At 42.2% G+C, this 144179-nt stretch overlaps 7 protein-coding genes across 11 annotated transcripts in view; all 7 read left to right on the top strand.

Annotated features, from left to right (window-relative positions):
* Positions 1 to 32787: 32787 nt before the first annotated feature.
* Positions 32788 to 36067, top strand: LOC306941098 (uncharacterized protein; the record flags this gene model as incomplete). The annotated part of the gene is made up of 3 exons (XM_079526404.1): positions 32788 to 32992; positions 34476 to 34673; positions 35817 to 36067. The coding sequence occupies 3 exons, from the start codon at positions 32788 to 32790 to the stop codon at positions 36065 to 36067; spliced, it is 654 nt and encodes a 217-aa protein (XP_079382530.1).
* Positions 36068 to 72619: 36552 nt separating this feature from the next.
* Positions 72620 to 84128, top strand: LOC306940790 (R-spondin-3-like). Its single transcript, XM_079525985.1, has 6 exons — positions 72620 to 72753; positions 74932 to 75123; positions 77060 to 77200; positions 78299 to 78514; positions 82861 to 83049; positions 83643 to 84128. The coding sequence occupies exons 1-6, from the start codon at positions 72663 to 72665 to the stop codon at positions 83660 to 83662; spliced, it is 849 nt and encodes a 282-aa protein (XP_079382111.1). The 5' UTR covers positions 72620 to 72662; the 3' UTR covers positions 83663 to 84128.
* Positions 84129 to 86616: 2488 nt separating this feature from the next.
* On the top strand, positions 86617 to 92658 carry LOC306940940 (nuclear factor 7, ovary-like). Of its 2 annotated transcripts, XM_079526211.1 has the most exons (3): positions 86617 to 86702; positions 89724 to 89863; positions 90149 to 92658. In XM_079526211.1, exon 3 carries the CDS (start codon positions 90360 to 90362, stop codon positions 91788 to 91790), a length of 1431 nt encoding a protein of 476 aa, XP_079382337.1. In that variant the 5' UTR covers positions 86617 to 86702; positions 89724 to 89863; positions 90149 to 90359; the 3' UTR covers positions 91791 to 92658. The 2 variants fall into 2 exon arrangements, with proteins under 2 accessions (XP_079382337.1, XP_079382338.1); XM_079526212.1 differs by lacking the exon at positions 89724 to 89863 and having other exon boundaries at positions 86628 to 86702.
* Positions 92659 to 95929: 3271 nt separating this feature from the next.
* Positions 95930 to 106456, top strand: LOC306941097 (uncharacterized protein). Its single transcript, XM_079526403.1, has 3 exons — positions 95930 to 95978; positions 97219 to 98940; positions 103418 to 106456. Exons 2-3 carry the CDS (start codon positions 97512 to 97514, stop codon positions 105085 to 105087), a joined length of 3099 nt encoding a protein of 1032 aa, XP_079382529.1. The 5' UTR covers positions 95930 to 95978; positions 97219 to 97511; the 3' UTR covers positions 105088 to 106456.
* Positions 106457 to 108139: 1683 nt separating this feature from the next.
* LOC306940941 (alkaline phosphatase, tissue-nonspecific isozyme-like) lies at positions 108140 to 122983 on the top strand. 2 transcript variants are annotated; one of them, XM_079526213.1, is made up of 5 exons: positions 108140 to 108225; positions 110298 to 110349; positions 113438 to 113554; positions 120091 to 120201; positions 122303 to 122983. In XM_079526213.1, the coding sequence occupies exons 3-5, from the start codon at positions 113491 to 113493 to the stop codon at positions 122476 to 122478; spliced, it is 351 nt and encodes a 116-aa protein (XP_079382339.1). In that variant the 5' UTR covers positions 108140 to 108225; positions 110298 to 110349; positions 113438 to 113490; the 3' UTR covers positions 122479 to 122983. The 2 variants fall into 2 exon arrangements, 1 of the variants encoding a protein (XP_079382339.1); XR_013792084.1 differs by lacking the exons at positions 120091 to 120201; positions 122303 to 122983 and adding an exon at positions 115143 to 116831.
* A 5602-nt stretch (positions 122984 to 128585) lies between these two features.
* On the top strand, positions 128586 to 135394 carry LOC306940939 (zinc-binding protein A33-like). Of its 2 annotated transcripts, none has more exons than XM_079526210.1 (3): positions 128586 to 128697; positions 130542 to 130632; positions 131597 to 135394. In XM_079526210.1, exon 3 carries the CDS (start codon positions 131812 to 131814, stop codon positions 133279 to 133281), a length of 1470 nt encoding a protein of 489 aa, XP_079382336.1. In that variant the 5' UTR covers positions 128586 to 128697; positions 130542 to 130632; positions 131597 to 131811; the 3' UTR covers positions 133282 to 135394. The 2 variants fall into 2 exon arrangements, with proteins under 2 accessions (XP_079382336.1, XP_079382335.1); XM_079526209.1 differs by having other exon boundaries at positions 131593 to 135394.
* Positions 135395 to 139038: 3644 nt separating this feature from the next.
* Positions 139039 to 144179, top strand: part of hddc2 (HD domain containing 2) — a 7762-nt gene continuing 2621 nt past the window's right edge. For both annotated transcript variants that reach the window (XM_079526054.1, XM_079526055.1), the window contains exons 1-5: positions 139039 to 139160; positions 140015 to 140136; positions 141155 to 141257; positions 141686 to 141754; positions 143274 to 143412. In XM_079526054.1, the coding sequence (XP_079382180.1) occupies positions 139062 to 139160; positions 140015 to 140136; positions 141155 to 141257; positions 141686 to 141754; positions 143274 to 143412 (532 nt within the window). In that variant the 5' untranslated portion in view covers positions 139039 to 139061. The remainder of the gene's footprint in view (positions 139161 to 140014; positions 140137 to 141154; positions 141258 to 141685; positions 141755 to 143273; positions 143413 to 144179) is intronic.

Genomic DNA, 144179 nt, shown 5'->3' with positions numbered 1-144179 from the left:
GACGGACGGACACACACGGACGGGCGGACAGAGTGCAAAACATACTCTCTCACCATGCCTTCGCGTTGCGTTAAAAATAAGTGAGTGACAGATGTGGTATAGTTTAGTGACATGAAATACTCACAGAGCACAGCCTGGGCTATGTCACACCCAGCAATATTAGACACAGTATCCCCAGACACACAGCAGCAATCATGAGAGGCCTTCTCCCTGTTTGACAAGTCAAAAACAACCCAACCAGAGCAAAAAACAATACTTTTACATTATTCACTCCTCTAACATGTACTTGTGTTGTGTGACAATAAACCTCTTGAATCTAGCTTAATCAGAATTTCACTTTACATGAAGTAGTTAATTAGTACCACAGACAAAAAACACTAAGTCCAAATTTCATTCTGACCCCTCCACGAAAAGGCCTCGTCCTGAACCCTTATCTATCATTTATACATTATGGATCAATAGTGTGGACTTAGACTGTTTTTCGTCTGTGGCATTCATTTAATGCTGAGTTAATTTCACGAATAGTTTGACAACATTTAAAATGTAATTGCACGTTCGAATATTATTTTATTTTGCCGTTCAGTCTCCGACTCTCTGCTATCCCTGCTCAGCACATTGAAAGACGTTCCCAAACTTTTTAGCTTGAGACTCAGAACAGAATCGTGATGTCTGCCTGGGACCCAGACAAGTGAACGTAGACAATTTACAAGCTTGCATCACTGCACTGTGAGCTTGTAGATATTTTTAATGAATGGTTTGTGTTTTTTTTTAATTTCTTTCAATGTATGAAGTAATTTTGAAATATAGGCCTATTATATTTGATTAATTTTCAGATTTGTCATTCCTAAGTGTATCTAACTGAACTAGCTTACTGTAGGTTACGCATTATTTTGCAAAATGGAAGAAGTCAGGCGCTTTAAAATCTTTTTAACCACTTGTTTAAGAGGTTAAAAAGTATTATGTCTCAGTAATCTTACCATGAAAAAGGTACAAAGACATGCACATCCAATCCCAACGATGAGTAGTAGTATGCACAGATAAAGAAAATAAGATACTCGCACACTGTGGGCTCCGATGCTCGTGAATTGCCTTTATTTGCACACAAAATTGACTGTGACGTTTCGAGTGCAATGCTCTTCCTCAGACGCAATTTTTTGTGCAAATAAAGGCACTTCACAAGCATCGGAGCCCACAGTGTGCGAGTATCTTATTTTCTTTATCTCAGTAATCTTACCAGACTGCGGTATCGTCCGTAGATCTTCATAGACTGCATCGTCTATCTTTGGCAGATCAAGACGCTCATAATGTCCTTCTTCAGACATTTCTACATTAGTTCTTCTTGCAGTGTTGGTGGTTTCATTCTCGTAATCGTGGACCTCAATGTTCTCAGAATGCCTCGCTACAGCCATTTGTACCTTTATGACTTCAATTATTCCTGCAGGTATTTGACCTCTTCACAACACACTGTAGATGTACTGTATCCTCACTACCCTAAACGTAGACGGCACTTTTTAAATCACTGACCTCACACTTTCACACGGACCAATGCACCAGTTGCAACGCACGCACGCACGCACGCACGCACGCACGCACGCACGCACGCACGCACTCACGCACTCACGCACACACACACACACACACACACACACAGCACCACTTCTCCTTTGTGGTTCAAAACCTTTTGTTATGCAATGTAATTCTCAATATCTACGGGAATGTGTACATGTAGATTATACATACTGTAGGCCTACTAACAAAAACAGAAGCTAGAAGTGACCACATGCAGTTTCCCAGCGGTTTCATGATCTCTCTAAAGTTACACAACACACAACTGTCCAGTATTAAGAGCAAACACTGCTTAAATAAGTATTTTGCAAATTGTTTTTCTACAACGGAAAGACAGTTAATTGCATATCGTTGCTTTCGGACTTGTATCTCATATTTCTTTGTATGTATCTATGTTTTTGTTGTTGTTTGTTAATGTCCTCATTCACAGCGTCTTCTGACCATGGAACACGGCAGCCTGTTAAGCGTCTGCCCGCCACAAACGAGGAACACGACGGTGTAAATTAGTACCCTAGCCCGCCAAACCCGAGACTCTCGTGAACCAGGGTTTACATTCTTTAATCCAATTCGGATTGTATCGTAGCTAATGAAGCTATTGCGTAAACATTGAGTGAGCCACTGGCCACTGCGCGTGCATCCACTTGCATTGTAAGCCCTGTCTTCAAAGCCCTGTATCTCAGAAAGGACATTGAGGGGGCAGTTTCTGGCCCAGACAAGCATTTTCAACGGCCTGTAGCAGGCGCTGTGATACTCGCGGTCAGCTTTTTCCAACGCCGAGCGAGACAACAACAACCGGTCACACACAGCAGTTTTTCACAGGAACAATGCGATTATGGATATTTGGATCTTCAAAGTAAGTGTTACGCACGATAAAACCTTGGCAATACGCTATCGATGGATTAATTAATGCTGGCGGTTAATGTATTAAGATGTCAGATGGGTGGGCCGCGTGCATTTTCAGAGCATGTTTATTTTAATGGTCGATCAATAATCGATTGTGTCCAGGCTTGGATCAATGGAACGTAGTATACATCATGGCACCCCATCTTTAATTGAAACACTGAGAAAATTGAGATTCAAAAGTGATCCAAATTCCTCTTTGACTTACATTAAAATGGCCTTGTTTTATTTGTTTTCACTTTTTGTTCAAATACTGTACAAATATGTATTCATGTATTTAATAATGTATTATGGAATATGAACAGGAAGGACTGTAATGTCAGTTGTTTTCAATGTACTTTGTTAAATGTGTCAAGGTCAAAGTGCACACGAAAATAAATAATTAATTCTTTCATTCATTCATTCATACATTCAGTGATGGAAGAAGTACCCACATTTTTTTTTTGTAAAAGTATCATTAACACCATGTTGAAATATTCTGTTTTAAGTAAAAGTACAAAAGTATTAGCATCAAATTATGAAGTACCAAAAGTAAAAGTAGCTTATACTCATGTCATGATGAAGAATGTCCCATTTCATAAGTTTTCAAAAATGTATAAAAATCTTTTGAAAATAGCAGATCTACAAGCTCACATCACATTGCAATTTGACACATTGCTAGATTGTTTAGATCAACTATTTCCAAAATAGTGTTAATGTAAGGCACTATTCAATAATCAAAATATACTAAATAACTATAGCAACTAAAGTTTTCCAAATAACTGTAGTGGAGTAAAGTATTGAAAATGTTAAATACTCAGTCCTGTAAAGTAAAAATGACTCAAAATTGTACTTAAGCACTGTACAAGAGTAAATGGACTTAGTTATTTTACACCACGCAGTGACACAGCTATAGGTCTCAAAGTCACTCTTTTAGCTCATGAACACACAGCTTTGTCATGTTAAACATTGCATGATGGATCCCTTTTGAAATCATTCCATAAATATATCCGTCAACAACTCTTCTTTCATTCATTCATTCATGCATGCATGCATGCATGCATGCATTCATTCTTTCTTTCTTTCTTTCTTTCTTTCTTTCTTTCTTTCTTTCTTTCTTTCTTTCTTTCTTTCTTTCTTTCTTTCTTTCTTTCTTTCTTTCTTTCTTTCTTTCTTTCTTTCTTTTTAATGTAACTATAGCCACCCTCCATCCAGAATATGGCCAGTTTGGAGCTGTTGCTGTTCTGTGAGATGTCTGTGAGAATGTCTATAAAGACGTTTTGACTATGGCTTGGTAGCTGGGGGCGCACTTGTAAAGATTTGGCTTTTGGTGACTAGTTTTTGAATTTTGGTGTGTTGTTAGGTATGGGTATAATGATTTCAAAAAGCTGTGCAAACGTATTGGGAGCGCCCCCTAGTGGTCTGTTTACACAGGCTCAAATATTAGACGCTTAGGTAGGTAGATAGGTACCAACCATATACTGACATATCTACTAGTGGTTTCATTGCAAACCGACCACTAGGGGGCGAGCCAAATTAGTTTGCAATGGGTTTTGAAAACCTTATGCCCATACCTAACACCATGCCAAAATTCTAAAAGTAGTTACGAAGTGCATAATTGTTATGATTTTTTACATGTTAATTCCCAGTTTATAGGCATTTTAGCTCATTTTAGCCACGCCATCTTTAAAACGATGCCTTTCTGGTTGTTCGTTTTTCCCAAGATTTTAGTATGTTATTTAGCACACCCAATAGTAACAGAATCCAAAAATCTCTTTTATCAATTATTTTGGTTTACAACCATAGCTATGCGGTCCTTTAAGAGCTCTCCAGTTTAAAGTCAGTTTGGTTGCAGTGTCCAGGCTGTTCCACTGGGGGGTGCCACATTTATACAGGAGATAACCACAACTTTTACTGTACTAGCAATGGTTCAAAGTGCCAAATTGTGGTGATTTCTTACGAGTTTGCCCCCAGCTATGGTGTGTGTTCTACCTAGAGGTGACAATCACGATATGGAGTCTTGCTTCAGTCCAACCATGTTGATGTCAGGAACACAGTTTTGCATTGAAAAGCCATGTTGGTGAATGATGGCGTTTAATTCTGCTTCATGGAGCACCACACCAGTCATTAATTTGAATTTCACACAGAGACCTAATTTTACTGGAGGATGGCCAAGGCGAGGCAAGTTTATTTGTATAACTAACACATTTCAACAACAAGGCCATTCAAAGTGTTTTACATACAACATTAAGTCTGTTAAAATAACATGAGAAATATCCCCTAGGCTATGGTACCAAGTCAGCCATACTACCCATGACCAAAATTTGCATTTAAAACCAAATGTGAGATCAGAGGGGTTTAATAATAAAATCAGCAGAGCGGGCAAGTAATAGTTTTCGTCCATGTCGCCGTTTGATGCATATGCGCCATGCCAGCGTATGACGTAATCACTACTTGTGCTTGATATGGCAGTGGTGTCAGATTACATGCATGTATACATAGGGCCATTACCTAATCCTCCCGACACTAAAACATATCGTCATTACGTCACCATCGAAAACCAATTACACCCTGGCATTGGGTCCTTTAATCCACATCTTTATTACGTCATCATTGAGAGCTAGTTATAGCCTACCAGTTATACCCTGACGTCATATGCTGCTACGATACATACGCATCAAACGTGGCATACGCAAAGTAACCACAGTATACCGCTAATCAACTTACAAATTACATATACATATACATAGAGGCATTTCCTTTAATCCACCCGACACTGATCGACATATACGTCACCATCGAAAGCCGATTAATCCACATCTTTATTACGTCATCATTGAGAGCTAGTTATACCAGTTATACCTGACGGCATATATACTGCTACGATACATACGCATCAAACGGGGCATACGCAAAGTAACCACAGTATACCGCTAATCAACTTACAAATTACATATACATATACATAGAGGCATTTCCTTTAATCCACCCGACACTGATCGACATATACGTCACCATCGAAAGCCGTCTATTAGGACCACTTCACCACTTTTCAACTTCTCTTCCTATAATTGGTCCTCACTATTCAACTTCTCTTCCTATAATTGGTCCTCACTATTCAACTTGTTCCTACTCAGTCTGTGTCTCATAGAAAGGCTGTGGGCAGTTCAGAAACCCGTCCACCAGTGACATCATCGATGGTGAATCCAAGCTAATAGAAACGTCAGGCTTTCTTTTCCTGAAAAGTTGCAATGCAAAAGTTGAAGCCATCGTTCTCACGATAATACAAATCTAAATATATTTTAAAACAAATCTTGTTTTAAAAGAAATCTGCCTAATGATGATGTCACTGGGTCCGAACTGCCCAAAGCCCTCCTATGAGACACAGACTGAGTAGGAAAAAATGGTGGTGTTTTATCATGAACATTAGTGAGGACCAATTATATGAAGAGATGTTGAAAAGTGGTGAAGTGGTCCTTTAACAATACTACTTTTTACCTCCAAAAACTAGGTAGGCCTACGTAGCAAATAGCTAAACCTAATAATTCAATATTTCAAACGTTCTTTCCCAGAGAAGCTGAGATTTGACAGTTTGTATCGGTCGACAGTACTTGCGCGCTCTGCTTGCGCACTAGTAGGCCATTTATGGCCTACTTGTGTGCAACAAGCAAGTAGGCACTCGACAGAGAGCAGTTCTAGTTAGGCCTATGGTCGAATATGACATCAACACATTTGAGTAATAAGTTGCTAACGCCGCCCGGTCCCCCCGGTTCCACACAAATACTTCTGTCCCTCAAATTAACAGTTTAGATTTGATTCTGGTCATCCTAAAAGGGCATCAGCAGCTACAGAACAACAACAGGTAAGTGCTTGTCTATGAAGTCTATGTAGTAGTGGCTCTGCAGTGCAGGGTGACAGGTTTGAACTGCATGGCCAAATTGTGTCTCTTTATAGACGGAGCTTGAAACATAACCTGTATTCTCAGTTGAGATTCTGGTTGGTTTACATTACTGGTCAGTAGTCAGGCTGCATTCAGGTGTTAATGGCAATACCAAAATAAGTCGGAAGTCCATGAGCCAGAGCTCCAAATTTGGGCTCCTAATCTGAGCATTAGGCCTATATGAAAATATGCCAGAATTTGCATAACTTTCCAGAATCAAAATTGGATATAAGAGGCAACCTTCTTATTTAATTTTGTTTACATGTTAGAATCAAAGGTTTTAAGTAATAAGTTGCTACCCCCCCATACAGCCAAACAGAAAAGTCCTATCTGATTTATTAAAGGACGTCAAAGTGTGTTGGAGTTTGGAAGTGCTCACTTTCAGCAAAACAATGTCCTGCTGCCCGTATTTGCACATTTGTGGTACACAGGAGACCGGGCTTTCGCAGTGGTTGCTCCTACACTTTGGAATGCCCTGCCCCTCACGTTAAAAACATTTTTCCCATGTAGTTCTTACCTGACTCATTTTTACATTTTTACATGCCTATGTTGTTTATTGGTTTCGTTAAATTCTTTATTGTATTTTTTACTTTATCGTGCTATGTTTTCCTGTTTGTTTTTAACTTGTTGATTGTTCTACACTGTTCAGCACCTTGTGACTTTGTCTTGAAGGTGCTTTATAAATAAAATGTACTTACTTACTTACTTACTCTTTTCAAAGATACCCTTTACCACCATCTTTTGAGATGTGTATGATGTGTATAACGTTCGTGTTCACACGCACACTAAAAGCCCCTCAAAAAAATAAAACATTAACTATGTCGTACCTGGAATCAATTCAAATAAAATAAATTAAATCATGTTTATTAAAGGCCAGATGAGTAAGGCTGGGACCGAGGCTAACTAAAGGGGCATAGCCTATCTCTCGGCTGGTGGTGGATCAGGATAGGGCGAGGGACACGTCAATCATCCTGAAAACGACCAATGGGAACGTTGGCTGAGAGCAGCAAGCCACTCCTATACTGCTCCTACAAGCTCACTGGGCGTCGCGTGAGTGACGCTTGTAGGTGAGCTTGTAGGTCTGCTATTGACTTGGGACGTTTGGACCTGAGAGAGTGATTCGGTCAGTTTCGGTTTCTTTTTCCTACATATCTTAGCAAGTCGGTACGCGATACGCGTTAAACTTAACAGACACACATTATTTTACAGAGCTGTCTGTCTGTCAGTGACTCATTTTGAGTGGCACCTGTCACAATAATGTCAGTGTTGAGAGAAATAACAAAGGTTTCGCTGGATGCCGCTGCTGTTCTGCAAAGTAAGTATAACGACTGACTGACGGTGGAAGTATTAAATCTGTGGCTTGCATTCACTTTTATGATCTTTTAAAATTGTATACATTTTATGAATTGCTGTCACGGTCACCTGACAGTCGAGCTGACACATGTCATGATGTTGAGGGCACCTGTGTGTGTGTGTGTGTGTGTGTGTGTGTGTGTGTGTGTGTGTGTGTGTGTGTGTGTGTGTGTGTGTGTGTGTGTGTGTGTGTGTGTGTGTGTGTGTGTGTGTGTGTGTGTGTGTGTGTGCGCGCGTGCATTTTGCGTGGCCGTGTGTGTGTGTGTTTAGAGGCAGGTTTCGTCAGTGACACTGACATCAGGTCGCTGACCAGACAGGACCTGAACGAGTTGATTCCTGGACCACAGAATATCCGACAGAGGAAGACCATCGGTAACATCATACAGGTCTGTGTCCCCACTCTATGACCTCATACAGGTCTGTCCCATCTCTATGACATCATATGCTGCCCCCCTCCCAACGAGAGCACTGCTATTCCTCATCCAGATCGGCTATTTTCGCTGTTTGTATGAGGACGCACACACGGCCGCTCTTTATTAGGTGGCAGAGGGGCAGAGGAATTTGTTATTTTGAGGGTCGGCTTGGCACTTTTTGGCACATTTTGTTGCCCTACTCGCAGTGCGTATTGCGCGTATAGGTAGCGACGGCATATATATATATATATATATATATATATATATATATGATAGGTCCAGCAGTACGACTGGACGATGCCAATACGAATAGATAGACCATTGGAATGGTTTCCACCTGGAACGTTCAGATGCCAGCTGCAGAATGCGGTCTAACTGGCACCTGTGACTGTACTGTGACAATTTTCAATTTGGGCATTTAGCAGACGCTCTTAATCCAGAGCGATTTACAGTAAGCAAGAACAACACATGGTAATACATAAAAAAATAGTTATCAAGAATCATACGTAAGCTAAGAACCTAACATCCGTCTAACAGTCGAATATATATATAATGAAACTATGTGTAATTGTATACACTATAGAGTGCTGTCTACATAAAATGCTATCTAAATTACATACGTTTAGCCTTTGCATACGCCTGTAAGTCACGTGTGTGCAAAACTGCATTTCTGTACATTTAAGTGTGTGTTCTGTTTTGTGTTCTATTGTAGAATGTGAAGCCATTAAACGCTGTCTTAAGGGAGCTGTTGGATTTCATCCCAGATGATTGTGTTAAAGGTAACGTCTAATACAGTACATCTTTCATTAAGCAGCTATTACACTCATAGACTATGTGTGTATTTCCTAAGAGCAGAGATCATGAATTGTGCTGTTTTCTTTACTTGTACTTTCTCCTAATCTCAAACTCTCAATAATATCCACCTCTCCTTTTTTTGGGTTGCTTTGTGGTTTAATTCTGTGAATCAGTGGTTATCAAACTTTTCAGGCTACATTTTGTTGTGAAAATAGCGGCAGTGGCTCAGGGGGTTGAGTTAACTCCCCCAGAGTTAGTGAATCCCTAATTGCTCCCAATGAGCAGGTTGGTGCCTTGCATGGTTTCCTCTGCCAATATTATGGGACTTGGCTGTTGTTCTCTGTAAATGGTGCATTTATATAGCGCCTTTGTCCAAGGCATAGATTGTGCATTACATTACATTCACCCACACATTCATACACCGATGGCAGAGGAAACCATGCAACCAACTAGTTCATTGCGAGCAATTAGGGGTTCAGAGTCTTGCTCAAGGACACTTCAACACAAACTCAGGTGGAGCCCGGGATTGAACTGGGAACCTTCCGGTTCCCAACCGGCAACTCTAACTCTGAGCCACTGCCGCCTCTGTAAATCCATATCTCACTGAGCATTGCAATACACCTATAGATCGATATCCATCCATCCATCCATCTTCAACCGCTTATCCGTAGTCGGGTCGCGGGGGGCAACAGCTCCACCAGAGTGCTCCAGACTTCCCTCTCCAGATCGATATAGATCGATAGTCAGTCAAAAACGTTTTTCTTTACTGGCGGCACGCACAGCTCACAGGAGCAAGCCAGCTGACCACACAGATTAAAGTGTGCAGTATGTAGATATGTAGAACATGTAGAACCTGTATGTAGAGTGTGTGTGTGTGTGTGTGTGTGTGTGTGTGTGTGTGTGTGTGTGTGTGTGTGTGTGTGTGTGTGTGTGTGTGTGTGTGTGTGTGTGTGTGTGTGTGTGTGTGTGTGTGTGTGTAGTGCGTGTGTGAGGGGCAGGTTTCCGTCAGTAACACTGACATCAGGTCGCTGACCAGACAGGACCTGAACGAGTTGATTCCTGGACCACAGGATCTCCGACAGAGGAAGACCATCGGTAACATCATACAGGTTCTGTGTCCCCACTCTATGACCTCATACAGGTCCTGTCCCATCTCTATGACATCATATGGGTCCTGTCTTGTGCACAGACATATAAACGTAGACGCCCTTTCTCGGCTCCAGAGCGTATGTGCCCCGCGGAAGCATGAGCGTGGGTCACAGAGCGCATGTTCGGGTCTGTAAGTCCCGGAAAAGATGTGCTGTGATTGGCCAATAATCACTTGACTGGCATCGTGATGTAACGTGCCTTCCACACTTCCGGCGTACTTCCTCTCCCCAGTGTAAATTCTTCCACCCCTCCTTCAACACACATCGCTCCAACAAACTGCAGCGGCCAATGAGGCATCTATCTATGGTCTCGTGTCCCCTCTCTATTGGCGTGCGTTCAGACGGGACAGATTAAACTATGCAAAAATGCGCTGTGAGTTGATTTGGAGCAGCTACATGCATCATTTGGTCTATGCAACGTCATGTCGCTGGCTTCCATTGACAATGAATGGAATGGAGACTGCATTAGCGGGGCAGATAGCGGAAATAATCGTTCACTTGCGGATACAAGCACCAAAATTGGTACAAATACTCCTTAGGGATTGCTCTTTTGATAAAACCATTGTGCCAAATAAAATTTCAATATGGCGGCCATTTTTCAAGATGGCCGCCATTGAAAATACAGTAATATTGCATTTCGCAATAAAATCCCATAGACTTGTGCTATTTGAATGGTCTTGGTGTCAAATCATACATTGTTCACTATGTAGAATCCAAATTTGGACCCATGGACTTACTCACTGGCTTCCTTGTACAATATATCAGTCCCGGAATCCTAATATTCTGCTAAATTAGAGGTTTGTGTTATGTATGACTCAGGTAAAATGGATGGTAGTGTATAACTTAATAGTGTTGGAGGTTTAGTGTGTGTGTGTGTGTGTGTGTGTGTGTGTGTGTGGGGGGGGGGGGGGGGGGGGTGTCAACGTACAGCCAGGGCACACTGGTGGCACCGCTCCTGTGAAACTCAGCATGGGGTTCAGTATCAGCTGAGTAATTTGTTGGGTGTAGCTAAATAATGACTTCAGTGTCCCAAATGTTGTCTAATAAGGCCTGCATCTTTTAGCTAGATTACATGTAGTGTACCATGTATGATGTTCAGTTAGACAACCGTGCCTGAATTGACAGGGTACCAGCACGGGAGAGCCGAGCCAATGGTAAGGGGGCTATACATGACTTATTCATGGTCTTACCAACATGGTGTACAGATCGCACGGGACTTAAATTATACTGGATGGGCTAGGTGTAGATTTTATTGTCGAACCTAGTCGTATCCCATACCTTATTGTGCATGATGGAGGTAAAAGGATAATCCCTCTGCCTTGATTCACTGAATACAGATAATGATCATACTGTGATACCTTGATTACCATTCACCAAGATGTCTAATATGGACCCAGGACCGCCTAAATTCAAGACTGACTGGAGCAAGTGTTGTCTTTGCAAAGAGAATAATAGTATGAGCTCTCATCACCACATGCAAGACAATCACAACAACAACTAATTCCCCTGGTGGTGACATTGAATAAACTCTGAGGAGGAACAAGGCGCAATATCACGAAGGTTGTCGCATTATGTTCAACAACACGAAACTGGAGAGAGTGAGAACCACAAAACGAAAAGCAGAGAGTGATCACCCAGTGGAATGCCAGACCAAGTGGAGTAGAACCAGCATTAAAAGCCAAAGATGTTTCAGATGTGACGCATACTCTGAACTCACAAGAAAGCTATGACGATGAATCTCAATAAGAGAGTTAATGAATGTGCCCAAACTTTAAATGACGGAAAACTTCTTGCAAGACTCAGTGGTGGAGATGTTATTGCTCCAATACCTGCATGCTGCATGCTTGGCAGACCTGTACAATAGAGAGAGGTCGTACCTCACAACCACAAAGAGACTGGAAGAGGAACATTCAACCGAAGAGGATGCCCAGTTGCCCACCTACATTTATCTTTGTTGGAAAAGAGACTGGCAGAGATAAGTCTCATTCATTGTTTTAGGTAATTGAAATATCCATGCTCTCATTGTAGGATGATGAAGTGATGTTGTTGAAAGCCTGCTCGTCTTGCTGGGTCGGAAAGACATGCAACGCACGCACACGCACACGCATGCACACGCGTACACGCACACACACACACACACACACACACACACACACACACACACACACACACACACACACACACACACACACACACACACACAGCAGGTGGGTACACCGATACTGATTTATTTATTTTTATTGGCTTGTACTGCTGCATCGTGACATCCTTGTGCCATCATTATAAGCCACATTGAGTTGTTGGTATACGGAAGAAACGCAAAACTATAATGGAATGTAACAATGGTGGAGGTTTCACAATGGTGAAGTCATGGTTCACTTGGTGTATTTGTGGTATGAGGAAACATATTTTCAGTCTCTTGCCAGGAAGAATGAATGATGTTCGAGGAAGCATCAAAGTTAATTAAAGTGTATGTGTTTGTGTGGCTTAGGACGGAAAGTGGTTCTCAATGTGTCTGGGGCCGTAATTGGCAACACACTAAGATTTTTATGATAATATATATATAAACAATGTTTTTAATACCATTAACCTCTTGAACCCTATAGCATCCCTATTCTGGGGGAGAACATTCGCCAAAAATATAGCCAATCTACAAGCTCTCAACGCTTCGCGCTGCGACATGTTGTGAGCATGTTGCCTATTTTCGGCAAAGAGGTTTGGTGTCAAGGTGTCAAGGGAAAAAAAGAGAAGACCCAAGACTACAGAGCTGAATGTCAAGTTTTGAGGGTTTAAATGGTTAAATGTCTGAAACATTAACATGAATCTAACATATTAATATAGAAAGGATTGTACCAATACCATGCTGCATGCTTGGCAGACCTGTACAATAGAGAGAGGTCGTACCTCACAACCACAAAGAGACTGGAAGAGGAACATTCAACCGAAGAGGATGCCCAGTTGCCCACCTACAGGAATTCTCAGAGCTAGTCACATATCTAGTGGAGACCATCAGATCTGGTGAGGGTCCTTCAGTCCTCCGACTTGCAGACATAGTTCACCTGTACGCCCAGTGCCTGGAACAGCTGGGTGTTGATGCACCTGCTGTCAACTCCACAAGACTGAATGAAAAACTGCTGTAAGAAATACCTGATTTGGAGGGACTTGTGGTCCAGCATATATGTCTTCACAAGATGTTAGCTGCTTTGCTAAGGACAATAGCTTCACTATAAGAGTCAGAGGCTTCTGACAAGCCAAGGAAAGCCAAAAGAACATCCCTGGGCTTACCTGCTTGTGAGCCTCCAACTCAGGTATTTCTGACAGCAGTTTTTCCTTCAGTCTTGTGGAGTTGACAGCAGATGCATCAACACCCAGCTGCATTCCACTGGCTGAGTGCACTCTGCTTTTAGTTTTGTGATTCTCACTCTCCAGTTTCGTAATGCAACAACTTTTGTGATATTGCGCCTTGTTCCTCCTCAGATTTTCTTCAATGCCACCACCATCATCAAGTCTGTCTGGATACATTGTATTAATATGCATCTCATTCATTGTGTGAAAGAGGGGAATATTAGTTGCAATCATAGTGTAGCCATCATGTTGTGATTGTCTTGCATGTGGTGATGAGAGCTCTTTACTATTCTTCTATTTGCAAAGACAACACTTGCTCCAGTCAGTCTTGAATTTAGACGGTCCTGGATCTATATTTGCAATCTTGGTGAATGGTAATCAAGGTATCACAGTATATGACCATTATCTGTATTCAGTGAATCAAGGCAGAGGGATTATCCTTTTACCGCCATCATGCACAATAAGGTATGGGATACGACTAGGTTTGACAATAAAATATCTGATCTACACCTAGCCTGATCGTTCATCCAGTATCATTTAAGTCCTGTGCGATCTGTACACCATGTTGGTAAGACCATAAATAAGTCATGTATAGCCCCCTTACCATTGGCTCGGCTCTCCCGTGCTGGTACCCTGTCAATTCAGGCACGGTTGTCTAACTGAACATCATACATGCAGGCCCGGTTCTTCCTACAGGCCGACGAAGCAACGGCTTCGAGCGCCATGGGGGAGGGGCGCCAAAAAAAAAAAAAAAAACATTTTTTTTTTTTTTTTTTTTTACTCTGTCCCAACTCTGTCTGCCCAGTGTCCCCCCAGTGCCCCCCCAGTGCCTCCCCAGTGCCTCCCCAGTGTCTCCCCAGTGCCAGTGTCCCGCCAGTGCCTCCACAGAGCCTCCCCAGTGTCCCCACAGTGCCTCCCCAATGGACCCCCAGTGCCTCCACAGTGTCCCCACTGTCCCCCCAGTGCCTCCACAGTGTCTCCTCAATTTTTGGGACAGAGTAAAAAAAAAAGGAAAAAAAAGTTTTTTTATTTTTTTATTTTTTGAGGGGGGGGGGGGGGGGGGGGGGGGGGCGCCGCGAAAAATCCTGCTTGGGGCGCCAGATTGCTCAGGACCGGCCCTGCATACATGGTACACTACTACACAGCTAAAAGATGCAGGGCTTATTAGACAACATTTGGGACACTGAAGTCATTATTTAGCTACACCAAACAAATTACTCAGCTGATACTGAACCCCATGCTGAGTTTCACAGGAGCGGTGCCACCAGTGTGCCCTGGCTGTATGTTGACATCCGCTCTGTTGAGCTACTACATTGACCCCCCCCCCCCCCACACACCACCACACACACACATACACACACTAAACCTCTAACAATATTAAGTTATACACTACCATCCATTTTACCCGAGTCAGGCATAACACAAACCTCTAATTTAGCAGAATATTAGGATTCCGGGACTGATATATTGTACAAGGAAGCCAGTGAGTAAGTCCATGAGTCCAAATGTGGATTCTACATAGTGAACAATGTATGATTTGACACCAAGATCATTCAAATAGGACAAGTCTATGGGAATTTATTGCGAAATGCAATATTACTGTATATTCAATGGCGGCCATCTTGAAAAATGGCCGCCATATTGAAATTTTATTTGGCACAATGGTTTTATCAAAAGAGCAATCCCTAAGGAGTATGTGTACCAATTTTGGTGCTTGTATCCGCAAGTGAACGATTCACCTGTAATTTGCATGTTATCTGCCCAGCTACATCGTTTCATCTGCCCGTGTGAACCAAGCCCCCAGTGAAGCTCTCCAACGTTGAGGCGCTCGGCCCTAGTGGTAAGAACGGGGAGTTATGACGAGGAAACCCTGTGCAGCTGGGCTTTAACATTGAGCGCCCGTTTGCACTTCCGCATTTTGGACACCAAATTTGGTGTCCAAATCGAGAAAAAAAACACGGAAGTAGACTCATACAGGTCTGCGTCCCCTCTCTATGACCTCATACAGGTCTGCGTCCCCTCTCTATGACCTCATACAGGTCTGTGTCCCCTCTCTATGACCTCATACAGGTCTGTGTCCCCTCTCTATGACCTCATACAGGTCTGCGTCCCCTCTCTATGACCTCATACAGGTCTGTGTCCCCTCTCTATGACCTCATACAGGTCTGTGTCCCCTCTCTATGACCTCATACAGGTCTGTGTCCCCTCTCTATGACCTCATACAGGTCTGTGACCACTCTCTTATGACATACAGCTCTGTCCCCTGTCTGTGTATGGGGTCAGCGAGCGTCATTATTCCGACGCGGTCTGACGGCACCTGTGACTGTACTGTGAGCGATTTGCAGTAAGCAAGAACAACACATGGTAATACATAAAAAATAGTTATCAAGAATCATACGTAAGCTAAGAACCTAACATCCGTTTAACAGTCGAATATCTATAATTAAACTATGTGTATACACTATAGAGTGCTGTCTACATAAAATGCTATCTAAATTACATAAGTTTATCCTTTGCATACGCCTGTAAGGTGGTCGAGGGCAAGTGCTACGGTAAGTGCTACTACGGGTAGCACCGATGATGGAGTCACGTGTGTGCAAAACTGCATTTCTGTACATTTATGTGCGTGTTCTGTTTTGTGTTCTATTGTAGAATGTGAAGCCAATAAACGCTGTCTTAAGGGAGCTGTTGGATTTCATCCCAGATGATTGTGCTAAAGCCAAAGGTAACGTCTAATACAGTACATATTTCGTTAAGCAGCTATTACACTCATAGACTATGTGTGTATTTCCTAAGAGCAGAGATCATGAATTGTGCTGTTTTCTTTACTTGTACTTTCTCCTAATCTCAAACTCTCAATAATATCCACATCTCCTTTTTTTGGGTTGCTTTGTGGTTTAATTCTGTGAATCAGTGGTTATCAAACTTTTCAGGCCGAGGAGTTACATTTTGTTGTGAATAGCCGATCTACACGCTCACGTGTGGCGGCAGTGGCTCAGGGGTTGAGTTAACTCCCCCAGAGTTAGTGAATCCCTAATTGCTCCCGATGAGCAGGTTGGTTCCTTGCATCTGCCAATATTATGGGACTTGGCTGTTGTTCTCTGTAAATGGTGCATTTATATAGCACCTTTGTCCAAGGCGCTTTACATAGATTGTGCATTACATTCACCCACACATTCATACACCGATGGCAGAGGAAACCATGCAACCAACTTGTTCATTGCGAGCAATTAGGGGTTCAGAGTCTTGTTCAAGGACAAACTCAGGGGGAGCCCGGTTTTGAACTGGGAACCTTCTGGTTCCCAACCGGCAACTCTAACCCTGAGCCACTGCCGCCTCTGTAAATCCATATCTCACTGAGCATTGCAATACACCTATAGATCGATATCCAGCCATCCATCCATCCATCTTCAACCGCTTATCCGTAGTCGGGTCGCAGGGGCAACAGCTCCACCAGAGTGCTCCAGACTTCCCTCTCAGTCCAGATCGATATAGATCGATAGTCAGCCAAAAACGTTTTTCTTTACTGTCTTTGCATGTTTTCTATGGAAGCATGTTGCTCAATGAGATCTCAATTGAGAGCTCGTAGATAGGCTATTTTCAGGTATAATTTTAAGATTTTGAGCATTTGAAGTGGTTAGACTTGCATCCATCTGCATTTTCACCCGATCTGGCAGTATGTAGAACATGTAGATGTACAGGCTCTACATTGTAGAACCTGTATGTAGAATGTGTGTGTGTGCAGTATGTAGAACCTGTATGTAGAATGTGTGAGTGTGCGACGTGCGTGTGTGTGTGCGTGCGTGCGTGCGAGCATGATGGGCCTTTCAGTCTGTTTCAAAATGATTCAAAACGTCTCAGTTGTGAGATTTTATTTTGCTTTAATCAATTATGTGACAAATTTGGTGTCCTATTCACAGTACACTCACTTTCGTTCAGTGTCACTGAAGGCTGTATGTATGCATCATTCTGTTTGCTAGTCCCAGCACCAGCAATGAAGAGTGGGGGGTGGTTATTTCTCTCCATGCCTCTTGAACGATTGCTTTCACTTTTGGAGTAATGTATACGGTAGACAAGCCATGAATGCCGAGATCAAATATTGTATTCACACATGTATTTATTTACAATGTATTTGTTTTCAATCTATCTCGAGTTATCTCAGTGCTGTAACCTAGGTTTCTTTAGACGGAATTCCATAATTAATCATACCCTGTGCGGCATGTGCACGCATATAGGCTATATACGCTCACGCGTGGTCAATGGTTGAAATGATTTGCAGGCGGTATACGCTATTTTCCCCAAAAAACTTCCGCACGGCATGCTACATATGCTGTAGCGTATAACGGTAGACTAAGAAAAAAGTACTGCCGTATAGCAGACAACCCGCAGCACTCTCGTCAGCGCTGTCACTGTGCTGTGAGGTAAATACAATCATGCTAAAGGACATACAATGAGTGCTGGCATTTTCTTCACCTCAACTTATAACGGTAGACTACACTACACTACACTACTGAGTTATCTGGCTGAACTGAAATGTGTTCAGTTTCCTGTCATTTTCTGTGTTTCTATTTTTCTGTCTCTCTCTCTCTCTCTGCTCCTCTCCAGCGGCCCTCGCTAAGAATGGTCTTCTGAGTGACTACCTGGATATCTTGAGGGACATGAAAACTAAAGTGGAAAGTGTCCACTCCTTCCTCAAAGCGCACATTGGCCTGTTTGAGGAGTACACCGAGAAAGGTTAGGATCTTTTAATTTTTTACGATTTATTTGGGGGATTTGATGTCTTTATTGATAGAACAGTAGGCTTCTTGCTGACAGGAAATGGGGAGAGAGAAGTGTGGGGGGGCTACGCGCAGAAAAGGTCATCAGCGACGACACGCTGTCAGGCAGCAGCCTAGGTGCCCGGACAGCTACCCTAGCCATCCGGGCCAGGTTAGCATAATTAAGTATGGTTGATATTTTAGTAGGATTGAATGTAATTCTGCCTTTAGATTTGAGACGGGAGGACAATTTCACCCATTTATGCAAACAAATTATTATGTTATTTTGAAGCAACATTATATCTACTTTGAAAGCTTAGCATCATTAAGTGAGATTGATATTTTAGTAGGATTGAATGTAATTTTGCCTTTAGAATTGTACCCATTTATGCAAACAAAATAATGTTGCATTACTTTTGTCAGCTCGACCAGCAAGTTTGATTGTGGCCCGGTTGAGGGCCACGCCTACGGCCGAACGGATGACCACGTTCAATGTTCATTTCCAATTAAAAAATAATGAAATAAAAACATTCTGCATGTGGGGTTTTTACCCAGGGTAAACTTTGTTCTATTTCCTCCCTGCTGACCGCCAGAGGCGGTGCTTTAAGCACTGAATACATCCCTTCGAGCATGCGTCGTCGATTATTTTATACCAACAATGTAAATTTTGCCAGCGTAGCTCGCAGCTGCTACCAGTAGCTTAAAGCTATAGGCATTTGTGAACAGCTATTCGTGTAGGCTATAGCTTGTCTTGTTGTTAGTAGCCCAGCTGTTCTCCAGCATTGGGTCTCTAACTGGTGCTGCTACCTGTAGTTGTAGCTCAAGCGTTTATTATACTATTCATGATAACAGCTATCTGTGTATAGCTTGCCTTACTGTTTATTGGCCCAGCTGGTACAGGGCAGGCAGCGTATGCGCTCCTTTCCTCCAGCATACGGCCTCTAGTTTGATGTTACTTACTACTAATCGTTGGTTAGTTCAAGCATTTATTAACAGCTATCTATCTCAAGTTATCTCAGTGCTGTAACCTAGGTTTTTTCAGACGGAATTCCATAATTAAGTATACCCTGTGCGGCATGTGCACGCATACAGTAGGCTATATACGCTCGCGCGTGGTCAATGGTTGAAATGATTTGCAGGCGGTATACGCTATTTTTCCCAAAAAACGTTGGCAGGGCATGCTACATATACTGTAGCGTATAACGGTAGACTACACTACACTACTGAGTTATTTGGCTGAACTGAAATGTGTTCCTTTTCCTGTCATGTTCTGTGTTGCTATTTTTCTGTCTCTCTCTCTCTCTGCTCCTCTCCAGCGGCCCTCGCTAAGAATGGCCTTCTGAGTGACTACCTGGTTATCTTGAGGGACATGAAAACCAAAGTGGAAAGTGTCCACTCCTTCCTTGAAGCGCACATTGGCCTGTATGCTGAAAAGCAAGAGAAAGGTTAGGATCTTTTTATTTTTTACGATTTATTTGGGGGATTTTATGTCTTTATTGGTAGGACACTAGGTTTCTTGCTGACAGGAAATGGGGAGAGAGAGATGTGGGGGGGTTACACGCAGCAAAGGTCGTCAGGATTCGAACCCGCGACACACTGTCAGGCAGCAGCCTAGGTGCCCGGACTGCTACCCTAGCCATCCGGGCCAGGTTAGCATAATTTAGTAATAGTATGGTTGATATTTTAGTAGGATTGAATGTAATCCTGCCTTTAGATTTGAGACAGGAGGACAATTTCACCCATTTATGAAAACAAATAATTATGTTATTTTGAAGACTTAGTCGTGAAGCAACATTACTTTGAAAGGTTAGCATCATTAAGTGAGATTGATATTTTAGTAGGATTGAATGCAATTTTGCCTTTAGAATTGTACCCATTTATGCAATTATTACTTTTTTCAGCTCAACCAGCAAGTTCGAGTTTGTCAACATACTCTACCACGAGTTCGAATTTTGAGACAAGGTGGGCCCCTTTGGTCAAGCGTCACGGTCAAGGTAAGGTCATTTGCAATTAACACGATGGACGCCAAAACGCTTCGGAACCCGTCAGATGACGGGTTCAGATTTAACCCCGGAGGTCGCTGAACCCGTCAGATGGCGGGTTGTAAGGTTTATATCAATACCAAGCAGCCAAAGCTCAGAACTAACCTTTCGTGCTGCCCAGGCTGCTAGACAGCGCCTACGTTCTTCCCATCAGAGGATCAATGTGCACGCCTCCCATAAGGATCCACTCATTGTTGTTTCTTTGCTGCTTGTTTTCTCCGAAAAATACTCCAAAGTTGTTGTTTTAGTCCAAACTGCCCGACGTTCAGATGTAAATAGTGATTTCTTACTGCTTGTGGTGAAAACTAAAACATGTCGGGTGCTGCTTGAAAAAAAAAATTGCCCCTCCTCTTGTTGTATTGGGATGTGTGGGCGGAAATGCCTTGCGCCAAAATACACATTATGCCCTGGCTGCCTGCAGTAATTTCAAATGAATACCAGGCAGCGCTGAAAGTGTTAAAAAAAAACATTCTGCAATGTGGGGTTTTTACCCAGGGTAACTTTCTCAACACGCGTCGCTTTGCGCCACGTTTTCGAGCTTGCCGATCTCCTACTTTTGATGCTTTTGTGTGACGTGTAGTGTGATCAAGAAGGGCCTAAATTTGCAAAAAAACTAAAAGTTTGAATACAGAGTTAAGAAATGTCTGCTTGATCAATACCAAGCAGCCAAAGCTCAGAACTAACCTTTCGTGCTGCCCAGGCTGCTAGACAGCGCCTACGTTCTTCCCATCAGAGGATCAATGTGCACGCCTCCCATAAGGATCCACTCATTGTTGTTTCTTTGCTGCTTGTTTTCTCCGAAAAATACTCCAAAGTTGTTGTTTTAGTCCAAACTGCCCGACGTTCAGATGTAAATAGTGATTTCTTACTGCTTGTGGTGAAAACTAAAACATGTCGGGTGCTGCTTGAAAAAAAAAATTGCCCCTCCTCTTGTTGTATTGGGATGTGTGGGCGGAAATGCCTTGCGCCAAAATACACATTATGCCCTGGCTGCCTGCAGTAATTTCAAATGAATACCAGGCAGCGCTGAAAGTGTTAAAAAAAAACATTCTGCAATGTGGGGTTTTTACCCAGGGTAACTTTCTCAACACGCGTCGCTTTGCGCCACGTTTTCGAGCTTGCCGATCTCCTACTTTTGATGCTTTTGTGTGACGTGTAGTGTGATCAAGAAGGGCCTAAATTTGCAAAAAAACTAAAAGTTTGAATACAGAGTTAAGAAATGTCTGCTTGACAGCGATGAAATGTACGGTAGGTTTGGTACTACCTCCAAATGTGTCTCCCTGAAACAGTGTTCCATTTTCAGGAAGCGTCGCAGCTCAGCGCACAGTGAGGGTCAAAGTGATTGTTAAAGGTGAAACCTTCGACTCTCACAGCACTCTGTTGCAACGCGTGAGGCAGCTGGGTGGACTTCATGTAGACGAGACCGACAGTGGCCCGAAGGTCGTCATCGTCTTCTGCCCGGTGAAGACGCGCCAGATGACAGACATTGAGGCAGCAATGAAAGACGTTGTCACAGGTAATAGCATATACGCTTTGTTTTCAGTTTTGTTTTATTTTTTAAGTGGTGCCACTTTCTTAAGTGACTTGTGTGTGGGTGGCTGGGTGGCTGGCTGGCTGGCTGGGTGCGTCTGAGCACGAAAACAGCATGGTTGTTTTTCACCACCTGTGCGCAACCTAACACACACACAAACGCACACACGCACAAATGAACTGTATATATGGTGATTTCGGGGGTGCCAGTACAGTACAGTACAGTACAGTACAGTACAGTACAGTACAGTACAGTACAGTACAGGGACCCCCACACGGTAACTCTGTCATTTCTCAACCGTTTCGGACGCGGGGTGGCTCGCCGGAATCGGGCCGGCACCCTGGGTGTGTTCCTGTGGGTCTGGAACTCCCCCCGGGTGTGAAGTAAGTGGTGGATTTTTTAAAATCCGTCCAATTAGTTTTACGGAATTATTGAATTTCACTCGCCATCTGTCTGTTGCATTCTCCTCCTGCACAGTGAGATTCAGAGTTAATTCAACATATCTCGTTATCACATAAGCATGTGTGTATGAATTCATGCGAGTCAAGAAACTCAACCCATTGGCTTCATGGATGCAAAATGATGGATTCCACCAAGGTTATAAGAAGACCCACCCTACCTGATTGGCTTCCTGGCAGGCAAAGTTTTACTCAGGTTAAGGTTAAGGTTAGGCATAGTTTTACTGAGGTTATGGTCAGGGTTAGGTGGAGGCATACAGTAGTTACTGAGGTTAGGGTTGTAAAATAATAAGTACTTGCATTGACTCTGTATCTGTAATTCTTTGTGCATATTCCACTTAACTTGATGGCAAAAAAATAAAAAAAAGATACAGAAAGGTTAGTGTTTTGTTCCATCCATACAATAAATGCATTCCTAGAGAGCGAGTGGAATGAAATTACGGACATCACAGACAAACCCGGCATAACCTAAAGCCCAAACCACACCAGTGGGTCGTTTTTCTTTGTGTGCTCTGTGCTGCTTCAATTCATTATCTGTTCACCTCTGCCCTAGTACACTACTGCAGCTAATCTAGTGTTGCCAGATTTTGCTGTGACTAGGCTATGTTTTACCATTACCATTTTGTCTTAAGCCCTAACCACACCAAAGGGTCGAGACGGTTTTAGCGTTGTCCCTGGGTGTGATATGTCCTGTTGCACGTTGACGCACGTCGTCCCACGTTGTCCCAAGTGATTTAACACATGGAATTCAATGGCCCAAACCGCACCAAAGTGTCACCATGCAACCCCTTGCAACCGTTTGGACCCAAGGAGTTGCATGGTGACCCTTTGGTGTGGTTAGGGCTTTAGTGTTCAAAAACACAATTCAATTGTTAATCGCAATTATTTGTTTGACAATATCATCATGTAAAATGTCATAATTGTGACAGCCCTATGTACTCAAATTCTACTATAGTTACTTAGTTTATCTCGGTCATGGTTTCTCTCTCTCTCTCTCTCTCTCTCTCTCTCTCTCTCTCTTTCGTCTTCTCAGGAGGGGCGGCCGTCATCCTGGTAGTGATGCATCACACGCACAACGTCGATTACATCGCGGCGTCTCTGGGCACCGACCTCCGCTGGGACTTTGTCAACGTGCTCTACCACGTGACCGTGCCCGGCCTGCTGACGTGTGCGTCTAACGAGCAGGCGGTGGCACAGCTGCACGGCGCGTTGCTGAAGCACAGCAGTGTTGTGAGCCCTGTTGTGAGCCCCGTTGCTGTCTCGAGTGAGTTTGAAATATAGTGGCCCTCTCCATCATAAAAGTTTCCCACCCCTGCCCTATCCAATGTTTTGTTTTGTAGCCTACTGCTGATGTTGGCAAATGGCAATAATAGCACAGTAATGATGATAATAATCTAATATGATGTGTGTAGTTCTTTATAGATCTAGCCTCTTCATTTTTTTATCTGAAAGTGCACCAGATTGAAGCATTTTCATCCAGCTCATTATAATCTTGCATAGGACTACCTGAGTCCTAGAACTTCCACTGCCTGCTTGATTTAACAATGCAATATGATATTTTTTTGCCCCCTCAAAAATCTAAATTGACCCCTCAGTCATCCTGCAGCCGGCCATGTCTACAGACTACAGTACAAAACACCATAGACCCGCCCTACCCGTGTTTGATTAGCTTCGTGGCAGGCATATCATTTTACTGAGGTTAAGGCTAGGGTTAAGGTTAGGTTGAGGCATAGTTAGTTTTACTGAGGTTATCTGACTGTTTTTTGAATTGTACTGTAACATATATATTTTTCAATATAGGAAAAGGAAAATAAACCCCTGATATTTACTTCCATAACAATTGGTCTGCGACCCAAAGATGGGTCTCTCTCTGCCCAGTGTTTGTACAGTACACTCATAGAGTTACTGTAAACTTCTGGGAGTGCAGGAGGCCTAAGGTCTGGTCAGTGTGTTTGATCTGTGACTCCCACGGGCAAACCCTCCTCACCAAAACTAGGATTTTGGAGGCAAATGATTAGGCAATTCTTTTTTTTTGCATTTCATGTTTTTTCTTGATCGGTGTAATGATAGTGGTGATAGCTAGGAGCAGTTGAAATGTATTTCTTATACATTTTGGGCCCGGCCCATAAACGTTTGGTCGATCGGGGTCAGAATTTGATGTGACTATGTCATGTTATTTTGAAGACTTTTATTCATGAAGCAAAAGTCTTATTTTCTATTTGAAAGGTTAGCATCATTAATTGATATCGATATTTTTATATGATGGAATGTAATTTTGCCTTTAGAATTTCACCCATTTATGCAAAGAAATGTTACATTACTTTTGTCAGCCCGACCCGCAAGTTCGAGTGCTGATTTTGAGACAAGGTGTGCCCTGGTCGAGCGTCAGTTCCACGGTCAAGGTAAGGTCATTTGCAATTAACACGATGGACGCCAAAACGCTTCGGAACCCGTCAGATGACGGGTTCAGATTTAACCCCGGAGGTCGCTGAACCCGTCAGATGGCGGGTTGTAAGGCGCATACAGCGCATACGTTCTTCCCATCAGAGGATCAATGTGCGCGCCTCCCATAAGGATCCACTCATTGTTGTTTCTTTGCTGCTTGTTTTCTCTGAAAAATACTCCAAATTTGTTGTTTTAGTCCAAACTGCCCGATGTTCAGATGTAAATAGTGATTTCTTACTGCTTGTAGTGAAAACTATGTCGGGTGCTGCTCAAAAAAAATTTGCCCCTCCTCTTGTTGTATTGGGCTGTGTGGGCGGAAATGCTTGGCACCAAAATACACATTATGCCCTGGCTGCCTGCAGTAATTTCAAATGAACACCAGGCAGCGCTGAAAGTGTTAAAAAAAACATTCTGCATGTGGGGTTTTTACCCAGGGTAACTTTCTTCACATGGGGTTTTTACCCAGGGTAACTTTCTTCACATGGGGTTTTTACCCAGGGTAAATTCGGTGATAAACTTGAAATGGATGTAAATCGTCTCTGTCGGATTGAAACCTCAAAACCTCCAAAGCCGTAACTTTTCAGGATTCAAATTCGAAAATAGAAAAAGTAGATCTACACGCTCAACACGCGTCGCTTCGCGCCACGTTTGCGATCTCCTACTTTTGATGCTTTTGTGTGACGTGTAGTGTGATCAAGAAGGGCCTAAATTTGCGAAAAAACTAAAAGTTTGAATACAGAGTTAAGAAATGTCTGCTTGACATCGATGAAATGTACGGTAGGTTTGGTAGGCTACTACCTCCAAATGTGTTCCATTTTCAGGAAGCGTCGCAGCTCAGAGCACGGTGAGGGTCCAAGTGATTGTAAAAGGTGAAACCTTCCACTGTCACAGCACTCTGTTGCAACTCGTGCTGGAGCTGGGTGGACTTCACGTAGACGAGACCGACAGCGGCCCGAAGGTCGTCATCGTCTTCTGCCCGGTGAAGACGCGCCACATGAGAGACATTGAGGCAGCAATGAAAGACGTCGTCCCAGGTAATAGCATATACGCTTTGTTTTTTTTATTTTGTTGTTCTACGGAATTATTGAATTTCACTCGCCATCTGTCTGTTGCATTCTCCTGCACAGCGAGATTCAGAGTTAATTCAACATATCTCGTTATCACATAAGCATGTTTGTATGAATTCATGCGAGTCAAGAAACTCAACCCATTGGCTTCATGGATGCAAAATTATGGATTCCACCAAGGTTATAAGAAGACCCACCCTACCTGATTGGCTTCCTGGCAGGCAAAGTTTTACTCAGGTTAAGGTTAAGGTTAGGCATAGTTTTACTGAGGTTATGGTTAAGGTTAGGTGGAGGCATACAGTAGTTACTGAGGTTAGGGTTGTAAAAGAATAAGTACTTGCATTGACACTGTATCTGTAATTCTTTGTGCATATTCCACATAACTTGATGACAAAAAATTAAAATAAAAAAAAATACAGAAAGGTTAGTGTTTTGTTCCAACCATACAATAAATGCATTCCTAGAGAGCGAGTGGAATGGAATTACGGACATCACAGAAAAACCCGGCATAACCTAAAGCCCAAACCACACCAGTGGGTCGTTTTTCTTTGTGTGCTCTGTGCTGCTTCAATTCATTATCTGTTCACCTCTGCCCTAGTACACTACTGCAGCTAATCTAGTGTTGCCAGATTTTGCTGTGACTAGGCTATGTTTTACCATTACCATTTTGTCTTAAGCCCTAACCACACCAAAGGGTCGAGACGGTTTTAGCGTTGTCCCTGTGGTGTGATATGTCCTGTTGCACGTTGACGCACGTCGTCCCACGTTGTCCCACGTTGTCCCAAGTGATTCAACACATGGAATTCAATGGCCCAAAGTGTCACCATGCAACCCCTTGCAACCGTTTGGACCCAAGGAGTTGCATGGTGACCCTTTGGTGTGGTTAGGGCTTTAGTGTTCAAAAACACAATTCAATTGTTAATCGCAATTATTTGTTTGACAATTTATCATCATGTAAAATGTCATAATTGTGACAGCCCTATGTACTCAAATTCTACTATAGTTACTTAGTTTATCTCGGTCATGGTTTCTCTCTCTCTCTCTCTCTCTCTCTCTCTCTTTCGTCTTCTCAGGAGGGGCGGCCGTCATCCTGGTAGTGATGCATCACACGCACAACGTCGATTACATCGCGGCGTCGCTGGGCGCCGACCGCCGCTGGGACTTTGTCAACGTACTCTACCACGAGACCGTGCCCGGCCTGCTGATGTGCGCATCTAATGTGCAGGCGGTGGCAAAGCTGCACTGCATGTTGCTGAAGCACAGCAGTGTTGTGAGCCCTGTTGTGAGCCCCGTTGCTGTCACGAGTGAGTTTGAAATACAGTGGCCCTCTCCATCATCAAAGTTGCCCACCCCTGCCCTATCCAATGTTTTGTTTTGTAGCCTACTGCTGATGTTGGCAAAAATGGCAATAATAGCACAGTAATGATGATAATAATCTAATATGATGTGTGTAGTTCTTTATAGACCTAGCCTCTTCATTTCTTATCTGAAAGTGCACCAGATTGAAGCATTTTCATCGAAAATTTAAAAAAAATCTGGAGCCCAGGGGGGCACGCCCACCGGACCCCCCCTGGCGGTGCAGCGCTATCATTATAATCTTGCGTAGGACTACCTGAGTCCTAGAACTGCCACTGCCTGCTTGATTTAACAATGCAATATGATGTTTTTTTGCCCCCTCAAAAATCTCAATTGACCCCTCAGTCATTTCATCCTGCAGCCGGCCCTGTCTACAGACTACAGTAAAAGTACAAAACACCATAGACCCGCCCTACCCGTGTTAGCTTCGTGGCAGGCATATCATTTTACTGAGGTTAAGGCTGGGGTTAAGGTTAGGTTGAGGCATAGTTAGTTTTACTGAGGTTATCTGACTGTTTTTTGAATTGTACTGTAACATATATATTTTTCAATGTAGGAAAAGGAAAATAAACCCCTGATATTTACTTCCATAACAATTGGTCTGCGACCCAAAGATGGGTCTCTCTCTGCCCAGTGTTTGTACAGTACACTCATAGAGTTACTGTAAACTTCTGGGAGTGCAGGAGGCCTAAGGTCTGGTCAGTGTGTTTGATCTGTGACTCCCACAGGCAAATTACCCTCCTCACCAAAACTAGGATTTTGGAGGCAAATGATTAGGCAATTCTTTTTTTTTGCATTTAATTTTTTTCTTGATCGGTGTAATGATAGTGTTGATAGCTAGGAGCAGTTGAAATGTATTTCTTATACATTTTGGGCCCGGCCCATAAACGTTTGGTCGATTGGGGTCAGAATTTGATGTGACTATGTCATGTTATTTTGAAGACTTTTATTCATGAAGCAAAAGTCTTATTTTCTATTTGAAAGGTTAGCATCATTAATTGATATCGATATTTTAGTATGATTGAATGTAATTTTGCCTTTAGAATTTCACCCATTTATGCAACGAAATGTTACATTACTTTTGTCATCCCGACCCGCAAGTTTGAGTGTTGATTTGTGTGCCCCGGTCGAGCGTCAGTTCCACGGTCAAGGTAAGGTCATTTGCAATGAATGGCCCCTACACACTATAGGAGTTTTAAAGTAGATTTACACGCTCAACACGCGTCGCTCCGCGCCACGTTTTCAAGCTTGCCGATCTCCTACTTTTGATGCTTTTGTGTGACGTGTAGAGTGATCAAGAAGGGCCTAAATTTGCGAAAAAACTAAAAGTTTGAATACAGAGTTAAGAAATGTCTGCTTGACAGCGATGAAATGTACGGTAGGTTTGGTACTACCTCCAAATGTGTCTTTCTGAAACAGTGTTCCATTTTCAGAAAGCGTCGCGGTGAGGATCAAAGTGATGGATATAGGCGAAACCTTAGACTGTCACAACACTCTGTTGGAACACTTGTGGCAGCTGGGTGGACTTCACGAAGCCAAGACCGACGGCCCGAAGGTCGTCATCTTCTTCTGCCCGTTGAAGACGCGCCACATGACAGACATTGAGGCAGTAATAAAAGACGTCGTCCCAGGTAATAGCATATACACTTTGTTTTCAGTTTTGTTTTATTTTGTTTTAATCCGTCCAATTAGTTTTACAGAATTATTTAATTTCACTCGCCATCTGTCTGTTGCATTCTCCTTCTGCACAGCGAGATTCAGAGTTAATTCAACATATCTCGTTATCACATAAGCATGAATCACATAAGCATGAATGAATGTGTATGAATTCATGCGAGTCAAGAAACTCAACCCATTGGCTTCATGGATGCAAAATGATGGATTCCAGAAGATACAGAAAGGTTAGTGTTTTGTTCCATCCATACAATAAATCCATTCCTAGAGAGTGAGTGGAATGGAATTACGGACATCACAGAAAAACCCGGCATAACCTAAAGCCCAAACCACACCAGTGGGTAGTTTTTCTTTGTGTGCTCTGTGCTGCTTCAATGCATTATCTGTTCACCTCTGCCCTAGTACACTACTGCAGCTAATCTAGTGTTGCCAGATTTTGCTGTGACTAGGCTATGTTTTACCATTACCATTTTGTCTTAAGCCCTAACCACACCAAAGGGTCGAGACGGTTTTAGCGTTGTCCCTGCAGTGTGATATGTCCTGTTGCACGTTGACGCACGTTGTCCCAAGTGATTCAACACATGGAATTCAATGGCCCAAACCGCACCAAAGTGTCACCATGCAACCCCTTGCAACCGTTTGGACCCAAGGAGTTGCATGGTGACCCTTTGGTGTGGTTAGGGCTTTAGTGTTCAAAAACACAATTAAATCGTTAATCGCAATTATTTGTTTGACAATTTATCATCATGTAAAATGTAAATTGTGACAGCCCTATGTACTCAAATTCTAGTTACTTAGTTTATCTCGGTCATGGTTTCTCTCTCTCTCTCTCTCTCTCTCTCTCTCTCTCTTTCGTCTTCTCAGGAGGGGCGGCCGTCATCCTGGTAGTGATGCATCACACGCAGGACGTCAATTACCCGAACATCGTGCAGTCCCTGGGCACAGTGGGCAGCGACCGTGGCTGGGACTTTGTCAACGTGCTCTACCACGAGACCGTGCCCGGCCTGCTGACGTGCGCGTTTAACGAGCAGGCGGTGGCACAGCTGCGCGACGCGTTGCTGAAGCACAGCAGTGTTGGGAGCCCCGTTGCTGCTGCCCAGTGTGTATTATTGTATGGTGGAGGTAGCTCTGGTAAAACCAAAGGTGGTGGCGGTGGTGGCGGCGGTGGTGTTTTCAGATGGTTTGCTGGTGGTAAATGATAAACTCAGGAACTTCTTCTTTTTTTTCTTTTTTTTTTACTTTTTCTGTTTTGTATGTGTCTATGGAGTTAACATTACTCTAATAGACGCCCGGGTGTGGCTAGAATATTCAAATATGTCTTCTCTGTGTATTTTTGGATTCTTCTTGAAAGCTGAAAGCCTTTGAATCAAAAGGCCCAATCAAAAATACACAGCTTTAGTAACACACTAAAATCCTCGCCTCCCCTAACCCCTCCCCCATTATCATACAACAGCTGTGGGCGAGTTCAGGTGGGAGGTGCTAAGGTAAAAAACAGGTATACGTAATGAACTGGTAGGTGTGGCCACATAAAAACATCACTTTAACACTTTCTGTAATCTGTACACTTTTTTTTTAATTTTTTTTATTGAATCTTCCTTTTTTTATTTTTTTTGCTGTAACCCTACAGGGACTTCAATCCCCAACAAGCCGACTGGAGACGACCTAGAGCCGCCCCCCGCCCCCGCCGGCTCGCTTTTGAGACAAGGTGTGCCCCGGTCGAGCGTCAGTTCCACGGTCAAGGTAAGGTAATTTGCAATTAACACGATGGACGCCAAAACGCTTCGGAACCCGTCAGATGGCGGGTTGTAAGGTTTATATCAATACCAAGCAGCCAAAGCTCAGAACTAACCTTTCGTGCTGCCCAGGCTGCTAGACAGCGCCTACGTTCTTCCCATCAGAGGATCAATGTGCGCGCCTCCCATAAGGATCCACTCCTTGTTGTTTCTTTGCTGCTTGTTTTCTCAGAAAAATACTCCAAAGTTGTTGTTTTAATCCAAACTGCCCGACGTTCAGATGTAAATAGTGATTTCTTACTGCTTGTGGTGAAAACTAACACATGTCGGGTGCTGCTTCTCTTGTTGTATTGGGCTGTGTGGGCGGAAATTATTGGCGCCAAAATACACAATATGCCCTGGCTGCCTGCAGTAATTTCAAATGAACACCAGGCAGCGCTGAAAGTGTTAAAGAAAACATTCTGCAATGTGGGGTTTTTACCCAGGGTAACTTTCTTCGCATGGGGTTTTTACCCAGGGTAACTTTCTTCACATGGGGTTTTTACCCAGGGTAACTTTCTTCACATGGGGTTTTTATCCAGGGTAAATTCGGTGATAAACTTGAAATGGATGTAAATCGTCTCTGTCGGATTGAAACCTCGAAACCTCCAAAGCCGTCACTTTTCAGGATTCAAATTCGAAAATAGCAAAAGTAGATCTACACGCTCAACACGCGTCGCTTCGCGCCATGTTTTCGAGCTTGCCGATCTCCTACTTTTGATGCTTTTGTGTGACGTGTAGTGTGATCAAGAAGGGCCTAAATTTGCGAAAAAAATTTAAGTTTGAATACAGAGTTAAGAAATGTCTGCTTGACAGCGATGAAATGTACGGTAGGTTTGGTACTACCTCCAAATGTGTCTCCCTGAAACAGTGTTCCATTTTCAGGAAGCGTCGCAGCTCAGCGCACGGTGAGGGTCAAAGTGATTGTTAAAGGTGAAACCTTCGACTGTCACAGCACTCTGTTGCAACGCGTGAGGCAGCTGGGTGGACTTCACGTAGACGAGACCGACAGAGGCCCGAATGTCGTCATCGTCTTCTGCCCGGTGAAGACACGCCCCATGAGAGACATTGAGGAAGCAATGAAAGACGTCATCCCAGGTAATAGCATACGCTTTGTTTTCAGTTTTGTTTTATTTATTTTTAAATCCGTCCAATTAGTTTTACGGAATTATTGAATTTCACTCGCCATCTATCTGTTGCATTCTCCTCCTGCACAGCGAGATTCAGAGTTAATTCAACATATCTCGTTATCACATAAGCATGTGTGTATGAATTCATGCGAGTCAAGAAACTCAACCCATTGGCTTCATGGATGAAAAATTATGGATTCCACCAAGGTTATAAGAAGACCCACCCTACCTGATTGGCTTCCTGGCAGGCAAAGTTTTACTCAGGTTAAGGTTAAGGTTAGGCATAGTTTTACTGAGGTTATGGTTAAGGTTAGGTGGAGGCATACAGTAGTTACTGAGGTTAGGGTTGTAAAAGAATAAGTACTTGCATTGACACTGTATCTGTAATTCTTTGTGCATATTCCACATAACTTGATGGCAAAAAATTAAAATAAAAAAAAATACAGAAAGGTTAGTGTTTTGTTCCAACCATACAATAAATGCATTCCTAGAGAGCGAGTGGAATGGAATTACGGACATCACAGAAAAACCCGGCATAACCTAAAGCCCAAACCACACCAGTGGGTCGTTTTTCTTTGTGTGCTCTGTGCTGCTTCAATTCATTATCTGTTCACCTCTGCCCTAGTACACTACTGCAGCTAATCTAGTGTTGCCAGATTTTGCTGTGACTAGGCTATGTTTTACCATTACCATTTTGTCTTAAGCCCTAACCACACCAAAGGGTCGAGACGGTTTTAGCGTTGTCCCTGTGGTGTGATATGTCCTGTTGCACGTTGACGCACGTCGTCCCACGTTGTCCCAAGTGATTCAACACATGGAATTCAATGGCCCAAAGTGTCACCATGCAACCCCTTGCAACCGTTTGGACCCAAGGAGTTGCATGGTGACCCTTTGGTGTGGTTAGGGCTTTAGTGTTCAAAAACACAATTCAATTGTTAATCGCAATTATTTGTTTGACAATTTATCATCATGTAAAATGTCATAATTGTGACAGCCCTATGTACTCAAATTCTACTATAGTTACTTAGTTTATCTCGGTCATGGTTTCTCTCTCTCTCTCTCTCTCTCTCTCTCTCTTTCGTCTTCTCAGGAGGGGCGGCCGTCATCCTGGTAGTGATGCATCACACGCACAACGTCGATTACATCGCGGCGTCGCTGGGCGCCGACCGCCGCTGGGACTTTGTCAACGTACTCTACCACGAGACCGTGCCCGGCCTGCTGACGTGCGCATCTAATGTGCAGGCGGTGGCAAAGCTGCACTGCATGTTGCTGAAGCACAGCAGTGTTGTGAGCCCTGTTGTGAGCCCCGTTGCTGTCACGAGTGAGTTTGAAATACAGTGGCCCTCTCCATCATCAAAGTTGCCCACCCCTGCCCTATCCAATGTTTTGTTTTGTAGCCTACTGCTGATGTTGGCAAAAATGGCAATAATAGCACAGTAATGATGATAATAATCTAATATGATGTGTGTAGTTCTTTATAGACCTAGCCTCTTCATTTCTTATCTGAAAGTGCACCAGATTGAAGCATTTATCGAAAATTAAAAAAAAATCTGGAGCCCAGGGGGGCACGCCCACCGGACCCCCCCTGGCGGTGCAGCGCTATCATTATAATCTTGCGTAGGACTACCTGAGTCCTAGAACTGCCACTGCCTGCTTGATTTAACAATGCAATATGATGTTTTTTTGCCCCCTCAAAAATCTCAATTGACCCCTCAGTCATTTCATCCTGCAGCCGGCCCTGTCTACAGACTACAGTAAAAGTACAAAACACCATAGACCCGCCCTACCCGTGTTAGCTTCGTGGCAGGCATATCATTTTACTGAGGTTAAGGCTGGGGTTAAGGTTAGGTTGAGGCATAGTTAGTTTTACTGAGGTTATCTGACTGTTTTTTGAATTGTACTGTAACATATATATTTTTCAATGTAGGAAAAGGAAAATAAACCCCTGATATTTACTTCCATAACAATTGGTCTGCGACCCAAAGATGGGTCTCTCTCTGCCCAGTGTTTGTACAGTACACTCATAGAGTTACTGTAAACTTCTGGGAGTGCAGGAGGCCTAAGGTCTGGTCAGTGTGTTTGATCTGTGACTCCCACAGGCAAATTACCCTCCTCACCAAAACTAGGATTTTGGAGGCAAATGATTAGGCAATTCTTTTTTTTTGCATTTAATTTTTTTCTTGATCGGTGTAATGATAGTGTTGATAGCTAGGAGCAGTTGAAATGTATTTCTTATACATTTTGGGCCCGGCCCATAAACGTTTGGTCGATTGGGGTCAGAATTTGATGTGACTATGTCATGTTATTTTGAAGACTTTTATTCATGAAGCAAAAGTCTTATTTTCTATTTGAAAGGTTAGCATCATTAATTGATATCGATATTTTAGTATGATTGAATGTAATTTTGCCTTTAGAATTTCACCCATTTATGCAACGAAATGTTACATTACTTTTGTCATCCCGACCCGCAAGTTTGAGTGTTGATTTGTGTGCCCCGGTCGAGCGTCAGTTCCACGGTCAAGGTAAGGTAATTTGCAATGAATGGCCCCTACACACTGTAGGAGTTTTAAAGTAGATTTACACGCTCAACACGCGTCGCTTCGCGCCACGTTTTCGAGCTTTCCGATCTCCTACTTTTTATGCTTTTGTGTGACGTGTAGTGTGATCAAGAAGGGCCTAAATTTGCGAAAAAACTAAAAGTTTGAATACAGAGTTAAGAAATGTCTGCTTGACAGCGATGAAATGTACGGTAGGTTTGGTACTACCTCCAAATGTGTCTCCCTGAAACAGTGTTCCATTTTCAGGAAGCGTCGCAGTGAGGATCAAAGTGATGGATATAGGCGAAACCTTAGACTGTCACAACACTCTGTTGGAACGCTTGTGGCAGCTGGGTGGACTTCACGTAGCCAAGACCGACGGCCCGAAGGTCGTCCTCTTCTTCTGCCCGTTGAAGACGCGCCACATGACAGACATTGAGGCAGTAATAAAAGACGTCGTCCCAGGTAATAGCATATACACTTTGTTTTCAGTTTTGTTTTATTTTGTTTTAATCCGTCCAATTAGTTTTACGGAATTATTTAATTTCACTCGCCATCTGTCTGTTGCATTCTCCTTCTGCACAGCGAGATTCAGAGTTAATTCAACATATCTCGTTATCACATAAGCATGTGTGTATGAATTCATGCGAGTCAAGAAACTCAACCCATTGGCTTCATGGATGCAAAATTATGGATTCCACCAAGGTTATAAGAAGACCCACCCTACCTGATTGGCTTCCTGGCAGGCAAAGTTTTACTCATTTAAGGTTAAGGTTAGGCATAGTTTTACTGAGGTTATGGTTAAGGTTAGGTGGAGGCATACAGTAGTTACTGAGGTTAGGGTTGTAAAAGTATAAGTACTTGCATTGACTCTGTATCTGTAATTCTTTGTGCATATTCCACATAACTTGATGGCAAAAAAATAAAAAAAAGATACAGAAAGGTTAGTGTTTTGTTCCATCCATACAATAAATCCATTTCTAGAGAGCGAGTGGAATGGAATTACGGACATCACATAAAAACCCGGCATAACCTAAAGCCCAAACCACACCAGTGGGTCGTTTTTCTTTGTGTGCTCTGTGCTGCTTCAATTCATTATCTGTTCACCTCTGCCCTAGTACACTACTGCAGCTAATCTAGTGTTGCCAGATTTTGCTGTGACTAGGCTATGTTTTACCATTAACATTTTGTCTTAAGCCCTAACCACACCAAAGGGTCGAGACGGTTTTAGCGTTGTCCCTGTGGTGTGATATGTCCTGTTGCACGTTGACGCACGTCGTCCCATGTTGTCCCACGTTGTCCCAAGTGATTCAACACATGGAATTCAATGGCCCAAACCGCACCAAAGTGTCACCATGCAACCCCTTGCAACCGTTTGGACCCAAGGAGTTGCATGGTGACCCTTTGGTGTGGTTAGGGCTTTAGTGTTCAAAAACACAATTAAATCGTTAATCGCAATTATTTGTTTGACAATTTATCATCATGTAAAATGTCAATTGTGACAGCCCTATGTACTCAAATTCTAGTTACTTAGTTTATCTCGGTCATGGTTTATCTCTCTCTCTCTCTCTCTCTTTCTCTCTCTCTCTCTCTCTTTTGTCTTCTCAGGAGGGGCGGCCGTCATCCTGGTAGTGATGCATCACACGCAGGACGTCAATTACCCGAACATCGTGCAGTCCCTGGGCACAGTGGGCAGCGACCGCGGCTGGGACTTTGTCAACGTGCTCTACCACGAGACCGTGCCCGGTCTGCTGACGTGCGCGTTTAACGAGCAGGCGGTGGCACAGCTGCACGGCATGTTGCTGAAGCACAGCAGTGTTGTGAGCCCCGTTGCTGCTGCCCAGTGTGTATTATGTTAGCTATGGTGGAGGTAGCTCTGGTAAAACCAAAGGCGGCAGTTGGTGGCGTTTATAAAACTTGTTCTGTTTTGTGTGTGTCTTTGGAGTTAACATTACTCTAATAGACGCCCATGTGTGGTTAAAATATTATATTTCTTCCCTGCATATTTTTGGTTTCTTCTTGAAAGCTGAAAGCCTTTGAGTCAAAAGGCCCAATCGAAAATACACCAATTTAGTGACACACTAAAATCCTCGCCTCCCCTAACCCCTCCTCCATTATTAAACGGTGCATTTGGTAAACGGTAAACATTTTATATAGTGCCTTTATCCAAGGCGCTTTACATAGATTGTGTATTACATTCTCTCACACACACACACACACACACACACACACACACACACACACACACACACACACACACACACACACACACACACACACACACACACACACACACACACACACACACGGGAAACCATGCAAGGCACCAACCTGCACATCGGGAGCAATTAGGGGTTCGGTGTCTTGCTCAAGGACACTTTGACACTAACTCTGGGGGAGCTGGCAACCTTGCAACTTTGCTGATACCATCCGGCCGCTCTACCCCTGAGCCACCACCGCCAAATAGCTGATCTAAAAACGTCACTTGGATAGTATCAGGCCTAACAAAAATAGTTTGGTTTCCGATTGGCTGTCATTTTTGGGCTGAGTGGGTAGGGAATCCTTCGTGGGAAGGATGGGTAGCAAGGAATTTATTGTATTGTGTGTGTGTGGGGGGGGGGGGGGGGGCAACAAACTATTAGTATACGAGAAAACAGCTCAATGAACAGAACAGAAATGGCTCAACTAAACAAAAACAATAAACTTAAACTAAACTAAACTAAACAAAACAAAACAGCAGTGGTGTCAATCTAAAGGAGTGGAGAACAATCATTTAGTACTTTTATACAAACAAAATAAATCATTAGCCAACAATTGATCCTGTATATACCTTGAATGTCTGTGTTCTCACACGATATCCTCTCGATACATTGTTCGTCACTCAGGACACCAAAACACTGTACTCGACCTGGCTGGTAGTGACAAAAACAATAAATTACAATACAATCATACTCATTAGAGAACAGCGGATGAGCTTTTTTGTCACCCGAATCCGCATGTGCATAATTATAATCCGCCCGTTATCCGACCGCAATTTATTAATTAATCCAATTTATTAATCCGCACCACCCGCAATCCGCTGCGCAGGGAAGCGCCCAGTGTATACAGTATAGCCAATCTACAAGCTCACAACGCGACGCTGCGACGCGTTGTGAGCTTGTAGATCGGCTATTTATACTACTTGTACAAACAATGTCACTCACCACTCTCTCGACAGTTCACCAATGTTACGTAGTGGTTGTATATATCCATTTCCATGGTAACACGCCGTCCACGTTTTCGCGACGTATTTTCATACAGCATATCCAGCGGTCATCGGCGGCAGGGTAAAGAACTTAATCACTCCCAGTCCCACGCCGAACGTATATTCCTCCCTTCTGTTTTACTTAGTTTTAAGTTTCTCTCAGACTCACTAGCTGCCTGTTAGCAACTTTAGCGTAGCTGCCTGTAGGAGACCACTGTGTTGTTGTTGTGCAACAGGACCCAACTTCATAGGCGGCTAATTTGTGCCAGATCATGGAAAATGATTAAATTAAAATACTACTACCAACGCACGCACGCCGAGATTGTTTGCGTTTTAAAAGCTATAATAAGCATATTTATATACTTTATTATGCCATTACTTTATTTCCCGCATTATTTCACCCGCGGTTTATCCTATATTAATTTATAATAATATGAATTGACCCTAATCCACCCTAAACTGCGGTTCACCCGCGGCAACCGCGGCTAAATCCGCCACCCGCTGGTCTCTATGGCATAAGTTTTAAGAGTAGAGCTTAAAACACACCACAACTGGACCAGTGACAATAGGGAATATTTTTTCCTTGAAAACAATGTGTCTGAACTGAAAATTCTTATATATTTTTAAAACCTTAACTAGTAACTAGTTAGTAACTAGTTACTTTTATAATTTAGTAACTAGTAAAGTAATTAGTCACTTTTTCAGACTAGTAACTATAACTAACTAATTACTTTTTAAAAGTAACTTGAACAACACTGGACATGTCGTACTACAAGTGACAAATATAACCATCTTGTACATACACGAGGAGTGGCAAAGCCTGTGTAGCACCCAGCCAAGACCCGGCCTGCAACAGGTGAGATATGTTTGTGAGAATAGTAAGTAGTCTAATTCACAACTAAAATGTTGAATAACAATATAAGGAGACAGACTCTCCTTTACACATTTTTTATTTTACATAAGCAGACATGCAGGCAACACTGATTGTCCTCTTTGAGGACACTAACACCTGTATTATGATATGCCACTTTTGATCACCCAGGATGTAAATGGTGACCGGCCCATCCCATTGAAATGCAAAGTCTGACCAGGTATATGAAGACAGACAGTGTAGAACCAGACCACTGTCTTCAGGGTACTAAAATGAAATAAATGTAACAATTGAATGTACAGTACACTGCAACTTAATTATTACAGTATTTTAACCACAGGGCAACATAATACACATTGTAGCCTATATACAAAGTATTCATTAAGACTGTTCTTCATAATTTGTACAGGTCATGTTCTACTCGCCCAAAGGTCATGCCCACTTGCCCGAAAAGTAAGTTGTCCTTTATAAAATTATAGATAAAATGTAATTACCGGTACTGTTCAATTTAACAATAGGCCTATATATATATATATATATATATATATTTTTTTTTTTTGGCAGCCGGAATGTAGACGGCACCCGGGAGCAGTATGGGTTGGCGCCCCAGCTTGTGTCTTCCGTGAGGAAGAAGCCCAACAAACCCACGGTGAGGCCTTTAGGAGGGCCATTCAAGCCTCAAGCGGAGCCTGCGGCACCACCAAGGGCAAGGTGGAGCCTGCAGAACCATTGCGGCTCGAGAATCCACCATTCCTGAATAAAGTGCCTGGTGCTGGGAGTCTGGTGCAACGCACAGGGCCTGACCTGGTGAGAGCAGGAGCGGACCTGGTGAGACGTAGGAGGGGCCCGGACAGGAGTCAACCCACAGAGCCTAGTCCTTCCACGCGCCAGAATGGTACCTCCCAGTCCCGGCAGAGTAGTTCAGGAGGACCGGATTGTGTGGCCCTGGTTTTTCCCTAATGGGACTGATCGAGGGTAGCTACTGGGACGTAAGTCGGGACTTGATCACCCCAGCTGGGTCACCTGAGTGAGGGGTATGATGTTGGGAGACCCGAAACCCAGATGACCTTGGGATACATCACTGAGGATACGTCCCAGGTGCATCCAATGCGATGTATTTTTGTTTTTTTTGTTTTGTTTTTTGTTCTAACTTTCTGGGGCTGTGCGATAAATGTCATACCTAAAATTGTATGCCAAATAGCTATGGGTTCACACAGGTAAACATTGCTCTTATTTTACATTCCACAGACCAGAAGACAGAGCGCTGAGCTGGTGTTTAGACAGATATCTGGTGTTGTTTATAGACGGTGATGGAGATAGCCTCTTGATAACAACAAACAAATAGTGCAGTGAGATCATTTAAAATACCTTCATGGAGCACGCTATCTCTGCGCATCCTTTAATTGGTGAAGTTAAGAGCGGACAAAAGTATTAAGGTTAACATGTATTTAATCAAATAGAGGGTATGCGTGTGACATCATCATCAAACTCGGAAGTTATGCAGGAATGCCTAATGAGTGTCAAAAAACTACTTTCTGGCCTTGACAGCCCATACACCAAACGGAAAAGTCCTATCTGATTGCATTAAACAATGTTAAACTCACTTTTCCTGTTGCTTTGCCACTCGATTTGCCACTCAATGTGCCATTCACTTTAAGCATGCGCATACTCTCTATTGCAGAAAGTTAAACAGTATTACAGATTGAATAATAGAATGAAAATAAAATGAATTACAGAGATCTCTGCTCATCAAAACTTCTTTCCCTTTCAGTACGGACAATCACCAAATGCCAGGGCGAAAAGTCTGCGCACTGGTCAACACTATCCCTTGCCCATTTATACTTGTTAACAATGCAATGGTGGATTCCGACGAGTCATCAATTCTGTATGTTCCCTTTTTCAGAAACTTCTGCTTTTCCTCAGGGTTATTTTATGGTAATTTCAGTCATATTCAACCTAAAGAGAAAGAAAACATACAACCTATAGAAAATATAGAACTAGAACTGAGGAGAAACTTAAACACTGAAGCCGTACTTCCATTTCTCAATACTTCCTGAGCATCAACTTGTGATTATTGTCTGGTGCTGACAATATGGGGCTTTTTGTTCTGTGTGGGGAGACATTGTTACAAAATTGTACACGTTTTTCTGTGGCGCTCCTAGCAGCCAACAGTATTGTCTGGCGTTATTGTCTGGCTTTCCTAATAATCACCTTTCCAATATTGTTAATATCCCTAGAATGTCTGTGATCTCACATTTCATGTATTCCAAATATACACAGCCATAGATCTGTCCTATCCACGTGTACGGTTAGCAGACTGACCACATCGGCGTGTGTTCTCAGTCACCCAGTAATTCATTCCAAAGACTTGAAGTCAGATATCGTCACCTTATTAAACTAATGGCCTAAGTCATTTTTTGCTGAAAATGAGTTTTTGGCCTAAATCAACTCCTGGTGATGCTGGCCACCTCTGGTAAAATCGCCTAAGCCCTAACGTAAAAGGCCTTCCTGTTACACCCTATTAAAAAAATGGCCTATGTCAAGAGTGAGACTTAGGCCATTTTATTTTGCCTAAGTCATAATAAAATGTGACTTAGACCTTTCAAAATGGGAGTGAATGGGACTCAATGGGAGTGAATGGGAGGTACTGTTACTTTGGGACTGATAGAATGGGACTGAATGGGAGTGAATGGGACTGCATGGGAGTGAATGGGAGGTACTGTACTATGGGACTGATACTATGGGAGTGAATGGGAGTTACTGTTACTATGGGACTGATATAATGGGACTGAATGGGAGCGAATGGGACTGAATGGGAGTGAATGGGAGGTACTGTTACTATGGGACTGATAGAATGGGAGTGAATGGGAGTGAATGGGAGGTACTGTTACTAGGGACTGATACTATGGGAGTGAATGGGACTGAATGGGAGTGAATTGGACTGAATGGGACTGAATGGGAATGAATGGGAGTGAATGGGAATGAATGGGACTGAATGGGAGTGAATGGGAGGCACTGTACTATGGGACTGATACTATGGGAGTGAATGGGACTGAATGGGAGTGAATGGGAGGTACTGTTACTATGGGACTGATACTATGGGAGTGAATGGGAGGTACTGTTACTATGGGACTGATACTATAGGAGTGAATGGGAGGTACTGTTACTATGGGACTGATACTATGGGAGTGAATGGGAGTGAATGGGAGTGAATGGGAATGAATGGGAGTGAATGGAAGTGAATGGGAGTGAATGGGACTGAATCGGAGTGAATGGGAGGTACTGTTACTATGGGACTGATACTATGGGAGTGAATGGGGGGTACTGTTACTATGGGACTGTCACTCCCATTCATCCCATTCACTCCCATTCAGAGTGAAAGGGAGTGAATGGGAGTGAATGGGAGTGAGTGGGAGTGAATGGGAGGTACTGTTACTATGGGACTGTCACTCCCATTCATCCCATTCACTCCCATTCACTCCCATAGTATCAGTCCCATAGTAACAGTACCTCCCATTCACTCCCATTCAGTCCCATTCACTCCCATTCAGTATCAAATGTCTTTGTGCTCTGATATTATTTTAAACACTGATACTGATACTATGGGAGTGAATGGGAGTGAATGGGGGGTACTGTTACTATGGGAGTGATTGGGAGTGAACTGGACTGAATGGGAGTGAATGGGACTGAATGGGACTGAATGGGAGTGAATGGGAGCTACTGTTACTATGGGACTGTCACTCCCATTCATCCCATTCACTCCCATTCACTCCCATAGTATCAGTTCCATAGTAACAGTACCTCCCATTCACTCCCATTCACTCCCATTCACTCCCATTCACTCACATTCAGTCCCATTCACTCCTGTTCACTCCCATTCAGTCCCATTCAGTCCCATTCACTCCCATAGTAACAGTACCTCCCATTCACTCCCATTCAGTCCAATTCACTCCCATTCCGTCCAATTCACTCCCATAGTATTAGTTCCATAGTAACAGTACCTCCAATTCACTCCCATAGTAACTACCTCCCATTCAGTCCCATTCAGTCCCATTCCCTCCCATTCACTCCCATTCACTCCCATAGTATCAGTCCCATAGTAACAGTACCTCCCATTCACTCCCATTCCCTCCCATTCACTCCCATAGTAACTACCTCCCATTCAGTCCCATTCAGTCCCATTCAGTCCCATTCCCTCCCATTCACTCCCATTCACTCCCATAGTATCAGTCCCATAGTAACAGTACCTCCCATTCACTCCCATTCAGTCCCATTCACTCCCATTCACTATCAAATGTCTTTGTGCTCTGATATTATTTTACACACTCTGTGGCTGACCCTAAACCATGGTCTATTAAAAATAATTGGAATAAAAACATTTTGCCTAAGTCACTTACTGCAGAAGTAATTTGGCCTAAATAAGGTTTATAATTGCCTAAGTTAAAATGGCATGTTCAGATATTGGCCTAAGTCATTGTATCCTTACATGTTACATGATTGACATACACCTTTATTTGTATGTCAATAGTCATATTTTTTCATATTTTTTGGAATTTAAATAATTAAGAAATATAATATATTCTACATTTGGCACAGTTTTTTGTGTTTCCTGAAAACCTTGAGAAAATGACTTAGGCAATTAGTTTAATAAGGTGACGATATCGTCCTCTAGTTTCATATCCATTTGATAGTTCTGACAGAAAACGTTTGCTATGAAGTAAAATATCCCCACTTTTCCGGGAGGAAAAGCTGGACTGAAAATATGAAAACGACCTTTGGGAACAGTTGATGTTTGGGATGCACAAATGTATGGGACACACAATGGACAGGTGTGTTGCGCTTTGTGTGCCTATATTGTGTGTTCCATACATGTGTGCTTCCTTTTTTGAGTGGTGCAAACCACTCCAACAACTGGCTTTGTTAGTACCCGTGTGTGTTTGTACCAAAAAAAATCACACCCGTGTGAACTGAGTGGTGTAAGGTCTTATATAGCCTGATCAGCTCTGATCTGACGTAATGTCTGACGTAATGAAATCACACCCGGGTGAACTGGGTGACCGTAGCAACCATGCAAATTTTTTGGTATGAACAGACAGACAGACAGACAGACAGACAGACAGACAGACAGACAGACACGTAAACTAACAAAGCCAGTCGTAGGAGTGGTTTACACCACTCAAAAATGAGCATGGTTACTATGGTCACTGACATTACGTCAGACCACAGCTGATCAGGCTATATAAGACCTTGCACCACTCAGTTCACACGGGTGTGATTTTTTTTTTTATATATAATTTTTATCCCACGATTTTTTTCAATTATCTAATGTGATCCTGGGCTCTACACACCCTCCGCCAACCTAGTCCCCATATATGGGGGACATGGGGAGAGCAACGGATTTGAACTCATGCTTCCTTCATGCCTGAGTGTCCAAGTTGCTCCTTTACACCTGACAGGGGGGAGTTTCCCTGGTTGGTCATTCCTGGAAGGAACACGTTATTCCAACCAGTTCCTTTCCCCTCCATCAGGCGCCCCGGCTGGCCAGGGGGAGGCAGTTTAGAGACCAGGATTACTGCATGTTTTTTGTGAGGGTACCTACCCTAGGGGACACGGGGAGAACATGCAAACTCCACACAGAAAGGCCCTTTCGCCAACCCCGCCTCGGGTATGGGCACTGATGACGCGGAGGAGGAAACACGCCGCCAGCACCCACAGCGTCCCGAGCGGGAATCGAACCCAGGACCTTCTAGCTGTGAGGCGACAGCACTACCAACTGTGCCCCCACATGTGTGCTTCCTAAAGGAAGTTTTGATATGTTCATGCAGTCCTGCACTCATTCCGGGCCCCTCACCGGAGAGAATGTCGTCCGTGTACAGCTCAAATATTTGACTAAATGCACGTTTTCTGCCAGAACATTCAAATGAATATGAAACTAGTCCCCAAAATCTTAGGAATTCATTATTGGGTGAGTGCAGACGCAGTGCTCCATGTTTAAGTGCTGATGAGATCAGTATAGTGGATAGGACCAATTTATGGTTGTGTATTTGGAATACATAACTTGTAAACTGAGAATATTCATCTAATATTCAAACATGTATTCTACAAAATCAACTTACAGTTAGGCTAGTTGATTAAAAATGTATTTGTGTGTGCTCGTGCTCCGGACAAGTGACATTTGTGCCCGGACAAGTGGATGGGAAATGTACTTGTCCGAAGGACAAGTGCCTACTTGACAAGTGACTACTTGACATACTCATAATGTTTAGTAAAATCGTATGATCACACTATGCCATAACTAATTGGCCCTTATTTAAAGCCCTGACATACTCATAACGTTTAGTAAAATCGTATGATCACACTATGCCATAACTAATTGGCCCTTATTTAAAGCCCTGACATACTCATAACGTTTAGTAAAATCGTATGATCACACTATGCCATAACTAATTGGCCCTTATTTAAAGCCCTGACATACTCATAATGTTTAGTAAAATCGTATGATCACACTATGCCATAACTAAATTGGCCCTTATTTAAAGCCCTGACATACTCATAACGTTTAGTAAAATCGTATGATCACACTATGCCATAACTAATTGGCCCTTATTTAAGATTAATGATTTAGACAACAATATGATTAAAAGTGTATAAGAAAAGGATCTCTCAGCCAACAAACCATCAACGGTTGTGTCTCCTCTCAAACAAGCACTTGCCCAGTCAGTCGGGGAACCTGAAACCAAACTCCACCCAAAATCTAAATGGTGTGTTATTCAAAAGACTAAATCATAATTTGCTGTGAATTAACACTACTGGCAGTGGTTTCAACCCTCCACTGTGTAGTGTTATACTGTTCAGTAAACACATATTTGATCTAGACTTATTCAAGATAATTAAAGATCAAATCAAATCGTTAATGCACCTGAGGCCCATTCTCACAACAAAAAACAAGCTTGTATATCTGCTATGTCCAACACAAACAGCCAAAAAGACAGATGTTTTCCCATTTTTAATTGGTTTAAATAAAGGCAGACACATTGCTGTGTTTGTGTTGCTGTTTGCTATACTTTCTTGATGGTGTCACTCACGAACTGTGACTTGTTCTGTCTCCCTGTTGTATTTTCATGAGTTCCTTTGTTTTTAGTTAGTTTAGTATTTTACTTTACTGTTTTCCTGTGATTTTCTAGTATTGTTTTCCTTGTTTCTAATTTCCAGTTAATTTACCTTACACTTGTGTACCTTTATTTTGTAGTATTGTTTTGTGTCTTCCTGTCTGCCCCTGTAGTTCTGTCTCACCAGTACTGTGATTAGCCTACAGTATGTTTTGCCCTTGTGTCCTTTTAGTCTTAGCCTATCCCTGTGTTGATTGTCAGTTAGTTCACCTGTGTGAAGTTAGTATACTAGTCACTGCAGTTCTATGTTGCGCTTGCATCTGACATTATCGCCTAGTGTTCTTAGCGTTATCCTTGCTCCTATAGTGTTTGTTATTTTCCCAGTGCTCCTCGTGTGCCTTGTCAGTGAACTGTTTGTGCACGTGCATGTGTACACACAACAACACACCCTTGCGCACGGAGAGGAATGGTCAGACTTCGCTTGGCTAAGACCGAATCAGCCGTTGGCAAAAAAAAAATTGCCTGACAGTGTTGTGTGATATTAGTCTGGCTTATTAGCCAATAGCCAGCCTAGGTCAAACTGACCTATTAAAACTATAATGTGTCCTGCCTCCCATACAAAATTCTTCCACAATAGACTATATTGAACCACAACCCCTGGAAGGGACCTCAGATGGCTTTGTAGCCTACGTGGTCTGCTCACCTTTCCTTCTTTATAGGCTACCACAGGGGTTCTCAACGTTTTTGGCCGGGGACCCCCGAAAATGCTTTGGCAACGTCTCGGGACCCCCGCCCCGCCCCCTCCCGACCCCCAATATAAATTGACTGCTACAATAACCTTAAACCATTTTGGGCGGGAACCCCTTTTGGTGTTTTAAGCATTGTTATAATTTAGCTATTTAAAAATAGCAGATCTACAAGCTCATAGCGCGCCACCGAGTGGCGCGCTATGAGCTTTTTTTTTTTGAAAATAATTTGGGGACCCCCTAAAATAATTTGGCGACCCCCCGAGGGGTCGCGACCCACGGGTTGAGAACCCCTGGGCTACCACACAAATCTCTTCGCCACAAATAACAGAACTATACAGTACAAGCTAGAACATGGGGCGACTGTGGCTCAAGAGGTAGAGCAGGTCGTCCAATGATCCATGGGTCGGCGGTTCGAATCCCGGCTCCTCCTGTCTACATGTCGAAGTGTCCTTGGGCAAGACACTGAACCCCAAATTGCTCCCGATGTGCTGGTTGGTACCTTGCATGGCTTCCGCCGCAATCGGTGTATGAATGTGTGTGTGAATGGGTGAATGTAATGCACAATCTATGTAAAGCGCCTTGGATAAAGGCGCTATATAAAATGCACCATTTACCATTTACAGTGCATGGTTCTCAAACTTGTTTTGGTTACAGTACCGCCTTTTCCTGATTTCTGTATCAAAGTACCTCCTTAGTTCACCTTACTATACAACTTGTTGCTTAGAAAAGGAGAAACGTATATCTAGCTTATGCTGTCGGGCAGAAAACGTAGTCATACCTCCATATTTGAACTTATTTTTTTTGTAAATGAATGCCCTATATTCTGCCATACTACAGCGTCATACAAAAGTAGCAAAAATAGCAGATCTATAGGCCTACAGATTACAAATAAGAAAAGGAGTGAAAGACTTTATATCAGACCATCCTGTGCACATTTACTTTAAAATGTGTTCAGTTTTTCCATTTTCCACTCCCACCACCCTGTAGCTCTTTTGACATTAATAAAACTTTCAATCAATCTCTTTTAATAAAACTTTCAATCAATCAATCAATCAATCACGCGTTATTAGTATCCTACCAACGCCCCGCTGTGATTGGCCAGTAGTCGCTGTGATTGACAGGTCTAATTTTTGCAATTATGCAATACCTAGTATTGTAAAACTATGCCTAAACCTAACCTAACAAATGTAGCATGTATGCACCGCGGCACCGCCACAAGGTGTCACTGTAGCACAAGTTAAGACCATATTGACCATGGTCTTCATAGACCTACTTGACCTTCTTTAATACAGGCAATACTGTCTTTAATATTGCCTGAATATCTTATTTGTAATATTTCCATTGTTATTGTTAAGGACGTTGAAGACCTTTTTAATACCATTACTGCATCAAACGTATCAACTAACTATAGCCTACTATAAAATACAAATAAAAACTGGCCAAACATTTGCCAAATTGTCAAATAATATAATAAAGCGGTAGCAATTGTGAAAATCTACTATTTTCACAATTTTCACAACAATATCTGTGGAACAAAATGTACTGCCTCTACTTCAATTCCAAGTGCTTGTCAGGGTCGGGTCATGCACTCTGTTTTTCAGCTCCCAGCTGATCCCCCTAGTGTCTAAAGAGTGCTACAGTTCTTGTATTTGCTGTACAACTCGGATGACTCACTGCTTTTGGAGCGTTGCTAACTACCCACTCCAACGTGCGGCTTTGCGTTGTTTGTATGTCTCTGACTTTTAATAGTGCTGCGTGGCACGTGATTTTCAGCCGCCCATAGTGCAGCTGAGGCGCGGCAGGCAGTGAGAGCGAGAATTTACAATTTAGGCATTTAGCAGACGCTCTTAATCCAGAGCGATTTACATTAAGCAATAACAAAAAGCATGGCAATACATCACATGCATAAAAAGTAGTTATCATGAAACATGCGTATTGCGTAAGCTAAGAACGTAACAGTAGATCTATCTATATAATTAAACTATAAACTACTATACTATACATATGTACTATAAAGTGCTATGACTACATAACATAATAATAATAATAATAATATCTGGGACTTCTATAGCGCTTTTCTAATACCCAAAGACGCTTTACATGTGTGTGTGTGGGGGGGGGGGGGGGGGGGGGGGGGAACAAGAGAAAAGGACAACTTTATTAGAAGAATAAGTAAAATAAGAATAAAACCAGTAAAACATTACAAAAATGCAATTCTAGTGCTGCCTACGTAACATGCTATAAGTCTAACCACTCCATGCTCAACACATGCCTAAGGGCCGATTCATACTCCTATTTTAGAGCCGAATAAAAGTCGGTTCGGCTCTGTAGAGCCTACAATGTGACGTAATTTGAGGTTGGGGGGGGGGGTTAGGGGGGCGGGTACCGTCCTAAAGTCGGCTCTTCGGTTCGAAATCATTTCGGCACTACAGCGCCAAAACTGCGGTAAAATAGGAGTATGAATCGGCCCTTAGGCATGTGTTGAGCATGGAGTGGTGACTGTTATACAACATTTCGTGAGAGAGGCATGACTTCCAAAATCCACACACTGGCCATAGCTCTGGTCCATAGAGCAGAGCTGCACAGCATTCAGAGCCAGTGTTGTCCGTGCAAGTGCTTTCTTCACTTTCAGATCTTGCTCTGATGAGTTGACCCATGGGCCATGAACCCAGCAGGTTTTTAAATAAAAGCAATTGTGGCTTGTACCAGTATATGTTATAAAATATCCATTAAACATTCAATTAAATATTCCATCAATGGCAATTGAATCTGTGTGGACTGGGACACACAATGTAGCTATACTCAACAAAGCTAATCAATACAAATGAAATAAAAAACTTACTAAATGAAAATACAAATTACAACATTTTAGACAGCATGAAGTTATTATCTTATCAAGTCACCTCAGACCCACCTGCCTGACCCCATTCAGCTGCCTCAGCAAGCACAATATTTACGGTTTCATTAATTCAATATGTCAGAAAACAGTGTCGTTCTGCCCCCCCTTTGCCTTGTTGCTCCTTCTCAACAGATGATTCTCAACATGCCATCTGTTTTTGCTCTTTTCCTGCACCATTTTTCACTGTGGTCACACACACATACTGTCTGGCTGTCTGCACATCAATTTCTGCTCCCATACATATATCTTTACTTAATGTGGTTAACGTTTTGGGCCCGAAGCCCTTACTCAGACCTAATGCATAAACATACAGTTGACTTTAAATTGGTTTATTGTCTGACACACCTCATACACTCCATTAATCCATTGTCTTAAAAAAATGAAAATGCTATCCCTAGTAGGGGAGAACGGGGTAAGATGAGCCAGCGGGTAAGTTGAACCACCCCCTTTATCTAGAAAACTAGAAAACTGTGTTGCCATGTGACCTTAAATCTAGTAAGCATCCATCATTTACACCTGGCTGTGAAGTTGGGAAACACATGGGATAAGTAGAAAACATTATTTTACACAAAAAACAGGTTTTTGTCGGTCAAAGTAAAGTTTCGACACTATCCATAGGTGTTGGAGCAATCGTTGTAAATGTATGACAGCTATAATTTCAATAAACATGGTTATGACATGGCGTTGTAGACACTACGTGTAAGTGTAGGTTCTGCCGTAGTAGAAAGGGCTGCGACGGAGAGCAGGTTTATGTATCGAGCACTGATCCATTTCTGGTTGCCGGAGCCGACTGCCGTCTTTAGTAATATCTGGTAGTAATATCTCACTTGTGACGTGGATATCACACACACACAATCTCACACGTGAGAATGTTGGCACACACAACTGGCATGTTGTGTTCCAGGCAAGAAAACCCGGTCTGACCACATACTGTGTCTCTACAGTATGGATTAAAAAAGGCCCGGACAACACGCCACGGAAACTGCACCCCTCACAGTCACAGAAGCATTACATGCTGCCCAGGCAAAAATAAAATAATAACAATACAAATATTGATGGAAATTTTATATTTTTCCTGAGAGCCCACTCTGACTGAATAGCTGTTTTTCTATGTAATTGTGGATTTAATTTGTATGTGTTATGTTGTATTTTAATGTTTATATTGTTGTTTGATGGCTCCCCGCCAGCACAGGTGTGTCAACTGAGGGAGATGCCGAAGGTGGAATGTCTGTCTGGAAGGACTGTCTAAAGAGTTGCGAAGACCGTGTGAAGCCTGAAGCCATGAAGCCATGAAGGAACATGCGCAGTTGAAGAAGTCGAACATGCGCATGAAGGAACATGCGCAGTTGAAGAAGTCGAACATGCGCATGAAGGAACATGCGCAGTTGAGAAGAGGAGTCACGTCACGCTGAAGTTATGGTGATTTACTCAAAACAAGTTGTAAATTACAGATACAGGTTCCTGAGCAGTCCATGTTCCTGTCAGTCATGTATACCCAACTTCTCATACTGTCCTCGTATACTAAACTAGCCTACTTGGGAACTAATCCTATGGACCAAAGACCTGATAAAACATAGGTAGGTAATAAGGTAAATTTCTAAATTTTCTACATTTTCTACTGGAGTATTCTCAAACTTTTACTTTAACATCATTTACATTTAATTTAAATTAACATACCTTATGTGGAAAGGCAGGTTGGAATAAATGGACCTTCAGATTATTTTAATCACTTAGAAAGAAGACTTCCAATCAAATGAAATGTAATTGAGTTTTTAATTTATTTTGTGTTACGATTGATAGATTTTTGATAGATTTTGATTGATTGACACATTTAAGTGTCATGCTTCCGAAGAAGTCCAGCCCATATGGACTTACAGGACACTTTTTACAGTTCACATAAACAATGACAAAAAATTACAATAAACCGACGTGACGCAAACAATGATCAAGTGAATACTAAACAAACTAATACACAGATTCTTACATAGCAGATTACATAATTATACAACATAAAATAAAATAAAATGTTGCAGTGGGAGTGCATGTCTTCAGATCTACAGTGAAGGTTATTTTTTATAAATTAATTGGAATGTCAGAACATACCACATAGGGAAGAAGGCCAAGTCGACCTTTAACTGAATAAAACACTAATAATATAACAGTTTTTTTATAAAAAAAATAAAATTAAATAAAAATCTACTTGGCTTTTATATGTTCCCTCCATCTTACAGACTGCAAGTTAAAGTTCTACTATTTGTCACTTACATTGCTGTATGCTAGATTTGTTTTCCGTAGGCCTATTTGACCCATCTCTTGGAGCGGTGAGCCGCATGTGTAGTTGATAACCCCCCAATCCAACCCTTGATGCTGAGTGCCAAGCAGGGAGGTATTTGGGTCCCATTTTTACAGTCTTTGGTATGACCCGGCCGGGCACCGAACCCCAACCTCCCAGTTTCAGAGCGGACACTCTAACCACAAGGCCACTGAGCTGGTTAGAGTCAACAGGTTCATTGTGCAAATGTGGAATGGCGTAGATCTCTACATACAATTATGTTCGTGATGGCGTAGGTACGTGATGAATGTAGGCTACCTACAATTTCATCTATCAGCAGAGGCAAAATAGTCTGTGTACACGGTGAATTCATACTCTCCCTTCAAGCGTTGTGCGTTGCGCAACTTGTAGCTTGATGACGTGATAGTGAGCATATTATGAATCAAATCTAAATGTATTTTACCTGTGGTGGCACGGCGCCCTCTGGCGCCTTTGGCGACTCGGCACCCAGGGCCCTGTAAGCCAAGGCAACAGCGCATGCGCCCTCTGCCGCATGCAGCACCTGTCGCCATTAAACATGGCTTACGTTAAAAAACAAAACATACAACTCGGTGTAAAGGTAGGTGCTATGTATCAGCCTGAATGCGGGTGTTACAATCCGTGAATAACTTCAGAAACGTGGGTGGGAATGATAAAAGTCACCACAGGGTTGGGTGGAAGGGGTTAAGGGTTTCATTGGGGTCGTCAGGTAGGCGCCCTCCATCTTGGGTGTACCGTAAATACAAATCAGTCAAGAGTTATGGTGATTTACTCAAAACAAGATGTAAATTAGACCTAATAAGTTCCAAATAGTCTGTTAAAACTTTATATTTTGTGGCTGTCTATGGTATGTTTGTTTAAAGTCATTAGTCCGCAACAGGGCCAACACAAAGCATTCCGTGATCACATTATATTTCCTCTGGTGTGTGTGTGTGTGTGTGTGTGTGTGTGTGTGTGTGTGTGTGTGTGTGTGTGTGTGTGTGTGTGTGTGTGTGTGTGTGTGTGTGTGTGTGTGTGTGTGTGTGTGTGTGTGTGTGTGTGTGTGTGTGTGTGTGTGTGTGTGTGTGTGGTATTTTAACACAACGTTGAATTAGCTTGGGATGTGCGTGCACCTCCTGACCATTTTAACACAACACAACACAACACAACACAACACAACACAACACAATACACATTATATAATATGTGTATATTTTTATATTGCAGGTTTCAGGGATTGGTGTGAAGACATTTCACTTCTCTCTGGTGAGTTACCTGTCAATTAATTAGGTTACACTATGAGCCTTTCAAAAATGTATCTCCCTTATAATTACAAATTATATCAGATGGCTAATTTGGCCTGCATTTTGTGTGTTTACTAATTAGGATGCCAATAATAATAATAATAATAATGGATGGACGCACTTTATATTCGTCAGAATCTCAAATCTCAAAGCAGAAGAAACAACAATGGACGTCCCAGCCGGTTAGTGCATTTGTATTACTGTTCAATTCTTCTGTTCTTGCAATGTATGGTATTTCTTAAGGTAAACGTACAAAGTATTTGTACATAGTAGTTGTCCTGTAAAGTGTTTGCTGTCTTGTTAACTATGCTGCAGCTCAGTGAGACCATTCAAGTTCCCTCATGGAAAAGATGAAGTGACTCCCATGCAGTTCGACCCCCCAGATTCTGTTAATCTGGCCCAGGCAACGTGAGTGTGTGTGTGTGTGTGTGTGTGTGTGTGTGTGTGTGTGTGTGTGTGTGTGTGTGTGTGTGTGTGTGTGTGTGTGTGTGTGTGTGTGTGTGTGTGTGCAGTGTGTGCAGTGTGTGTGTGTGTGTGTGTGTGTGTGTGTGTGTGTGTGTGTGTGTGTGTGTGTGTGTGCAGTGTGTGTGTGTGTGTGTGTGTGTGTGTGCTACGCCACCTGGGGAGTTGCGCTGATTACTTAGTGACTCCTCACTCCTTGTACATTTAATAATATAATTAAATATAGGCAGAAATGTGGATTGAATATCAAAAAGACAATGATACTGTATTCAACAGCAATATGTAAAATATGATGCAGCAAATAGAATTAGAAATACATGCAATTGTGGCTTCTAAGTATCAACAATGAGTAAAATCACAATAAGTTAGTATAGTACATGCATTATCGTAAAAAGGCATCACATCACAGGTTTCACACAAAGCAACAAACTCAAAATAAATACCTCAAAATCATAAACTTAAGAAAACTGATAAACATGAATACAGTAACGGATGGCCCGTATGTCAAGGAGAGTAGAGCAGTAAAGGGGATGGGGAGAGCTGATAGACTCCACTGCCAGATTTACCACTAAAAACCTGCACAAGGGAATGTGGTCCCTGTAGTTTTATGGCATCGCAAAGCAGCAGCATAGCATTTCCCTTTCACCCGGAAAATACAAGCAGCAAATATTCTATTTAAATAACGCTTAAAAGCAATAAGACAAGCACCAAAGGAGAGACCATTAAAACCTACCGCATGTTGCAAATGCCCACAGCAATGGGGATCAGGTAGAGAACTCAAAGGCCATTTTAAGGTCACTGTACGCAGTAGCGCAGGGAATTGGGGCAATAGTTAAATTACCTGTTGTGGTCAATGACGCACGTGCGTGCGTGCGTGCGTGCGTGCGTGCGTGCGTGCGTGCGTGCGGGTGTGTGGGTGTGTGTGTGCGTATTGCTATAGCAAAAGTGTAAAGATTAGGGAACCCCTAAACCTAAAGATTGGTGCTCATAAAGAAAGAACATACTCACCGATCAGCTCCAGACAGACTAGCCTTACAAATGAGCCCCTGAAAAACAAATGTGTTCTCTAAAGGAAACTAAACCAAACTACTATCTATTTATATTTTTAATCAAAGTTTAACATTTTCAAATCCCTATATGGGTCGAATAGAAAATGGGTCAGAGTTCCTGTAACTACTATTTACATTGACTCTTTCTCTTCCCCCCAGTGACACAGAAGTCTGCATGGAGGTTGACCACTGATTGCCACATATAGGTAAGAGCATTTGTAATACACGTACTTGTCATTGTTGGTCCATTTGTGGCTTCTCTATCACACATGGGCAACATACGACCCAGGGGCCCTTTGACCATTTCCTCAATGAAAAGCAAAATTACCCCCCATAAATCTACATCTTAAAAGGCAGCATTACGTCAAATTGTCAATGATATTACCTTGTACCAGTAGACCTGCATTCCATATTCCATCGGTATATGCATACTCAATTGACCAATGTTTATAATGTGACAGAGGAACAGTCTGCCTTGAGTCCATATTTATGTTATTTAGTTATTGAAGTTAAGGCCCCCTGGAAAAAAAATGTCTGCCCTCCCCTGCTCTACAGTACACGCACCGCTCAATTTCCAGTGCTGGCAGGTTTGTTGGGGGTATGTTTTTCTATGGTGCAATCTGTTTCTCTGCCATTCAGGGCCAGTCAACACATCAGCTGCTTCTCTGGATGGAATTTCTACCTACATCTTCGAATCGTCCAACCTCAACATTTCCTGTTTGTTTTGTTTGTTTTGTTTGTGTGCGCTCATGTGCATCGTTTGACTTTGTATCGTATCGTTTTTCAATGCAAATAATGGAAAACTGTCCATAGCAATTAGACATAGTTTACCAAATGCTCCTTTTTCATCATACTGCACTGCACAGTATATTTGATAAGATATAATAGAAGTGTCTAATTTCCATATCGAGGCCATTCCCATATCTTAAAAACATCATCAATACAGTTCTGTACTGTGCAATCTGAATCTTTGTTACAAACGCACTCGTCCTTGTCTCATACGTGTTGCTTTAATAAATGTCATTATTTTGAATGAGAACCACCTGCTCTTCTTGTAGCCGATGAGTGTGAAGAGAAAGAACACTTTGGCCGAGGCCAGTGTTTCTAAGTTTATCTAATGTTCCACGTTGCACATTTTCTTCTGGGTTATTCCCAGAAGAAAATGTATACTTTCTCATTGTTTCTTATTTATAAGTAGGGTCTATATACGCTTCATTTGTATTGGATTACTTAAACATTTGTTTACGACATAAGTTGACCACATCATGTACATATTCAAAGCCTTTAGAGAGAGAGAGAGAGAGAGAGAGAGAGAGAGAGAGAGAGAGAGAGAGAGAGATGGAGTTTCCAGTTCCTGTTGGTGCACAAACATTTTTCAGCAAAGACTTAGAATTAAAAGCTATACAGAAAGGGATAAAGTTACTGAAATTAACAATCAATCACAAAAAGCACAATATCAAAAATATGGAACATGTTGTGGGAAACAGGCGTGCTCAGAGTTGCCAGCTAGGCCACAGACACAAGACCAAAAAAAAGGGGGTTGCAAAACAAAGTTGAATTTATTGGCTAAAGGCTTCAGAGTTTGTGCACTTTGAAAAAGCCAAAACGATAAACAAAACAAAACACCAGAGGCTTTTTTTTTTTTTTTTTTTCTACTTGTTCTTCTTTGTCCAGGGCATTTGATCCATGGACTAACCACACCATGTTTTGATCAAATATGAGGTCCTCTTCCCGTAAACTGTTGTAACAGTTCTCCCAGGCCAGGCACACCAAAGCCCTGCTGTACTCTCCGTACCAGTAAACACCACATTATCATAGCAAAAACATAGACATCACTCAATTCATTGATTGATTGATACTTTGTTACGTTTGCAAATACATGCACATGGAGAGTACAGTTCATTAGAAGGTCTGTTAATACGATTTTAAACCCAAGAACGCACTACAGCTTGTTTCCATTGGGGTCCTTTGTATTTTCAATTCATCAAAGCGAACAGTATGAGTGAACACTTTCTGTATCTAAAAGTATTGGCTCATTGCCATTCTACCTGTTTCTTGCCTGTTTTTGGCTATATAGAACTAAGAACTGTATATTTGTACGTCTCTAAATGTTATGATGAATTGAAAAAGGTGGACCCTCTTGTAAACAAGTGTAATGCTTTATGGTGTCGACCACTCACAGTTGACAGTTTTTGTATTGAGTTGTGCTTGAAATGCACTGTAATTCTGAAAACTGTGAATAAATACTTCAATCAATCAATCTACAGGGGTCATCAATATGTCCCTACAATGTGTCTGTGGCAAAGACTGTGGCAAATTTGAGATTTTCTATTTTACACACTATACTATAGTGTATTTTGATCATAATATGACTGAATGTCAAGTCTCCAGGTTTTCTTCAGAATATGTATGACACTGATTTACTACAACACTATGGCACATTAGGAGTCCACTGGGACAGTGGTTCTCTAATGTATTATTTGCAAGCAGTGTTGTTTTCGTCGACTAAAACTAAGACGAAAAATGTTCTTCGACTACCTTTTTTCACTGACGAAAACTAAATTGAAACTAAATGAAAACTAAGCTATGATGACTAAAACTAAGACTAAATATATTGACAATTTCGTCAACAAATAAAAACTAGACTAAAATGTTAGGAAGGGACTAGCGGACAAGAGATCCAGTATAAGTCATTTTACAATTGGTTGCATGCTGAAAATACAAATTAAAAAAGATCTGCTATTTTCAGCAAGTGTAAAATCTGTCATTACGACGGCATCAAGGTCCACCAAAATACATTTTAGTCGGCTAAATCAACTGTAGATTTAGTCGACTAAAATCTTATAACATTTAGTCGACTAAAACTAGACTAAACACTAAAACATTCCAGGTGACTAAAATGTGACTAAAACTAAGTGAAAACTATTCAAGAGACTATGACTAAAACTAAAACCAAAATTTGCTGCCAAAAACAACACTGTTTGCAAGGACCCCAAATGTGCAAATGGAACCAAATGGACCCATGTGATATTAAGTTCCATTTGTACACTCGCAGACTTACAGACATGTCACGGTCATTCAAGGCAATCTCTTTATGTGTTTCTGGTAATATTATTGTCCACTCTTTTTGTATGTCCGTGGCAAAAAAAATAATTTTGACAAAAATGTCCACCACAAGCTAGCACGGCGATGCCCATTTTGGTGTTTTAAGCACTATGTCATACTTTAGCTATTGAAAAATAGCAGATCTACAAGCTCGTAGCGCGGCACCGAGTGCCGCGCTATGAGCTTGTAGATCTGCTATTTTTGAAAAATCGTGAAAATGTGGCTCAAATCTTTGAATACCGTATATATTCTTTCAGAGTGAACGCTTTTAACTCAAATCTTTGCTTCTGGGAGGGGTCCCTGGAACAACATATTCTCAGATGAGGGGTCTGCGGCCAAATACAGATAATTCCTGGGGGTCCTTGACATGAAAAAGGTTGAGCACCACTGACATAGAAACATGAGGTTGAGCACCACTGACATAGAAACATAGGTTTTTCTGAAAACTGTCAAGACATTTGTAGAATCGTCCTCAGGTCTGAATGGGTTGGTCAACCACACCAATGCAACTCATTGAGTTGCATTGCTGTGGTTGACCTTGACACGGTTTTGTCCCAAGGAGTCCCTACCGGTGTGGTAATAGGCCTATCTCACAGCCCCCTTTCCACGCCCCCTTCCGGTAGATAGTGGTGTCATTTAACATTAGCATTTACACGTTTTTTTCTCTGGAGAATCTAAGTACATTTCCTAATGTAAAAATGTGACAGACCAATATTATTATGAAGCAAACAAGATGGTAAATCAGCTCGAACAGATAGAACAAACCTTACCTTGAGAAAACAAAAGTTGTAGACTTCTTAAATGACCTCTGTTAACATGCATAGTGTCTATGGAGTGACGTCACGCTATCACCACTAACTCGGAAAGGGGGCGTATTAAGGGGGCGGGGAAATTCTGTGAGATAGGCTTATTGGGCTTAAGGTTGCTGCATGTAAACAATTCTACGACAAAACAGATATTACTTATAACCTTACCTTGTGAGCCAGATAAGATGTTTATTGTCGCTGTATACACTGACACCACGCTAGACAGGAACGCCCAAAAACGTCACATCCGGTTTTAGCCTGGGGTAAGAATTTTCTATGGCTGCCAATGCAACTTGGTCCAATCCTTAATCACATACGGACAGACATCTATGCCGATGCTATCTAACTTGCGGAGGTAGCGTGCCTTGTCCACGGGCAACAGATCCTTCAACGTATGGCATTGCAAATACGTTTGATAATCGCTACTCTGCTCGCACGCACGCACCCACGCACGCACGCACGCACGCACGCACGCACGCACGCACGCACACACGCACGCACACACCATGACAAGCACTTGGAATGTATAGGAGTTGACATTACATTTAGTTTGACTCTGTTGCACAGATAAATAAGATTGTGAGGCATTGTGAGCTTGTAGATCAGCTATTTTCTTTTCTCTTTTTTTTGTTAACCCTGTCTTATATTATTTGATAATAACCCCCGACTCCCGACCCACAGGTTGAGAACCAGTGGCCTATGATACAACCAGAGGTGCACATACAGTCAGGGATGGAATAATAATAATAATGATGATAATAATAATAAAAGCTGCAGATTTATCCCCAAAGTACCCAAAGTCGCTTTAAAAGAAAAGGAAGGAATTGACTTTATTAGGAAAACAACCAGGAGAAAAGAAAAGATGAGTACAAGACTGCAACCGATAAAAGGTTGAGCATGGCTTGAGCGTCATCTTAACTGGAGCTCAGCTGGGAAAAGCAATTTAAATGTGTGGGTTTTGGGTACGGCTTTGAAGGAAGGGATGAAGGGGGCGATTAAGATTTATTATATACCCCCATGCACGACATAAACTCACTCTACTATGAGTTGTAAGGCACGCACAGATCAAGAAAGCACCTGTAGACGTTCATCATACAGTATTTACAGCTAGAATATATATTTCTTTGCAAGTAATAAAAAGAAAACCTTAAACATAGATTACTTGTCTGCCAGTGTGCTACAGACATACGTTAGTCAGACGGTTGTAAAGGAGGGTCTTTGTACGGTATAGATTGAGGGGCCCCACAAATTCCGCGGTTCCCTATTATTAGAGTAAACTAGACCTGTACGTGCCCGTCGCAGTCGGCCACCGGCCTACTTGGGAACGATGCAACTTGGGAACCTAATGATATGATATACGTTGCCATAGCACCCGTTTTAACTGTCAGAAGGTGTCCCACATGGAGATCTGTGTATGTGCCTGTCAGCCTGTGTGTGAGGACTGCAAACTGAAAAGTGTACTTGGCAATCAATAGAGCGTCGCCTGGCGTCATGACGACGCCAGGCCCAGGAAATGAATCCCAATGCATTTTTCCCATAGAAATTTCAAAAAGTATTTATTTAAAGACGGTTACGCCGCGGACAAAGCCAACTCCAGTCGTGACAAATCATGACAATAAACACAATATCTTGGACCAAACAAACAATTACAAAGAAGAAAAACAACAAAAAAGTGTTGTAACCTGCCGTTTTTTTCTACTTTCTAATTCTTTGTTTGGCCCAAAACATTGTGTTTATTGTCATGATTTGTCACGACAAGAGTTGGCTTTGTCCGCGGCGTAACCGTCTTTAAATAAATACTTTCTGAAAAGTCTATGAGGAAAATGAACGGAGAATCATTTCCTGGGCCCTGGTAGGGGGCGGGACTGCGACGCTCTATTGGGCCCACTGGCAGAGCCTGATTGGTTGAGCCTCAATTGGCTGAGGCAGAGGCTGAAAATTGCACAGGTGAAAGGAGTTGGCCTCATTAGGCCCACTGGCAGAGCCTGGCCCAGGTGAAAGGAGTTGGCCTCATTAGGCCCACTGGCAGAGCCTGGCCCAGGTGAAAGGAGTTGGCCTCATTAGGCCCACTGGCAGAGCCTGACCAGAGCCTTTTGTGGTGGTTCTGGAGAACCGTGGGTCCGACCGACTCGATACCTGGCACTGCACTCCCTGTGGGGGTGTGGAACGCGTGTGTCGAATGTGAAGTCGGTGGGTCAAACGGTTCTCGAGTTACGTGCATTACAACCGTACACGCACACACACACACACGCACACACACACACGCGCACACACGCACGCAGAGACGTGGCGCATTTATAGTAGGATTGTTGATCGGCCTGCATGGCAGCTGCGGATCCCGGGCACTGCACATGAAAATAGTAATGATACCGGATTGGCCACGGACGGTATAATTACTAGAGCGCTGCCCGTTGGGCACTGGCCTACTTGGTACATGCAAGTTGGAAAATGGAAATGCATATTACTTGCGCAAGCAGAGCACGCAAGTACTGTGGTCGGCTGCGTATGTATGGTATGCATGTACAGTATGTATGTATGGTGGTCCCTAATTGGCTGTTGATGGTGACGTGATTAAGATAGGTTTCAATGTTATTGGCTGTTGATGGTGACGTAACTATAGGGTACGTTTCAAGGTTGGTATAAGGTCAATAACGGGTCTAAAGGATTTAGAGCAGCAGTTGTAATAGACATTAGTTAGTAGCAGTACTTGCGCGCTCTGCTTGCGCACAAGTATGCCATGTATGGCCAACTTGTGCGCAAGGTGCACGTTTGCACCTCGCCAGAGTGCAGTTCTAGTTATGTCTACATGTGTCCCTTTTATGACCATATATGGAGTTCTTGGTCAGGCATGCCCAAATATGGAGTCTGTGCAGATGTCAGCACGACATTGTGGTGTCAGAACAGGCCTGCAGCTCCATATATGGAGATCTAGGGGTGATCAGGTGTGATCATTTGGCAGATCTGAGCCCTGTCCAGAGCCTGGGCAGGCAAGGCGACTCAAGGCCGGGCACTGCTCTCGCTCCCTGCGGTGGTGTGGAACGCGTGTGTCCAATTTGAAGCCGGTGGGGCGAGCGGTTCTCGAGTTACGTGGATTACAGACGTCCGTACAGACGTACAGAGACATGGTGCATTTATAGATATAGATAGATTCCCATTGTTATTGCAGCACAATACTGCGTGGACCTCACACAACTGCATTTGTACACACACACACACACACACACACACACACAGACACACACACACACACACACACACACACACACACACACACACACACACACACACACACACACACACACACACACACACACACACACACACACACACACACACACACACACACACACACACACACACACACACACACACACACACACAGGGGGCGATGGTGGCTCAGGGGTAGAGTTTCCGGATGGTAACCGCAAGGTCGCCAGTTCGAACCCGGGCTCCCCCAGAGTTAGTGTCGAAGTGTCCTTGAGCAAGACTCTGAACCCCTAATTGCTCCTGATGTGCTGGTTGGTACCTTGCATGGTTTCAGCTGCCATCAGTGTATGAATGTGTGTGTGAATGGGTGAATGTAATGCACAATCTATGTAAAGCGCATTGGATAAAGGCGCTATATAAATGCACCATTTACCATTTACACACACACACACACACACACACGCACGCACACAGCATGGCGCGAGCAAAGATTTAATAGCAAAGGAAGATGTCGGCCGGCGTACGTCTTGCCATTATACTGTGGGAGATTTAGGAGTGGGAGAGCACCTGTTGATGATTTAGGCCTGCCGAGACGAGCTGCCTGTCCAGCTAAGCTCCACTTTCTTTCTCACAGATAAATCAAGTGCTCTGTAATGTGCCGCGCAAAGCTCCCGCTGAGTCCTCCTTTGACACGTATCCAGGCAGGCAGGCAGAGAACCAAGAGAGACTGCAGTTTATGATGATGATGTTCTGGTGAAGAGGAGACACATGGCTCAGAGAGTGGTCCCCGTCCCCTATACGACTCTGGAAGAAGTTCCCACTAGATAGTTGGGTCATTTCTGATACTTCCGTGGCCGTGGCGAGAGAGATCTATGAAGGTTAAATAACAAATTGAGCTCCCGTGCTCCTCGTGAGACCCCCACCAAAAATATGGCCACCATTAACAACCTATATAAGGCAAGATTTTCTACATTTCATTATGCTTTAAGTAGCATGTGACGTGTCAAACTAGGGGGGGCGGGGGGGGGGTTCGTGATTCTGAATGCATTCCAAGCATTAGTTTTGCACGAAAAACACTCCTTGGGCTAAAAACGGACATAGCCGTCATCACAAATGTGATGAGGTCATCACATTTGTGATGACGGCTATGGCCATATAGAAATTTGCTCGCATTTTTGCGACGGGCATGGGAGCTCAATTTGTTATCTAACCTTCATAGATGATATATCCACTGAGAAACGGACCAATTCGCTCTCCACGGTCACGGAAGTATCAGAAATGACTAACTAAGAGGTGTATCGATACATTTTAACAGCGATACGATACGTATCACGATACATGGTTGACGATACGATACATGGACGATATTGGTTCATTCATGGTGATACTGTACATGTTTTACTACAAGTAAAAGTATCTATACCACTCTATAGAAATGCTTTGTTATGCTCTGTCTAGTATTCAAATTTGAATCGGGTAACAGTGCAAAAATATTGGCATCAAAATGTACTTAAAGTTCCAAACGTTAAAGTGCTTATTTTTGCAGAATGTCCCAGTTTTCAAAATGTATAAAAAGCTTTCGAAAATAGCCGATCTGCAAGCGCACAATGCATCACATCGCGACACATTGTGGGCTTGTAGATGAGATATTTTTAAATGGTTGAAATATATACCGGTATAGGGCTGAAGTGGTATGTTTTCTAACAACAATCAAAATCTACAATGCAACTATTAGCTAAAGTTTTCAAGTAATTGTAGTGGAGTAAAACAAGGTAGGCTACAATATTATTTGCCTCTGAAGTCAAAGTATTGAAAATTGGAAATATTCCAGTACGCGTAGTGGTTCCCAAACCTTTTCATGTCAAGGACCCCCACAATGACACTTATTAGCCCGCTGACCCCCATTTGAGAATTTATGCCAGGGACATAAGAGAAGATGTTTAAGGCTCTAGCAGTGATTTTCAACCATTTTTGTTTCAAGGACCCCCCAGGTTTGACCTGAATTAGGCTACGGACCCCCATTTAATGGCATTTCCATCTCTGGGACTCCAATTTATATTGTAAAATTACTGTTAATTTAACTGTGAAACTGTTAATGTAACTCAGAGAGTGTACAAATGTAACCAAAACCCTAACCCTCCATTTGGTTCCATTTGTACACTCTCTGAGTTACAGACCCATTTGGTTCCAAACTATCATTTAGCTATAGGGACCCCCTGGAACTCCCTCAAGGACCCGGACCCCACTTTGGGAACCACTGGCCTACGGTACATACTTAATTACTTTCCACCTCTGCCAAAGAGCTCATCTGATATTCTGGTGAAGAAGAGACACATGGTTCAGAGCGCCCCCCCCCCTCCCATCCTACCTCTCTCTGCTTATCCATGCGGTGAGTGAGCATGACCTCGTTTGTAATGCCATGCTTTCATTCGCCGTTTTTCAATATCAACGCGCGGAGATTGACTTACTGCCCGAGCCCTCAAACACCATACAGATGGCTGCAAATCACCCAAGAGCGCGACGGGATGAAGCAGGATTATGCTGCTGCTGCTGCTGGGCAGGCAGAAGAGCTTGTATCTCCCTTTTTTTGTTTTCATAAATTAAATAAAGCCCCCGTTTTATGCTTTGCCGTATGACGTTGCCTGCACACATGCACACAAAAACAAAATGCTGAAAAACAAGTTGAAATTTGAAAAGTCTGTGTGTGTGGGGGTTCTATACATATTTAACTAATGAAAAAGGATTAACAAGAGCTTGCGACAAAATTATAATACATTGGATCCAGTACTGTGGAACGGTAACAGGTTATTTCTTTCCCCCCCCCATTTCCTGAAAAGTAAACAGTTTTGTCCCTGACCATTCTTTGTGTACTGTGACCAGCAGTACATCTGAATAATTGAACAATCACAAACTGTGTAATGCCTCAGTTATGCTCCATCGTACGTCGGAGTATATGAACAAGGCCAGGCCCGGTTCTTCCTACAGGCCGACGAAGCAACGGCTTCGAGCGCCATGGGGGAGGGGCGCCAAAAAAAAAAAAAAAAAAAACATTTTTTTTTATTATTATTTTTTTTTTACTCTGTCCCAACTCTGTCTGCCCAGTGTCCCCCCAGTGCCTCCCCAGTACCTCCCCAGTGTCTCCCCAGTGCCTCCACAGAGCCTCCACAGAGCCTCCCCAGTGTCCCCACAGTGCCTCCCCAATGGACCCCCAGTGCCTCCACAGTGTCCCCACTGTCCCCCCCAGTGCCTCCACAGTGTCTCCTCAATTTTTGGGACAGAGTAAAAAAAAAAAAAAAAAACTTTTTTTATTTTTTTATTTTTTGAGGGGGGGCATTATGTAGAATGCTACATAATAAATATGCTATCTAATTTTAGCCTTTGCATATACGCTTGCAAGGACGTCGAGGCTAGGGCTAAGTGTTGTAGCAAGTTCTTCCATAGAGCACCGAAGTCTGACGTCAATATCGGTAGAGGGCGCAAATCCACGGGTTCATGTACTTTTTATTTGCATTGTAATCCCCATAGGGGTATTTTAGATTTTAGATATAATAACTGTGTTTGAAAAATAAACATGTCATCCGGGCCGTTTTACTCATGGATATGAAGAATCAACTGACTGAGAGAAAACGCTATTGTTACTGCTGAATTAGTTACATTTTCGCTAGAAACAGACTGTATCATATATGAGGCAAACTCCGACTTTTAAAGTGAACGTGTATGGTGGCACCTGGAACTGGGATTGAAACAGCTAGCCGCAATAAATGAGTTAATTAGAAGCTGCACGTAGTGGTCTTGTCAGCCACAGCGGAACCATGCAAGACCTAACTCCTATAGGCACGAGATATCTATGGTCTTCTGAGACTGTGATGCTGATGAGTATGATAAAGATACTAGTAATATGACGTTAAAAATGACCCAAAAATCCAGGGCTGAGACCAGAGCTATCATTTTTAACTTCATATTACTAGTGGTGCCATGTCATTGTTCCGACCTCCCATTGTTCCGAAGTTACTAACCCGGGGGGGGCTGAACAATTCCCCTTATAAAATCGTCACTGTTGTGGATTGAAGAGTGGAGGGGGAAAAAAAATAACCATGGGGAAAACAACATGTCTGTTCCGTGAAGGGGGGAATTCACTGACAAGTACCCCATCTGTTTTGGAGAAAGTGTCTTGAGCATTGTGGAACCACACGATTTAACCAAAACATGCGATAGCGCATGCAGACTGCGATCCCAAACAAATGTTCCCTCTGGAAGTCCAAAAACCATCACCACCTGTCAGCGACCCTCTGACGAAGAGCCCCGGGATCTCCTCACACCTCCGGCCTGGAGTGTAGTTTGCGCTCCATCGGGATGTGGTGAAATCACTGCTTTTCATTTGAACCGAAGACGTTAGAGTCCCCATGATGACAGAAGTTTGGGTCCGACTCTGATGCAGATTTTTGGAGAGTCAGTATTTCTCAAGCTATTTCCATTTCAAGGACACCCAGATTTAACCCATTTAGGCCTGACATCGAAATTTTAAAAATGCCTTTTTTTAAATGTATTTTTTTCTGAAAAACCTCATGTTTCTATATCAGTGGTTCTCAATATTTCATGTCAAGGACCTTCAATATGTTGAATATATGTCTGAAAATATGTTGTTCCAGAGACTGAAACTCTGAAATATTCAAAGATTTGAGGCACATTTTCACGATTTTCCAAAAATAGCAGACCTACAAGTTCATAGCGCGGGACTCGGTGCCGCGCTATGAGCTTGTAGATCTGCTATTTTTCAATAGCTAAAGTATAACATACTGCTTAAAACACCAAACAGGGTTCCCGTCCAGAATGGGTTTTAAATGCGTTGGGCTACCAGACTCCTATATGTGTTTCTATACTCTCTCTTTTTGAGCGGCGCCTGACGGCTCCAATGAACAGCAATGTGTGTCCCTATGTATGTCCGTATGTATGTATGGATGGATGTGTCCATGTATACTGTATGTCCGCTTGAGTATGGCAATACCGCTGGGTGGCCTTAAGTGTCACTGTTGAGCAGCCTAACACACACACACACACAGACCCATTGACCACTGCTGCAGCACGCGCACACACACGCACGCACACACACAGCCTGCACCGATCAGTTCAGACGGGTCTGATTATTTCGTAGTCTCTAGGTCGCCTATCTATTCTAGGCCCCTACACCGTAAAATCATTTGTTAAAGGCCTAGAAGAAAACTTTGGTAGAGGTGTGGGTTGTGTAAGTTATACCTTGCCATTATGTGACTCCAAAGCTGTGCATGAAATCTACAATCATTGCTCCATTGACTAGAAAATCCTTCAGAATATGGTCGCGGTTGACTTACATTGTACGGCAAAAAGGCTCATGTCAGGAGGAGCTCTTTTAGCCTGTAAACGAGCGCAAACAAAGATGATTCTAACAGTATAGAACGTCACCAAAGCCCGCTACTCCTCTACTAAAATATTCTTGCCCTTTAAAGACCTAGTGAAATGAAACATACGGGCATTTTATTTTGAAGTTTCACTCTGAAACGGAAAGCTGTGTCCCTCCAGGGTATGGGACGTAGATCCGTTACATGCGCGATGCGTGCACGCGCGTGCCGTTTCTTTGTTTACAAAGTCACAGAGAGACGGGCAGCAAGGCCCGTGCCTTACTTCTAACCTAAAATGTTTTCAGATACATATTCTAGCGTGCTGATTTAGTTTAACATGATTACACTGGCTGGATGTCATTTCAATGAGATTAATAGTGGAGTCTGTAATCAGCTGTGTTTGGACGGACGTGCCGGAATGGGAATCAAACAGGTGAATTACATTTTCGTTCAAAGGAAGTAATTAAAATTGGATTTTTATGGACTTTTTATATAAAAATACAAATCTTCCCATTGTTTTGGCATCCATTGTTAGGTATGCCCATATGATAACCACGGATATGGTCTTATAAGTTTGAAAAACATATTTTTCATTTCACTAGGTCTTTAACTCTGACAGCGTATATAAATGGAACCAAATGGACGCTTAAGTGTCCGTTTGGTTCCCGTTAAACATTGTCAGAGTTGCATACCTGGCTGCAACCTTCTGTAATCTTCATATAATTGGTCCTCACTTAATGTTCATTATTAAGATGCCACCATTTCTGTCTACTCGCTATCTGTCTGTCATTGGTGGGCTAGTGGACTGTTCAGAAACCTGCCTACCAGTGACATCATCGATAGGGATTCCCAGCTAATAGAAACTACAGCCTAACCCTAACCTTTAAAGGATGAATTCATGGCTTCATGGGGTGTGTAATTGATAGAAAATACGTCATTTTCGGGGCGGACTACTCCTTTAACGTTAGCATTCTGAAATAGAAGCCATTGTTCTTGCATGAATAAACACTGAGCATTTATGAGAAACAATGGCTGTATACAGTATGAAGACAAGGTCGATAATGGGTGATGCGCGGTCCTTTAAGCCCTATTAAAACTAATCACAAATATCCAGTCTAGTCCAAGTGAGTAGACAGAAATACACTGAGCATTTATGAGAAACAATGGCTGTATACAGTATGAAGACAAGGTCGATAATGGGTGATGCGCGGTCCTTTAAGCCCTATTAAAACTAATCACAAATATCCAGTCTAGTCCAAAGCTTTCGGCACCATTCAATGTTTCCCTCACAGAGCCCCGGATATCTTCTCACACCTCCGGCTGTGAGTTCTGTTTTCTCACTGGGATATGATCACGTAACTGGTTTTCATTTGACATGAATACATTTTTAATGAAAAACACACACGACCCTTAAGCATGCAGCCTGGGCAGTGGTGGTAAGTAACTGAAGTACATGCACATTTAAGTACATGCATATTGTACATTTTGAGGTACTTTTACTTTACTTCAGTATGTCAATCTTTCAACATTTTGTACTACTTAACTTTCAGAGGCAGATATTGTATCTTTTACTCCACTACAATTACTTGACAGCTTTAGTAACTATATACATATACATCTCAGTTGAATACAATGCATTAACCACTCAAGCAGCACCATTTCATACTTCTACAAGCTCTAAATATATGAGCTTGTAGATCAGCTATTTTCCAAAGAAAATGTCACATTTTGAAAAGCAAAGTTGTGCTTTCACGTTTGTCCAGTAAGTACGTGCAATACTTTTATACTTTTACACAAGTAAAGTGTTGAATACAGCTCCTTTTACTAGTTGGAGCAGAGTATTTCTACATTGTGGTATTGATAGTTTTACTTTAATCTGAGCAGTCAACTTCTCCCACCACAGTAAAACCCACGCAGTAGACTGGGGTGGACCAATGAAAGCAGAAACTCAGGGGCAAGTCGGGAGATGTTGGCTATAGCTTTAGATGTGGATCACAATAATAGAGCGTGGGGGCTCATGGGAATTGCGGTTTTTATGCTGTGGTATTTGGGGTTTCTGCCCTCAATCATTTTACAACTCAATCCAGCTTGCATGGACAGATCGAGACACTGAAAGGCTATTGTTGATGCTGTGATCAAAATTCTGTACCTCCAAAACATCTCCTTCAGTTTAACCCATTAAATCTGGGAAACCATATATGTGCCATTTTGGACTTTAGCTGTAAGTGTGTGTGTGTGTGTGTGTGTGTGTGTGTGTGTGTGTGTGTGTGTGTGTGTGTGTGTGTGTGTGTGTGTGTGTGTGTGTGTGTGTGTGTGTGTGTGTGTGTGTGTGTGTGTGTGCGCGTGCGTGCGTGCGTGCGTGCGTGCGTGAGTGAAAATGTGTGCAAATGTGTGCAAATCTTTGAATATATATTTTTAAAGCAAACATTTTTAACTCAAATCTTATTTGCTTTTGGGGGTCTCTGGAAGTAAATATTTTGAGATGGGTGGGGGACCTGGGTGGGGGACCTTGACATGAAAAACACATTTTTGCAATGTAAAATGTGCACTGTACAAAGCATAATGTCACCCAGCCCATCTATGGTCCTCTTACAGAGTGAAAGGCATGCAAAGGTTGCTAGGCACTATCATCTCCGCTCACAATATATCATATCACTGCTACGCCGATGACACACAACTGTTTCTATCCTTCCCCCCCTCTCCCTCTCAGGTGGAAGAGCGCTTCACTGCATGCCTGGCTGACATCAGTCACAGTGGATGTCCTCCAACCACCTCAAGCTGAACCCAGACAAGACTGAGCTTCTCTTCTTCCCAGCTAAGTCCTGCCCTATGCGGGAGCTAACTATTTCAGTAGACAACGCCCTGGTAACGTCTGTCCCAACAGCCAGGAACCTTGGTGTTGTCCTGGACAGTCAGCTCTCGTTCAAAACTCACATCACAGCTGTCACTCGATCCTGAAGGTTCACACTCTATAACTTAGATAGCATTTGATACAGATTTATAGCATGTTATGTAGACAGCACAATAATTGCATTGTATGTGGTCATAGCACTTCATAGTATATATGTACAGCATAGTATAGTATATATGTATAGTTTATCTTTCCATTAATAATAATAATAATAATAATCTTTATTTATAGAGCACCTTTCAGACACAAGTGTAGTTCAAAGTGCTTTACATACAGTAAAAAGAAAATTCACATAAATGCAAAAAATTTAACAAGGGTAAAAACTAAAGTAATAGCTTCAAATCTGGTCAGTAGAATTCGTTGAATATTAGAAGTAAATTTAAGATAAGGAATCATGAAGGAAACAGAATCAGTTAAAGGCGAGGTCATAGTAATGGGTTTTTAGCCGCCTCTTAAAGTCATCAACTGAGGTTGCCAGTCTGATATGGAGAGGAAGAGAGTTCCACATCCTAGGTACGTAGCTGGCAAAGGCAGCTTCGCCGTGTCTTTTGCCATTAGTTGGAATTCCGATCAGCCGTTCAGTACCGAGTGACCTGAGGGGGCGAGCTGGGACATACTCATGGAGGCAGTCTGATAGATAGGAAGGCGCCAGACCCTTTTTGACTTTAAAAGCAAGTAAAAGAACTTTAAAATCTATCCTAAAATGTACAGGGATCCAGTGTAGGGATGCTAGTACTGGGGTAATGTGGTCCCTTTTCCTGGTGTTTGTTACAATTCTGGCTGCTGCGTTTTGGATTAGTTGTAGACGGTCCGTGGTTCTTTTGGGCAAGCCTGTATAGAGTGCGTTGCAGTAATCTAAACGAGACAGTACAAAGGCATGGGTCAGTTTCTTGGCGTCCTCCAATGAGAGGAAAGGTCTGACTCTTGCAATCAGAGAGGACTTTTCTGTTTGGATTAACCCAAACAGAAAAGTGGATTAACCCATTCTGGACGGGAACCCGTTTTGGTGTTTTAACTAAGCATTATGTTATACTTTAGCTATTGAAAAATAGCAGATCTACAAGCTCATAGCGCGCCACCGAGTGGCGCGCTACGAGCTTGTAGGTCTGCTATTTTTGAAAAATCGTGAAAATGTGGCACAAATCTTTGAATATAATATTCTTTCAGAAGACTTTTTATTTATTTCGACGTCAGGCCTAAATGGGTTTAAGTTATTGGCAGGCGGTGGCAACTAGCCGCAATTTCCCATTGACAGCCCATACATCCAAACAGAACAGTCCTCTCTGCTTGTATTAAACAACGTCACACTCACCAACATTGCAGCTGCATGAAAAGCTTGAATGATCCTCTTTCTATCTGCAAAATGTGTGCTTCATAAAAGTCCACCGTAGACACGGAGCAGCAGTGACATCACCTCTGTTAGCAACATGTCTCTCCCTTTCTCTCCAGCTCCCAGTTTGCATTCTTATCTCTGAGCCTATTAATAACCACTTAAACTCTAAAACTATATAGATCGTTTACCAGAGTTGCTCTATAGCCTACCTGGTCCGCTCTACTTTTCGCCTTACACCAAATATCCGATCCGATCAACAAGCACATGTATGCAGGTCCCATGCAATTATTTAATGGTCAATCGGTTTTCACCACAGGTGAGGAAAAAAACTGCCGGAATCAAATTCAATATGCTATCTAAATGACAATGTTAACATTGACACAGATGAACAAGGGACCTATATAGCAACTGTCTAAATAACATGGTATCTAAATTACATTTGGTCGAGAGAAACAAACCTATAAGAAAGAAAACATGAGAATAACGAGTGACCAAAGATGTGTCTGTCTGCATGATAGCCATCTTGGGTCAGTCTCTAACATCAATCAAAATAGAAGGCAACACCCCTCTGTCTGTTGCCTTCTATCTACAGGGAAAAGTGGGGGTGAGCTGGGTGAGGTGGATTCAGAAGAAGTGAGTCTTCAGATTAACACACTCACTCACTCACTCACTCACTCACTCACTCACTCACTCACTCACTCACTCACTCACTCACTCTCTCCTTTCACCCAAAGCCTGGTTCTGCCTGAGGTTACTTCCCGTTAAAGGGGAGTGTTTCCTTGCCAGCAAATGCCAGGTGCTTGCTCATCATCAGGGTCACGTAGAGCAGTATCTCAAACGGCTCTACGCGTCTAAGTGTCTTGGCGTGACTTGTTAGGGTTTGGCTGGCACTACTATGCAAAATAAACATTCAGTTGGTTGAAATTGAACCGGGAGAGTGTAAAAATGGACCCATATGGGTCTTTAAGTGTTCCGAGTTGACCACACGAGCCCCTATATGTCCCTATTCTCGTTGCGAACATTATAGCATAGCAGATCCACAAGGTCACACGGCCTCACAACATGTCGCGTTTGTGAGCTTGTGGATCTGTTTTTCATCAAAGAGATTTGGTGTTGAGGGGGAAAGCATGGGCGCTACTGTATAGACCCCTGTAGTATATGGTTTAACAACTGGTCAAATTAACACTGTCACTGAGGATTTTACAGTCACAATGGAGGATGGTCGAGAAAAGACCCAGAGGGGTTGCAGGGATTGGGAAAGAGGGCTGGGGAGAGAGAGAGAGAGAGAGAGAGAGAGAGAGAGAGAGAGAGAGAGAGAGAGAGAGAGAGAGAGAGAGAGAGGTGTGTGGAGTGAGTGTGGGAAACAGCACAATCTCACAGCAGCTATAACCCAAACTCCACATTTGATCCGGGTTTGCGACTATCATGATAGTTTCTCCTATGTTTGCATTCCTCATTATGGCATTCTACCGGCTTGGCTGATCTCATGGAATGTACATGCATGGGACTTTCTTTTCTTTTTCTCTCCTTCCCTGCAAGCAACAAAACATTTGCTCCAACTCTATCCTCTATTAATTGCTCCTTTGCACTATAGGCTGGAGTTCCTGCAGGGATGGTTTCTTTTTTGGTGGTGGGGGGGGTATAATTTGGGTTTATTCTGTTGGAATTAACACATTATATATAGGATGCGATGTAGTGTGCCATCATCATTGAGTGGCGTATAGGGTTTACTGCAGGAAAATGCTGCAGGTACTGCTTTTCATTTGGATTCTGCACTTGATGGAATTCTGTAACGGCCAAGATCATCACGCAAACATTCTGCGATACAAGCGTAAGTATTAAACCATTCTTGACGGGAACCCCTTTTGGTGTTTTAATTAAGCAGTATGTTATACTTTAGCTATTGAAAAATATCAGATCTACAAGCTCATAGTGCCTGCTATTTTAGAAAAATCTTGAAAATGTGGCGCAAATCTTTGAATATATATTTTCAGAGCGAACATTTTTAACTCAAAACTTTGCTTCTGTGGGGAGGTCCCTGGAACAACATATTTCCAGATGGGGGTTGGCGGCCAATTATAATTTTTGGGGGTCCTTGACATGAAATAGTTTAAGAATCACTGATATATATATAAACATTTTATAAACGTTTTTCAGAAAAATTAGAAAGGATTTAGAAGGCATTTGTAGAATCGTCCTCAGGTCTAAAGGGGTTAAAACAATAGCCCACCCCCCTCATCCCCATCCTTAACGTTTTGTAATTCATCCCGGCCACTATATAGTGGAATTCATTTCTCTTTTTTTTTGCCTCTGCATGGTATACTGCAGAAAATAAGACTTACATGTGGAGACAATAAGTGTGCTGTTTCAATTCTTGGGGGGGGGGTGTAAAGCTCAAAAGGAATTCCATGGGTCATAACCACATCCAAAACAATAAATTGTTGAAAACATCATAGGTATAAGGAGGAGAGGACTGACATGGCGATAATCTCGGGACTGCCATGCTTTAAAGCCATGTGCATTATTCTGTGATATTTTACGATGGGTTGTAAATTTAAGACAGGCAGAGCAAATCGAGGGTTAACCATGCAGTTAAACCCTATAGGCCGCTACACTGGTTCAGTGGTTCCCAAACTTTTAAGTCTGTGTAGTCGTGGCCCAAAAGAGAGATTAGACGTTTGCCCAGGACCAAAATGAGTGAAAATACGCTGATCTACAAGCTCAAAATGTGTGCTTCGCACAGCGTTGTGAGCTTGTAGATCGGCTATTTTCACTACTTCTTAAACATTCGTTTTCTAACATACAACTACATGGAATTCCTTCTATTTTTCTTTGATTTCTTCATGAAATTACAAAAAAATAATCATTGAATTTGGTTTTTAATTAATGAAAATGTTTGCTTTTTTGGGAATGTTTTTTGAAAATGTTTTGAAATAATAATAATTAAAAACAAAATGTTGGAAACAAAAATAAATAAATGGACCCATAAAAATGTCTCACAAATGACCCACAAATGTAGTCCCGACCCACTGTTTGGGTGCATTAGTTGACCCAGAGTGTAGAGTAGGAGAGTGGCGACACGCTTTGATCTCGCCGCAAAGCGGGTGCCTATGGGCTATAGTTCCAAACATTGGAACTATCCCATTGAGATAGAATGAGCACCTTCGCATTCCATTGTTACAATGGGAGTCAACGCTAGTGTCGCCACTCTCTTACTATATTACTCTGAGTTGACCAGAGTCACCTGCACGACTCTATACTAGGCCTCGAATAGCTCCTCTAAAAGTCTTGTATGACATGACGAAGACCCGTCAATTGGTCGAAACGTTGTGTCTTATGCTTTAATAAAGGAAGTAACCTGGGAGCTTCAGAACAGTGTGTGGACTGCCTGCCTTTTTCAATGTACGTATCTTTTGTTCAGCCCCTGTGGAATTGTTTTGAGATGTGCGTGCTTCCCTTTGGACAGACTCTATTTCAAACAGTATGGGACTTTAACTTTGAATTCTCCTGCTCTTTAATAAACAGAATATACATTTTCAGGTGGGCCAAGCAGGAGAGAGTAGCCATTTATTGGCTTGAATTTTACAGGTTTCTGTTCCAATTTTGACTGCTCATTCATTCCGTTTCATTACTTTGTTATAACCTGTATGTGTTCTATCTCCTGATTGGATAACCGACCTGTTATCTGTTTACTAAAGAGCTAGAGAGATGGGGGAGACTCCTGTTACTGAACAAACACTCTATTCTATAACAATGATTATCCAGGACGTGGTCTGCGCCATTTTGAAATATCGGTATGGCTAAACAGTCAGTTGAAACCAGTGGGAACCGGTGCGGAAGACGTCAAAAGTTGTTTTTGTTTTGTGACAATTCCTAGTTTTCGTCGTTAGTTTCATTAAATTGTTGTTTTAGCGACTTTTCCGTTTTTAAATGTCGAATGTCATGTATTATTTGAACACAACAACAAAACAAGCACTCACATTCTGCACCTCCATTATTCCCCTCCCAGGAGGCTCCGCGCTGGGCAGGCTGTGTCAGCCTGGGTGCGTCGCATGCTCCGCCCTGAACGGCTGTCTGTCCTGTAAGCCCCGCCTCTTCTTCCACCTGGTGGCGGACGGCGTGAGGCAGAGAGGGGTGTGTCTGTCGTCCTGCCCTCGTGGCCACTACGGCGTCCGCTCCCCCCACGTCAGCACCTGCACCAGTAAGTGGCGGTCCGTGCTGAAATGAACTAGGCCTTCTACAATCTAGAAACCGTCGAGGACGGTCGCGGAACAGCCGCGCGCGTGCACTAAGGAACCTATCAATATCTATATTGCTCCCATTCATTTCAACAGCAAGGGGATTCACTGGATTTTCTGCAGGCCTCACGTTAGAGAATTTTACCCGGAGACAACACAAGGAAATAATCTCATTGGTTAAAAAAAAACAAGCGCTGTTGTACCTGCACAGAATGGAAGCAGAGCATCCAGCCTGTCTGAGTGAGAAACAGTGCAGTGGCAGCGAAATAAATACAATAATATTTGTTAAAAATAAAAACTTATTATAAAATATAAATTTCTGCATCAGGCAAGTGCAGGGCCAGCAGAGAAGGCCTTGCTGGCCCTGACAGCCCACCACTGAAGTATAGCCTGTACGGCGGCTGGCCCTGTTGTTCAAAGTTGTCAAATATGCTGATGAGCCAATCAAAAGTAGCTATGGGAAAATTGAACGGAACTGGAAACAAGCACAGCACCTTCTGGGAACACACTTAGGCCTCACTCACTGGAGGTCTGAAAAAAAATCATTAACATGGTGAATCACATCTTGATGATGTCATCATATGTCATCATATTAATGACATAGTAAAATGTTGAAAATTAGTGGTATTCCCCTTTAACACACAGACCTATGCAGTCATGCACAGAGGGCTCCATCTCATGCCATGCTTTTAGCCTCAAGTAATAAACATTTTCCGTGAATTACGCATTTAGGAGCTTCCACTATGCGTAAACGTTATCTTGCGGACATTCATTTTGCCGACTCCTACATTTGCGGGTGGAGGTGTGTCTGTAGGCGTGTTGATGCGCTTTCCCTATATTTGCTATCTTATGCACACAAGTTTAGGACAATGGAAAGTGCCTCCTCAAACCACCCATAATGCGAATTCTGTTTGATAAAAGAATGCGCTCCTGACTCTGACGGTGAGACCTGAGTTGGAGCTGCCTCGGCTTGAGTCATGTTGCACAACATTCGCAGCTCAGAGGTCTCGTTCTGTCTTAATTCTCCGCAAATCTCTGTGATTGGAATTTTACTATAATCAGCAGTGTCAATAGGCCTATCTCACAGCCCCCTTTCCACGCCCACTTCCGGTAGATAGTGGTGTCATTTAACATTAGGCATTTACACTTTTTTTCTCTGGAGAATCTAAGTACATTTCCTAATGTTAAAATGTCAAAGACCGATAATAATATGAAGAAAACACAATGGTATAACAACTCAAATAAGTAGAATAAACCTTACCTTTACAAAACAGTAGTTTGTGGCTTGTGAAAATACCTCTTTTAACATGGAAGCCTATGGACCGCAAAAAAATAACACCACTAGCTCCAAAAGGGGGGCGTGGAAAGTGGGCGGGGAAATGCTGTGAGATAGGCCTATTCCTTGTGCTTATTGTGTTTAATTGTCTAGTCAAAGAAGTTATTAGATTCGCATGAGTGAGGCTGTGTTGGAGATACTGGACACAAAAAACCCGGCCTCAGTATCAAATATAAATAGGCTATATTTCAAGTGTCGCTCTTCCATGGCCATGGGCCATAGTGTAAATCACTGGGCATAATGTTAAATGGATAATGGATCACTTAAAGGCAATGGCAGGTGGCACTGTGGTTGGTTTAATCATTGTAACGCCCAAACCACACCTATGCATAATGTAAGGGGTAATGGATGTGTTTTAGGGACTTAGGCTGTGGCACAAGATAACACATTTTACGGGGGTCACCTGGAACCCCCTCAATGACCCCCACGGGTCCACAGACCCCACTTTGTGAACCACTGGAATTAAAGCATTTTTGAAATCTTGAATGTGCAGTGTGTATACTGTAGGTGAAATAATAAATTCATCCATGAGTGTCCTGACCCTTTCTCGTGTCTTGCTATAGGGTGCCGGGAGGATTGCACTTCCTGTTTTAACAAGAACTTCTGCACGCGTTGCCACCCCGGCCACTTCCTGTTCCGGGGCAGGTGTCGGGGCAGCTGTCCGGAGGGCACGGCTCCAAACACTGCGCTACGAGAGTGCACTGGTATAACACTATGTTACTATGCTCCAAACACTGCACTATGAGAGTGCACTGGTATAACACTATGTTACTATGCTCCAAACACTGCACTATACAAGAGTGCACTGGTATAACACTATGTTACTATGCTCCAAACACTGCACTACGAGAGTGCACTGGTATAACACTATGTTACTATGCTCCAAACACTGCACTATACAAGAGTGCACTGGTATAACACTATGTTACTATGCTCCAAACACTGCACTACGAGAGTGCACTGGTATAACACTATGTTACTATGCTCCAAACACTGCACTACGAGAGTGCACTAGTATAACACTATGTTACTATGCTCCAAACACTGCACTACGAGAATGCACTGGTATAACACTATGTTACCATGCTCCAAACACTGCACTACGAGAGTGCACTAGTATAACACTATGTTACTATGCTCCAAACACTGCACTACGAGAGTGCACTAGTATAACACTATGTTACTATGCTCCAAACACTGCACTACGAGAATGCACTGGTATAACACTATGTTACCATGCTCCAAACACTGCACTACGAGAGTGCACTAGTATAACACTATGTTACTATGCTCCAAACACTGCACTACGAGAGTGCACTAGTATAACACTATGTTACTATGCTCCAAACACTGCACTATACGAGAGTGCACTGGTATAACACTATGTTACTATGCTCCAAACACTGCACTACGAGAGTGCACTGGTATAACACTATGTTACTATGCTCCAAACACTGCACTACGAGAGTGCACTGTCCCGACCCGACCCTTTGGTGTGGTTTGTTTAAAACATTTGAAAACTTGAAATTGCACATTCTGCTAAATGAGTACTTTTACTTTTGGTACTTTATGTAGGCCTACATTTTGATACCAACACTTTTGTACTTTGAAAGTTTCACTCAAGTCAATTTTGAATTCCAGACTTTTACTCCTAACGTTGTATTTTTGCACTGCAGTATTGATACTTTTACTTAAGTACAAAATGTGTGTACTTAAAGTAAATGTATACTTTAGTTACTTTACACCGTGCTGCTTGTGTTCCTCTCTCTCTCTCTCTCTCTTTCTCTCTCTCTCTCTCACAGAGTGTCCATCAGGCTGCGAGCTGTGTGAGCAGAGGGATACTTGTGCCAGGTGTAGACCACACCTGTACCTCCTCCAGGGCCAGTGCCATAGCACCTGCCCACAGGACTCGGAGGCTGATGTGCAGCTCATGCAGTGCAGCCGCCCTGCAGGTGAAAATCACACCTGCCCACAGGGCTCGGAGGCTGATGTACAGCTCATGCAGTGCAGCCCTACAGGTAGGTGAGAGGTCTGTGTTTGCACCCAAGTACCACTGTGACTGACTGACGGTATAGCTCAGTCGGTAGAGCTCTCGCATTTAGACTACAAGGTCATGGGATTGATCATATGAGTAGTATAAAGTCTATAGACCATATTCATACGGCGGCCATCTTTCTATTAAGTTAATGGCAGGGTGGCAACTGGCCACAATTTGCAATTGACAGCCCATACATCCAAACAGGAAGGTCCTATATCTGATTGTATTAAACGTCAAACTCACCAACATTGCAGCTGTACAAACAGTTTAAATTATCTTCTATCTGCAAAGTGTTTGTTTCATAAAAACCCAATGATATTATGAGCTACTTTCTGTCAATACATTCCGTGCAGGTGATCATTTTTTAGATGTTTAGAAGCGCTCGTTGGATAGCACTCAACGACCCATGCGTACCACCTGTTTGAAATCACACATAATGTAGGCAGGGCCGGTCCTGAGCAATCTGGCGCCCAAGCAGGATTTTTCGCGGCGCCCCCCCTCAAAAAATAAAAAAATAAAAAAAGTTATTTTCTTTTTTTTTACTTTGTCCCAAAAATTGAGGAGACACTGTGGAGGCACTGGGGGGACAGTGGGGACAATGTGGAGGCACTGGGGGTCCATTGGGGAGGCACTGTGTGGACACTGGGGAGGCTCTGTGGAGGCACTGGCGGGACACTGGCACTGGGGAGACACTGGGGAGGCACTGGGGAGGCACTGGGGGGGCACTGGGGAGGCACTGGGGGGGCACTGGGGGTCCATTGGGGAGGCACTGTGGGGACACTGGGGAGGCTCTGTGGAGGCACTGGCGGGACACTGGCACTGGGGAGACACTGGGGAGGCACTGGGGAGGCACTGGGGGGGCACTGGGGAGGCACTGGGGGGGCACTGGGGGGACACGGTGCAGACAGAGTTGGGACAGAGTAAAAAGAAAGAAAAAAAAATGTTGCTTCGTCGGCCTGTAGGAAGAACCGGGCCTGAATGCAGGAGGCAGCAGGACGTTGCTTTGCTGAAAGCGAGAGCTTCCAAACTCCAAACACTTATAATAGTGTCAAATATACAATATAAAATATAAACAAAATAATCACCTGCAAGAACTTTCTGACAGAAAGTAGCTCATATTTCTACGGTGGACTTTTGAGAAACAAAACACTTTTGTAGATATAGAAAGAGGATAATTCAAGCTTTTCATCTACAGCTGCAATGTTGGTGAGTTTGACGTTGACGTCTCACAGGCTTCTTTCATGTCAAGGACCCCCAAATTAATATGTATTTAGTCAAGGACCACCATCCGAAAAGATGCCATGTGATGTTGTAAATCTGCTATTTCTTGCAACTTTTTTTTTTACGATAATAGTAGTATGAGGTATTGTTTTATGGGGGTTGCAAGGTTTTTGCCCGACAGCGGTGATATACAAGTTACAGTGTCTCTTCCACAACTCCCCCCTATATTTATCTACAATTTGCAATGTTGTCATTTAGCAGACACTCTTAATCCAGAGCGATTTACAGTATCAGGAACAATACAAGGTGCATATTACCTGTACATCAAATACAGAAATAGTCATCAAGAATCATAAGCAAGCTAAGAACCTAATATAATAATAATAATAATAATAATAATAATAATACTAATAATAAAACTTTATTTATATAGCACCTTTCAAACTTGCATTACAAAGTGCTTTACAACAACAAACAAAATATACAGCAGAAGACATTTCAATAGAAAACAAAAGCAGGAAAAATATATATACTAAAATATTTGATTGGCAGTGAAAGCTAATCTATAAAAGTGTGTTTTTAAAAGGGATTTAAAAGAGGACACTGATTCAGCACGCTTGATATGTAAGGGCAGTATGTTCCAAAGTATTGGCGCTATGGTGCTGAAAGCCTGCATGGTCTCCTTTGGACTTTAGCCGACACATTTGAGGGTTAAGAAGGTCTTTGGATGAGGATCTCAGGGAGCGGGTTGGGACATAGGGGGAGATTAGATCGGCGATGTAGGGTGGAGCGAGACCGGACCTGGCCTTAATATGTATAGTGAAGTATATGAGTATACATTATAGAGTGCTATGTGCTACATTTACATAAATGCTAACTTATAAATGTAATTATAAATATAAAACCAAATTACATAAGTTTAGCCATTGCATACACCTGCTACGACAAGCACTAGCGGCCAAGATGAGAGTCTGAAGAGGTGGGTTTTCAGACTACGGCAGAAGATTGGTAGTGAGTCTGCAGTTCTGATTGCAACCGGAAGAAGTTCATTCCATAGTTTGGGAGCCAGAAGGGAGAAAAGTCTAGGACGTGTGGAGCCTGGAGCGTTGTCCTGGCGCTTGTAGCGAATGTTCTGCCAGCTTCCCTGTGTTGGCTGATCTGAGCTTGCGGGGGACTTTGTAGGGTCCTTCTATCTATCTTCTTTTGATTGATTGATTGATTGATTGATTGATTGATTGATTGATTGATTGATTGATTGATTGATTGATTGATTGATTGATTGATTGATTGAAATATTTATTAACAGAATTACAGCACATTTCAAGCACAACTCAATACAAAGGCTGTTAACTGTGAGTGGACGACCCAATAAAGCATTACACTTGTTTACAAGAGGGTCCACCTTGTTCAATTCATCAAAACATTTAGAGACGTACAAATAGACACTTCTTTATAGCCAAAGAACAGAACAGGAATTCGTCATAAAGGAGGTAAAAAGGGAGAAGAAACAAATACAGTGAGGGATGGGTGGGTGGGGGGAATTCAGATTTTACTGGGGCCAGTTTCGAATTGCAGCCCTTGTTGTAGGTGCCCTTTGAGAGCGGTTTTGAAGGAGTCAAGGGATTTGCATGTCTTAATGACTGTTGGTAGGCGTTCCACAATTTGGTGGCATAGGAGCGAAAATAATTTAGTCCCTTGTTTGTGCCGAATCTGGGTTGCACATGGTTTGTTGCACTCCCTCTGGTGTTGTGGGTGTTAAGGAAGTATTTAGACAGGTACATGGGTATCTTGGTGGTGTATCGAATCTTGTGGCCCAGACCCATTGCAAGATGCTGTACTCTATCGTCAACCCTAAGCCATTCCAGCTTGTCAAAGTGGGCAGGGGTGAGGTGGGTTCGGGGGGTGACTGTGAGGCCAAGTAGGAGCCTGACCAGTTTGTTTTGGGAACTCTGGAGCCTTGTTTTAACGTATTCTGGACGGGAACCCGTTTGGTGTTTTAACTAAGCATTATGTTATACTTTAGCTATTGAAAAATAGCAGATCTACAAGCTCATAGCTTGTAGGTCTGCTATTTTTGAAATATCGTGAAAATGAGTCACACATCTTTGAAAATATATTCTTTCAGAACCCTTTTTGGTAACACTTTATATTAAGGTCGCCTTTATAATGCATTATAAGCTCATTTATAATGCATTATAATGTGCTTATAAGGCATTATAACACTCGTTATAAATGTTTGTAATCATGTATAACAACTTATAACCACGTTTATAACATATTATAAGTGCTGGTCATAATGCATTATTATGCTCAGTGGAACAGCACATTATAACTATTATAACTTAGGTGGTTATAAAGGCACATAGAGAAGTGCTGTAATGTCTGTGTCATAATGCATTATAACCAATGTGTTTATTAAATGGAATAATGTCTTATAAACATCAATAATATGCTATAGCATATTATACAAAGTTTTGTCACTTTACTTAAAGGTCACAACTTCAGTCATGCTATAGGGTATTATAAAATGATACAACTGCTAATAACCATTAAAGAATGTTGCCACTTTACTTAAATGTCTCAAAGTCCTGCTATAGCATATTATTGATGCTTATAAGACCTTATTCAATTTAATACACATGGGTTATAATGCATTATGACACAGACATTACAACACTTCTCTATGTGCCTTTATAACCACCTAAGTTATAATAGTTATAATGTGCTGTTCCACTGAGCATAATAATGGATTATGACCTGACCAACACTTATAATATGTTATAAACGTGGTTATAAGTTGTTATACATGATTACAAACATTTATAACGAGTGTTATAATACCTTATAAGCACATTATAATGCATTATAAATGTGCTATAATGCATTATAAAGACGACCTTAATATAAAGTGTTACCAATTTGTTATTTATTTCGACGTCAGGCCTAAATGGGTTAAAGGCCTTAATTTGAGCCAAGAGGTGCATGCATAGTCGACCCTGTTATAGGGTCTTCAAGGTGTTTTTGTGGACCAGTGATTTATTTATTTCTGCCACTGAGTCCATTGCTTATGAACCCTCATAGATTGTCCCCTGTCCGTCTCTGCAGTGCACTGTGTGGTAGGGGAATGGGGACACTGGGGGCCGTGTCTTCGCAAAGGAGGCAGCACACACCATCCCGCCTACAGGAGGGGAGAGGAGACGCGTGCGCGAGGCGTCCTTCAGCCGCCCGGCGCTCACGGTGACTCGTGCCCGCGTGTCTCGGAGTGGAGGAAGTGTGTCGTCAAAAAGCGTCCCAGTGAGTGCAATGTTTATGACGCACAATCTGCTGTTGCTGATAATTAGGCCCATGTGTGATGCCTTTCTCAATATAGCTACAACATGGTCACATATAAGTCAGTGGTTCTCAACCTTTTTCACGCCTTATGGCTCCCCAAAATAATCAAAATTAAGTCTAAAAAGTCCTTAAATTGACACTTAAAGGGGCATTCCACTCATTTTCAACATTTTACTATGTCATTAATATACCTTAGAGCTGTTGTGTGGAAATAATAAAAAATGTCCCCCCACTCTGTGTTTCCTAGAACTAGAGGTCTGAAAAAAATCATTAACATGGTGAAACACATCTTGATGATGTCATCAAGATGATTTTTTTCACACTTGCAGTTCTAGGAAACACAGAATGGGGGGACTTTTTTTTATTATTTCCACACAACAGCTCTAAGGTATATTAATGACATAGTAAAATGTTGAAAATGGGTGGTTTTCCCCTTTAACTGTCATGTGGGGACCCCCCAAAATCCATGGGGATCCCACAGACATAACAAACTAATTAAATTATAGTTTTTAATTTGAGGTTCAATATTAACGTCTTCTTTTCCTTCCCTATAGGCCGACATTTTACAGTATGAGAGAAGATGGTGATGTGGACTGGATAGAAGGGAACCACGACTGCAATGACGTCAATACATCAATCTAAAGCTATACATTCTAAAAACGTGTTGCAATTCACATGCAGACTAATGTGAATCTTGGTCGACAAATCAACAGCTGACTAAAGTAACCTATTGTATACAGTAGCTTAATGCCTTTCTGGGTGGTTGCTGACCCTAGCCTAATGTATCCAAACTAATGAATATTCTACTGTATTGGAGAATGTGAAATGCATAATGGATGGACTTCTGATGAAAGATGCTGTGTCTATAGTGAAAAGAATTCATCAGACAACTTTCACCCCGCAAAACAGTTATTTTTACTTTCTTATGTAAGTTATAGAAATAACGGTTTACATCTGATGTTCTGATTTTTTTCATTGAAAACGTACACGCTCCTCAAATCATCTTCATCTTCTTCAGTAGATGTTTAGATTGGGCAGACTGGTCGGTGCAATTCAATTCAATTCAATTCAATTCAATTCAATTCAATTCAATTCAATTCAATTCAATTCAATTCAATTCAATTCAATTCAATTCAATTCAATTCAATTCAATTCAATTCAATTCAATTCAATTCAATTCAATTCAATTCAATTCGTCTGTATTGGCATGGCAAACGTTGCCAAACGTTGCCTAAGCAAGTATCAAATAAAAGTAGGCTGATAAAAACAAAGAAATGGTGGTGCAAGTAAATAAAGTAATACAATTAAAATAGAAGCTGCAATATGTAATATAAGCACAACCGAGCACAAAAGACAACTAGAACTGCACTCTGTCGAGTGCCTACTTGCTTGTTGCACACAAGTAGGCCAAGTGCGCAAGCAGAGCGCGCAAGTACTGTCGACCGCTACAAACTGTCAAATCTCAGCTTCTCTGTGAAAGAAGAACATGAATTACCTTCATGTTGTTCTGTTGAAGAACTGTTGAAGAACATGAAGGAACATGAAGGTAATTCTATTTAAGCATTTCAAATTCATTCTTTCGTTACGTAAATAACAACAATCAATTACGTAAAGTTGTAATTAATACGGATGAGTGACGGCTTTCGATGGTGACATATATGTCGATCAGTGTCGGGTGGATTAAAGGAAATGCCTCTATGTATATGTATATGTAATTTGTAAGTTGATTAGCGGTATACTGTGGTTACTTTGCGTATGCGCCGTTTGATGCGTATGTATCAAGGCAGCATATGACGTCAGGGTATAACTGGTACAACTAGCTCTCAATGATGACGTAATAAAGATGTGGATTAAAGGACCCAATGACAGGGTGTAATTGGTTTTCGATGGTGACGTAATGAAGATATGTTTTAGTGTCGGGAGGATTAAAGGTAATGCCCCTATACCATATATGTCAAACTCAAGGCCCGGGGGCCAAATCAGGCCCGTGAGTGAATTATCTTTGGCCCGCGGAATGATATTTAATTAGTATTAGAACTGGCCCTCTGGTATACTGCACGGACCACCATAATACTACAAGTCCACTATGCACTGTGAGTGCATTGGCACATATCACATACTATGAAAGCAGTGCTTGGTGAGGATCATAGAACAGGAAACTGAGCTTAATAATAATAATGCATTTTCAGTTTTAAATGCATTTACTTTTTTGCTGTTTGCCTGGGATGTCCTCATGACCGCGGTGCCCATGTGTTGAAACACAGTCCGGCCCTCGACCTCGACCGATTTCTTTATTTTGGCCCACTGTGTATTTGAGTTTGACATCCCTGCCCTATACGTATACATGTATGTAATCTGACACCACTGCCATATCAAGCACAAGTAGTCATACGCTGGCACGGCGCATACACATCAAACGGCGACATACGAAAACGAAAACTATTACTTCCGCGCTCTGCTTGCGCAAGTAATAATAGGACTGTCTCGTGCCCTTTATGTCGCTTCTCTTGCTTAGTGTAACAACATTGATTTTATTACTGCATGCTCACTCCATTTTCACAAAACACACGGCCTTAAAGGTAGCCCACTGTGACATTTCTTGGTTAAAATAAAATGATAAAGCTCTATATTTTGTTAATCATTGATTTGTATGTTTTTTCAGTAACAGGAGCCTTAATTAATTGTCTAATTAATAATAAGAATAAGGTTTTAGCTGCTTGTGCAAACAACGTTCTGCATACTGTTGAAACAGGAATGTAGCTGTTGTTCCCTTGACCTGTTTGCATTGTTTGTTACATCCAGTACCTTAAAAGTCCACACGGGGGCGGCATTGTATAAACGTAGGTAATCCCCAAAACTCCCGTTACAGTCCTTCTGTGTTTTATTTATTTTACAATTTACTGTTCATTAATTTAATAGAAAAGTGCGCTCCCCACTGGCACCTTAATTAGTGTGTTTAGGGTAAACAGTCTCAAAACATCTGCTGTCTCATTTTAGTAACATTCCTTATCATGCAAAGGCACTCATTATAAATGCTTATAATTATTCATAATAACTTTATATAACAATGTTTATGAATGATTATAGGCTAGTGCTCATCATAACTGCATTAAAGCTTAAAGCTCGTAGTGTCTGTATATTCCAGACAAATAATCATGTTTGAACTGGGGACCCCCAAAATAATCATGTTTGAACTGGGGACCCCCAAAATAATCATGTTTGAACTGGGGACCCCACCCAAAATAATCATATTTGAACTGGGGACCCCCCAAAATAATCATATTTGAACTGGGGATACACGGACAGGGTGCGTGCGTGCGTGCGTGCGTGTGTGTGTGTGTGTGTGTGTGTGTGTGTGTGTGTGTGTGTGTGTGTGTGTGTGTGTGTGCGTGCGTGCGAGTGTGCGTGTGTGTGTGTGTGTGTGCGTGTGACGTGTGTGCGTATGCGTGTGTGCGTGTGTGTGCGTGTGTGTGTGTGTGTGTGTGTGTGTGTGTTCGCGCGAGGTGACGTATGCGGCTGTCTACTGCGCGCGACGTCATCACGTTTTAATGGCGGCGTCCTGTGGCAACAAGAAGAAGCATCCACAGTTTATTTAGGTTTTGGAGAAACTCAAAGTAAGTCAATCTTAAGGCTTCATTAAACCCTCTGACAAAGTGGGAAGACAAAGTGGGAAGAATATAGTCTCTGTCAGTATTAGTGTACAATACTTACTGATGTTTAGCTCATTAGGGCAGAGCAGAACTTAACTCGTCAGGGCTGTGAGTGAGCTTGTAGGTTTACTATTTTAATCGCGCGGGGAAAATAGTATTGTAATTATGCTGCATTAATGAAGGCAGACCAGTGGGATTTCCGAAAAAATGTGGTTGGAACTTAAGGCATTTGGGGATAAAATTGCTACCAAGTCATTTTACATAATTCAAAGTTGTTGAATCTGGAAAATGCATGTTATCCAAGGCAAGCTTCTGAGGGTCAGACATGATATGTAAGGTATTCTTTAATGCAATTAGTGGTACGCACTACGCAGCTACGCTTACTCTTAAATATGCAAATTAGAGGCCACAGTTATTATTTTTTAATACAATTATTTAAATCAATATTACAGTACTAAAATTAAACTAAAAAGGCTGGTTAAAGTAGCAGTATTAAGAGAATATGAGTTTTGGAGCACACTGCTGTATTTTGTCAACAATAATATTGGTAAAATGTGACAACAGAAAACAGACCAATGTGTAGGAGTTTATTGTGAATATTGAGGATATGAGATTTATGATTGAAGTGAAAGTGAAAAAGAGAAAATAAATGAAAATGAGATTCTGCGAATAAACGGACAGATTGCAGCCTGCTTTGCGCAACATCAGTCTCCTGTCCATATATTCCCTGTACAAAACAGGACACATCTTCTGCTAAGGTAACACTGGCACTCCTTATAGCAGTGAAAAATGGTTGACATGTGCTGGTGGAGCTTGTCTAGTATTGATGCCAGTTGTTTTAATGAATACCGGAGAACTCGCCGGTTTGCCAACTCGCCACAGTGAAAAGTGGAGAGAACTCGCCGCAAATATATCAGAATCAGAAAAAAGTGAAGACAGCTCGCCGGACAGCTTGCCGGGATCTGTGGACAGCTCGTTCGTGGGGTGATATGACTTACCGACCGGCGACCACATAATGAGAGTAAATTACTATAAGACATTGTAAAATAAGCTGTGATAGCTTTTTTTTTGAAGCCTAGAATGTTGTTCAGGAGGCATTAGAACCATTAACTGAACATCCCCCAAACAACAATGCAGGCTCAAACTCCTTCCCTGCCACCACTAAATGGCTCTAAAAGGCTGAGGCTGCGTTCAAATTCATTCCCTATGCCCCATATAGTGCACTACTTTGGGGTTCTGCCATTTTGTTATAGTGTCCGAATATGTAGTGAGCATTTTTGCACCCTAATGTAGTGGACTGAAGTATCCCACAATGCACCGGGAATTGTAGGGACCATCCGATGGTCACTACAAAAACACAGCGAAGCAAATCTGCCCCATAATGCATTGCGCAAGCTCGCTCTTGAGCGCACATGCACGCGTTTGCGCGCACATGCGCTGCTTCTGCATGCATGCGCTTATTGCGCTCCAACTCAGAAGAGGCAGAAGTTGAACCAGCGAAAGAAATCAACACAAATGTACTTTTTAAACTTTCGTTTCCCCTCTCTTTTCTTCCCTGGCGGATCTCGAAGCTACAGATCTCGAGACAAATGATCTGTGCATTTATTTGCAATTGTTTTGTTTTATTTATTTATAATAAAACAATTAATTTGCAATAGTATTACTAATCTGATTCATTGTATCACCCAGGCCCAGCGCATGACGTTAGGAGAGGAATGAGTTGCTTGCTGTAGAAGGCCTTATATTTTAATAGTTTTTGGATTAAGGTTGGTGAGGTTGTAAAGCTATGTGCTAAAGTCCAATATATATTTTGTACATGCATGTGAGACACATTAATTGTGTCTCCGAACATATGTTTTATTCATATTAATTAATTCCTGCCATTAAAAAATATATGTTATCTAACATTATTTCATTGAATTGCGCTAAATACATTAAAACTTCATTATGTAGGCAGTAATTTATTGGACTATTCTGTTAACGTCCGTATTGTGAGCAGAGCTTGTAGATCGGATACTTTTGGTAATTCTTTACCAAAAGTACCCGCTCACACGGACGTCGCGTTGCTTATAGATCGGCTATTTTTACCGTATCCCCCCCCCCCCCCCAGGATTAGCGGGGGTTCATAATCATGCTGCTGATATTTTCATATTGTCAAGGTGGTGCACTGTTTTCATATTGCTGGATAATGGATATAATATTAATTTATTGATAATAATCATAGGCCTATGTTATTTTAAAAGAATAAGCTTTTTATCATCATTTCAGCAGCAGCGTTTTGACTGTTTTTTTGTAGTCAGTTGATTCTTCATATCCAAATGAGTGAAACGGCCGGAATGATTTGTTTATTTTTCATACAGTTCTTTATGAGGCGATCTGAAAAAACCCTATGGGGATTACAATGCAAATAAAAAGTACATGAACCCGCGGACCTATAGCGCCCTCTACCGATATTGACGTCAGAGTCGGTGCTCCCCATACAGGGAGTATTGTCCGAATTAATCACTATTTGAGTCCACTGAGTCTGGGTCCCCGTATGGGGAGTAGGGAACAACCCTAGCAATTCGAACGCAGCCTGAGTGTCACGGTTTTAGCCCTATGTGGCCTCTCTAAGAAGTGAGACCGACAATATTGAGGCACTTCCGGGAGCACGGAAGCATTTCAGGGGTGCACCCTAGATACATGCAGGTCAGTGATCACAACAGCTGAAACGGTCCAGGGAGGTCTCCATTTTTTATTTATTTAGCTCCAAAAACTCAATTTGAGCTTAATTCCAATACATTTCAATTTCAATCAGCTCTAGGATGGCCCTTTTTTTCAGTATAAAAGTCCAACTCGTCATTTTGAGGGGATCTGTCCCTCCCCCTCTTTCATAATGAGAAGTACTAAACAACTATGAATGAATTGAATTAGCATTCATATTTCATCTAGTTTAAACTCTAAACAACTATCCTCTCTCTCTCTCTCTCTCTCTCTCAATTAAAGGTGTAAGGTGTGTTGAAGTCAAAATTATAGGAATAGTACACTCTGTCTGCCTCTGGGCGAGCTCTAACGCCTCACGGCGACATGTCCGGCGAGATGTCCGCACTTTACGTGGCGAGTTGGAAAACCGGCGAGTTCTCCAGGTACTGGGATTAGCGTTGTTGATTTAGCAATATTTAATATGCTTTATTATCATATTGCCCCAGGCATTACACATTCACATTTTCCCAGTGATCTGACACACATCATGAGGTCTTTGAGCCATACCAATGCTTTAGGGGCCAGGGTTGCCTTCCACTCGAATAATATTATTATTCTCATATGTAATAATTATGTATATATTCTTCTTCTTATATGTAAATTAAGTATCGTGTGTGTGTGTGCGTGTGCGTGCGTGCGTGCGCGCATTTGTGTTTACTTTGCAATAGGTCTGTAGTGTGACAGAGCTTCACCCCCTGCCAGACTCACTGGAGGCGATATGATTGACGTTCAGATCGAAGCCACAACTTCCAGTGAGGACAGACTGTCTTTCCACAGTAAACTTCAGGCAACATTCTAGAGGAGAAAGTGTTATCACCACTCATTGACTTCCAAGTTCCTGTATTGAGCAGAGTGTTTGTAGCTTCACTCACAGACAGAATGGCTTCATCTCGTCAAGAAGAAGATTATTCCTGTCCTGTGTGTCGTGACATCTTTAAAGATCCTGTTCTCCTGTCATGTAGCCACAGCTTCTGTAATGCTTGTCTTCAGAACTGGTGGAGAGAAAAGAGAATAAATGAATGTCCAGTTTGTAAGGAAATACATTCAACACTTACAGGTAATCCACTCCGCAACCTGGCTCTGAAGAACCTGTGTGAGGCCTTCAATTACGAGAGTCTTCTGAAAGCTTCAAAACGCCAGAGAACTTCATCAGGGCCTGAGGATCTCTGCAGTCTGCATGCAGAGAAACTCAAACTGTTCTGTCAGGAATGTCAACAGCCAGTGTGTGTTGTGTGTCTTCATTCAGAAAAACACACCAACCACAGTTTCAGACCCATCGATGAAGCTGCTCTGGAGCACAAGGAGGAAGTCCAGAAATTACTGAAGCCTTTACAGGTAAAACTGGCAGTCTTTAATAACGTCAAAAAGAAAAGTGAACACTTTAAGGCTCAGGCCCGGCACACAGAGACACAGATTAAGGAACAGTTTAAGAAGCTTCATCAGTTTCTACAAGAAGAAGAGGAGGCCAGCATCGCTGCACTGAGGGAGGAAGAGCAGCAGAAGAGTCTGATGATGATGGAGAAGATTGAGGGTCTGAACGGAGACATATTAACCATTTCAAACAACATCAGATCCATAGAGGAGGATCTGACAGCTGAACACATCACATTCCTGCAGAACTACAAGACCACAATGGAAAGAGTCCAGTTCACACTGCAGGACCCACAGCCGGTCTCAGGACCGCTGATAGACGTGACCAAACACCTGGGCAACCTGACCTTCACAGTTTGGAACAAGATGAAGGACATTGTCTCCTATACTCCCGTCATTCTGGACCCCAACACTGCCTTTCCACGTCTCAAGCTGTCTGATGATCTGACCAGTGTTAGATGTGGAGAACTTCAGCAGCTCCCTGACAATCTAGAGAGATTTGGTTCCACCTCCTTTGTCCTGGGTTCTGAGGGCTTTAACTCTGGGACTCACAGCTGGGATGTGGAGGTTGGAGACAATGAACACTGGTCTCTAGGTGTGGTAGCAGAGACCTTTCAGAGAAATGCGAATGGTGTCGGTCAATTCTGGAAACTACAGTCATCAGAAGGTAAATTCACAGGATTATGCAGAGTCAACAGCATGCCAGACGTGCCTGTATCCACTGATCTCTCTGTGAAGCAGAAACCACAGAGGATCAGAGTCCAGCTGGACTGGAATGAAGGAAATCTGTCATTCTCTGATCCTGATACTAACACACACATACACACCTTCACACACACTTTCACTGACACACTAGTTCCATGCATTGGCACTGCAGATACTGCTACTGATCTGAAGATTTTACCAGGGAAGGTCAGTGTACAACATAGTTACACGTGACATGATGATGATGGGACTTAATTTTAGGATGTTAATGATTGCTGTGGTCAATCATCAATACTTTCTGATCATTATAACATGGTTACATTTGGTGAAAAAGTTCATCACACTACTGAATTGATTATTCAAAACAATTGATAACAAATTTATTTTTGAAAATAGCAAATTTGAAAATAGCAAGCACAAAATGCTTCGCCACGTAATCTTGTCGAACGCCTGTTTCCCCCCAAAAGATTGAGTGAGGCTGTTGTGTGACAAAGTATAAAATAAGGCTTAATTTGTCAATCTGACTAATTTGGGCCAATTGTTGTTATGAAAAAAAGAAGGGATAAAAGGAAAAATGCTTTTGCGATTAATCAAAAACATAATTAATAGAATGTTCTAAGAAGATAGAAGAAGTGTACAGATGTACGCTCGGCGTTAGAGATACCCACCAAGGGTCCATTTGGACCCCTTGTAGTCACCAGACCTGACGTTGAGAAACGGTGGTTTCTACTGAACACTTAGTGATGTTGGTAAGTCATGTTGAATACTTGGGGCCGATTCATACTCCTATTTTAGAGCCGAATAAAAGTCGGTTCGGCTCTGTAGAGCCTACAATGTGACGTCATTTGAGGTTCGGGGGGGTGGGTACCGTCCTAAAGTGACGAGCCGAAATCATTTCGGCACTACAGTGCAGAAACAGCGGTAAAATAAGAGTATGAATCGGTATTCTTTTCCTTTTGTTAACAGTTCAAGTATGAGGTTACATTTACATTTGTTTGCACCTGTGTATTGATTCCACATGCAAGTGACCCTTCTCACATGACCACTTAGAATTATTTTAAATACTGTACAAAGTGAGCAAATAAAATCTCAAAGTGATGATTCCAGTTGGTTGTTATTTTAACTACTAAGTTCTTAATTCTCTGTTAAAAATCGACTTCATTTATTATTATTACTTTTTTTTCTACTCTCTCATAGGAGGGCCGTGGACACTTCAGAAACTCGTCTACCAGTGACATCGTCCATAGGCAGTTATTTATTTTAATATGTCATTATCACGAGAACAACATTTGCTTCCATTCTAGCATACTAACTTTCCAGGAATAGAAAGCCTGAAGTTTCTCTCAGCTTGGATTCCCCATCTGTCACTGGTAGGCATGTTTCTGAACTCTCCACAGTCGTCCTTTTGGTGAAGTTGTCTGTTTAACTATTCTTTATATATTCATTGAAGCTGGTAGAGGTTTAAAATGATGTGTAATGGAACTGCATTCCACATTTAAGTCCGACTAGTAGATGAATGATCTGAAGTCATTATTGGTTTTATAGTGAGGTTGTGGATTCTGGTGTTTTTAGAATCTCTTTCTTTTTCTACACAGCTTCCTCATACAGTACAGAATTACTGTATCAATGGATTTCAAAAGATTTATCTGACTAAACCATCTGATTCATCGTGACACATTTGAGCTTGAATAGCGGCTAAAGAATGAAAATACAAACACAAATATATAATAAATAATATATAGGTGTCCTTGGCACAACATATTTTCAGAAGGTCCGTGGCCTTATTTAGTGATAATTTAGGCATCCTTAATGTTTGAGAACCACTGCATTAGACACAGGTTACACAGTGAGCCCCATCATCCACCCCCACTCCAGTACCACACCACCCACCCTTATTTCTAATACCAACATGGTTTCAAATCTTGTTCATTAATCTTGTAGTCTGTAGTGTCTAATAACTATGGAGTTATGAACAAACCCACTGTTATCCAGGAACAACATTTTCAGATGCGGATCGACGGCCAGATGCATGTCAATTTGCGGGTCATTAATTAGCACCGAAACGTTTAGAACTACTGATTTAGAAGACATTTGTAGAATCTGCCTCAGGTATTATTGGGTCAAAAGAAAGACAATAATAGGACTGTGTCTCGATCGTGTCTATATGTCGCTTTGCTTGCTTAGTGTATTCATTGATTGATTGAAATATTTATTAACAGTTTGCAGAATTACAGTACATTTCAAGCACAAACTCAATACAAAGGCTGTTAACTGTGAGTGGACGACCCAATTAAGCCTTACACTTGTTTACAAGAGGGTCCACCATGTTCAATTCATCAAAACATTTAGAGACGTACAAATAGACACTTCTATATAGACAAAGAACAGAACAGGAATTCATCATAACCTGTGTAACAACAGGTAACAACATATAGGCCTACTATTTGACTAAGTCAATACTGCTGCCTACATCAAAGTTAATTAATAATACCTTCGTTTTAGCTTCTTGTGCAAACTCAACCTTCTGCAAACTGTATGGAAACACAAATATGCAGCTGTTTACCTTAAATGTCCACACGGGGGCGGCATCGTATAAACTTAGTTTCCACAAAACTCAACAGTATTTTATTTCATTGTTCATTAATTTAATAGAAAAGTGCGCGTGGAGTTTTAATAATATTGGCTTCATCTTTTTACTTTAGTGTGTTTTAGCAGTATCAGAACATAGATCTGCGTTAAAGTCATTTTAGTAACACTTAAAGCATCAAAGGCACTTATAAAATTCAAGTCTTTGTGCCTTTTCTGGATCTATCCTCAAGTGTCAGAATCAGTTATTATGTTGGATTAACGTGTACTTTCGTTTGAAATGTACCAATTCTACATTCTGTTACTGTTAGTCTATTCCAGTGCAGTACATGGTTTTCAACCCTCTTCAGTCTTCTTCACACATCAAGGGCATTAGGGCCAGAGTAATATAGTAAGAGAGTGGCGACACTAGCGTTGACTCCCATTGTAACAATGGAATGCGAAAGTGCTCATTCTATCTCAATGGGATAGTGATATTCCAGCCATAGGAGCAATGTTTGGAAGTGGAACTATAGCCCATAGGCACCCGCTTTGCGGCGAGATCAAAGCGTGTCGCAACCATAGAACAAGATTCCTCTACAGGATCTCCTCACTGGTCAACAAAAACACCTTGAAGACCTTAACAGGAGCCCTTGTACAGGGTTTCTTTGACTATGCATGCACCTCCTGGTACCACAGCACCTCAAAGGCCCTTAAAACCAGGCTCCAGACTTCCCAAAACAAACTGGTCAGGCTCCTACTTGATCTAGCCCCCCGAACCCACCTCACCCCTGCCCACTTCGACAGGCTGGAATGGCTTAGGGTCGACGACAGAGTACAGCATCTTGCAATGGGTCTGGTCCACAAGATTCGATACACCACCAAGATACCCATGTACCTGTCTAGATACTTCCTTAATGTTAACGAAGTCCACACCCACAACACCAGAGGGAGTGCAACGAACCATGTACAACCCAGATTCGGCACAAACAAGGGACTAAATTCTTTTCGCTCCTATGCCACCAAAATGTGGAACGCCCTACCAACTGTCATTAAGACATGCGAATCCCTTGACTCCTTCAAAACCGCTCTCAAAGGGCACCTACGGATGGCTGCAATTCGAAACTGGCCCCCGTAAAATCTGAATCCCCCCCGCCCCCCCCCCCTTCTTTCCCCTCACTGTATATATTTCTTTTCCCTTTTTACCTCCTTTTTGATGAATTCCTGTTCTGTCTATAGAAGTGTCTATTTGTACGTCTCTAAATGTTTATAGAAGTGTCTATTTGTACGTCTCTAAATGTTTTGATGATTTGAACATGGTGGACCCTGTTGGAAACAAGTGTAATGCTTAATTGGGTCGTCCACTCACAGTTAACAGCCTTTGTATTGAGTTTGTGCTTGAAATGTACTGTAATTCTGCAAACTGTTAATAAATTCTTCAATCAATCAATCAAACTCTCCTACTCTACACTATGCACTACACACTGATTGTCTGATTATTAGGGCAAGGAAGGCCCATTATGTATTCGGCATACACTCTTGCATGCACCCTTGAGAGCGTAAAATTAAACCAAATTGACCCGTAATGTAGGGTCCATTTGGTTTCATTTTACACTACGTCTATATGGGTCCTTGACTCCTTTTGGTTACCAACTGGAGTTACTGGACCATCATTTAGCTGGGGACAACCTGAAACCCCCTCAAGGACCACTGCTGGCTGGTCCCTTGGGCTGGTCCCCGGACCACTGGTTGAGAACCACTGGTGACGTATATCTATGCATCCACGTCATTACGTTTAATGCTAATGGCGGCGTCCTGTGGCAACAACATCCACAGTTTATTTTGGAGAAACTTAAAGTAAGTCTTAACGCTTCATTAAACCCTAATAAGTGGAGAAACAACAATTCATACTCATGATATTAATTAGTATTAACTCGTCACATGCGCGACGGACTGAGTGAGCTTATTGTAGGTTTACTACGGTATTTCCATCGCGCGGCGAAAATGGTATTAATAATTATGCTGCATTAAATTAATGCAGCATAATTTAAGTTCCAACCACATTATTTTAGAAATAACACCCCGTCACCCGGCAGACCAGTGTTATTTCTGAAATAATGTGGTTGGAACTTAAAGGCGGTTTGTTATAAAATTGCTACGAAGCCATTTTACATACTTCAAAGTGGCTGAATCTAAAAAACATGTTTACCCAAGGAGAGAAACATTTTTTGTTTTAACCTTCTATTTTGCATAACAAAATGGCTGCCGATTTCTTCTGACAAATAAAGTGTATCTGTTCTTAAGGTGTTTTTTTAATTCAATTAGTTGTACGATTACTCCTAAATATGGAAATTAGAGGCCAAAGTATTTTTTGTTTATTAAATCGATTTATTACAGTACTAAAAGTAAACAAAAAAAGACTAGTTAAAGTAACAGTGTTAAGAGACAAAGTTTTGGAGCACACAGCTGTATTTTGTTAACAATAATATTGTTGAAACAGAAAACAGAACAATATGTAGGAGAGTATAAACGGTAAGTTAATTGTGAATATGTGATTATTGAGGATATGAGATTCATGATTGAACTGAAAGTGAAAAAGAGAAAATAAATGAAAATGAGATTCTGTGAATAAACGGACAGATTGCAGCCTGCTTTTTTGAAGAATGCCATCTATTCCCTGTACAAAACAGCAGGACACATATTCTTCTAATGCCTGTAACAGTAACACTGGCACTCCCTTTTTTCACTAGTGCAGTGAAAAACGGTTGACATGTGCTGGCAGAGCTTGTATGTCTCATTGATGCCAGTTGTTTTAATTAGCGTTGTTAATTTAGCAATATGTTTGTTATCATATTGCCCCAGGCATACACTTTCACATTTCCCAGTGTCCCCTTCAAACTTTATTTTCTCTAAATGTAGACACATCATGAGGTATTTGAGCCATACCAATGCTTTAGGGGCCAGTGTTGCCTTCCAATACATTTTGTATTTGTAAATTAAGTTGTGTGTGTGTGTGTGTGTGTGTGTGTGTGTGTGTGTGTGTGTGTGTGTGTGTGTGTGTGTGTGTGTGTGTGTGCGTGTGCGTGCTTTGCAATAGGTCTGTAGTTTGTCAGAGCTTCACCCCCTGCCAGACTCACTGGATGCGATTGACGTTCAGATCGAAGCCACAACTTCCAGCGAGGAGGACAGACTGTCTTTCCATTGACAGCTACAAGAGGGAATAGTGACCCAGACCACTGGAACCTGCTGCTGGCTCTGTCAGCTGAATGGACTTTAACAACCACCATTTCACAGTCAAAGTCACTTCAGGGAAGGAGGGAGTGTTATCATCACCACTCACTGACTTCCCAAATTGAGCAGAGAGTGTTCGAAACTTCACTTAGAGACAGAATGGCTTCCAAGTCGTCTCGTCCAGAAGAAGATTATTCCTGTCCTGTGTGTCATGACATCTTTAAAGATCCTGTTATCCTGTCATGTAGCCACAGCTTCTGTAAAGAATGCCTGCAGAATTGTTGGAGAATAATACATTATTGTCCAGTTTGTAAGGAAATACATTTGTGGGGTGATCCACCCCGCAACCTGGCTCTGAAGAACTTGTGTGAGGCCTTCATATATGAAAGTCATCAGAGAGCTTCAAAGCGCCAGCGAACTTCATCAGGGCCTGAGGATCTCTGCAGTCTGCATGCTGAGAAACTCAAACTGTTCTGTCAGGAATGTCAACAGCCATTGTGTGTTGTGTGTCTTCATTCAGAAAAACACACCAACCACAGTTTCAGACCCATCGATGAAGCTGCACTGGAGCACAAGGAGGTAGTCCAGAAATTACTGAAGCCTTTACAGGAGAAATTGGAGGTCTTTAATGAAGTCAAAAGGAAAAGTCACCGAACAGCAAGATACTTTAATGCTCAGGCCCGGCACACAGAGACACAGATTAAGGAACAGTTTAAGAAGCTTCATCAGTTTTTACAAGAGGAAGAGGAGGCCAGCATCGCTGCACTGAGGGAGGAAGAGCAGCAGAAGAGTCGGATGATGAAGGAGGAGATTGAGGTTCTGAACAGAGACATATTAACCATTTCAAACAACATCAGAGCCATAGAGGAGGAGCTGAGAGCTGAACACATCACATTCCTGCAGAACTACAAGACCACAATGGAAATAGTCCAGTTCACACTGCAGGACCCACAGCTGGTCTCAGGACCACTGATAGACGTGACCAAACACCTGGGCAACCTGACCTTCAGAGTCTGGAACAAGATGAAGGACATTGTCTCCTACACTCCTGTCATTCTGGACCCCAACACTGCCCATCCACGTCTCAAGCTGTCTGATGATCTGACCAGTGTGAGTCATGTAGGAAGTCAGAAGCTTCCCAAAAACCCGGAGAGGTTTGCCCACTGGACCTTCGTCCTGGGTTCCGAGGGCTTTAACTCAGGGACTCACAGCTGGGATGTTGAGGTTGGAGCCAATAATACAAACTGGTCTCTAGGTGTGGTAACGGATACTTTTCAGAGAAAAGCATATGGTGTGGGTCAATTATGGAGACTAATGTTATCGGAAGGTAAATACACCACATCCTGGAGAGTCAACAAAAGCAGTGTTGTAAGTAGCACTGTTCTCTCCGTGGAGCAGAAGCCTCAGAGGATCAGAGTCCAGCTGGACTGGAACGAAGGAAAGCTGTCCTTCTCTGATCCTGACACTAACACGCACATGCACACCTTCACGCACACCTTCACTGACACACTTCTTCCATGTGTTGGCACTTCAGATACGCCTCTGAAGTTTTTACCAGGGAAGGTCAGTGCAAGTGTGGAACAACACAGTTAGGTGAGGCTTTAATCGATGTTAGGATCTTAATGATTGTGTTGTGGCCTAGGACAATCAAGTAACACATAATACATTCCTATAATTGTATCTAAGGTCTATATTATACATTTCTGATCATTACAGTATATAATGTTAATGATGGTGGTGATAAGGTGAAGTTTTGCTCTGGGTTAATTTAGGGCTTCAACAGTTAATCACACTACTAACATTTGTAAATGGCAGATCTACAAGCCCACAATGCTTTACCATATGATGTGACGTGATCGTGTCGATAGGCTATTTTCACAATTTGTGAGTGACGCTATTGTTTGACAAAGTATAAAATGGGGCTTATATTAAGTGCTTAATCAAAATAATAGATATGGGCCATTAAAAAAGCATGATGTATGTTACCAGCGAAGGTCTGTGTAAGTGTGGAACAACGCAGTTACTCAATTTTAGGATCTTAAGGATGATTAATGGTCTTAATGACAACCTTGAACCTTATTCACACTCCAGGCATACCTCTTGAAGCTCTTTCCAAGCTCCTCACACTCTGCTGGAACTTCACTATGGGCAGCAGGTTACTAGTCTGGGACAAAGCAGTGGTGGATGAGTTTTTTCTTCCATAAAAAATGTTTTTTTATGGCTTTCGCCTTTTATTTTATATTTTTTTATAGAGGAGGGACAGACAGTAGGCTGACAGGAAATGGGGAGAGAGAGACATGCAGTAAAGGCTGCCAGACTGGACTACCAGCCAAGGTGCCTGGACCGCTAAGCCACGGCCCAGGTGGATGAGTTTTGTAACGACTTCTTCCAGTGACACATTTCAGGCGTAGAATTCAATCCAGTTCCATAACGGGCTACGGCTGCCTTAGATTTGGATAGGGAACAAAGATGGAGAACGAGTCGGTGCCCTTGACTCTTGACGCGATTTAGTTGGGCATATGTATATAATGTTTAATGATGGTTAGTGATGTTATTGGTGATAAAGTGAAGTCCATAGAACTACTACTTATCCATAGAAAGTAACATTGCTAACTTTGTAAGCCATAGTTTTGTTAGTTTAACTTAAGTATACACTCAAGTTATCCCCAGTTGTCCCCAGACCTGATGTTGAGAAACCGTGGTTTCTGCTGACCACTAAAGGAACACAGGATTTTGTGCCTTTTTTGTGTTGCTTTTTCTTTAAAAATGAGGGGAAAAAACAGTTTACAAGTTTACCAACATGGTTTCAAATCTTGTTCATTAATCTTGTAGTCTGTAGTGTCTAATAACTATGGAGTTATGAACAAACCCACTGTTATCCAGGAACAACATTTTCAGATGGGGGTCGACGGCCGGATGCATGTCAATTTGCGGGTCATTAATTAGCACCGAAACGTTTAGAACTACTGATTTAGAAGACATTTGTAGAATCTGCCTCAGGTATTATTGGGTCAAAAGAAAGACAATAATAGGACTGTGTCTCGATCGTGTCTATATGTCGCTTTGCTTGCTTAGTGTATTGATTGATTGATTGAAATATTTATTAACAGTTTGCAGAATTACAGTACATTTCAAGCACAAACTCAATACAAATTAAGGCTGTTAACTGTGAGTGGACGACCCAATTAAGCATTACACTTGTTTACAAGAGGGTCCACCATGTTCAATTCATCAAAACATTTAGAGACGTACAAATAGACACTTCTATATAGACAAAGAACAGAACAGGAATTCATCATAACCTGTGTAACAACAGGTAACAACATATAGGCCTACTATTTGACTAAGTCAATACTGCTGCCTACATCAAAGTTAATTAATAATACCTTCGTTTTAGCTTCTTGTGCAAACTCAACCTTCTGCAAACTGTATGGAAACAGAAATATGCAGCTGTTCTTTACTTTAAATGTCCACACGGGGGCGGCATCGTATAAACTTAGTTTCCACAAAACTCAACAGTATTTTATTTCATTGTTCATTAATTTAATAGAAAAGTGCGCGTGGAGTTTTAATAATATTGGCTACACAAGTGTGTGTTTTAGCAGTATCAGAACATAGATCTGCGGTAAAGTCATTTTAGTAACACTTAAAGCATCAAAGGCACTTATAAAATTCAAGTCTTTGTGCCTTTTCTGGATCTATCCTCAAGTGTCAGAATCAGTTATGTTGGATTAACGTGTACTTTCGTTTGAAATGTACCAATTCTACATTCTGTTACTGTTAGTCTATTCCAGTGCAGTAGCCTACATGGTTTTCAACCCTCTTCAGTCTTCACACATCAAGGGCATTAGGGCCAGAGTAATATAGTAAGAGAGTGGCGACACTAGCGTTGACTCCCATTGTAACAATGGAATGCGAAAGTGCTCATTCTATCTCAATGGGATAGTGATAGTTCCAGCCATAGGAGCAATGTTTGGAAGTGGAACTATAGAAATGAAATTAAATGAAATCTATATTTACCCAGGGTATCTGGGCTAAGCTCAATAACTTGTTTCCAGCCAGGCCCTGCTCATAGAACACATTTCATCGTAGTGGTTCAATGCCTTGTTCAAGGGCACTTCAGCGCTGGTAATTTTAACGTGTCGGACGGCTGATTCGAACTAGGAACCTTCCGGTATCAAGACCGCGCCGCTATCCGTTCGGCCACCGCTGCCACAAGCCCATAGGCACCCGCTTTGCGGCGAGATCAAAGCGTGTCGCTACTCTCCTACTCTACACCATGCACTACACACTGATTGTCTGATTATTAGGGCAAGGAAGGCCCATTATTTATTCGGCATACACTCTTGCATGCACCCTTGAGAGCGTAAAATGAAACCAAATGGACCCGTAATTTAGGGTCCATTTGGTTTCATTTTACACTACGTCTATATGGGTCCTTGACTCCTTTTGGTTACCAACTGGACCATCATTTAGCTGGGGACAACCTGAAACCCCCTCAAGGACCACTGCTGGCTGGTCCCATGGGCTGGTCCCCGGACCACTGGTTGATAACCACTGGTGACGTATATCTATGTATCCACGTCATTACGTTTAATGCTAATGGCGGCGTCCTGTGGCAACAACATCCACAGTTTATTTTGGAGAAACTTAAAGTAAGTCTTAACGCTTCATTAAACCCTAATAAGTGGAGAAACAACCACATTGTGCAGAAATAACATAGAATAATCGTCTGTCAGTAGCAGTTGTACATAAACCGGATTCATACTCATGTTATTAATTAGTATTAACTCGTCACATGCGCGACGGACTGTGAGTGAGCTTATTGTAGGTTTTCTACGGTATTTCCATCGCGCGGCGAAAATGGTATTTTAATAATTATGCTGCATTAAATGAATGCAGCATAATTTAAGTTCCAACCACATTATTTCAGAAATAACCCCCGTCACCCGGCAGACCAGTGTTATTTCTGAAATAATGTGGTTGGAACTTAAAGGCGTTTTGTTATAAAATTGATACGAAGCCATTTTACATACTTCAAAGTGGCTGAATCTAAAAAACATGTTTACCCAAGGAGAGCAACATTTTTTGTTTTAACCTTCTATTTTGCATAACACAATGGCTGCCGATTTTACACTATCTTCTGACAAATAAAGTGTATCTGTTCTTAAGGTGTTTTTTAAATTCAATGAGTTGTACGATTACTCCTAAATATGGAAATTAGAGGCCAAAGTATTTTTTTTTATTAAATCGATTTATTACAGTACTAAAAGTAAACAAAAAAGTTAAAGTAACAGTGTTAAGAGACAAAGTTTTGGAGCACACAGCTGTATTTTGTTAACAATAATATTGTTGAAACAGAAAACAGAACAATATGTAGGAGAGTATAAACAGTACGTTAATTGTGAATATGTGATTATTGAGGATATGAGATTCATGATTGAACTGAAAGTGAAAAAGAGAAAATAAATGAAAATGAGATTCTGTGAATAAACGGACAGATTGCAGCCTGCTTTTTTGAAGAATGCCATCTATTCCCTGTACAAAACAGCAGGACACATATTATTCTAATGCCTGCACTCCCTTTTTTCACTAGTGCAGTGAAAAACGGTTGACATGTGCTGGCAGAGCTTGTCTGTCTCATTGATGCCAGTTGTTTTAATTAGCGTTGTTAATTTAGCAATATGTTTGTTATCATATTGCCCCAGGCATACACTTTCACATTTCCCAGTGTCCCCTTCAAACTTTATTTTCTCTAAATGTAGACACATCATGAGGTATTTGAGCCATACCAATGCTTTAGGGGCCAGTGTTGCCTTCCAATACATTTTGTATTTGTAAATTAAGTATTGTGTGTGTGTGTGTGTGTGTGTGTGTGTGTGTGTGTGTGTGTGTGTGTGTGTGTGTGTGTGTGTGTGTGTGTGTGTGTGTGTGTGTGTGTGTGTGTGTGTGTGTGTGTGTGTGTGTGTGTGTGTGTGTGTGTGTGTGTGTGTGCTTTGCAATAGGTCTGTAGTTTGTCAGAGCTTCACCCCCTGCCAGACTCACTGGATGCGATTGACGTTCAGATCGAAGCCACAACTTCCAGCGAGGAGGACAGACTGTCTTTCCATTGACAGCTACAAGAGGGAATAGTGACCCAGACCACTGGAACCTGCTGCTGGCTCTGTCAGCTGAATGGACTTTAACAACCACCATTTCACAGTCAAAGTCACTTCAGGGAAGGAGGGAGTGTTATCATCACCACTCACTGACTTCCCAAATTGAGCAGAGAGTGTTCGAAACTTCACTTAGAGACAGAATGGCTTCCAAGTCGTCTCGTCCAGAAGAAGATTATTCCTGTCCTGTGTGTCATGACATCTTTAAAGATCCTGTTATCCTGTCATGTAGCCACAGCTTCTGTAAAGAATGCCTGCAGAATTGGTGGAGACAAAAGGGAATAAATGAATGTCCAGTTTGTAAGGAAATACATTTGCGGGGTGATCCACCCCGCAACCTGGCTCTGAAGAACTTGTGTGAGGCCTTCATATATGAAAGTCATCAGAGAGCTTCAAAGCGCCAGCGAACTTCATCAGGGCCTGAGGATCTCTGCAGTCTGCATGCTGAGAAACTCAAACTGTTCTGTCAGGAATGTCAACAGCCATTGTGTGTTGTGTGTCTTCATTCAGAAAAACACACCAACCACAGTTTCAGACCCATCGATGAAGCTGCACTGGAGCACAAGGAGGTAGTCCAGAAATTACTGAAGCCTTTACAGGAGAAATTGGAGGTCTTTAATGAAGTCAAAAGGAAAAGTCACCGAACAGCAAGATACTTTAATGCTCAGGCCCGGCACACAGAGACACAGATTAAGGAACAGTTTAAGAAGCTTCATCAGTTTTTACAAGAGGAAGAGGAGGCCAGCATCGCTGCACTGAGGGAGGAAGAGCAGCAGAAGAGTCGGATGATGAAGGAGAAGATTGAGGTTCTGAACAGAGACATATTAACCATTTCAAACAACATCAGAGCCATAGAGGAGGAGCTGAGAGCTGAACACATCACATTCCTGCAGAACTACAAGACCACAATGGAAATAGTCCAGTTCACACTGCAGGACCCACAGCTGGTCTCAGGACCACTGATAGACGTGACCAAACACCTGGGCAACCTGACCTTCAGAGTCTGGAACAAGATGAAGGACATTGTCTCCTACACTCCTGTCATTCTGGACCCCAACACTGCCCATCCACGTCTCAAGCTGTCTGATGATCTGACCAGTGTGAGTCATGTAGGAAGTCAGAAGCTTCCCAAAAACCCGGAGAGGTTTGCCCACTGGACCTTCGTCCTGGGTTCCGAGGGCTTTAACTCAGGGACTCACAGCTGGGATGTTGAGGTTGGAGCCAATAATACAAACTGGTCTCTAGGTGTGGTAACGGATACTTTTCAGAGAAAAGCATATGGTGTGGGTCAATTATGGAGACTAATGTTATCGGAAGGTAAATACACCACATCCTGGAGAGTCAACAAAAGCAGGCCAGTGACCACTGTTCTCTCCGTGGAGCAGAAGCCTCAGAGGATCAGAGTCCAGCTGGACTGGAACGAAGGAAAGCTGTCCTTCTCTGATCCTGACACTAACACGCACATGCACACCTTCACGCACACCTTCACTGACACACTTCTTCCATGTGTTGGCACTTCAGATACGCCTCTGAAGTTTTTACCAGGGAAGGTCAGTGCAAGTGTGGAACAACACAGTTAGGTGAGGCTTTAATCGATGTTAGGATCTTAATGATTGTGTTGTGGCCTAGGACAATCAAGTAACACATAATACATTCCTATAATTGTATCTAAGGTCTATATTATACATTTCTGATCATTACAGTATATAATGTTAATGATGGTGGTGATAAGGTGAAGTTTTGCTCTGGGTTAATTTAGGGCTTCAACAGTTAATCACACTACTAACATTTGTAAATGGCAGATCTACAAGCCCACAATGCTTTACCATATGATGTGACGTGATCGTGTCGATAAGCTATTTTCACAATTTGTGAGTGACGCTATTGTTTGACAAAGTATAAAATGGGGCTTATATTAAGTGCTTAATCAAAATAATAGATATGGGCCATTAAAAAAGCATGATGTATGTTACCAGCGAAGGTCTGTGTAAGTGTGGAACAACGCAGTTACTCAATTTTAGGATCTTAAGGATGATTAATGGTCTTAATGACAACCTTGAACCTTATTCACACTCCAGGCATACCTCTTGAAGCTCTTTCCAAGCTCCTCACACTCTGCTGGAACTTCACTATGGGCAGCAGGTTACTAGTCTGGGACAAAGCAGTGGTGGATGAGTTTTTTCTTCCATAAAAAATGTTTTTTTATGGCTTTCGCCTTTTATTTTATATTTTTTATAGAGGAGGGACAGACAGTAGGCTGACAGGAAATGGGGAGAGAGAGACATGCAGTAAAGGCTGCCAGACTGGACTACCAGCCAAGGTGCCTGGACCGCTAAGCCACGGCCCAGGTGGATGAGTTTTGTAACGACTTCTTCCAGTGACACATTTCAGGCGTAGAAGTCAATCCAGTTCCATAACGGGCTACGGCTGCCTTAGATTTGGATAGGGAACAAAGATGGAGAACGAGTCGGTGCCCTTGACTCTTGACGCGGTTTAGTTGGGCATATGTATATAATGTTTAATGATGGTTAGTGATGTTATTGGTGATAAAGTGAAGTCCATAGAACTACTACTTATCCATAGAAAGTAACATTGCTAACTTTGTAAGCCATAGTTTTGTTAGTTTAACTTAAGTATACACTCAAGTTATCCCCAGTTGTCCCCAGACCTGATGTTGAGAAACCGTGGTTTCTGCTGAACACTAAAGGAACACAGGATTTTGTGCCTTTTTTGTGTTGCTTTTTCTTTAAAAATGAGGGGAAAAAACAGTTTACAAGACCTAGTTCTATACTTTCCTTTGTATGAGGTATGAGGTTACATTTAACATTGTTTGCACCTGTGTATTAATTTGATTCCACATGCCATGTGAACCTTCTCACATGACCACTTTGATTTATTATTGAAGATTGTACTCCTGTACAAACGAGCAAATACAATCTCTAAAAGTTATGTGTTAAGTTGGTTGTTACTATGTTCTTCTCTGTTAACTGTTCTTTACTGTACATAGCCATTTAAATTAGTTGACATAGTGTTAATGATGAACTGCATTCCATGTCAAAGTCTGACTAATGTATTGGTTTTATAGTGAGGTTGTATATTTGAGTGTTTTTAGAATATTTTTAGGGGTGATCTGATCACTGATCAGTATTTTAGAATGGGAAGTCAACAGGGCTCCAATCTGAATGAAACCTTGCATAAATGTGTAGTCATAGTCCTTACTTACGGCCATTGATGAAGCGTTTCAACCCTTGTCTGTCTTGCGCCATCTTCTCCAGCTGTTTCCACGGCCTAATGCATATAAATGCGGGGGTCCTTAGCGCCACAGTTTGAGAACTACTGAACTAGAAGACATTTGTATCAGTCGGCCTCAGGTCTTAATGAGTTACAAAAAGACAATATGGACTGTGTCTCGTGTCCTATAGTATGTCGCTTAGTGTAACAACATAAAATTTTACTTTTAAGTCACTGCCTACATTTCCGCAACACAAGGCCTTAAAGTTGTTGTAATTGGCATTTCTTGATTAACATATCAAGTTAAAGCTCTATTTGTTAATTATTTTGTTTAGAAGGACTAAACAGATATTATCTGTTTATTATTATTATGTATTTATTTTTGCATTTTCAGCCATTTAGCCTCTCACTCATATTCATTTCTGCCACTACAAACCAAAAACAAAAAGTATACCTTGCTGCATACTGTGGAAACAGAAATGCAGCTGCTGTTACCTCCATTACCTTAAAAGTCCACACGGGCGGGGGCATCGTATAACCTTAGGTAGTGCCCATAAAACAGTCCTTTTGTGTTTTATTTATTTGAGTGTTCATTAAATTAATAGAAAAGTTGGCTATTGGCTTTATCCTTTTGTTAACCTCCTCACTAGGACCTTACTGTAGTGTGTTTAGCAATCTCAGAACATCTGGGGTCTATATGTTTATATTTACTCTTAATGTTTATAAAGTATTATAGGCTATTAAAGTGCTTGCCATAACTGCATTATAAGTTCAGTGGAACAGCACATTATAACTATAAACTACGATTATGTAGTCAGTTACTAAAATAAATGTATAATACGGTATATAAGTTATAAAGTGTCCATATAGATCCAGAAAAATAATCATGTTTGAACTGCCCCCCAATCAATCAGTCAGTCAGTCAAAAAGCTGGTAGATCTGCTATTTTCAAAAGATTTGGATAGGCCTACATTTGAAAACTTAAAATATTAGATATTCTGCATAAAGAGTACTTTCTACTTTTGGTACTTTAAGGAGGCTACAACAGCTACTTGTGTACGTTTACTCAAGTAGCCTACATTTTTAATTCCGGACTTTCACTTGTAGGCTACAATGCACTGCAGTATTGATATACTTTTACAGAATTGAGTAGCCTACTTTTTCCCACCACTGATTTTTAACCCTCTTCACATCAAGGCCCATTATTTATTCGGCATACACTCTCAAGAGTTAAACATCTATAAGGGTCCATTTGGTTACCATCATTTACCAACTCTCCATCATTTGGCTGGGGACCACCTGGAACCCCCTGAAGGACCACAGCCGGTCCCCGGACCACTGGCTGAGAACCACTGGTGACGTATATCTATAATGAGCGTCTGTCTGCTGCGTGCTGCCTACGTCATCACGTTTTAATGGCCGCGTCCTGTGGCCACAAGAAGCATCCACAATTCCACAGTTTATTTCTGATAAACTCAAAGTGGAACGTAAGTAAAGTCTTAACGCTTCATTAAAACCCTCTGACACGTGTGAAAACAACCACATATTGTGCAGACATAATATAGAATACTCGTCTTTCAGTAGAATGGCTGATAAATAAGTGATATTACATTGCATGTAGGAGAACTTTTGCCTTTTCTACAGTGTACATAATCAGTTCATATCATAGATTTAGATTCTCGTTATCTCGTAATGTATTTTATTTTACAGTAGATTGATACTGTCAGAACCGATAAAATATACATCTACGAGGGTCTAAATCTTAGGCTAGCTTCATCACACGACGGTGCTGCTCCTCAAAAATGGCAGATGTATAGGCATACAAGCCCACGTACGTCATTTTATTTATTTATTAAAACTATGATGATACAAGCAGCTCTCTAGGCTACTATATTTTCATCGTGCGAAGGAGCATAAATTAAGCCAGACCGGGTGGGATTTCTGAGGAAAACACGTTACCCAAGCAAATGTTCAATTTCTTCAATAACTCTTTAACAGAGCAAGCAGTGTATTAGCCCCATATGTGCCCTCTCCCTACGCTCATTCTGTAGCTCCGAGATGAGAATGAGCGTAGGGAGAGGGCACATATGGAGCTAGCAGTGTATATAAAATATCTATGTTCTGAGGGCCAGTCAGACAATGTGATGCAAAGCTTACTCCTAGTCCTACATATGGCAAACGGTTTAGGGGTCCATAATATGCATCCCCCTTATTTAATTGTATTTTCTACTTGGGCATTCTTAGACATCTGAAATACATATTTAGAATATTATATATAGATTTAGATTAATATTTACTACTATCACATGGTCTCAGTGAAAACTGTCTGAAAACAGGACGAGGCGTATGAACTGTGATTGTCTGACATTTTATTAAAATAATGAGCTCAAGCACATGGCTTTGAAGGGTAGCAGATCTACAAGCTCGCAACATGCTGCAATGCGCTGTTGGCTTGTAGCCTTGACTGCCTTGTAGTAGGGGTGGTAAAACATGAAAAAAAGAAACAATTTGAATACACGTTCGAATTTCATGCCATCAAACATAGCTTTGAATATTCTACTTTTTTGGGTCAGCCCTAAAAAAATCAAAATATTAGCTAATCAGGTAGCCCGATTACCCCATTTTTGCCGTTTTAAATGGGTGTTTTACTTACTCTGGTGTCATTTTCAAGATTACTTTGACTGTTGAGTGCACCTCAGACCGTAATATAAGTTCCTTGATTCAATTTAGATTTGATATTAAAGGACCACTTCATCACTTTTCAACCTATCTTCTTATAATTGGTCCTCACTAATGATCATGATAAAATGGCACAATTTCTTCTCTACTCTGTCTGTGTCTAATAGGAGGGCTGTGGGCGGTTCAGAAATCCACCAGTGACATCATCGATAGAGAATGCAAGCTATTATAAAACTGAAAAGTTGCAATGTGAAAATGGAAGCCATCGTTCTCACGATTATACAAATCCAAATATATATATTTTTAAATCTGGTTTAAAACAATCTGCCTAACGATGATGTCACTCGTGGAGTTTTTTCATCCATTTGGATTCCCTTTTGTGGATTCTGTTATGGTGCTGCACTGCTTTCACATGGGCCAATGCAAAGATACAAAGATTCACAGCATAATTTGTCGCTTTGTATCTTGGTATCTGAAGTTGAAGCCAGTTCATCTTATTTGTATCTTTTGCAGCAGCTACAAACTCAGATGCATCTTTGCATCTTCATGTCGCTGCCTGACATTGACATTGAATGATAGACTGGTATCTTAATCTTTGGATCTGTCCGTGTGAATGCACCATTACTGTACTGAGTACAGTATTATGTCCCAGAACAAAATAGATTACCATGCCCTGGCTAATACTGACAATATGCCACTCCAATCTACTCCTACTACAACTACTACTAATACATTTAGAATGGTGAAATTAAGCTTTAGTCAAACTGTTAACAATATTGTTAGTAATAAAGTATTCAATAAATCAATCGACTGGATATTAAACTAAATGTAATATCACTATATGAATATACTGATATTCTTTGTTCTGTGTTTGATTTAGAATCCTGCTCAACTCAGCTGAACCACACCTGAGATAACCCACCATCACCAAGGTTGGTTACACTCCTCATTAGAGAGAGAGAGAGAGAGATCAAGGTGTTTTTTACCCAAAAATGGGTAAAAAAAAGGTGACCTGTACAACTCTGCCAATGACTAATGCTTGTCTTTGAAGTAAGGTTGAATAATTGGGCTTGTGGACATGAGGCAAATTCAAACTGATTTGATATATTTTATACATATATTTTATACATTTCGGCCCATTTGAAAATAGCCAATCTACAAGCTCACATTGCAAAACATTTTTGCAATGTATACATTTTTTAATACATTTGAAAACTTGAAATGGGACATTACTTGAAGTAAAAAGTACTTTTGGTGCTTTTAGTACATTTTGATGCCAATATTTTGTACGTTTACTCAAGTACATTTTGAATTCTGGACTTTTTCTTGCAATGCGAGTAATTTCTATATTGCAGTATTGATACTTTCACTTAAGTAAACAATTTGAGTACTATTTGCATTTAAAGCATTCATAGCGACATAATTCTGTCCCCTGGCGTGTTTGCTTTTCCTACAACTTAAACCGCAATTTGGCTAACTTGTGTTCCCAATATCATATCTTAATTTTACAGGACAGCAGCAGCACACACCTTACTTACTATTAGGGTTAGAAATATTCATACATTTTCAAACATCATAAGATTTGCAAAAATAACTGATTTACATTGAACTTGTGGATCTGCTATTTTGTTTCATGTCTCCCTCAAAAATGCGGTACTCGGTTTTACCGTCTAATTTTTACGTGGCCAGGCGCTAATCACACTGTCGTGTGGTATTTGAGTCTGGAGATGCTGTGTATGGATCTTGTTTCCCGGGGGGCGGGTTCAAACATTTTCTCTTTGACGCAATTGGTCAGAGCTACTGTCAGTCAAAGGTCTCAAGCATTGAACGTCACTGTACCAAAGCCCGCCCATATTGCATACCGTGTCCCGATTGGCCACACCAGTTCTCTGGTGTAGGAAATGGGCATACAATTGAGCCTCTCCAGACCGTAATCCGCCGGCAGGCAAATTTTTTTTGCCAACGGCTGATTCGGTCTGGCTTATTAGCCAGGCTAGCCAGGCGCAGCGCCTGTATTATTGGTTGAGATAAAGGCTGTAATAGCCTACATAAGTATAAAGAAGTGGAAACAGTGAAATCAGGCCGTTTTATATAGGAATATGGACAGTTTATCCTACCTGGGCTATCGTCAATGCAAAGCCATTTTGAAGTTACACAAAGGCTTTGCCGTGACATTTTGGCTGCCTGCTTGCAAAGAATATAATTTATACAGCAAGTTGAAGCATGGATAGTCATAGCACCTTCAGAATGTTTTCCACTCAATTAGACACAGCACTTTGACGAGGTCCATGTGTGCTGTGCACTGCGCAGGAGAAACCTGCCTGTCTGTGACTACTCACTGCTGCTAATTGTCTGCTCTGCTCGCCTCAGATATTCACTCTCACCAAGTTTAATAAGATCTGATCCTTAAGGTGGTACAATTCTCAATTTGGACATTATCACATTAGCCATAATGGCGTATATGTGGGACTGTCACTCCAAAAGGAAAATAATATATATATATAATTCTCCAAATAATCTCACAGGCCAGAAATAATTTCCGAGGGGCTGGAAATTATAACCCAGTGAGCGTGTGTACACACACACACACACACACACACGTGGCCCAGTCAGTTTAGAGCAGCGGTCCCCAAACTTCTTTGGCCGTGCACCTGTAGCAGAGTGGCTCAGAGCCTCTGCCTGATGGCCTCAAAAGTCTAATATCTCCCCCAGTCCAGAGGAATATCCCTTTGGTCTAGTGGTTAAGATGTTGGACTTTCACGCGGGAGGCCCGAGTTTGAATCCGGGCCGTTACACACCCCCTGTTACCTCCTGACCTACTGACGCACCCCCAACGCTAAGTCTAGTTGCATTTGGCCGAAAACTATAATTTGTTTTAATGATTATGGCAAATAATGACAACGTTACTACACTGAGAGACTTGCAGGTTCTCTATACATCTCCTTACAACAGTGGTTTACTGGATTTCGCCGTTTGTGCTAAATAACACCGTAAAACCGCAATTACCCTTTTCATGTCACGCACCCCCTAGAGCAGGGGTTCTCAACCTTTTTGGTCGGGGACCCCCGGAAATGCTTTGGCAATGTATCGGGACCCCCGCCCCGCCCCCTCCCGACCCCCAATATAAATTGACTGCTACAATAACCTTAAACCATTTTGGGCGGGAACCCCTTTTGATGTTTTAAGCATTGTTATAATTTAGCTATTGAAAAATAGCAGATCTACAAGCTCATAGCGCGCCACCGAGTGGCGCGCTATGAGCTTGTAGGTCTGCTATTTTTGAAAAATCGTGAAAATAAAATTTAAAAAAATTCTTTTTTTTTTTTTTTTTTTTTTTTTTTTTAATAATTTGGGGACCCCCTAAAATAATTTGGCGACCCCCCGAGGGGTCGCGACCCACGGGTTGAGAACCTCTGCCCTAGAGGGCGTCCGCGCACCCCAAGGGGTTTGCGCACCACAGTTTGGGAACCACTGGTTTAGAGCTTGCCCAGTCTAACTTCGACGAAAGGGGGCGAAAAAACAAGAAAAACAACAAAAGAGAGCCTATACTTTGGCAGCCCTTGTGCATGCACATTTCTGTTAAGTAGCAAACCACAGCATGCAAGCCGCCTTTGTTTTAAAAGGTCCCCCAATAGCACGTCGGCAAAACCGTTCACACCTATTGGCCGGAGATGCGCTGCGCTACCCACCCCCCCCCCGCGATGCTAATTTTCCCAGTCAGTCATTTTATCCATGCTACACACCTGGTCAGCAGTGCCAAATATCACATGGTGTTTCAGTGAACATGCATTATTTGGCTACTGTATTACTTGTGACAGCACCTTTTTTAAGAAAGCCAACCAAGAAAACATACATTTACAAATGCTGAATGTGATTTTTATACATCCAATAATATAATCGTGAAACCGTGTTTTTATTATTTCTCGCACTATAATTCAATCACCACACTAGTAGATACTGCAGAAAGCCTGTTGGCAGCAGTTGAACTGACTTCATATCTGAACTTTCTCACTGCCACAGAGAGAGAGCGGTCTTCTAAAAGATATTCAACCTTGTCGGAGGAACGGCGAGAGATGGACGAGGGCCGTGGACCGTTCGATGCAAGGATGCAACCCGTAGTGAAGTTGTACAGGATCGGTATGTACCGTTTTTAATCACTGGTGCTATAAACCTTGAAGATGACTAGGTCAAAGTCAGCAAGTGGACCTGTGATTTGCGAATCAGAATCACGTTTTTGTGCATAGTTCCCATCGTGTTATTTTTTTCCCCAAGAAACAAGAAAGGGAAGATATGTACAATGGTATATGTCTCCACAGTGAGGCTGAAATATGTAGCCTAGCGGCCTACTAATATAGCCTACTGGTAGGCAGGAAAATGGCAACCAGAATAACCCGTTCTGAGTGAACTCCTCCCTACGCTCTGGCCCTATATTTCCACACTCAATCCTATTATTAATTATGAAAGTTATTATCATCTGGTTAGCTTGTGGTTGCTATAGCTAGCGTTAAACCGGCATAGTGTCCTGACCAAGATGGCCATAGACTTCTGTGATAACTGCAATCTTCCCTGAATCCTTAATCCTATATCGTCGCTACCTCACGGTTACAATATTAACCCTTCGGATGACTTATAAAAAGACGGCAGCCAAATCGGCTTTAGGCGGTTTAGCTTCATTTTGGGGTCTTCAAAATAAAAGCCTCGGCTGGATCAGGTAGCAATGAAGGGACTGCAGACTGGAACAATTCTGTCAGTCAATGTGTTAACCCATTTTGACCTGAGGATGATTCTACAAATGTGTTTCTATGTCGGTGGTTCTCAAACATTTTCATGTCAAGGACCGCCAAAAATGATATGGAATTGACCACCGACCCCATCTGAATATATGTTGTTCCAGGGACCAACATATTGAGTTGAGTTGAGTTAAAAACGTTCTGAAAGAATATATATTCAAAGATTTGCGCCACATTTTCAAGATTTTTCAAAAATAGCAGATCTACAAGCTCGTAGAGCGGCACTCTGTGCCACTGCTGAATGGGTTAAAGGTGTAGTGAAATGAAAAACACTTTTAGACCATATCCATGGTCATCATATGGGCATACCTAACAATGGATGCCAAAAAAATTGAAAATTTCATTTTTGTGTGTTTTTATATCAAAAGTCCATAAAAAAGATGTTTTATTACTTCCTGAAAACGTGCTGCGTGATGACGTGTCGAGGCCCACATCGATAAAAGCCAATAAAAATGAAGCTCACCAGTTTAATTCCCCATATCTCCGCATCCGTCCAGCACAGGCTGCACAGCTGCTACTGATTACAGAAATCTTCCGTTTTTATTCCCATTCAAGATAACATCCAGAGAGTGTATTACTCGGTTTCAACTTAATCATCACGCTAAAAATGTATCTGAAAACATTATAGGGTAGAAATAAGCCACATTAAGTGTAAACTGGTGAAGCTGGCCAACTATCTGATTTGTAAACAAACATCCACACGCTGACCTGCGTAGCATAGCTACCCGTCCCTAGCTACCGTCCCATCCCCTGAAGGGATGCAACGCTCTGATTGGTTCAGAAACTTCATAGCGGTGTTTCAACTTGAGACCATCTGAAACTTCAAAATAAAATGTCCACCATTTCCGTTTCACTACGCCTTTAATGTAAATGCCTAAAATACGGTATCCTTCTACCTCTCATCTATCTTCCATTTCGCTTTGTTTTCAATCCAGAGTTGCATCATCAGTCTGGCACCCCTGTCCTACCAGCAGTAAATAAAAAAAGAAGATTGGCTACACCAAAACACCACTACTGTGACCAGTGTGGGAAACACTTCAATAGACCGCCCGCGCTTCAAGCACACCAGAGAATGCACACAGGAGAGAAACCCTATAGATGTGACACATGTGGAAAACACTTCTGTACTATTTACTCTCTTAACTCGCACAACAAGCGAGTTCACATGGGAGAACGACCATACCACTGCGACCAGTGTGGTAAAAACTTTCAAACAAAAGCTCACCTCCGTGGACACCAGAGAGTTCACACAGGAGAGAAACCCTATGGTTGTGACCAGTGTGGAAGACACTTCAGTCATATTTCCACTCTTTACAAACACCAGAGGTTAGTTCACATTGGAGAAAGACCATACCACTGTGACCAGTGTGGGATCAACTTCAAAGCAAAATCTCACTTCCAGTCACACCAGTTAGTTCACACGGGTGAGAGACCCTACAAATGTGGTCCGTGTGTGAAAAGCTATAAATCCAGATCTGCTTTAAATAGTCATATTAAGTACAAGCACACTGGAGAGAAGCGCTTCCGTTGCGAACAATGTGGGAAATGTTTTGTTTCAAGAACAACTCTGAAGGGACATGTGCTCGTCCATACAGGAGAGAAGCCTTACCACTGCGTCGAATGTGGACACGGTTTCAACAACATTGGTAATCTGCGTGTTCACCAGAGACTTCACAGAGGTCATAAGCCTTTCCATTGCGATCAATGCGGGAAAAGCTTCAATTCGACATCTGGCTTAAAAAGACATCAGAAAACTCACACAGAGGAGAAGCCCTTTCACTGTGACCAGTGCGGAAAGGCTTTTAAGCACTTAGAGGCTTTAGAACTTCACAGAATGAAGCCCTTTCACTGTGTCCAGTGCGGAAAGACTTTTACTCAATTGGATCGTTTTAAAGCTCACAGGATTAAGCACGCAGTAAGGAAACCCTTTCAGTGTCACGAGTGTGGAAAGACTTTTACCTACTTATGCAGGCTAGAATTTCACTGTCTTATGAATACAGGAGACGTGAAACCCTTTATATGTTGTACATGTGGAAGTATTTTTACTCGGATACAGTGCCTTCATCATCATGAGCACACACATATGAAAGAGAAACGATCATTATCGTGGACAGTGTGACAAGAGCTACAGTAGTATGGATTCACTCAAAAGACATCAGCACACCCACATGTGTAGCATGATGCTCCATACATTGCCTACTAGTGTATTTTGTAATGATCATTCATTGTTTATTAATAAGAAGACTTCTGAACTGTTTGCAACTTTGCATTAATTAAGTCGAGTGTTTGTGTTTTGACAAATTTGAGCAAATGTGACGCTGATTTTCTTATTTTCTTTTTACATTTGACACAACAGTTAGTCAGTTACATTAATACGCCAAGTATCCTACAATTAAACCATACTCTATGCCATCCAGAGGCCAACTTTAGATTACTACTTTGCATGCATGCTGTCTGTGTGTGTGTGCGCGCACGCATTTCTGTTGCCAAACACAATCGCTCACAAGTAAATCCAATGTTGCTTGATGACAAGCACTGTAACGTGTGGTGGGCTTCTATTGTGTAAGCTTTCCTACACAACGGTTCAAATAAAATGACTCCATGAGAGGGACTCTTAAGCCTAACATTTTCAAATCCTAATCCATTTTTTGTGACATGGCCAGTCAACGAATGTCAACTTTGCTACATGAGTGCATCATGCCTTCCCCTTAAAATGAAGGTGAAGTGCTTTTAATTTTTTTCCCCTTGAATAATTAATGATGAACAATGATGAAAGAGAGACCATAATGAAAATTATACAACGGGTTGTTTCGAGAAAGCAATCTGATTGGTTGAAGTAGGCATCTAGCCGTGCTTAAACTAGCATGATGGAACACCTAATCAAAACATATTATGTTTCTATTAGCTGTTCTGATCTCCCAGAGCTGGGTTGCTATGCTAGCGATTTTCGTGGAACATTTTTGGTCTAGTGGCTTCATCTGTCATTAGAAAAATATTATTTATTTTAGCGAATTTCTTAGTTATAATAAAATTGAGGTTTTTTTTAAGGGTAACTGTATATTCACAAATTATTACAGGGTCGTGCTTTACAGTCAATTTTGATGGTAAAGCACACCTTCTCGTTTAATATTGCTTAACTAAACAATTATTATTGTGTTCATGGAAATATGACACCAGTTATACAATGGAATGTATCTGAAGCTGTATTGTTTTTGTTTTTTTTGGCCAAAAGAAAAATAAAGAGCATTTGCCAGAACCCCAAAACCCACTCATGGGCTAACTGTTTTGTTGTATGTACACAGTTACTCCCATACCCTACACACACACACACACACACACACACACCTGGTGGTCTATTAATCAATCAATCAATCTTTATTTCAGACTACAAGGTCCATAACAATAAATATTAGACTCCATAGACAGTTAAAACAAAGTACAAAACTATGGCACTCCATCTTTAAGGTCAAAGAGACCACCCCTCCACCTAGTTCTGCAACAGAGAGGGAGGGCATTAAATGGTTTCAGACAAACCACCACAGACAGGACACAACGCACACACACTGTTTAGTCACCTGGAATGTTTTAGTGTTGGTCTAGTTTTAGTTGACTAAATATAAGATTTTAGTCGACTAAATCTACAGTTGATTAGTCGACTATTTTCAGCACGCAACCTAGTGTAAAAGGACTTGTCTTTTACTTATACTGGATCTCTTGTCCACTACTAGTCCCTTGCAAACTTTTTTGTCTAGTTGTTGACGAAATTGTCAATATATTAGCTGAGTTTTCATGTAGTTTCCATTTAAAAAAGGTTAGTCGACGGACACTTTTCATCAGTATTAGTCGACGGAATTAAAACTGCACCGCGACCACACTGACACAACACAGACACCACTAAGCAACTGTTACTAGCATTTTTTGTGAACTGTTGCGTTAACCCATTTAGGCCTAACCCATGAAATCCTGACAGTTTTCTGAAATATGTTTCTAGGCCTATATCACTCCCAATCTTCCGCCGTAGTCTGAAAACCCACCTCTTCAGACTCCACCATGGCCCGTAGCACTTGCCCTAGCCTAGCCCCTTAGATAGCACATTATGTAGACTTAGATAGTATTTTAAACAGACTTATAGCTTGTTACGTAGACAGCTCTAGAATTGCACTTTATGTAGTCATAGCACTTTATAGTACACATGTATAATATATTATATAGTATAGTATGTATAGTTTACATAGATACTCCACTGTTACGTTCTTAGTCTACGCATGATTCATGATAACTACTTTTTATATATGTGATGTATGCCATGCTTTTGTTATTGCTTAATGTAAGTCGCTCTGGATTAAGAGCGTCTGCTAAATGCCTAAATTGTAAATTGTAATATTTCATGTCAAGGACTCCAAAAATTACATGTAATTGGCCGCCGACCCCCATCTCAAAATATGATGTTCCAGGGGCACCCCCAGAAGCAAAGATTTGAGTTAAAATCGGTCACTCTGAAAGAATAGTCCAAGGTTTGCGCCACATTTTCACAATTTTTCAAAAATAGCAGACCTACAAGTTCATAGCGTGGCACTCGGTGCCGCGCTATGAGCTTGTAGATCTGCTATTTTTCAATAGCTAAAGTGTAACATAATGCTTCAAACACCAAAAGGGGTTCCCTTAATAAATAGCAGCTCTACAAGCTGGCGTTCATGTGAACTTGTAGATTGGCTATTTTCGGTCATTAGTTATTTTAAGATGAAAGAGTATTTGAAGTGATCAAACTAGCAATAAAAAATAAGTTTAGAAGCATCTTCCAGGAACATGCATGGCCTCAAATATATATTTTACAGCTGGTCAGGCTAAAACATCGTAACATTTTCAGTGTTGAGGTTTTACTTTTGCTTTAATCCATGCCAATGGAATGGTTGGTATGTGTGTGGTGTGTGTTGTGTTGGACAAGAGGCATTTTACTTACTTTATGAAGCTTTCAATGGTCTCGCACCTTCCTACATGACTGCCTGCCTAGATATGTCCCAACCCCCCCCCCCCCCCCCCCCCCCACCCTCAGGTCCTGCACGAATACAAGACAACTCACCCCGGTGCTTGCCCGTTTTTCCTCCCGGAATTTTCCCCAGTGAGGGGGATAACTTTGTAATATGCTATTGGCTGTTTGTATTCTTTTTGGACAAATATAAAAAGATACTCCTGTGGAAAGGCTATATTATTTTACTTATATTGACCCTATAAACAATTTAGTATTATTTAGTATATGTAAGATTTTTCCCACTCAAATGGTACCTCGTCAGATAATCCCCACATAGCCTACAACAACTTCTGTGAACAGACTTCACTGTAGTAGCTTTTCATAAATTATATTTGTACTTAGGCTGTCTGCTGCCGTGAAAGTTTATAGTTAGATAAATTCAAAGTCCAGCCGTCTGCTGTCCAGCCTCTCCCACCCCTCACTGGGGAAAATTCCGGGAGGAAAACAGAAAAGGGGTGAGTTGTCTTGTTACCTCCTGCACTGCTGGCCTGCTCGATGTGCATAATAGAGCGTCGCAGTCCCGCCTCCTACCCTGAAATGAAACCCAATGCATTTTCCTCATAGACATTTCTTAAAGTATTTATTTAAAGACGGTTACGCCGCGGACAAAGCCAACTCGAGTCGTGACAACTCATGACAACACAAACAATATTTTGGACCAAACAAATAATTAGAAAGAAGAAAAAAACGGCAGGTTACAACACCTTTTTTGTTGTTTTTCTTCTTTGTAATTTGTAACCCAAGTGAATGTGATAAAGAGAGAAAGCTGGATGGAATGCATGTATCGGCAATTTCTTTCCTCCAATCTAAATATCGTTGTGTGAAGAACAAATCTCCATGGCTGTGTTTTCTAGGTAAAGCTGCCTCTCTTGACAGAGACTCTCTGCCTTTCACTACTCTGATGTACACCAACGGACCTGGGTATGTCAATGGCATGCGCCCCGACCTCCGGGACGTTGACACAAGTAAGACGCCCCTGCCATTAGTCAGTCCTCTGACGGTCACTGCAGCCCTTTAACCCATGGGTTCCCAAACTTTTTCATGTCAAGGACCCCCAAATTTACACTAATTAGCCCACGGACCCCCATTTGAAGAGATTATGCCAGGGGGTCCCCCGTGAGAGAAGATCTTTACAGCTCTAAAATCGGTTAATTTAACTCTGAGTGTACAAATGGGTCCATTTGGTTCCATTTATACACTCTGAGTTACAGACCCATAAGTAAAGGGTCCATTTGGTTCCAAACTATCATTTAGCTACCCTCAAGGACCCCTGGGGGTCCCCGGACCCCACTTTGGGAAACCACTGCTTTAACTCATTTAGACCTGAGACCAGAAGTATGGGCTGAGGAGGAGGAGGAGGATGATGAAGAGTCAAGACTGCGATGGCGTTCTCCGACACTGAACCGGATTCATTCATTCATTTCAGGGGGGCAGTTGTTGGGTGTTTTTGAGTGGTGTAATTGAGTGGTGTAAACCACTCCTACAACTGGCTTTGTTAGTTTACGTGTCTGTCCGTACCAAAAAAAATTAGCATGGTTGCTATGGTCACCCAGTTCACACGGGTGTGATTTCATTACGTCAGACATTACGTCAGACCACAGCTGATCAGTCTATATAAGACCTTACACCACTCAGTTCACACGGGTGTTATTTAGCCTACATACACACACACACACACACACACACACACACACACACACACACACACCGTCAAGAACAACTGGGTTTGGGGACACTGGGGAGGAGTAACTGTTTTGTATGTAGGCCTATTTATTTTCTGTAATATTTATTATCATTTTATTATGTTAGTAGTCATAAAAAATAAAATACTTTTACAATGAGTTAGGGCCGATTCATACTCCTATTTTATCGCTGTTTCGGCGCTGTAGTGCCGAAATGATTTTGGCTCGTCAGAAATTTTCAGTAGCACCGAAGAGCCGACTTCAGGACGGTACCCGCCCCCCCCGAACCTCAAATGACGTCACATTGTAGGCTCTACAGCGCCGAACCGACTTTTATTCAGCTCTAAAATAGGAGTATGAATCGGCCCTTAGACCTGTCATGGCTATTTTGTTCACTATTGTGAGGTTTATTGTATATGACTAAGCGAGTTTCAACTGTGATTTACTCTGTATTAGTAGATGGTAAGAACTCCTTTTTCTTTTTATAATACAGTATACATTCAAGTCTATATTTTGATACATATCATGGGCACCAAGTCATATCAAAACAATGTCCTTGGATGTGTTTTTTATCAAAACTGTGTTTCTTCATAACAGGTTTTTGAGATACATGCATGAATAGACAAGATACTGGTAAGACTATGTAAACATGGTATATATCACAATGTGCGTTAGAATGTCTAATTTTATCCAAAAAATAATTTGAGTTTCTATCATGTTCCAATTCAGAGTTATAGGCAGTTTTAGCTGGATTGGTCAGATTGGTCATGACTGACCATGCTATTTATAGATGGCAAAATATCTACAGTGGTACATGTGAGAAACTTTTTATTTTATTTTAATTTAACTAGACAACTCACCCTTTAAAATGAGATATGGCATGGGTGTGTACGCCCAGCAGAAAAAACGTTATTTGGAAAATAAAACTTCAACCGGCCATAACTTTTTTTGTTGTCCTAGAAACACTACCCAGTGTAAATGCAGGCTCTTTTAAATGGGTTCCAACACAAAAACTAAACATTTTATCAACTCAGTTTTTTTCCCTGGAAGCAGACAAGTCAAGCTTTCTCTGAAGGTCTTTCGTTGTCGCACAGTCACAACAGAGAATTTAATCAGAGAATAAATCATTCAAAAACGCAATTCTCCCATAGAGAAGTCTAGCAACTACATTGATTCGACTTGAAACTCTGAAAGAGTTAATGGGTGTTCACTTCAATGTAACTTCATGGGTTTTATCTCCTCGGTTACTTACCAGACTCAACCAGAGACATATTTTCTTCCACATATTACAGGAGAAAAGAGTGCTGGAATGACCTTAAGAGTTTAGATATCCGTCCCTATAGTCTCTAATGTCTCTCTCTCTCCCCGTCTATCCATCCATCAGGGGCTAAGGACTACGTCCAACTCTCCACGCACGGCGGGGAGGATGTGGCGGTACTGGCCTGCGGGCCCATGGCACACCTCTTCCAGGGCGTCCATGAGCAGAGCTACATACCCCATGCCATGGCGTATGCTGCCTGCGTGGGCAGCGACCAGAGGCACTGCAGCACCCACCCGTAGATCCCCTCTCCCCACGCTAGCCCCAGGATTAAATGCCTAAATTAAGTAGGTCATATAAGGACTCCTGTTGTGGTTCTTGGGACCTGATTATGTTTGATTTGTGTGATGTTTGTTTTTGCATCGGTGTGCCTGTATGATGGTCCAAAGATTACAGACACTATTAACCCTATATTTTTCTGCACTATGAGACTCAAGATATTGTCTCGTTTTCTGCAGATATACAAACATTCTTTGGCTACATATGTCCCGTTCCGATACGCATACTGTGCAACAACCTTGCTATTGATTCACAGCAAGGTTATACCAGTTTTTTTTCCATTATAGTTTATATTTTAGTTTGTTTGAATTTATTTTTCTGTTCTAATTCAGTTAGTTGTTTCTTTTGTGTGCCTTTGTTAGTTTCGTTTTAACGCTTACTTTTAGTGTTTTCATACTTTGAGTTATTTGTCAGGTGCAGGATTCAAAACGGTCAAAGTAGACCTATTGTGTAATAAATTCAACTGAAGATGCCCTTTAAAAAATATATATATATTCTGTTACTTAACGAGAAACTAAGGGCATTTTGCTTTATATTTTACTCATCATGGAGCTATATTTCTCCAGACTATCACGGAAGCTTTTGAACATTTTGAGGTGCAACAGTCTGGCAACACGAGACTGTTAACACACCAGTGTGTGGAAAGCAATCTTTATCATTGCTATCTGTGTGTGTGTGTGTGTGTGTGTGTGTGTGTGTGTGTGTGTGTGTGTGTGTGTGTGTGTGTGTGTGTGTGTGTGTGTGTGTGTGTGTGTGTGTGTGTGTGTGTGTGTGTGTGTGTGTGTGTGTGTGTGTGTGTGTGTGTGTGTGTGTGTGTGTGTGTTAAATGGCCCCCCATGACTTGACAGTTAATATAGGCTACAGATGCATCTCTGAGCTAAGATTAAAAACAATTCAGAAAATTAACAATATAGGCCAAAGTTAACATGAATATTATTACGTTATTTGTCTTGTATGAAATTGGTAATTACACCCTTGACCTGAATATTATTTAATATTAAATGCAAAAAGAACCGCCTTAGTGACAAACTAGCCAATCTACAATGCGTCACATCGCGATGCATTGTGAGCTTGTGAGCTATTTTCAAATTTGTATACATTTTATACATTTAAAAACACATTCTGCATAATGAGTACTTTCTACTTTTGCTACTTCAAGCACATTTTGATGCCAATACTTTTGTACTTTAACTCAAGTACATTTTGAATTACGCACTTATACTTGTAACTTGTAAGTATTTCTATCGCAGTATTGATACTTTTACTTGGGTAAAACATGTAAGTACTGTATTGTCCCGAATATAAGACAACTTTTTTTGTTGTCCTAGAAACACTACCCAGTGTAAAAGCAGGCTCTTTTAAATGGGTTCCAACACAAAAACTAAACATTTTATCAACTCTGATTATAAGACGATCCCCATTTTTCAAGACTCATTTGTGGAAAAATAACATTGAATGTCAAATAGTCTAGTCCCCGATTATAATACGACCCCGTTTTTTAGGATATTTCCATTGGAAAAAAAACGTCTTATATTCAGGCCAATAGGGTAATTGTTTCCACCACGGTTCTACATATTTCAGTATCTCTCTTGACAGTAAACACGTGCACGTGGGTACGTCCTTTGGAGCTCCCTGCAGGTCAGCGCCGCGACCCAGTTGGGGTTGGAGAACATGCGCTCGACGACCGCGTCGCGATACATAGTGCCGTACGCTGGAATGCAATCGAGGTGAAAATTAGTATTCAATTCCAGGTGCTGAAAGTAACAGCACCTGGTCGTCGTCACGCCGATGACGGCGATGATGATGTTGGCGAGCGTATATTCCTTGTAGGGTATTCAGGGTCCTGAATACTGACGGCGTTGTGAGCGGCACTCCGATGCAGGCCCGAGCAGACCTGGCCGCACTCGCCGTGCTTCATGTTGGCGATGTGCGCCAGGAGCAGCACGTGAAAGGCGGCGCCATTGGCCCAGCTCTTCAGGTACCTGGTGGACATCTGGTCGCCCATCATGACGTGCCGCAGCGCCACGAGCTGCAGGCTGATCTGATCCTTGGCCTGTGAGGAAGAAATCACATTTATGCTATTATTACCAGTGGTTTTTTAACCCGTTTCACATCAAGACCCATTATTTATTCGCCATTTGAGCCAGCACGGACCACCATCTGATGAGATTTTTTGCCTCGCATACCCAAAAACTAAGGAATATTTTGTTGTCATTGAATAAGATTTTGTCCACAATTCCATGCTGTATTGATGTTGGTACCATAGGAGAGATGAAAGGCAAACAAAATAACAATTACATTCTCTAATTGTGTAGACCCGCACGGTTCCATTTGTTTCATTTTACGCTCTCAAGAGTTAAAGATCTAAAAGGGTCCATTTGGTTATATACCAACTCTCCAACATTTAGCTGGGGACCACCTGGAACCCCCTCAGGGACCACTGGTGGTCCCCGGACCACTGGCTGAGAACCAGTGCTATTATGATTGATTATATGTAACCTTATGTTCAGTACATGTTGTCCATCTAATGATTATCCATCTCTGCAGGCAGATGAAGTCTGGCTGCGCGAGGCTAGTGCCCTGCTATGATACATTATAGTTATGTTATACATGATGTTAAGAGCCAAGATGTCTCTCCTAGGCCTGATAGCTATTGTTTGTGCTACAGACAGTGGCCTTGTGGTTAGAGTGTCCGCCCTGAAACTGGGAGGTTGGGGGTTCGATCCCCGGCCGGGTCATACCAAAGACTATAAAAATGGGACCCAATGCCTCCCTGCTTGGCACTCAGCATCAATGGGTTGGATTGGGGGGTCAAATCAACCAATCAAATGATTCCCGAGCGCGGCACAACTGCAGCTCACCACTCCTTGGCTGTGGCTCCCCGCTCCAAGAGATGGGACAAATGCGGAGAACAAATTTCACTGCGGTAACGTGTGTGACGAATCGCTTGACTTTGACTTTGACCTGTCCATGTAACAGTATAACCATGGTCTGACTCCTTGTGCTCTTGGCAGCCTTTGCGTACTACACATCCCCCCTGTCCGCTCAAGCACAGCCACCACCACCTTTTAGCTTTTAAGCAGTGCCTCTGACCTGACTTTATTTCATATTCTTGATTGACCGTTGAATTCCACCACAGACACACTGACTGACCTGTTTGGCCAGATCCCTCAGCTCATCCTCGTCGTGGATGTGGATGCGGTGCTGCTTCATGTAATTGTCCATGGTGGAGAAGATGGCCTTGGACTTCTCATCGTTGAAGACGCGCTGGAGCCTCGTGTACGCGTCCTCTTCCTTGTTGAGGCCCATCAGCGTTTGCAGGAACATGGAGATGACCACAGCCGCCAGCCCCACGGCGTTGGGGGCCTTAGTGAGCGGACCCAGGCCCTGGCCCAAGTCCTTGATGTACAAACCCTGGCCTCGGCCAGGGTTTCTCTGAAGTACCGCTGCAGAGACACGTCCGAGTCGGTGAAGGTGAACCTCTGAAAGGACACGTCGACGCCCACATCCTGAAGGAAGCCGTGATCCACGGACCGCGTGTACATGGAATCCAAGACCCCCGCGTCAGGTGTAGACAGCCTTTCCCCCATCTTGATTCCTGCTGTTGTCACTTCTCGATGTGGAGAAGAGGCTGACTGAGCCTGACTTTTTGTTCTATCAGATAAGAGGCCTGTCATTACTTGAAATTAAATGAAATGATTACTATATTTACCCAGGGTATCTGGGCTAAGCTCAAGAACTTGTTTCCAGCCAGGCCCTGCTCATAGAACACATTTCATCGTAGTGGTTCAATGCCTTGTTCAAGGGCACTTCAGCGGTGGTAATTTTAACGTGTCGGACCGCTGATTCGAACTGGCGACCTTCCGGTCTCAAGACTGCTCCGCTATCCGTTCGGCCACCGCTGCCGCTAAACACCGCTGCCACTAAACTTCTGATGTTTGTTTGCGTTGGTGCCAAATCGATTACTAAAACAGTCCAAAGAGTGCAATAGCATGACTCCAAGTAACCTGTTTTCACTCGGGCACGACTATTCCAAAAGATATTGCATCATTTAGTTTTATGTACAGTATATGCAAACAAAACTGCATGTACTAGAGAGGTGTGTGCATTGGCACTGCCCTCATGATTCAACAATCTTTTTTTGAGTGGTGTAAACCACTCCTACAACTGGCTTTGTTAGTGCAGAAAAAATGTGCATGGTTGCTATGTTCACCCTGTTCACCCGGGTGTGATTTCATTACGTCAGACATGATTTCATTACGTCAGACAGGCCTTACACCACTCAGTTCACACGGGTGTGCTTTTTTCCTATATTACTGCACATCATGACACATTTTTCCATCAGTCAATACAAGCAGCCAGTCAGATATACTGAACAGTATATTTTATTTCGAATTATGTTCTATAATATGATATACAGTATTATAATTATATATAATTATATGTAGGCTTCAATTATCGATCATGTCACGTTGCCACGTCAAAATCAACTGCTTTCATTCAGTTTATTTTATAACACGTGGCGAAAATTACATGGGTCAATATATGAAGAAATAGGCTACTAATTGACCACAAGCTCATATAGAATCTTAGACCAGTCTTAGGCCTATGTGCTAAAGGTCAGGTCAAGGTCCCTCTCGCACCCTCTCATCCAAGCAGGTGTCGAAGCAGGCAGGTCACTGTTGACATAGGCCTACTATAAATTCCCCTCACCATTGACTTGTAGCTGTTTGTTCGACCCTTGCATGTACGTATGCTGGAAGCAGCCCATACAGCTCTGTAATGAAATTGTGCATCACGGTGGGATGCATGCTATAACCTACAGCCCTACACCTTATACAACATCCAGAAAGGAGACCACCCCTCCACCTAGTTCTGCAACAGAGAGGGAGGGCATTAAATGGTTTCATTATCTCAACTACATGAACCCCAGTGTCCCTATTCTGGAGCAAACATTTGGCAAAAAACTGCCAATCTACAAGCCAATCTCTGTGAAGACCCTCACAGGCATGAAGCTCCACCATCACCTTGAAGGTTAAAATCTACACGTGGCAATGCAACACTCAGGGCCGTGTTAACATCCGACTGGGACCTAGGCAAAGCCTGAGTTTTTTTGAGGGGCGCTAGGTGTGCACCGTCCTACAGCCATCTCAAGCATGTTCAGCATGAACAGTATAAGCAGTAAGACGCCCTGGGGGCGAGGAGCGCTGAAACAACAGGTCGGTCCGGGTAGGGCGTGAAATGTGTGTAAGGCCAGGTGGGGCCTCCGGCTAGCCCAGTTAGGGCCCAGTTAGGGCTCAGGTAGGGCCGGGCCTTAATTTTCAGGCCTGTTGAGAACTCGGGCGGGCCCGTCTAGAGTTTGAATGGACAGGTATCAGTCAAAAGGGAGACATTGAAGACGAAGGTGAGGACACACATTTTAATTGGCCGGAATGAGATGATGTATGATATTAAGAGCGCCCCTCACTTCACACGGTGTGATTTTTCCAGATTGAGGGTTCTGGCCTGATGACTACAGAATAAAAATCACACCCGTGTGAAGTGAGGGGCGCTCTTATCATCGTACATCATGTATCTCATACTGGCCAATCAGAATGCCTGTTGCCTGTGATTGGTTAGCTGATTTGCTCGTTTACATATGACGTACATTTTCCCTTTTGAGGAGCCCCTCCTATATTCAGCTAGTGTAGATTTTTGTGTTACACAAACATTAAATTCCCATTGACAATGAATGGAAAATTTACGTCATATGTAGACAAGCACATCGGCTGTTTTTGTCCTACACAAACAATTCCCATTGACAATGAATGGATGATGTAGCGCGCCCCTCACTTTACACGGGTGTGATTTTGTTCATAGAAGTGTATATTTGTACGTCTTTAAATGTTCGGATGAATTGAAAATAGAGGATCCTGATGTAAACAAGTCTTTTTTTTCTGGTTTTATCCTCTCAGCAGTTTTTGTATTGACCTGTACTTTCGTTTGAAATGATTATGAAATGTACCCATGCATTCTACATACTGTGAATAAAATGTTCAATCAATCATTCAGGCTTGGTCCATTCTATACGTGGTGACGTATGCATCTAACGTTATGAGCGTCTGCTGCATGCGTCATCACGTTTTAATGGCGGCGTCCTGTGGCAACAAGAACCCGCACAGTTTATTTTGGACAAACTCAAAGTAAGTCACTCTTAACACTTCATTAAACCCTCTGACAAGTGGGACAACAACCACAGAAATAATGTAGAATATAGTCTGTCAGTAGAATGGCTGATATTACAATACATTGCATGCATGAGAACAATTTGTTGCCTTTTCTTCTGACTGTGTACATAAACCCTATTCATACTTCATCGCACGACGGTGACGCTCCTCGAAAACATCAGATGTACAAGCCCACTGCGCATTATATCCGCGCCGGGCTGTGAGCTTGTAGGTCTGCTACTTTCAGCGCGCGACACCGTCGTGCGACGGAGACATTGCTGTTTAGTATCACTTTTACTCTACATTATTAATCATTTAATCTTAGACAGAATGAAGAATTGATACCGCACAGAGTTATACTCTAAGATACGGACATGACTTTTACAAAAAAACTAGTTTCGTTTCGTTCGTTTGAATTACAGTACATTTCAAGCACAACTCAATACAAAGACTGTTAACTGTGAGTGGACGACCCAATCCCAATAAAGCATTACTGTCTAAATGTTTGGGCTAAAGCATTACACTTGTTTACAAGAGGGTCCACCTTGTTCAATTCATAAAAACATTTAGAGACGTACAAATAGACACTTCTTATATAGCCAAAGAACAGAACAGGAATTCATCATAAAAGATGGAGAGTTAATTGCATACAACCAATGACAGTAAACGCAAAGAATTATGATCATGAATATGAGAATTTTATTTTTATTTTGAATGTCAATGTATTGCTGTATTTTGAAAAACGTTTTAAGTCGTTTCATTGTAATTTTCGTAATGTGTATACAAATATAGGCCATTAAAGGCAATTTTGTTATTAACTATTATTATTTATTTGACAGTAATCAACATGAATCCCTCCATGAAACTGCATTAATGTTCTATTGTTTATTATGGCAAGGGGTTCGTTCACCAACATATTTGAACTGGGGACCCCCAAATAATCATATTTGAACTGGGGACCCCCAAATAATCATATTTGAACTGGGTGCGTTGAATTTAGGTCCAGTCCTATTTTAAAAAACGCACGCGCGGGCTGCGCATTTAGGGTAAACGCGCGAGAAAAGCCTGGTGTAGCTTGGCCGGAATGCAATCCGCAGCAAATTAAATATGCAAGAATCCCAAGTTCTCCGAGCTGAACATTATTCTGTCCGACTGTCCCCCAGCGTGTTTGCTATTTCTGCAATGCAACTGAATTTGTATAATTGTTCACAATAATCTCAATTTCACAGGAAAGCAGCAGTGCACCTTACTTATTAGGCTGACATTGAGATTAGAGTGAACAGTAATCAATCAATCAATCAATCAATCTTTATTTCAGACCCAGGGAGATCCATATCACAATTGCACAATACAATACAATATAACAGGGAAATAATAATAATAATAATAATATTTAGCACAGCACCGTTAGTGCTGTTGATACTCTGTGGTGTGAATGGAATAATCAGAGACTAGTCCTGTCACATATATTGTCTAACGCAATAATCACCATAATGGAAAATTGAGAAAAAGAGCTGATCTACAAGCTCACAATGCGTCCCATTGTGACACATTGTGAACTTGTGGATCTGCTATTTTGTTTTACATCTTGAAAGTATAAAGTTATGAAATATTGAACTATAACTCTTGAGTGTACAAATGGAACTAAAAGGACCCTTCCAGGTCCATTTGGAACCCCTCAAGTAACCCAGAGGGTCCTTGGCAGGACCTCACTTTGAGAACCATTACAATAATATGTATGCAAACTGTATGCATGTAATTTGTTCATGATACATTTCTTTGAATTAAGGCTGATTTATTTCTTTATTTTTCAAACTCAGGCATGGTTAAAGGGAACCGTTGAGACGAGAGGGAGTGGTTAAAATCCTGCAGGATCCCAACCCTACCTGAGACAACACAGTAAACACAGAGGTTGGTACTTACACTCTTCACTTGACAAATACACCAGATGTACAAGCTGACAACACGTTACCATGACAATTAAATATCGTACGCTTTTCTTTTTGGAGTGACACCATCTGTGTCCATTCCTGATGCAGGAATGAACGAATAGATGAATGAATGAATCAATCAATCAATCAAGCAATGAATGAAACGGTTTATTTCCGTCTTAAATCAATGTACAGGGTTATTCACAACAAACAATATTTGACCTTTTGCTGAGCTACTAATGCTACAGTATTATATTTAATAACGAGTGTATTACTCGGTTAATAATATTCAGATCTATTTATTATTCGTATGGCTCTCTTCTGTAATATAAAAAATTTAAGTGAGGGCCACTCTTATTATCGTGCATCATGACGTAAAATAGACACTGACGTAAAATTGTCCATTCATTGTCAATGGGAATGTAATGTTTGTGTAGGACAAAGTTTGTGCTCATACACCAAAAGCTGCTGGACATAGGGGGGGCTAGCGCCCCTCAAAAATAGAACAGTCAAGTGGATAGTGAGCATGGTTAATGCAAGGGACACTTTTCGATCAATAAAACTCTTTCTAGTGTCCACATTCACTTCATACCAAGCTGCTTTCTTCCTCTTTTTTTTCTTTTTTTTTTTACCTCAGCAATGGTGTTCTGTAGAACAATGTTATACTGTATGTCTACTCTAAGGCATACAAACATAGAGCAAATCTTTTCAGTTATTGCACTGACAGCATGGTTTACTGATAATGTCATTCATCAACCAATTCTGTGTGTGTGTGTGTGTGTGTGTGTGTGTGTGTGTGTGTGTGTGTGTGTGTGTGTGTGTGTGTGTGTGTGTGTGTGTGTGTGTGTGTGTGTGTGTGTGTGTGTGTGTGTGTGTGTGTGTGTGTGTGTGTGTGTGTGTGTGTGTGTGTGTGTGTGCGCGCGCGCGCGCGTGTCCCCAGCCAGATTCATCTGAGACGATAAGATTGACCTTCAGATCAAACCTGCAACTTCCAGTGAGGAGGACGGACTGTCTTTCCACAGCCAGACCACTGGAACCTGCTGCTGACAGACTCTGTCAGAGACAGGGTTACATTCCGACGCCCGCTCTTCCGACGCACCACCACTCCGACTTGCCGGCGTTACTAACCCTTACCGCAGGCGGAGGCCACGCAGTCGGAATGGCGGTGCGTCCGAATGCCACTCTGTCCCGCAGAGACAGAATGGCTTCCAAGTCGTCTCGTCCAGAAGAAGATTATTCCTGTCCTGTGTGTCATGACGTCTTCAAATGTCCTGTTCTCCTGTCATGTAGCCACAGCTTCTGTAATGCTTGTCTTCAGAACTGGTGGAGAGAAAAGAGAATAAAGGAATGTCCAGTTTGTAAGGAAATACATTCAACAGGTGATCCACCCCGTAACCTGGCTCTGAAGAAGCTGTGCTTGGCCTTCATACAGAAGAGACAGAGAGCTTCAAAGCGCCAGAGAACTTCATCGGGGTCTGAGGATCTCTGCGGTCTGCATGCTGAGAAACTCAAACTGTTCTGTCTGGAGTGTCAACAGCCAATGTGTGTCGTGTGCCTTCATTCAGAAAACCACACCGACCACCGTTTCAGACACATCGATAAAGCTGCTCTGGAGCACAAGGTGGAAGTCCAGAAATCACTGAAGCCTTTGCGGGAGAAACGGAAGTTCTTTATTAAAGTTAAAATAAACTGTGACCAAACAGTTGAACACTTTAAGGCTCAGGCCCGGCACACAGAGACACAGATTAAGGAACAGTTTAAGAAGCTTCATCAGTTCCTACAAGAGGAAGAGGAGGGCAGCATCGCTACACTGAGGGAGGAAGAGCAGGAGAAGAGTCGGATGATGATGGAGAAGATTGAGGTTCTGAACAGAGACATATTAACCCTTTCAAACAACATCAGAGCCATAGAGGAGGATCTGAGAGCCGAACACATCTCGTTCCTGCAGAACTACACACTACTCACACTGCAGGACCCACAGCTGGTCTCAGGAATAGACATGGCCATACACTCAGGAATCGACGTGGCCAAACACCTGGGGAACCTGGCCTACAGAGTCTGGAACAAGATGAAGGACATCGTCTCCTACACTCCCGTCATTCTGGACCCCAACACTGCCCATCCAAATTACGTCCTGTCTGACGACCTGACCAGTGTGGGAGACGGAGGAAGCCAGAAGCCTCCTGACAACCCAGAGAGGTTTAACATGTTTCCCTTCGTCGTGGGTTCCGAGGGCTTCGACTCAGGGAGCCACAGCTGGGATGTTGAGGTTGGAGACAATACTAACTGGATGCTGGGTGTTTTAGCAGACTCGTTTCCCAGGAAGGGAAGGACACTGGGTAAATTCTGGAGAATAGGGTTATATGAAGGAAAATATACAGCGTGCTCGTCACTAGAGTTGGTCATTGATCTCTCATCGAAGAAGAAGCCACAGAGGATCAGAGTCCAGCTGGACTGGAATGAGGGAAAGCTGTCCTTCTCTGATGCTGACAATAACGGACACATACACACCTTCACACACACTTTCACTGACACGCTCCTTCCATACATTTGCACTCGTACTTTCCCTCTGAAAATGTTACCTGATAAGATCAGTGTAACCGTGGAACAAAGTGCAGCAAGTCAGTAAAACAGCCGTTACTTTGAGATACAATTAAGCATCAAATCTTGCGTGAATACTCTCGAGCAGTGGTTTTCAACCCTTTTCATGTCAAGGCCCATTATTTATTCAGCATTTCAGCCACAGACCACCATTTGATGGCATTTAGCCTCTCAACTAAGTGATATCTCACAATTCCATGCTGTATTGATGTTGGTATACCATAGGAGAGGAAGCAGGCAAACGATCAAACCAATTCCTCTACATTCTCGTGTAGAATTAACTTAAGTAATACAGATGTTTAACAATAACTTAACTCTTGTGAGTTAAATTATTCTTAAGAGTGTTAAGAGTTAAAGATCTATAAGGGTCCATTTTGCTACCAACTCTCCATTTAGCTGGGGACCACCTGGGACCCCCTCAAGGACCACTGGTTGTTGAGAACCACTGCTCTAGAGGTCTATTCGGTACAGATATTTTCTTATTATAATGGTTAGTGATGGTTACATTTGGTGAAAGAGGGGAGAGTTGCAAAGAAACTGTGACGGACGCACACATGGACTCCGTCCGTGTGTGCGTCTGTCCGTCCTTCCTTCCTTCCGTCCGTCTGTTACCAGCTAATCTCCGCCACCGTTGGCCCGATCCATCCCAAATATTCCTCAACGGCCTGTTATAGCGCCACCATGAGGCCGATTTAGGCAAAACACATTTCTGTAGATTACTCGTACACATTTTATCCATACATCACACAATTCGGTATACACTGTCTCCATAGTCATGTGATCAACATGGATCTGCACCATTTCCCATCTTCCATCCTGTTTGTCCAAGATTGGCTTCCAAAGCTCACATGATTGGTCCGTTTCGAACAAAATGCCACAACTCACAAACACTGTGTGCAATTTCCGTGAAATTATACACGCACATTTCCACTCGACTGAGGACGACATGCCACTCATTTTTTCCCAAATCAGCCTCACGGTGGCGCTATAACAGGCCAATTCCTGTTTTTAGCTATAACTCCATCGATCTGTATACAACTTATCTATGCGCACTCCCTAGAGGCCATGGAAAAACATTGACCCTGCATCCCTCTACATCTGCCGGTTATAGCGCCACCATGAGGCCGATTTCTGCAAAACATATTGCTTATGTTAGTCGCACAGATTTCATCCAAATCACGCAAATCGGTACACATGATCTCTGTAGTCATGAGATCAAGACGAGTCTGTTGGATTTCTCAGATTCTACACTGATTGGCTAACATTGCCTTCCAAAAATTTCAGGAGTGGCCGTTTTGTACAAAATGCTGCACATGTCCTGCTCATCCAGAATTCTATCCTCATGCTATGAGTGATCTGGCTCTGCATTTCCTCAACAAAATGAAGAAAATTGTTGCAAAAAAACATGTTTATATTACTCCTAAACATTTTGCCAAACATCTCACACAGTCCTATCCTCCTGGTGGAGACCTGTGCCCAGAAGGGCACTTTTTCTAGTTATATAATGTTTTTGAAGCACAAAAGGTCAAGTCATGTCTTTCAAGACTGTGTGAAGAGTGTGCAGCCTTGTTCTTTATCTTCTATATTTCTGTAAGGCCAGTGCGCTCTTCTCCTGTTTGTTTTCAAGGCTGTGTTACCTTAATCACTTGAACTGTACAAGCTCACACTGTTTGCAGATCGGCTGTTTTTGGCAAGGGCATTGGGTGTAAAGGGAAAAGCGGCCCAATTACAGTTTAACATGTTTTGACTGTTTTACTAAGAATTGGGGTTGTTAAAAGAAGAGAAATGCCCTCCAATGAAGGTTCAAGGAATTCTTTATTATTGTTACATCTAGTGGTGTAGGTGTACAAGAGTCAAATTATTTTGTTCTTGTAAAGACATTTTTGTGCTAGGGCTTGGTGCTTGAAGGTGACAATGTGAATGGTTATTACTCCTAGGTTATAAACGTTTGATTCTGTGAATGATTCAGAGAAAAGTGCAAATCAAACATAAATATGTGTGGTTACTAAAAATGTACCACCGTGTTACTAAAAACAAAAAACACATTAAACAAAATGTAATCAAATATCATGAATAGAGCACATGTGACACATGTTATAAATAAGTGAGCAAATGTGAAATGTAGCTTATTCTAGCAGCCATTCTTATCTAGTGAGACTTAGAATAAAATCAACTCGGCATACAAGTTAGCACGGCTTGTGTGTAACAATCATGCGGCAACAATCCATCTCCCAGGGGTCTATAGCTGTATAGCACATTGTGAAACGGATAGACTCTCATGCTCTGGCTGATACCGACAATAAACCTCTCCGACCTACTTACTTACAATAAAGTCAATAATAGAAGTACTCGTTCATTCGTCTCCAAATTCCAATGTACTAAACTAGGCAATTAAAATAGACAAAAAACAACATGAAGCTGTTTTGGGTTACAGTTTCCACCATTAATCCATGATATGAGCAGCAGTTTCTTTCCAGCGACTAGTGTCTCTCTCAGGTCCACAAAAGCCCCTTGGAAGAAAGAGAGCACAATGAATAAAGTAATTTAAACTCAGACAGACATAAAGAAAGAGAGACCAGAGGCAGAGTTGAGGAAAAAGACAGAAAGACAGAGGCAGCACACATGTACATTTACACTTGAATCATCAGCTATCTTCCCCTGAGTGGAATGACTATTCTGTAAAAGACAATGAATTCGAAACCACAAGTTCCATATAACACAAAGAAAACAGACCATAATATAGACTACTTCCAATTAGAATTCACAAAGTGTATTCTTATTCATCTATACCTGTCAAATATCAGGTGTTTGGGCTTATTCTTCTGTGTGCATGGCTAATGGCTCATTTGTTCTAGAAAAGGGGGACAGGGCATTCAAGTAAAGAAAACGTACTGAACTTTTTATCCAAATGTTTTAATTCATAGACCATTGGACAGACAAAGTGGTTACTGGTGTTAAGCTGTGTCTTACTCATGGATTGTTATATGGCTTTCAGGGTCATTGTATGACTAAACTACTAAAGGAGAAGTACAAAAAAAAGAAAGAAAAAAATGTATATAGGTTAGAAAACCAATGTCAGGGGCACGGTGGCACAGTCGGTAGTGCTGTCGCCTCACAGCTAGAAGGTCCTGGGTTCGATTCCCGCTGGGGACACTGTGGGCGCTGGCGGCGTGTCCTCTCCTCCGCGTCATCAGTGCCCATACCCGAGGCGGGGTTGGCGAAAGGGCCTTTCTGTGTGGAGTTTGCATGTTCTCCCCGTGTCCCCGGTACGTACCCTCACAAAAAACATGCAGTAATCCTGGTCTCTAAACTACCTCCCCCTGGCCAGCCGGGGTGCCTGATGGAGGGGAAAGGAACTGGTTGGAATAACGTGTTCCTTCCACGCGCTACGTCCAACCAGGGAAACTCCCCCCTGTCAGGTGTAAAGGAGCAACTTGGTCACTCATGCATGAAGGAAGCATGAGTTCAAGTCTGTTGCTCTCCCCATATGTCCCCCATATATGGGGACTAGGTTGGCGGAGGGTGTGTAGAGCCCACGATCACATTAGATAGTTGGCAAGATGACAAACCATTCCCAGCTTCTGCAGAAAAAGGAGGAAGTGTTTGCAACAGTGCTTCAAGCTTAATGGTTTAGACCAGGGGTGCCCAAAAGGTAGATTGTAGATCACAAAGGCTGTGCAGGTAGACCACATCCACATGACATCTCCCTAAAATATCTCTCTCACTTGAATTAAGGTGATTGATTGATTGATTGAAGAATGTATTAACAGTTTGCAGAATTACAGTACATTTCAAGCACAAACTCAATACAAAGGCTGTTAACTGTGAGTGGACGACCCAATTAAGCATTACACTTGTTTCCAATAGGGTCCACCATGTTCAAATCATCAAAACATTTAGAGACGTACAAATAGACACTTCTATAGACAGAACAGGAATTCATCATAAAGGAGGTAAAAAGGGAAAAGAAACATATACAGTGAGGGGAAAAGGGGGCGGTGGGGGGGATTCAGATTTTACGGGGGCCAGTTTCGAATTGCAGCCATTTGAGAGCGGTTTTGAAGGAGTCAAGGGATTCGCATGTCTTAATGACAGTTGGTAGGGCGTTCCACATTTTGGTGGCATAGGAGCGACTTGATTGAATAATTGATTGATAAAAAGGGCCTGTCAGATCAAACCCACAATGGTGTTGCACACAAACGTCACTAGCATTACAAAGTTATATACAATAAAACCTACCAATTCCATTTCTCCTCTCTATTTCCTGTTCCAAGTGTGTCTTATGTAACCATTTCCAGCAAAGGGATAATAATTATTTTGGTCAGTAGATCTTGTTGAGCTGGTCAATTTGGAAGTAGCTCTCATGTCAAAAAAGTGTGGGCACCCCTGGTTTAGACTCTACTCAAGACCAGTGGTTCCCACCCTTGGGGAAAGGGGGGGTGGGAGCTCGGAGGGGGTCCTAGACACTGAAGTGAACTAGTGAAGTAAATGTAATGCCGGCTCAACTCCTACAATGTCAAGTCCTTATCAGAATGGGAGGTCCCCTGTTCAAATAGGGTTATTGTGGGGGGTCACAGCCTGAAACCTTTGAGAACCACTGGTCTACCCTAGACTAGTCTCTCAAGACAGACTGTTGCCTCAGGGGGCGCTGTTTTCCCGAATATTTGACGATGGGATTCTCAGATTGACCCTAGACGGACTGAATATTATTTGAATCATAGGTGGCCTATTTGATATACTGAATACTCAGTGTAGGCCTACATTCGATACGCATGACTGACATATATAGATATATAGATGTATAGGTGTATAGATATATAGGTGTAACAAAACAATCATGTGTATCCACGGGATGCATTCAACAATTTGTAAAACATGATAATGACAAAGTTAGTTTAATGAGTATAGCCTATATCCATTCTGACCGTTCATAAATTAACTGATATAAGAGTGCTACAAACAGTGAGCACTCTGAAATTGGAGCAGATTTGTAATTCACGTTATATTATTATATTATAAGAAGTAGAGAAAGCATAGAAAACAGCATGTAAATTAACTAAGTATTAACTCAAGTACTGTATTTATAGCCTACAAATGTAAGATACTTATAGCCTACTATAATTGAGTATTTCCATTTGTAGTTGGACCAATCAATCAAGGGCTAAGAGAGAGTATTACACCACAGGGAAATGCGGAAATGCAATATCAAAACGTTCTATTCACACTTTAAGCCTGATGGCCTCGACTCAGTGATAACTAACACTAACACTGGAGTAGCCTATGTATGAGCCTGGTTCAATTGGTTCAAGACTGTCATATTAATAACGTCATCACTTAAAGTAGGCACTTTAGCCATCTAGATTTGATGGCCTTTTACTTGTAAAATAGGTCCGTAGGGCCTAGCATTTTATGTTTTGGTATTGCTACTAATAAGTGAAACAAAAGAAAAAAAAGAATGATGGGAAATGCAAAATAATTACAAAACTTATACTAGGAGCTCACTGTTCCAGTAACTGGAATTAAATATAATGGCTATGTTAACTGGAATCCCTGGGAAAATCCCAAATCCCCCACTTATTGTTCAAGCTGTTTGAACAGAGAACAGTTTCTCTCTAGCTAATCATTCATTCATTCCTTGAATCAAACTGAAACCTGTGGGTTGATTTTGGTTTTATTTAGCCTGCAATGTGTAAACTCCGTTCAGTGAGGCCCCGCCCCCTCCCCCGCATGCTTCTGATTGGCTTCCAGGCCGTTGACGTTTGTGGCTGACGTAATAGACGTCTGCTGCGCGCGTCATCACGTTTCAAAATGGCGGCGTCCAGCAGCAGCAGCAGCAACAGCAACAACACATCCAGCAGCAACATGAGTAATATGCTGCAATTTATGAAACTTATTGGACAACTCAAAGTAAGTACAACACTCAACAACGTATTGGACTCACATATTTATTGATAAAATATACTTTATGTTAACTCGTGTCGCACTGGCCTTGGATCTCTCTCTGTCTGTGTGTGTGTGTGTACTCTTTTTTTTAAGAAAACCATCAAAGTTGGTATTGTGACTTTATCGTCAATTAATTGCATAAGAGGGAGAGAGGAGTTAGCTGCTTTAGCTTAGCAGACAGTTTGAGGGTCCAATTACTTTTCATTGGTTCAATATTGTTTTAACCAACAAAGACGTAAAGGGTGTTCAATAGCATTGATTTATGATAAAGGAAAAAAAAGAAAACAAATTTAGTTAGGTGGGCTAGTTTCCTCTCGAGTCGACAGCGACGAAATGTCAAAATCAATAAGATACATATTTGACAATCTTGATCCAAGGCTAGACCAAGACCGTCATAGATCATTTTTAACCGATTCATCATCAGCGTCATTTTCATTTAGGCTATATTTACAGGTCAGAATTGTGACATTTTACATAATCAGAATTGGTCTTGATCCAAGGTAGCCATGATACATGCCTGTCATATTTCTCTATGGCACTGGCTAGGGTCAGTTATTTAACTTACTTTTCATTTTTCTGTAAAATATTTATGTAATTTCATTGATGCATTCATTCATTGTGTGTGTGTGTGTGTGTGTGTGTGTGTGTGTGTGTGTGTGTGTGTGTGTGTGTGTGTGTGTGTGTGTGTGTGTGTGTGTGTGTGTGTGTGTGTGTGTGTGTGTGTGTGTGTGTGTGTGTGTGTGTGTGTGTGTGTGTGTGTGTGTGTGTGCGCGCGCGCGCGCGCGCATGTGCACGTGTGTGTGTGATTTTCATGACAGAGGGTACCGAGGACAGGCTGGGTCTACAGGAAGGTGAAGGATCCAGAGAGTGTTTCAGACCACATGTACAGGATGGCCCTGATGTCTCTGACCATCACAGACCCCACAGTGGACAAGGACAGGTACGCCTTGTGTCTCTGACCATCACAGTCCCCACAGTGGACAAGGACAGGTGAGCCTTGTGTCTCTGACCATCACAGTCCCCACAGTGGACAAGGACAGGTAAGCCTGATGTCTCTGACCATCACAGACCCCACAGTGGACAAGGACAGGCAAGGAGGATGCTGGCTCACTCACAAAGTTGCTGAATAATTCAGTCTTAACGTCACCTCCGTTACCCTCCTGGGTCACGTCACTTCATATCAGAACTGTGTTCCAGGTGGTCCCCAGCTAAATTAGTAACCAAATTGACCCTTATTAGATCGTTAACTCTTTAAACATCTGCATTACTTCAAACGGTGGTCCGTGGCTTATCCCATTCTGGACGGGAACCAGGTGTTTTAAGCATTATGTTATACTTTAGCTATTGAAGAGTGCCGCGCTACGAGCTTGTAGATCTGCTATTTTTGAAAAATCTTGAAAATGTGTGCAAATCTTTGAATATATATAGAATAATTAGTAGACCCTGGTAAGAAAAGTCCTGCTCTATGATAGTAATACATGATAATACTATACTACTATGAGAGCCCCGTCTTAGCTCTCGAGGAGTTGATCCCGTAGATGGACCTGGTTGACGAGCTGGTCCAATGCCATACTGTTTGTGCTGAGTGTCAGCCCCATTTTGTGATAATAAACACACAGGCAGCTCCTGTTGCTTTTGACACATTTATTTTCCATATGGCATCAGTATCTGCGATTACATGAAACAACCCATAATTAGAGACAGATAAATAAACAAATAAACATTTCAGACAAACAAACATTTCGCTCCACAGTGTTTGAACAACAGTGACGTACCTGCGGTCAAAAACCATTGCCCTTCCGGGTCAATCCTCCCTACAGATGCCAGTGAACCTGACGCTTATAAGAATAACAGCGCCACCCCATGGTCACAAATTAGTTTGACTTATTATACTCATTTGGCCCTTACAACTACTACTACTACTACTACTACTAACTAACTAACTTTGTGTTCTCCAGGTGTATGAAACTGGCTCTGGTTCATGACATGGCAGAGTGTATTGTAGGAGACATCACTCCAGTAGACAATGTCAGCAAAGCAGAGAAACACCGGCGCGAGCAGGTATGGGACTGAACTGTAAACGGTGTTTTCATTACCTGTCAGTGGTGGAAAAAGTACTCAAATGTTTTACCTAAGTAAAAGTATCAATACTGCAATATGGAAATACTCTGTTACAATTGGAAAAGTATGGAATTCAAACTTTGCTTGAGTACAAGTACAAAGAACCAATGGGATCCATTGTAGTTAGTTATTCATTTTTACAAAATCAACAGACAGACGGAAGCACTTTGACTTTCACAATGTAGTGAAAGTAGCAGATCTGCAAGCTCACTATGCGATGCTTTGTGAGTTTGTAGATTTGCTGCTTTTGTGCGACTTCCTTAATGAATTATACTGGACATTCACGATTTACGGAAAACAAAAACATGGAGATACAAGGTTTCTGCCAGACGGCAACAAAATCCTCTCCTCTCCTCTCCTCTCCCCAGGAAGCAATGACACATCTAACAAGTCTGCTGCAGGATGGACTTAAGCAGGAGCTTTATGGACTATGGGAGGTGTGTGTGTGTCAGCTTGCAGTCATTCATCTATAAATGGTGCATTTATATAGTGCTTTCATCTCAAGCGTTTTACATAGACACACATACACACACACACACATGCACACACATTCATACACCGATGGCGGAGGAAACCATGCAAGGCACCAACCTACACATCGGGAGCAATTAGGGGTTCAGAGTCTTGCTCAAGGACACTTCGACACTAACTCCGGGCGAGCCCGGGATCAAACTGGAAACCTCGCGGTTGGCATCCAGACACTCTGTGGTACAGTATCTACCTCTCTATGTATACCATTCAGTGACCACTTGTGTCCTGTAGATGGGGGTATTGTCATACACCCCTGAAGAGAAGAGATCACTCCACCCATCAGGAAAGAAATGCTTTCCTCCCAGGACAAAGATTAACTTTGTGTTGATTTGTAGTGAACCTCCCCCTCTCTAAGGAGACAAGTGTGCCCGAACCATAGCAGGAGAATTCTCGAAATTCGTTTCTTTACATACTGCACTGCACTCAAGCACGAGCGTCACGGTCATCGAATGTGCACCTTCGACCACAATTTCCAACCACTATTTCCTAATGGCTTTCTCATGAATGCAGATGTCACACTGTCCCTATAGCGCGTCGCAGTCCCGGCCCCTTTCAGAACGACGAGGGACCAGGGCAGCCCAATAGCCCGGCTGGTGAAACCCTTCTATTGTGTCTCTGTCTATAGGAGTATGAGAACCAGAGCAGCCCAATAGCCCGGCTGGTGAAACCCTTCTATTGTCTCTCTGTCTACAGGAGTATGAGAACCAGAGCAGTCCAGAGGCCAGGCTGGTGAAGTATATAAAGTATATAAAAGGATAGAGACTGAACTGGCGCGAAGCTCCGCCCCCCCCCAGCTATTCATGTCAGTGGAAGTTGCTCAGTGGCGTTTTGAAGCACCCGGAAGACTGCCGGAAGTACCGTCTCAGAACGTCTACGTCCGCATTTGACCACCACATTTTGGTGGTCAAATGCGGAAGTGCAACCGAGCGCTCAATGTTAAAGCCCAGCTGCACGGGGTTTCCCGGTCATGAATCCACGGGTCCGCCTGTAGTCCCTCCTCCTACCACTAGGGCCCAGAGCTTCAACGTTGAATAGCCTCACTGGCCCCTTGGGTGAAACCCTTCTATTGCCTCTCTTGTCTACAGGAGTATGAGAACCAGAGCAGCCCAGAGGCCAGGCTGGTGAAACCCTTCTATTGTCTCTCTGTCTACAGGAGTATGAGAACCAGAGCAGCCCAATAGCCCGGCTGGTGAAACCCTTCTATTGCCTCTCTGTCTACAGGAGTATGAGAACCAGAGCAGCCCAATAGCCCGGCTGGTGAAACCCTTATATTGTCTCTCTGTCTACAGGAGTATGAGAACCAGAGCAGCCCAGTAGCCCGGCTGGTGAAACCCTTCTATTGTCTCTCTGTCTACAGGAGTATGAGAACCAGAGCAGCCCAGAGGCCAGGCTGGTGAAACCCTTCTATTGTCTCTCTGTCTACAGGAGTATGAGAACCAGATCAGCCCAGAGGCCAGGCTGGTCAAACAGTTTGACCTTCTAGAGATGATCCTCCAGGCCCACGAGTACGAGCAGATAGAAGGAGCACCCGGAAGACTGCAGGAGTTCTTTGATTCCACCAACGGTGGGTGAGGAGGTGTCTTCTCTTCATCTCTGGGCTGGTCGCTCTGCCATCCTGCCCCCGGTGGCCCCGCCCTGTATCACTCACATCACCTTATCTTTTCTGTCTCCCTTAAGTTGACCACCGTTTCAGTGGTCACCTCATTTTGTCTCTTTAGTCCAGGCGTTCCCAAACTGTGGTGCGTGCACCTCTTGTGGTGCGTGAACGCCCTCTAGGGGGTGCGTGACATGAAAAGGGTAATGGCGGTTTTATAGTTTTATTTAACACAAACGCCAAACTTTGGTAAAACACTGTTGTAAGGAGATGTTTAGAGCAGTTGCGGGAGTATACGGGCAGCTGCCTGCATGTCTGTCTGTGCAGTGACATTCTGTGATTTTTGCCATAATCATTCAAAAATGTTATGTCGGTCAAATACAACGATACTGAGCGTTGGGGGTGCATCAGCTACGTCAGGAGGTAACAGGGGGTGCACGGGCAAAAGCGCTTGAGGACCGCTGCCCGGCTAGTCCAAGGCTTGTCACCAAGGCTTGTCTCCCTAGTCTCGCACGGAGCCACACTGTCCATGCAGATGATGGAAGCTAAGAATTTTCATATACGTACACCCGCCCCTCTAGACCAGAAGTCATACAGGCTGGGCCAGGCTATCACAATACCAACTTTGATGAGGCAGTATTGCATTGTTTTTAAAAAAAAAAATATATATATATATATATATATATATATAAGGTTTTATTTTTTGACCTGTAGTGTTTGTGTCCCTGAATTTATAC

The sequence above is a fragment of the Electrona antarctica genome (genome assembly GCF_951216825.1).
Source record: "Electrona antarctica genome assembly, chromosome: 17".
Taxonomy (NCBI): Eukaryota; Metazoa; Chordata; class Actinopteri; order Myctophiformes; family Myctophidae; genus Electrona; species Electrona antarctica.
Note: the sequence above shows the minus strand (reverse complement) of the source record. Positions and strands in the feature narration are given on the sequence as shown.

Excerpts from the sequence above, each read along its gene's own strand:
- LOC306940940 (XM_079526211.1), top strand. The coding sequence starts at position 90,360 with ATGGCTTCATCTCGTCAAGAAGAAGATTATTCCTGTCCTGTGTGTCGT.
- LOC306940941 (XM_079526213.1), top strand. The coding sequence starts at position 113,491 with ATGGACGAGGGCCGTGGACCGTTCGATGCAAGGATGCAACCCGTAGTG. Across the intron at positions 113,555-120,090 it reads AGTGAAGTTGTACAGGATCG|GTAAAGCTGCCTCTCTTGAC; the intron begins GTATGTACCGTT and ends TGTGTTTTCTAG. Across the intron at positions 120,202-122,302 it reads CCTCCGGGACGTTGACACAA|GGGCTAAGGACTACGTCCAA; the intron begins GTAAGACGCCCC and ends TCCATCCATCAG.
- LOC306940939 (XM_079526210.1), top strand. The coding sequence starts at position 131,812 with ATGGCGGTGCGTCCGAATGCCACTCTGTCCCGCAGAGACAGAATGGCT.
- LOC306940790 (XM_079525985.1), top strand. The coding sequence starts at position 72,663 with ATGCTGCAGGTACTGCTTTTCATTTGGATTCTGCACTTGATGGAATTC. Across the intron at positions 72,754-74,931 it reads AAACATTCTGCGATACAAGC|GAGGCTCCGCGCTGGGCAGG; the intron begins GTAAGTATTAAA and ends TTCCCCTCCCAG. Across the intron at positions 75,124-77,059 it reads CCACGTCAGCACCTGCACCA|GGTGCCGGGAGGATTGCACT; the intron begins GTAAGTGGCGGT and ends GTCTTGCTATAG.
- LOC306941097 (XM_079526403.1), top strand. The coding sequence starts at position 97,512 with ATGGCTTCCAAGTCGTCTCGTCCAGAAGAAGATTATTCCTGTCCTGTG. Across the intron at positions 98,941-103,417 it reads TGCAAGTGTGGAACAACACA|ATCGAAGCCACAACTTCCAG; the intron begins GTTAGGTGAGGC and ends ATTGACGTTCAG.